The sequence below is a fragment of the Tachypleus tridentatus genome, chromosome 8, assembly GCF_004210375.1.
Source record: "Tachypleus tridentatus isolate NWPU-2018 chromosome 8, ASM421037v1, whole genome shotgun sequence".
NCBI classification, from domain to species: domain Eukaryota; kingdom Metazoa; phylum Arthropoda; class Merostomata; order Xiphosura; family Limulidae; genus Tachypleus; species Tachypleus tridentatus.
In genome coordinates this window covers 56,251,725-56,395,903 of record NC_134832.1, presented here as the reverse complement: position 1 = coordinate 56,395,903, position 144,179 = coordinate 56,251,725, and the positions used below count along the sequence as shown (strand labels likewise).

At 34.6% G+C, this 144,179-nt stretch overlaps 3 protein-coding genes across 5 annotated transcripts; 2 read left to right on the top strand and 1 right to left on the bottom strand.

The window, feature by feature from the left end:
• The first annotated feature begins 1,972 nt into the window (after positions 1-1,972).
• Positions 1,973-17,678, top strand: Sf3a2 (splicing factor 3a subunit 2). Its single transcript, XM_076448938.1, has 3 exons — positions 1,973-2,087; positions 6,078-6,254; positions 14,787-17,678. The coding sequence occupies exons 2-3, from the start codon at positions 6,101-6,103 to the stop codon at positions 15,491-15,493; spliced, it is 861 nt and encodes a 286-aa protein (XP_076305053.1). The 5' UTR covers positions 1,973-2,087; positions 6,078-6,100; the 3' UTR covers positions 15,494-17,678.
• A 6,145-nt stretch (positions 17,679-23,823) lies between these two features.
• On the top strand, positions 23,824-62,791 carry LOC143222430 (uncharacterized). Of its 3 annotated transcripts, none has more exons than XM_076448937.1 (5): positions 23,824-24,029; positions 38,568-40,200; positions 56,195-56,467; positions 59,468-59,657; positions 61,478-62,791. In XM_076448937.1, the coding sequence occupies exons 2-5, from the start codon at positions 39,400-39,402 to the stop codon at positions 61,675-61,677; spliced, it is 1,464 nt and encodes a 487-aa protein (XP_076305052.1). In that variant the 5' UTR covers positions 23,824-24,029; positions 38,568-39,399; the 3' UTR covers positions 61,678-62,791. The 3 variants fall into 3 exon arrangements, with proteins under 3 accessions (XP_076305052.1, XP_076305050.1, XP_076305051.1); XM_076448935.1 differs by having other exon boundaries at positions 23,826-24,029; positions 61,475-62,791; XM_076448936.1 differs by lacking the exon at positions 23,824-24,029 and adding an exon at positions 32,563-32,701 and having other exon boundaries at positions 61,475-62,791.
• Positions 62,792-68,371: 5,580 nt separating this feature from the next.
• On the bottom strand, positions 68,372-95,390 carry LOC143222429 (secretory carrier-associated membrane protein 1-like). The gene is made up of 10 exons (XM_076448934.1): positions 95,166-95,390; positions 91,295-91,393; positions 86,010-86,177; positions 85,123-85,189; positions 82,649-82,777; positions 81,587-81,743; positions 78,756-78,857; positions 76,233-76,368; positions 73,579-73,734; positions 68,372-73,069 (listed from the first exon to the last, which is right to left on the bottom strand). The coding sequence occupies exons 1-9, from the start codon at positions 95,217-95,219 to the stop codon at positions 73,579-73,581; spliced, it is 1,068 nt and encodes a 355-aa protein (XP_076305049.1). The 5' UTR covers positions 95,220-95,390; the 3' UTR covers positions 68,372-73,069.
• Between the last annotated feature and the right edge of the window lie 48,789 nt (positions 95,391-144,179).

Sequence of the window (144,179 nt, the reverse complement as noted above, 5' to 3'; positions counted from 1 at the left end):
TACAAGATCAATACGCATGCGCGGCCTACATGTTTGATGTCGGACAAATTGTTTCAAACACATGTTGATTTATTACATAATATGGCTGTTATAAAGCAATGCTGTTATGAAATAAGTCGCAGTGACTTAATGTATTACAATAAAGAACAAATAAAGTGTTTTTCCTACCATCCCCCAATCCAATAATAGTCACGACCTCTAGATGTAGTAACAATGTTGTTGTTTTTTTCGTCGCAATGTTTGTATCATTCAAAATCTGTCGTAGGTTTGTAAATTTTAAGCATTTTCCTAGCATATTTACAATTATTTATTGATTGTTTCGTATAACAGAATATCATTTAATGTTAATGGGAACGTCCCCAGCTGAGACAGCGGTAAGTCTTCGAATTTACAATCCTAAAATCAGGGATTCGATTCCTTTCGGTGGGCACAGCAGATAGCCCGATGTGGCTTTGCTATATGAAAAAACACACACTGTTAATGGTAACACATGTACCATCACTTCACGAAATTCAGTAAAATGCACTGGGAGTGAATGTGGCAGTATTTATTTTGACTTGAAACTGTTAATACTATCATTAACAAACTAGCTTTAGGCATAAATTTTTATTCAGACAGGTATATTTCCTAAGCAAAAGAAAGAAAAATCACATACGATTGTCTCTTTAACTCGAATGTTTGTTTTTATTTTTGAATTTCCTAGCGTGTTAAGGCGTTTGACTCGTAATCCGAGAGTCGCGGATTCGAATCCCAGTCGCACCAAACATGCTCGCCCTTTCAGCCGTGGGGGCGTTATATTGTGACGGTCAATCCCACTATTCGTTGGTAAAAGAGTAGCCCAAGAGTTGACGGTGGGTGGTGATGACTAGCTGCCTTCCCTCTGGTCTTACACTGCTAAATTAGGGACGGCTAGCGCAGATAGCCCTCGTGTAGCTTTGCGCGAAATTAAAAAACAAAACAAAAAACAACAGTCGTTCGTTCCTTAAAATAAAATTAAATACAAATAAATCATAGTACATGTAATTTATTTCACTTGGAGCGGCAAGGATGACCGCTTCGGCAGTATTATATGATTTCCAGTCCTAAAGATTTCTCAATTTAGATTTGTAGTGAAATCATTATTTATTACTTCCACATGCAAAAATACTCTGCAAAAATTGAACTACGTTTTTATGTATAGTTTTTTGCTACCTATAGGTTTTCTGTACTCTAAACTGGCCCGGCATGGCCAGGTAATTAAGACATTCGACCCGTAGTTTGTGAGTTGCGGGTTCCAATTCTCGTCACATCAAACATGCTTGCCATTTCAGCTTCGGGGGTTTTATAATGTGACGGTGGGTGGTGATGACTAGCTGCCTTCCATCTAGTCTTTCACTGCTAACTTAGGGACGGCTAGCAGAGATAACACTCGTGTAGTTTTACGCGAAATTCAAAACAGACTGTACTCTAAATATTGCTTCCACGGGCCCACATTATGCTTATCAAAACCAGGTTTAAAAAAAAACAGGTGTGTAAAATGTATTTTTATTCTGAAGCGACATAGTTCAATACACTGTCATTTTCATTTCTTAACTGATTTACCTGAACACCAAAACTTGTATCTTGGATTTGATTATTCATGTGTTATTATTATATTATTCAGATTTTACTAAGAAGGTCATAAAGTTATCCTCCGCTTTACTAGTAAAAGTGTTAATACCTATATCAGCCGTCCTGAGATATATTTTTATTTCATGTGGGTTTCTCGTCATAATGAATTATTCAGATTTACTACATAGTGGATTTTCTATTCGATCCTACCACATCGAATGGATTTCACTAATAGCAATAAATTTGAAATGGTATATATATATGTACTATTATAAACAGTATATTATAAGCAAATAATATACAGTTGTAAGCTATTTATATTTATAAAACATATTCACACATCTGAGTTTATTATGGTATAGAAAAATATATTGACAGTAATTTCACCTCCATTTATTGAGAAGAGGCGTAGATGGCGCTGTCGTAGTCATTAGTTGGACTATTGCAGATTTATGTTTAAGTTTAAAATTATTTTTGAGAAACATTTTTACTATTAGGTATGTATGTTTAAGATGTTGTTTAAAAAGCCACTTGCATATATTTCTCTATTGATTATATATTATTTCAAATTTCATTCAAACGTATAGGTTCTATACTGTTTAAAACATTGATTACTTGGTGTACTTAAGTTAATGTAAGCCTATTGTTCGTTTAAGCCAAAGAGTGTAAAAAATTAAAATTATGTCGTTACGTATTGTGAATCTAATAAAAGGTCACCTTAAGTTAAGGCGTAACTTTATTCACGATCTAACGATTTCCTAGAAATCGATCGTTGAGTAATTTTGCTAACTGCGAGAATGTACAACAAATATTTTTGGTTTGTTGTAAAGTTTCAGATAACTGTGCATATAAAGTAATGTATTTAGTGTTAATGTGTGTAGTAAATATAAAGTTTGGTTTAAATTTTCAAAGTCGAAAAAGAGTGCTATTGTTGATAAGGCCTTATTAACAACAAAATATTAGAAAAAAAGTGGTCATTTTTTTTGCCTATATATATATTGTTGTCCCAGCGGTGAACATTTTCGTACTGTTTAATGATGAAGAACGTTACTGAGTCTTTCATAATTTCCATACGTCAAAACATAAAACGAAACAAAATAAAAACGTTGGTTATAAAAAGCAGTTCTGTCAAACATTTCGACAATGGCATCAACCAACTAATGGGACACTAGTTAGAATTTTTCTCTCGTTTATGTGTGTATATATATATATATATATGCCTGTTTAACTTTATTTCTCTGCGTGGCTTTCATCTCTACAGAAATATTGATACAAGAGAGAACACAAGATATATTAACTTCAGCCAAAGCAAATTATGTTGCACATTTGATGTGTGTACTCTTTATATTTTATGTATATACATAATTCATTTATTATGGTCTTAAGAAATTAATACAAGACAAAACAAAACATGAAAATCTCAGAGTCATTAACTTGAAATCAATGGTGCCAGCTCATTTTTTAACTTTGGAATAATAAAAGAGAAAGTTCAAGCATATTCTTGGTTGGGGTAAGGGTAACACATTCCACACATTTTTAGCTAAGTAGGTGTTCATGTAGTTTGTACCATTACCAACTTCCATCATATTTTGAGATGAACTATGTGACCCAGTTCTCTGTGATGGATAACCAGCATACATCTTTGATCAGTTGTTAGGATAGCACTGCAGTCTGCATAGCGAGACAAAGGTTTTATAAACAGTGTAGAATAGAACTAAGTTTTTGCCAGTGATATAGCACACGGTGAAACTGGAACCAGTAATGTGAACCAAACCTTACTTCTGTTTTGTTAACACCAAGAATTAAATGTGGCCAAAGTATACAATGTTTTATTTCAAAATTGTATAGAGCTGTCTAGAAATTGTCATTTCATAAGAAATCATTGGGTTGAAAGTGAACCCAATGAATAATGATGAACCATTTCCAGTAAACCACCAAATCTGATACAGTACCACTTTGGTTCATAGCTTATGTAAAATGACTGCTGAACTTCCTACTGTAGAGGTTAAATGTATATTTATTTTATTTGTACAACTCTGTTATGGAATTTCAGTAGGTAATAAAGCTCCCTAGTACCAAAATTGTTTTGCTTTCTTTAGCGTAAATATACACGTGTTGAACATATAATGGCTCGTTACATTCCAATATTTTCAAACTACATTTATTTATTTACCTATTACCATCTGTCATGGATAATGCTTTAAAAAAGTGATTACCTTATCAGAAGTCTATATACTAGCTGATATACCTGTTAAACAAATGAGGAAGACACTGGGACCAATGTATTACAAAGTTTGTTTGAGACCTGCCAAAAAGTATAGTTGTGAAAAGATGCAAAGCTGGATAGTATGCAAAAACAAGAAATATTGGGGTGAATTTTGCTCTTACATATTACATACAGAAACATAAGTTGTATATGAAAAAACAAGAGATTAATCTATTACCTATAAGTAGAGTTGGGCTGTTAGTGGAGTTTACTCATTGATTAATAGATAGTCCCATTAATCAAATATATTTGAACCCAAAGATATATTTGATTAATCAAGTAGTGCAGTGTTCCTCACACTATTGTACTATTAACTACTAGGAGAAAAAGTGTGGTGAGTGGTCCTAGTGTATTACTTTTCTAGTAAGAAGCAGTTAAAAAAAAAAGATTCCCATGACAGACAGGGTGCAGATAGCATGTTGTGTAGTTCTGCACTGAAAAACAAGGTTGCTGGTGAGTGCTGCTACCTAGTCAGTGATGTTGAGAAAACCCACTTGTAGAGAAAAATATATATGTAAAAATGGCTTGTTTGGGTTGAGAAAATTTTTTATGCAGAGGAGCGAACAACATTTCAACCTTCTTTGGTGAACCTGACGATGACCGAAGAAGGTCGAAACATTATTTGCTCCTCTACGTAAAAAAATTTTTCAACCCAAACGAGCCATATTTACATACATAGTGCTGCTACCTAGTTGCCTTTCCCATAGACAGCACGTCAAAATTAGTCAGTGGCTGGTATCTTTTATAGCTTTGCCATAACAAATACGGGACAAGCACGTGCGGTGGCAATAGAGACCCTTGAATTTTGAGCTCCCTCATCTGATATACGGAAGCTGGGAAAAGAAATATCAGGCTCAAATTGGGCAGAATGCAGATACTTTATTATGTAGCTTTCTGCTTAACAATAAACAAACATAATAACATTTTGATTGCATGGAAATTCAAATTCTATGTCTTTGGACTTGCACTGCTAGGAATTGGGTTTTGATACCCCTGGTGGGCAGAACACATACAGCCCTTTAAACAGCTATTTTCTTAACAACAAAGTATGGTGAGCCGATTATTTTTGTGTCAGTTGGAATTTTTATAAATCCATTATTGGAATAACCAAAAACAAATTTGTACCCTCCACCCATCCCCAATTCAACATTGTACTGAAGAGTTTGGTTATATTTTGCACAATATTGAATTTAATCTTAGTGTTAATGTTTTCTTGAGTGTAAATTAAAAATACCTACATATTCTAAAGTTTTGCATGGCTGTTAATTTTTCAGATAATGTCTTTTAAATGGATTGTTAAATATTTTTCAGAAATGCAGTATTCTAATATTATGGAAGGTTTTATATAATTTTGCAAAATTACAGTTGTAATTTAGAATCTATATTTAAACAATAGTAAACAGGTCAATATAGACACTATTTATTTCAGGTGACAGCAGTAAGAATGTGAAGACTGTAAAATAGAGCTCAGATATTGTTTCAGACAGTTGTTTCATTCTGATGATATTGTGACTTTATCTCAAAGACACTTCAATTACAAATACATGCATACAAAGTTTCTAAATTTTTAAACCAGTGTTTATCATTATGCAGAAACAAATTATCGTATAACACTATGTAACAAAATGTTTACTTTTTGTTCCTGGACAGAAAGTGTTATTTCCCAATTGCTTATGCCTAAAGTAAATGGAAAAGACTTATTTTTCTCTTGAAACTTTGCTTTTGTTACCTGGGAGCGTATAAAGAAAAGGTTATGGGAGACTATATTTGGGGCTGATACGTGAAAGTGATTTACATTACAGTCGCAAATCTCGAAAAAACTACTCACTTCTAAACATTTTTGTATAACTTTAGTATAAATACATGTACATCTTGATTCATATGTTGTTTTATTCAGACCTTATGTAAATGAAAATGTGCAAATTTGCCCATTTTTACATAGAAAGCAGGTTAATTTCTAAATTTCATTATCCAGGTTACAAAAGCAAAGTTTGAAGGGAATATTGACCATTTTCTGTACTTTTACAACATAAACAATTAAGAAATAACACATACTATCCAGGAACAAAGTTTGTGTTACATAGTATAATATTCAGTATGTCCTGAAGAACAATTATTTTGTAAATCTGAAAGGCTTAAGACTTTAAAACAGAATTCTTAGAAATTGTAATAAGTACTGAATGTGATAATTTACTTGTTTTTTACACATTTGCTACATTAGGATATATCTGAGGGTGGTCAGTCATGGACTTTCAGCATAGGCCTGGAGGAAAAACGGGGTCAGGAGGTGTAGCCTCGTGGTCTGAAACTAATCGAGACAGACGAGAACGTCTTCGTCAGTTGGCTTTGGAGACAATTGACCTGAATAAAGATCCATACTTCATGAAAAACCATTTAGGTAAATTCTTTTAAAGTTGTTTTGGAAAAAATAGTATATTTTAAAACAAAAAATACTCGGGTTGTTTTTCATCTACTGACAGAAATTGTATGAAACAATATTTTGTTCCATTTTTCACCGTGGCCATACAACAAATAGAAAGAGTTATAGAGTAAATTTTATCAAGATGCATTAGTTCCAAAATATGTTCTTCAAGTAACAGTTTCAGGGATCTCATCATGATTTAGCAAGTACCGGTTTGTAGCACTGGAACTCTATATTTTATATGGGTGATTTTTCGGTGAACTTCTGTTTTAAATTGGTTATTGGTTCTTGTAATTTTGAGGTAAAGAAATACTATTTGATTGCTTTCTTCCTGTTCACATGTGAAGTTAATATTGGGATGTATAGAGTTAATGTGATTGAAAAAATTAAGTGTGTGTTCTGTAGATCTGAATCCCACAACCGTGTCATCTACATATCTGTACCAGTATAGTGGTGTATGTAATGCTGTGTTAATTGCTTGTGTTTCAACTTGTGTCATAAAAATATTGGCTAGAACTGGTGATACTGGGTTGCCCATGCTTAGGCCATTTGTTTGTTTATAGTTGTGGTTGTTGAACATGAAGTTTGTCTTTATCGTGGTGAATTCTATGAGGATTGCTAATTGGTTGCTGGGAATGAATGTAGTTGGGTTAGGGTCTCGGATATAGAGTTCTAAGGCTATCTTGCAGGCTTGAGTGGTTGGAACTTCTGTAAAGAGGGATATAACATCAAAACTGGCCATTAAGGCTTTATGATTAAGTTGATTTAGATTAGACTTGAAATTAAAAGAGTCTTTGATGAATGAGCTGGCTGATGTTACATATTTGGAGAATGCCCATGCTATGTATTTACCAAGATTATAATTAAACAATTCATATGTGGACATTATTGGTTGTAATGGACAATCTGATTTATGAGGTTTGGGGATGCCGTATATTTGTGGTGTGTGTGAGTCGGTTTTACGTAGGTAGGAATAAAGTGTTTGTGAAATTGTGTTGGCTTTTTTCATTTTTGGTAGTAATTTGTTTAGTTGCGTCTCGTGTGTCTTTGTTGGATTTGTGTGTATTGGTTTAAATTTGTTCGTGTCTGATAGGATGTTCTTCATTTTTTGGATGTATTCATTCATGTTCATTATGACTATAACGTTACCTTTATCTGCTTTTAGAATTTTTATTTTTTTTGTCTTGCTTTAGGTTTTTAGCTTTCTTTCTTTGTGAACCTGACGATGACCGAAGAAGGTCGAAACGTTGTTCGCTCTTCTGTGTAAAATATTTTCTCAACCCAAACGAGCCGTTTTTGCATATATATTTATCTACAAGTGGGTTTTCTCGACATCACTGATCATGACCAATTAGTTGGTTAGGTTGAGCAAATATTAAAGGATTGTTAGGGAAAACTGGAATGTGTATTAACAGAAACTTTCTTAATAACCATTGCTGTTAACCCTTTTGGCATGGTTGGCGACCACAGTCGACTTGAAGGCTCAGCAGGGCAGGCGACCTTCCTTTATTCCTGTTATTCTTATGTATTAAATTTAACATATATAGTATTGAGTACAATCATTGAATATTTCAGGGACTTTTGTTGAGTTATTGCTGAGATATCATGGTTTTGGTATTGATACCATAATTAGTTGAAGTATCAAAAATATTCAGTGCCATGCCAAACACTAAAAGTTGTTATTCAGTGCCAAAAGGGTTTAAGAAAAGGAGTAGAGCACAGCATTGTTACAGAAAATCCAGTTATCTGACTTTACTACACTTCTAATAATTCAAATTTATTGTTAGCAGTAATTGTTTGTGGATTTCATGTGATAAAAATGGAAAAACTTCTGATAGTGTGTTATAGATAGGTAACAAATACTTCAGCAAAAGAAATTCAATTCGAGAAAAACAAAATATGGCGTCTACTATTTGACAATAAAACTGTTGATGTTACTAGATGACATGAAATGAAAATGGTGCATCAGATGAAATTTGAAGTTTTAGAAAAAAGAATATTTAAAAAGTAGCAATATAAACAAATCAAACTACAACTGTTTTGGAACTTTTTGTAGCAATATAAACAAATCAAATTACAACTGTTTTGGAACTTTTTGTAGCAATATAAACAAATCAAATTACAAATGTTTTGGAACATTTTGTAGCAATATAAACAAATCAAACTACAAATGTTTTGGAACATTTTGTAGCAATATAAACAAATGAAGCTACAACTGTTTTGGAACTTTTTGTAGCAATATAAACAAATCAAACTACAACTGTTTTGGAACTTTTTGTAGCAATATAAACAAATCAAACTACAACTGTTTTGGAACTTTTTGTAGCAATATAAACAAATCAAACTACAACTGTTTTGGAACTTTTTGTAGCAATATAAACAAATCAAACTACAACTGTTTTGGAACTTTTTGTAGCAATATAAACAAATCAAACTACAACTGTTTTGGAACTTTTTGTAGCAATATAAACAAATCAAACTACAACTGTTTTGGAACATTTTGTAGCAATATAAACAAATCAAACTACAACTGTTTTGGAACATTTTGTAGCAATATAAACAAATCAAACTACAACTGTTTTGGAACTTTTTGTAGCAATATAAACAAATCAAACTACAACTGTTTTGGAACATTTTGTAGCAATATAAACAAATCAAACTACAACTGTTTTGGAACATTTTGTAGCAATATAAACAAATCAAACTACAACTGTTTTGGAACTTTTTGTAGCAATATAAACAAATCAAACTACAACTGTTTTGGAACTTTTGTAGCAATATAAACAAATCAAACTACAACTGTTTTGGAACATTTTGTAGCAATATAAACAAATCAAACTACAACTGTTTTGGAACATTTTGTAGCAATATAAACAAATCAAACTACAACTGTTTTGGAACTTTTGTAGCAATATAAACAAATCAAACTACAACTGTTTTGGAACTTTTGTAGCAATATAAACAAATCAAACTACAACTGTTTTGGAACTTTTGTAGCAATATAAACAAATCAAACTACAACTGTTTTGGAACTTTTTGTAGCAATATAAACAAATCAAACTACAAATGTTTTGGAACATTTTGTAGCAATATAAACAAATGAAGCTACAACTGTTTTGGAACTTTTTGTAGCAATATAAACAAATCAAACTACAAATGTTTTGGAACTTTTGTAGCAATATAAACAAATCAAACTACAACTGTTTTGGAACTTTTGTAGCAATATAAACAAATCAAACTACAACTGTTTTGGAACTTTTGTAGCAATATAAACAAATCAAACTACAACTGTTTTGGAACTTTTTGTAGCAATATAAACAAATCAAACTACAAATGTTTTGGAACATTTTGTAGCAATATAAACAAATGAAGCTACAACTGTTTTGGAACTTTTTGTAGCAATATAAACAAATCAAACTACAACTGTTTTGGAACTTTTGTAGCAATATAAACAAATCAAACTACAACTGTTTTGGAACTTTTGTAGCAATATAAACAAATCAAACTACAACTGTTTTGGAACTTTTTGTAGCAATATAAACAAATCAAACTACAACTGTTTTGGAACTTTTTGTAGCAATATAAACAAATCAAACTGCAACTGTTTTGGAACTTTTTGTAGCAATATAAACAAATCAAACTACAAATGTTTTGGAACTTTTTGTAGCAATATAAACAAATCAAACTACAACTGTTTTGGAACTTTTTGTAGCAATATAAACAAATCAAACTACAAATGTTTTGGAACTTTTTGTAGCAATATAAACAAATCAAACTACAAATGTTTTGGAACTTTTTGTAGCAATATAAACAAATCAAACTACAAATGTTTTGGAACTTTTTGTAGCAATATAAACAAACAAAACTACAACTGTTTTGGAACTTTTTGTAGCAATATAAACAAATCAAACTACAACTGTTTTGGAACTTTTTGTAGCAATATAAACAAATCAAACTACAACTGTTTTGGAACTTTTTGTAGCAATATAATGAAACAGGAGACTTGTGTAATTGGTTACATGTAGTTACTGTTATCAGTGCACATCCAGTAAATACTGATCAACACAGTTAAATAAACAAGATATTCAGCACTTGTTATTTTCTTTCAGGAAATAAAAAAATAATGTTAATTTGCTGTAATTTTTTAAATTTATCTAATTTTAAAGCACACTTCTAGAATGTTTTTCAATGGTGAAGGCTCACTTTCTTTCGACAAAAAGAATCTATGGATATTACTGATAAGAAAATAACATACTATTTATATTATAGGTTAAAATACTCATAGTTTTAAAAAACAATTATGTAGTATAGTAGAAGATTTTTAAAAATTTATTGTCTCATTTTTTTAATTATGCATTTTATTCTGATATATAAAATATGGGATATGTATCACAGAAGTTGTTGAGCATGATATGGTGTGTTGGAATTCTCAGATAACTTGTGTTTTTGTTAGACCAATATCAAGGATATAATATAATACCAATATCAATCCTTTGAAAATTTCATAATTTTGAATGCGCTAACTTTCCCACAGTTTTTTGTTTGGTGTATGATTCTATGAAGGCTTAGCATGGCCAGGTGGGTTAAGGCATTTGACCAATTTTCATTTAGTTCTTAGAACGAACCTTACTACATCTATAATGTTTGTAATTCTTTTATCTGTCTTGTGGTGTTACATGAAATCATTTTTTCTTTCCACAGTGTATTTGGACGGTTTCTATCTTTTTCCTTTGCTCTTTTGTTGGCCCAGCATGGCCAGGTGGATAAGGTACTCGACTCGTGATCTTAGGGTCGCGGGTTCAAATCCCTATCACACCAAACATGCTCGCCCTTTCAGCCATGGGTGCATTATAATGTGGTGGTCAATCCCACTATTCGTTGGTAAAAGAGTAGCCCAAGAGTTGGCGGTGGGTGGTGATGACTAGCTGCCTTCCCTCTAGTCTTACACTGCTAAATTAGGGATGACTGGCACAGATAGCCCTCGAGTAGCTTTGTGTGTAATTCGAAAAAAAACAACAAAAAAACAAACAATTCCACAAGTGGAATGTGATCTTGTAAATTAATTTTTTTCCACTTCAAAGTTTTAATTATTCATTTATTCTAACATATCTGTACAAAATAACACCTTCCATGTGCTCAGAGTTTGAAAATTAAGATCAATGAATTATATACGTTACTAATATACAAGTGTAGTAATTTTTAAGTACATTTTCAGTGCATATTTACTAATGTTTAAGCTGCCTTTTGCAGTAACCTCCACTGTTTGGAGATTTCGAGTAATTTTACCATGTGAAACTATGTTTGCTTGGTGTAAAACTACCCAAGACCAGTAATTATAAACTCGCAAGTGAAGTTTACAATCATTTTGCTGGATACATTGTTTGGCCTATAAACATTTGCTAAGTGTGTCACACATAGGCATTTTCTGCACCATTCAACTACAGTATGTTAGACCACTGAATAACGGGGAGAAATATACAGATAATGGTGCAGAATAGAGCAATTTTGCTAATGGGTTTTGCTTCAGAATTATTTCATAAAAATAAAAACGTACATTTATTACACTGTAATTTTAATTCTGTTTCATTGTGTATTGAAAATATCTACGAGCTTGAAAAGACCATTTTATGATTAAAAGTCGTAAAGGTTAATGTTTTTTAAGATAATTTTTGCAAATTGAATGAGAGGCTGGTGTGATATTATTTCTAACTGTGGCGTTTTATCTACTAATACGCTAACTAATCAGCTGCTGAAGGTATAATTTATTATAATAAAAAGTAAGAAACTGTATAAATGCTATGTGACTGCACTGCTGGAAACATTGTTTTGTCAAACCACGTGGACTGCTTTTCTTGAAGGGATCCACCAAACTGTTATGCTAAGCCTACTTTGAAGCAGGCTATAAAAGCAACACTTGATATTTATCATAATTTTGGGGTGTTGTTGCACTTCATGTTAGTTTGTAATAGTAGTCACGGTTGTTTTTTTATATAGATAAAACTATCTCATTATGTATGTTCAAATGCGTTGAAGATGTTATAGCATTATTTTAAAAAATGGACGATTTTCTTTTTAATTTTTGAATAAAAATTTGCAGAGGGTGTGCACAATATTTTTATAATTATTCCTGGAGAGACAACATATTTTTTTAATATTAAAACAACAGGATTTTTCTTTCCAATAGTATTTTACTATTATAAGAAATATATAATTTACCAAAAATGAATCATTATAACTGATTTCAAAGCATAGCTACAGAAATACATGAAAGACATCATTAATTATGTCATTATTACTTTTTATACACAGATTGAATTTTGTCCCAAACAAAGAATGTTCACAGTTGTATGATTTAAACAAAACTCTGAAGGTTACTGAGTGACTAACAAACACAAGTGCCTATCTCATTGTATAAACTATTTCATATTAGAAATACATATTTGGCTAACTAAATACCACATTTTGTGGTGCACATGTTTTGCACAAATATTAAAAGTCTATAGGCAAGGGAAGGGCCCTAGCTTCCCAAGCCCCCCTGTATAAGAAATACCACAGTGGTTTTTGAAAACATAATTTCTAACAATGCATATATATTTTTTGATATTCTTGTGTCTTTCTTTGCTTTAATATAATCCACTAGAAAATATTTGTAGCCTGAAGGTGTTTAGCTTCTTTATTTTCCAGTCTAGTTTTAGCAATGTTGGACTCTCACATGTGCTACAGAAAAGTTGATATGTAAACTAGATATTAACTAACAAAAAACATGAAGTAATGAAGTTACTCAATAGACTCAAATTTATTGATACATATAGCAGGTATCTTTCCTAATCTTGTGGAAAACAAATTTCCATGTACAGTTAATAACATGACATGGAAACACCTTACTCCACATAAATACTTAATGCCATAACACTTGAAAACTGAATTGAGTTAAACTGAAGAAATATTGGAACTGGAAATAGATCACTTTCCTTCCTCGTGATGTTCCTACACAGACCAAGCTGTTAATCACATAATTAATGTAATGAAGTACTGCTGGTTTTCCATTTTTTTGTGTTTCACATGCAATATTGTAATATAGTAATTTCAAAACTGGTTAATGTTTGTGATTAACACAACATGCAGGTGAAGGAACATGTATAGTTTTTTTTTTTTATTGTAAGTTGTCCTTGTGCGAATATTTGCACATGTATTTTAAGTGGTGGGTGCTGATGAATGGTGTCCAGCCCCCATAGTGGGTAAAGAACCTCCCCCCTGAAATCTCAGTATGACTCCTTAATTTGATAAAAACAAATTACCCAAAATCATTTGGAGAAAATGAAATACACCCAGTATATTGTAAGCTGTAAATAAAATTATTATTTTTTTTAAGTTACAGATCTCCATTAATGTTGACATGTACTGTTACACCACTACATTTGCCATTTCAGAAAGTTTTGGAATGAATATTGTTCCACAAAATATTAGCAGTAACAATTCAGATAAAATATTTTCTAAGCTCATCCTCCACATTCCTACACTCAATTACACAACCACCTTTAAACATCTAGTCAGCTATCAGTCAGTTACCTCTTTCTTTCTTTGTGAACGTGACAATAACCGAAGAAGGTTGAAATGTTGTTTGCTCCTCTGCATAGTGCTTTCTCTATCCATACCAGCCGTTTTTACATAACGTTTTTTCTTAGTTTGGTTTACATTTTGCAGATGCCCTTTATAGGAATGCAGTAAATATTTAATTTTTATATAATGTGATATTTACTGAATGAAAAACAGCCTCTACCTGAAACATTGCACTAAATGAAATGAAATAAAGGTTTTTATTTAGATGTATCAATATATCCTTTATCTAAATTATTTTAGATAATGTGGAGTTCTTTAACTACTATAATCCTCTGTATAGCTCTGGAATGACCGAGGAAATTAAAATAAAAGTGTATTACTGCTAGTCTGTTTGTTCTTGCCGTCAGTTCTATTTGTGAGTAATTACTTACCATAAAACCCTTTTGTGGGCACCACTGGTGTTGGTTAGAGTGTTGAACAAAATGTGGTATAGCTGAATGTTAGTACACACAATAGGCACTGCCAGTCATAGGAAGTTCCCTTCAAATTTATTTATTAGATTACATAAAAATACAGCATGTAGTTCCCATGTATAAATATTTGTCTGCATGTAAGTATGCTGTGTATGGTTGTTATATCAAGTTTACATATACAGCTTAAATCATTACTCGTAACAGAAATGTCTTTAAAGTCTAAATATTGGAAAGAATTGTGAGAATCTTGGATGAATTTTTTTTTTAAATAAAGAAAAATACCAATTACCAGCTATAACTTACTTTACTTACAACATGTTTGATAAATCTATATTCTAAAGTAAATACAGTAAAATATGAAAAAATAGAACCCACAAAGATTATACTGGTATCTTACTATATATATTAACATTATTTCATTTTTTTAAATATTTAATGCAAGGTTTGAAAGTAATCTCTTTGTTTTATTTTTAAGGATCATATGAATGTAAACTTTGTTTGACACTCCACAATAATGAAGGAAGCTACCTAACTCACACTCAAGGAAAAAAACATCAGGCTAATCTAGCTCGCAGAGCTGCCAAAGAAGCTAAGGATTCTCCCGCCCAGCCAGCACCGGCTAAACCAAGAGTTGACATAAAGAAGTTTGTTAAAATTGGTCGGCCAGGCTATCGGGTGACTAAACAACGAGAACCTGAAACAGGACAACAGAGTCTTTTATTTCAGATTGATTATCCAGAAATTTCTGAAATTGTTATTCCAAGACATCGATTCATGTCGGCATACGAGCAGAAAATTGAACCTCCAGATAAGAAATGGCAGTATCTGCTGTTTGCAGCTGAACCATACGAAACCATTGCCTTCAAGGTTCCCAGTCGTGAAGTAGACAAGTCTGAAGGAAAGTTCTGGACGATGTGGAACCGAGAAACTAAACAGTTTTTTTTGCAGTGTAGTTTTAAGATAGACATCAAAAGCAAACCATTTTCTCTACTATCAACAAATGTTCCACTGACAGCAAACACAAATCTTCCACCTCCACCGCCACCTCTTATTCCTCCCCCACCTCCACGCCCTCCTGGTCCACCCCCTCTTCCTCCTCCACCTCCACCTCCTTCTATGGTACCAACTAACTTTGATAGTGCTCCTCCTTTACCTCCACCACCTGGCCCTTCTCCTCAGTAATGGGTTTATCTGAATTATACCCTTTACCTCCACCACCTGGCCCTTCTCCTCAGTAATGGGTTTATCTGAATTATACCCTTTACCTCCACCACCAGGCCCTTCTCCTCAGTAATGGGTTTATCTGAATTATACCCTTTACCTCCACCACCTGGCCCTTCTCCTCAGTAATGGGTTTATCTGAATTATACCCTTTACCTCCACCACCTGTCCTTTCTCCTCAGTAATGGGTTTATCTGAATTATACCCTTTACCTCCACCACCTGTCCTTTCTCCTCAGTAATGGGTTTATCTGAATTATACCCTTTACCTCCACCACCTGTCCTTTCTCCTCAGTAATGGGTTTATCTGAATTATACCCTTTACCTCCACCACCTGGCCCTTCTCCTCAGTAATGGGTTTATCTGAATTATACCCTTTACCTCCACCACCAGGCCCTTCTCCTCAGTAATGGGTTTATCTGAATTATACCCTTTACCTCCACCACCTGGCCCTTCTCCTCAGTAATGGGTTTATCTGAATTATACCCTTTACCTCCACCACCAGGCCCTTCTCCTCAGTAATGGGTTTATCTGAATTATACCCTTTACCTCCACCACCTGGCCCTTCTCCTCAGTAATGGGTTTATCTGAATTATACCCTTTACCTCCACCACCAGGCCCTTCTCCTCAGTAATGGGTTTATCTGAATTATACCCTTTACCTCCACCACCTGTCCTTTCTCCTCAGTAATGGGTTTATCTGAATTATACCCTTTACCTCCACCACCTGTCCTTTCTCCTCAGTAATGGGTTTATCTGAATTATACCCTTTATCTCCACCACCTGGCCCTTCTCCTCAGTAATGGGTTTATCTGAATTGTACCCTTTACCTCCACCACCTGGCCCTTCTCCTCAGTAATGGGTTTATCTGAATTATACCCTTTACCTCCACCACCTGGCCCTTCTCCTCAGTAATGGGTTTATCTGAATTATACCCTTTACCTCCACCACCTGGCCCTTCTCCTCAGTAATGGGTTTATCTGAATTATACCCTTTACCTCCACCACCTGGCCCTTCTCCTCAGTAATGGGTTTATATGAATTATACCCTTTACCTCCACCACCTGGCCCTTCTCCTCAGTAATGGTTTATCTGAATTATACCCTTTACCTCCACCACCTGTCCTTTCTCCTCAGTAATGGGTTTATCTGAATTATACCCTTTACCTCCACCACCTGGCCCTTCTCCTCAGTAATGGGTTTATCTGAATTATACCCTTTACCTCCACCACCTGTCCTTTCTCCTCAGTAATGGGTTTATCTGAATTGTACCCTTTACCTCCACCACCTGGCCCTTCTCCTCAGTAATGGGTTTATCTGAATTGTACCCTTTACCTCCACCACCTGGCCCTTCTCCTCAGTAATGGGTTTATCTGAATTATACCCTTTACCTCCACCACCTGGCCCTTCTCCTCAGTAATGGGTTTATCTGAATTATACCCTTTACCTCCACCACCTGGCCCTTCTCCTCAGTAATGGGTTTATATGAATTATACCCTTTACCTCCACCACCTGGCCCTTCTCCTCAGTAATGGGTTTATCTGAATTATACCCTTTACCTCCACCACCTGTCCTTTCTCCTCAGTAATGGGTTTATTTGAATTATACCCTTTACCTCCACCACCTGGCCCTTCTCCTCAGTAATGGGTTTATATGAATTATACCCTTTACCTCCACCACCAGGCCCTTCTCCTCAGTAATGGGTTTATCTGAATTATACCCTTTACCTCCACCACCTGGCTCTTCTCCTCAGTAATGGGTTTATTTGAATTATACCCTTTACCTCCACCACCTGGCCCTTCTCCTCAGTAATGGGTTTATCTGAATTATTCCCTTTACCTCCACCACCTGGCCCTTCTCCTCAGTAATGGGTTTATCTGAATTATTCCCTTTACCTCCACCACCTGGCCCTTTTCCTTACTAATGAGTTTCTGTGGATTAAGTGTACTTTATTGTTAAAAGACTACAGTTGTTTAAGCTCAATAAATGCAATTATTCTTTCACGTAAATTCAAACATAAATAATAAGTTTACTTGAGCTAATTCTCTGTAATGTTTAAGGGTTACTTTAATGTGTGTGCATAATGTGAAAACCATTTTCTTTATTAATGGGGATTTTCCCTTCATTATCAATAAAAAAGTGAACAAATCAGAGAATTGTTTGTCTTTACTGATCAGGTACAAAAACAAAATAATCAGCTAAAATTCATCTACTCGTCTGGCGATTAGAGCTGTTAGGACAACAATAAGTGTCTTTATTAATGCAGTTTTACAGTGAATATATATATATATATGCCTGTTGTAAAGTTGTTGGATACAGTGTTGGCTTGTAAAAGAAAATTGCATCTTAAATGTAAACCTTTGAAAAAATTTGTATCCTGAAACAGAAGTAAAAGAACACGAATACAGCTTGAGAGAGATTCCAAATTCGTACTGATATATCGCCCCTCGCCAGTACAGTGGTAAGTCTACAGGTTTACAACGCTAAAATTAGGGTTTCGATTCCCCTCTGTGGGCTCAGGAGATAGCCTGATGTGGCTTTACTATAAGAAAACACACACACAAACTTATAAATCATTAGATTGAGTAGAAATATAATGATCATATGTAAGTTTTTAACTTGATAATTGTTAAATATTTTATCGAATTTCCGATGAAAATTACACGTGTACTTTAGTTTTGAGAAAGGCTAATATTGACAAATTGAAATTTGTTGTACAGGGTGGCCCGTAAGTCCCTACCCATCCATATATCTTATGTATCCAGTGTATCTATGTGCTGTCCATCATTCTCGCTGCATAATATTATGTAACGCCATGTTCTGCGAGACATTAAGTGTAAATTGGCTTACATAGGCCATATTTCCCTGAAAAAAAGAAACAAATTTATAATACATGCGTAATTGAATATAACATTATAACATATGGATGGATAGGGACTTACGAGCTACACTGTAGATAAAATAGTTTTAATGAAATTAAAAATGGTCATATTTGAAATAATGCTCAAATTACCAAATGATAAAACGGTTGTATGCAAATATGAAAACATTGAGCCTTCTTAGGTTACATATTTTTAGATGTTACGAATATGTTTTAAATGTCTTTTCACAAAGTAATTTTAGAATCAATTGTACCTTTGGAGAGTGAACAGGTTTCGCATTTTTTTGATTTCAAAATACCTAATGTTATGTGGAACATGGTCTTTATCAAAACTGTTCAAAAAAATTTTTCGTATCAAACTATTCACCCCTTTCCTGTAAAAATGTGATTTTCATAGTGGCACTTGTTTAATTTGAATATTCCATCCATATTTTTTTTTCAGTCTGTTTATGAGTGATTATTTTCATGTGCGTCAGTATTACTTAATATTGATATTATTATTATTATAATAATCATTATCATTAGGCCGTTTTGCAATGTTACCAGTTGGTTATTTGGAGTTTAGGCCTGTCAACTGTCAGTCGTTGGGGCTAACAACGTGTTGAGACTCCTCGCTGTTACTAAGGGTGTGCGCGGTATTTGATTGGTTGTTTATTCAGCCTTTTATCTTAGAGGGACCAATGCTGGAAAGATGTTTAAGTTTTGTTGGGATATTTCGCCTTTTGCAAATACTATTTATATGAATTTTCCTCTATATACACCACTTTTCTCCAAACGTTATGGGACTATAATTTCTTGACAAAGCAATTTTTTAATCTCAAGGCCTATTCGACCTTTAAGATACGTAATCAGTGCAATAACTTTAAATGTTAGGACTACAATTATTTAATAAAAAAAAACATTTTGACATGTAATACAAAGTTTGTAGAGAGGCGAAGTATTTGCTAACATACACCGTATCAATATAATAATTTCAGTGATGTCGAGAAACCCACTTGTTGAGAAATTTATATGCAAAAACGGCTCGTTTGGGTTGAGAAAATATTTTACATAGAAGAGCGAACAACGTTTCGACCTTCTATGTAAAATATTTTCTCAACCCAAACGAGCCGTTTTTGCATATAAATATAATTTGTTGAACGAGCTGTAAATATCGTAGAGTGCATATCGTGTGCTTAACCTCGTTTTTAGTTATTTTTCGTGTTACTACTAGCTTTTCGTTTATTAAGTATGTTAATACCTTGGTTCGAAAAATTTAGAACTGGCTGAAACAAATGAAGAACTGTGATTAAAAGAAACAGTTACAATAAAAACGTTTATTCGTGAGGAAAACTAACATTATATATGGGATTACGTAGTTTCTATTAAAATTTGCTTATTCGTATAAAAAGTAAGTAAATAAAACAACACTTCCATGAGAATAAAGGTTAACAGACAGAAAAAAGTCAAAACATTTATTTAGGTTCCAAAAACGACGGTTTGTTGATGCACTCAAATGGTTGTGGTTTTCTCTTTTTCACATGCTTGAATATTTTTTTCTTTTTAATGAGCATCCAACTGTAGAACATGCCCTGATACTTTCCTTCTTTTCAATCCACGACCAGTTGGTCAGATCGTTAGACTCGCAATCTGTAGGATCGTGGGTTCGAATCCCGTCCCACTAACCATGTCAGCCATTTCAGTCGTTGAGGAGTTTTATGTGACGGTCAGTCCTACTATTCGCTGGTAAAAGAAAAGTCCAAGAGTTGGCGGTGGGTGGTGATGACTAGCTGCTTTCTTTCTAGTCTTACACTGCTAAATTAGGGACGGCTAGCGCAGGCAGCCCTTGAGTAACTTTGCAGAAATTCAAAACAGGCCAAACAAACATCGTGACAGCACGAAGTATACATGGCCATGCAAATATGGTTACAGCAGCGCACATTGTACAGTGAGATGCTTTGCTTAAATATTACATTACTTTTCACTTGTCTGATGATTTTCCCCTACCACTAGGCTTTTTCCTTTCCAGTTAGGGAATCAGAAGACGAAACCTTTGCTAGTTTGAATCATGCAACAAACATTCTAAGTTAACTTGGTGTTCCTTTTCGAAGAGTGCCTTGCTCTCCATGGGCTGTGTGTTGGAATAAAGAAACTAATAAAAATATTTTCTGACTACTTCATGGATAAGATATTTTATCTGAAATAATGGCACTACGAATATTAATAAAATAAAGACTATATGTCTCACAACAAAGTATATCTAGGCACTTCAGTGTAATGTCACTTTCACAAAACTGAAAACTAATGAAGCAAACATGAATAAATCGACAAAATTTATCACCCAGAGAATTCTACAAAGAAGTCAGATGCGAGGTAAAGTATATTCCGGTTAGGTGATCCAATCTTCGAGCTTGTCAATATTGCGAACCTTAAGACTGCTCAAAATTTAAAACCAAGAAGCTCAGTCAACATTTTAAGATGGTAGAATTCAAGAAGACAAAAAAAAAAAAAGTTACTTCTTAGCAGCCACGCGGTAGTTGTGCTAATGCATTTTTCTACAGTTGTATATACCTTTTGTTTTTTGCTATTAGTTGCTAATTATACCTTATAACTACCTCTTTCATGGATGCGATAGATGTTAAATCCTATAAAGAATATGCTAGTTTCACATTTTTTATTGTTTCTTTCAAAGCAAACTCTAGTTCTTTGTGAAATAAATCTGCCTTACGTAAGCTATACTACATTGTAACTGCGTTTTATTTTAAGTAGCAGGATCTTCTTAGGGGATCCAAGAACCGAACACTTTCGGCAGCTAAGTACGCTCCTGGTGGCTACTTCTGTTGAATGTTGGCGAGATGCCCTCTCTTGAGAACTTAATGAAGCTGATAAAATATTGTTTTCATTCTCAACTTCTGTGGCTAAATCTTTGGTTCAGCGTTACGAAAGAAGTAAAATAAGATTAGTAGTCGTTAAAGATCGAAGAGGTTTGGTTTGTTACGAATTTTGCGCAAAGCTACACGAGATAGCCGTCCCTAATTTAGAAGCGGAACACTAGAGGGAAGGCAGCTAGTCATCACCACCCACTGTCAACTTTGGGGCTTCTCTTTTACCAGCTAATAGTAGGGATTGACCGTAACATTATAACGCCCTCACGGCTGAAAGGGCGAGCATGTTTGGCGTGACGGAGATTCGAACCCGCGACCCTCAGGTTACGAGTGGAGGCCCGTGCCGGGCCCACGATGTTTGTAATGGATAAATAGGCCTAGCTGTAACAATTCTGGAAATATGTACAGAAAACCATACGTTAACCACTCAACGAAAAATCTTTGGAAAACATGACCGTAATTTGTTCTCTATTATTCTGTAAACAAATATTCACATGAAAAAAAGAAACTTTGTTTGTTTTTGTATTAAATAGAAAGTAATTATACCTTCAATACAGAGAACATGAGCACAAACAATTATAGATGTAAATTACCACAAATACCGTAAGCCTATTAAGCAGTAACATGATTTCTTTTGTATTAAAAAAACTTCAACATATTATTTACAACTAGACAATAAAATGTGCTATGTAAAACAAATATATGGTTTACAGATGTTTAAAACGTTAAATTATGAGGTTTACTCGCCCTAAATGTACTTACAACACTGCTTCTAGGACTCGTACTTTGCATATTAACGCTAATTTGATTACCACTGGCGCGAAGTAATCTTTCGCCGGCGTACTAGTTCGAGCAACAACAAAAAAAAAAAAAAAAAAGTACATATATTAATTGTTTGTGTGCGCCTAGCAATGGCGCAGCGTCATGTCTTTCGACTTACAGCTCTAGAAACAGGGTTTTGATATCTGTGGTGGGAAGAACATAGATTGCCCATCGTGTAGCTTTGCGCTTCATTACAACAGCTAAACCAATCGTTTGTGTTCTCCCGCCCTTCGAAATATATTATGAATTATTTCGTAACGATAGATTGCGATCGTAACCGGAAAATGTCGATCAGTACTTAGCTCATTTGGATATGCAAAGAAACTTGATTCGTTGCGTTATGACGCCATTTTTTTTTTGTTGGAGATTCCTTTGACATTATCGGATGCCGATGATTGAAAATGGCGGAAAACACAAAGGTACCAAGGCATTTAAGAAATAGTTAATATTCAAAGACATTACTACATTTTTTTTCAACAAGAATAGAAATAAATAAGGGGGGAAGACTCAGAGGAGACGACCGAGATGTACATTTTATCAGTGACAGCTTAGGTGTTTCGATCAAACTGGATTCAATCAGATTGGTTTACACATCACATTTTTCCAAATTTTCAGTATGTACACAAATGAAATTTTCTTATGCGTTAATGAATTGCGAAGTTGATACCTACTTCATTACATGGATGACCCACTTTTTGGAAGACATTGGTGGACTTGGTCAATTTAAGAAAAATATTAGCATCAAGGCTGTACTTAGACCACACACTATTAAAAATAAATAGAACATAGAAAATAATAAGGACTTCCTTCTGAAAATAGCTAACTAGCATTTCAGCGTTAAGCCTTAAGTGCTTATACCGCAAAAAATACGGTTTATGTAATCGCATGAGCATAGCACATTTTGCCCATTGTGTGGTTTTGCTAAATAATAAGCGAACACGTTTTCTAAATCAAAAATGAAAACTTTTTTTATTCGAAGCATAAAAGACAGAAAACTGTGAATATTTGACAAAAGATAAGCTTGAACTGACAAATATTGCGATGAACAGTAAATAGAATTACTAAGTGAAATTAATATTCAAGTATGGAAATTTGTAATCGAAATGAAGGCAAAATAAATGTACTAATCCCACTTTAAAACATGCTTATGAATTTATGAAAATGCGTTTTCAATTCAAAAACTGTATAGAACTTTTAAACTCGTCTGCCCTCACTTTTAACACCGTTCTGTACATCTACTCCTAATTCCACATTTTCTAACTGCTGTTGGTATCAAATATTTAGGTAAATTTTTTCTTTTCGACACTTATTACAACCTATCTTCTGAGATTTACGCAAAAAGTTTACCGAAAGAGGTCTCACAAATCGCACAAACCTCTCATTGTAAGTCGTTACATTCCTTCCAAAAAGAAAATAAATAGTAAACAAAAAACAAACAAAACTGTTCCTTCAATTCACTAAAGTTTTTAAATATAGAATGAGTATATAAAAGCACTGTTAGTTACATGTTTTATTGGCAACTTATTAGTTTAGTTTTAAAAGAAATATTTTAAAACTATTATTCTTTGTCTTGCATGCCAAGGTGTTTTGGTAAACAAGTATTTGGAACCATTGATACTCTGCGAAAGAGCAGGCTTATTATTTGCTGTATTTATTATAATATTTTTATAAACTGTGATTAGGCTTACCTTATTGTCAGACAAGTTATACTTAACTTCTGATTTTAATACTGAATAATTCTAGATGGACTATAATAAATATAGGGTATAGAACGTTATTTTCCAAGTCAGAAATGCAAGTTCAATGTCGTCGCTTGGCAACAGCGCAAGCCACCTGTCGACTACTGATGCCATTCGAATGCGGTTCGTCAACAGTCGATAATGCTAAGCAACGAAAGAGAAGACAACGTGGCTTGTTTAGAAATATGTACTTAGGTAAGTCTTGAAGATTTAAAACTTTTTATTCATATCACTCAAAAGAATAAATTTATGTAACAGAAAAGTCATTATGAACTGTCATAATGTTTAGAGACAAGTTAACCAAGTATGTTTAAATTTTTTATACCGCCGCTGCTGAAAGGAAAGCATGTGTATTTTCTTATAGCAAAGCCACATCAGGTTATCTACTGAGCCCACCGCGGGGAATCGAACCCTTGATTTTAGCGTTGTAAATCCGTAGACATACCGCTGTACTAGCGGGGGGGGGCGAAAGGAAAGCGTAAACACTGAAATAAATTGTTTGTAAATTCAGACACTAGTGACTGTCAGTAGTGATCGTTTCGGTTGATTTGGTTTTTTCATGTGTTTCAGACATCCACTTTAATCGTGTATTTTTATTATTATGTTTGCACTTTTGTCATTTTTTGTGCTAATTTTTGTTGTACCTCATTGATAACCCTTTGAACCTAGTCCACCAGGGGCTCAGCAGTATGTCTGCGGACTTACAACGCTAAAAACCGGGTTTCGATACCTGTGGTGGGCAGAGCACAGATAGCCCATTGTGTAGCTTTGTGCTTAATTCAAAACAACAACAACCCATTGATCAGTAATCTTATAAACCGTTAGATTTGTAATAAATTTGTTCAAAATGTTCTTTTAACTTAGATATTACCTGCACATTTGTCAACTGTTTTAATACAGGTATATTTTAGTTTGAAAAATACGTTTGTGTAAAGAAGTTTTGATATCGTACATTCTACATAGGTCCGGGTGTGGCCTAGTAATTAATGCGACATGATGTGATGGTGAAAGTCCATAGTTCGTATCTATTTGTTAAGGATGTATGTTTGTGTGCATTACTACAATGACAGCTAAATCCTAGTATTTGATTATAGTAACCCAGGAGGCGCTGTTGACTATCTGGTTTCTTTTTGGTCTCATCAATTCAAAATTCGGGAAGGTTAGAATTGGTAATCCCTGTGTAACATTGCGCAATTATTCAAAATAAAATTTTGCTTTAGAAGTATGATCTATACTTATTCGTACGCAAACTTCTTATTTTTATGCTAATAGTTGATTTTTATTGATATATTTTTAAGTTAAAAAAGCAGTATTCAGTTGTTGTTTGTCCAACAACAAAATATCGATTCAGATGTACCATAGTAGTAAAGTATTAAGGATGATAGATTTAACACCAGTTTAGCCATATCTCAGTGACATTTACTCTAGTACGCAGTTTATTAGAACACTTCAACTGTTTATGAGTTTGGTACATAAGATAGCAAATGATTTGCTATAGCAATTAAATTGTAATTATTGCAAATTAATATCACAAGAACCATAACAGCGTTAGTACACAACAGTGCCTTTAATGATTTGTTTTCCTTTCAGATTCTTAAAGTTGTGCATGTATTTTTTAAATTGCACATTTTATGTTCAAACTCTTGCTTGAATGATACTGGATAAACCTTTTTATTATATGATGTGCAACTCCCAATTTTACAAAATTTTTATCCTGAGTACATATAGATTTGCAACAGTGGTCATGATTTTATCATGTCACCTCCGTTTCTTAATGTTCGTCAATGATATGTAGAGTGGCACCTTTTGTCATCAATAACAGTTTGGCATCTTTGCACCATCGTTTATATGTCTCTTATTGAACTATTTGGTGTAATTGGGTTCCATTTACCTTGAAGCAAGGTAAAGTTACTTTCTCTCGTAAAGTTAATACTTTTATCAAGCACAGACTTCAGTAAAATCCAGATTAGTCCAAGTGAATTAAGGCCTGAACTTTGTGGTAGTCGTTTAGTCCGCTGGAGATCTCCGGAGCTTTCTGTCAGAAGGATTAGAACTAATATTTATTTTGGTATTTACGCTGATCCAAAATTCCATCAGTTCCGTGAAGAACAAAACACTGTTCGCAGATATTGTAACCCCAACAATTATACAGCCTCCCTCATGTTTGAATGTTGGCATAAGGCATTGAAATCAGTCACTGAATTTTCGATTGAAATATATGTGTCAGTTGGAACTAAAGAGCTAAATTTAGACTCGTCTGTCCAAAACAACTTGTATCACTGTTCTAAATATGTTCCTTGGCAAAAGATAATTCATTTGCTCTATTGTGTTTGCGGCCCGGCATGCCCAAACGTGTTAAGGCGTTAGGCTCGTAATCCGAGGGTCGCGGGATCGAATCCCGCTCGCACCAAAAATGCTCGCCCTCCCAGCTGTGGGAGCGTTATAATGTAACGGTCAATCCCACTATTCGTTGGTAAAAGAGTAGCCCAAGAGTTGGCGGTGGGTGGTGATAACTAGCAGCCTTCCCTCTAGTCTTACACTGCAAAATTAAGGACGGCTAGCACAGATAGCCCTCGAGGAGCTTTGCGCGAAAATTCAAAAAAACTTTTCTGTTTGCGCATTAAGGGCTTTTTCGTTTCTCTTTCCTAAAGGCCACATTTTTGCAACATTCTGGGGAATGTACATCTTTGAACTTCACCTGTTCCTGACTTGTTAACATCATCAGCAACTGTGAAACTTAATTGAACGGACTGCAACTGCCTGTTGTAGAAAGGCAGAAGACTTTCGAAACGTCATCCTCTATACTTGTGTTTCCACAACAGGAAGTTCAACTAAGATTCGTTATTAATCTTTTGTCTAAACAACCAATAAAAACCAGCAAAATACTCTTTACTAGTTTTACTTTGATTTCTCAGGAAATAGATTTTTATATGACTAACATGTCTTTGAATGAGCTGTTTTCTCAATCCCCTGTGTTTTTCGAATGGACTGATTCTATCTGTCCGATGTGTTTTTTACGATACTTGGCGTTTTTGTTTCTTCTTAAACTCTTACTGTCATCACGTGAAAATTTGACTCCAAAAATGTATTAATACCTCTCCGCTACGTCATTTTAATGATCATAACACACTATACTGACTTTTCTAAACTATATTTTTGAAGAAGAAAAGTCAGTCCCTTACTGATACAAACATTTACTTACATGAAAAATCTAAATTTTTGTCATTAATATTGTTGTTGTTTTTATTAAATACAAACCTACATGAAGGGCTATCTATGCTCTGTTCACTACGGGTACTTTTGTTTGTTTGTTTGTTTTGAATTTCGCACAAATCTACACGAGGGCTATCTGAGCTAGCCGTCCCTAATTTAGCAGTGTAAGACCAGAGGGAAGGCAGCTAGTCATCACCACCCACCGCCAACTCTTGGGCTACTCTTTTACCAACGAATAGTGGAATTGACCGTCACATTATAACGCCCCACGGCTGAAAGGGCGAGCATGTTTGGTTAACACGCTTGGCCATGCCGGACCAGACTACGGGTACTATGAATGTACTGCTGGAGGGTTTAGTAATGACTCGTTGTAGAAAAACTAAAGACGATGATATGCAATAATGCTGCACCGCTTTGTATTTAGATCAGACATTTTGAACAACTGAATAAATTCTACTGTACTTTATAATTTGTGGTTATATATTATTCTCTTTTAAATTTTAAATAAATTAAATATGTAGTATTTTAAACTCACGAATAAAGTGAACAAGTATTTTACCTATTTTTGGTGTTGTGTTTTTTTTGCAGCATTTTAAGTTCTGGGTTTGTTTCGTACGCAAACAAATTCTAACCACAGGAATAATGGAGTATTCTAATATATATGCACAGTAATGTACACATAAACAGTTTAACCATCGCGATACAAAGATCCCAACTGTTAAAAACATACAGTTAAGTATAATTCTATTTTTAATTTCATTTTACAAGTCGTTCCAGTTCTTTAAAATATGTATTGCTAATAATTATGAACCTTTAACCTTATGGCCCGGCGGGTTAAGGCATTCGATTCGTAATCTGAGGGTCGCGGGTTCGAATCCCTGTCACATTAAACATGCTCGCCCTTTCAGCCGTGAGGGCGTTATAAAGTATCGGTCAATCCTACTATTCATTGGTAAAAGAGTAGCCCAAAAGTGAGCGGTAGGTGGTGATGACTAGCTTCCTTTCCTCTAGTCTTACACTGCTAAATTAGGAAGGGATAGCGCAGATAGCCCTCGTGTATCTTTGCGCGAGGTTAAAAAACTGAAAGCAAACAAACTTTAACGATATAAATAATCAATATTGACGATGGATCTGACTTACAGCTTAGAAAATGTTTTTGAAACCTTGACCTTTGGAATGACATTTTTCATAATAACCCTGTATGTTTTTGAAAAGCCTTAGAATGGTTTACAATGAAATTATTTTGAAAGTAGATCTAAGTTTCAGAATAAAGCTAGGGAAGGGTGTTTGTTTGTTGGTTGGTTTTTGAATGTCGCGAAGTTACACGAGGACTATCTGCGCTAGCCGTTTGAAATTTAGCAGTGCAAGAATAGAGGGAAGGCATCTAGTCATCATTACCCACCGCCAACTTTTAGGTTGCTTTTTTACCAACGAATAGTGGGATTAACCATCATATTATAACTCCCTCACTGATTGGTTATTTCTTTGCACTGCGGCTCCAGAAAGCTCTTAACACACACATCTTAGCTTTGTCATAACAATACCTTCGTTCTTTCTATGGCCTCATTGGTCATTAATTTAAAACCTTTAAAAGCATTTACACAAAGTAAAAAAAAAAAAAAAGTCCTGTCTTATGCTGAGATTATTCTGTTTTGATTTAGGTCACGAGAACATGTAAACTCCTGAATATATGCGCGTGACATTTGCGTGCTAACTGTTTCAAGAATTTGGTTTAAGTAATTTTAGAGTATGGCCTCTCTGCCACCTTATGATATATTATTGCTCTAAAACTACGAATATGTATATATTTTTCCCTTTCTTTTCTCTGTCGATATAGTAATAGTTATTATTCATTTGATGCTGCGGAAAGTCTCTCTCGTTTTATTTCTTCCGTGACAGAAACGTATTTTCTGAAGTATATTAACATAAATACTTTTTTAGAATAACCAGGAAGGAAGTAAAGAGGCTAAAAAAGATGGATGTTCTTCCACTATGTACGTGTATGAACACAAACGACAGCAGTGTGAGACTAGAGGGAAGTCATTACCATCCACTGACAACTCTTGGGCTACTCTTTTACAAACGAATAATGGGATTGACCGTCAAATTATAACGCCCCCACGGCTGAAAGGGTAGGCATGTTTCGTGGAAAGGGGATTCGAATCTGCGACCCTGAGACTGCGAATCAAGATACACTGCTGGCCAAAATCTTAAGGCCAATGAACATTACGAAAAAAATATGCATTTTGCGTTAGACTCAACCATTTATTTGAGTAGAGCTTCGTAAGATGAAAATAAGAAAAGGGAAAATGAAAATAAAAAAAACAACTTTTTAAGCATTTAATAGGGAAAATGTGGACATTATGAAATTAGCCTGAATACTAGCTGGTCAAAAGCTTAAGACTCTTCCAAAAAGAATTCCTAAAGAGGGTAGGAAATGCCCAAGAGCTCTCAGTAGTAAGTTGTACGGCCGTCATTGCAAATAACTGCAGAAGGCTGGCTGGAATGTTATCCCAAGTGGTGAAGATGGTTTCACGAAGATCATGCACTGTTTGGAATTGACGTCCATTTCTATGGACATTCCTTGCCATCCACCCCCATACATTTTCAATGGGGTTCAGTTCGAGCGAATATACTGGATGGTTCAAAATAATCACGTTATTCGCCATGAAAAAGTCCTTTGTCCTTCGGGCATTGTGGATTGCAGCGTTGTCCTGCTGAAAGATCCAGTAATCTTCATACAAACGAGGGCCCTCAGTCAATAAGGGTGCTCTCTCCAACATGCCAACGTATCCAGCTGCTGTTTGACGCCCCTGTATAACCTGAAGCTCCAATGTTCCATGGAAGGAGAATGCACCCCAGATCATGATGGAACCTCCTCCACTGTGTCGTGTAGAAAATGTCTTCAGTAGGGTATCTTTATCGTGTCAGTAACGTTTGAAGTTATCTGGACCATTCAGGTTAAATATTTTCTCATCATAGAACAAAACCTTCGTCCACTTTTCTACGTCCCATGTTTGGTGCTTCTCAGCAAAGTTTAACCGAGCTGTTTCGCGGTGTGGAAGGAGGCGTGGCCTTGAAAGACGTTAACGGTTTATTAAAGCCTTTCTCTCGTAGATGCCGTCTTATTGTTCTTAAGCTACATTCTGCGTCCGAAAGGACCTTAATCTGGTTTATCGATCGGCTGGTGTCTTGCCGGACAACCCGTCAAATCCTTCTGCTCGACGCCGGCGAAGAGTTGACAATGGGTGGTGATGACTAGCTGCCTTCCCTCTAGTCTTACACTGCTAAATTAAGAACAACAACTTGTGTTTTTTTTTTCGCCTTTCGTGCTTGAAATAGTACTCTTCATTAATATCCTTAGAATCAATATTTTGTAGGTATTCATAACGTGGTCCATGACATCACTGTCTCTGAATACCAAACCTTTTCCACACTTACAATTATTATTAATATTTGTTATTATTATGCCTCTCGATTCCATGAAGGAACATAGGGCCGCAATCACTTGCGGATTTATTAACAGGCTGCTTTTTTAAGTGAGCAGATTGTTAGCCTACCACACAATCCCCAACCAGGAGGAGAAACCTGAGCCGTCCGAAATTTTGTAGTGTAAGACTAAAGGGAGGGCAGCTAGTCATCACCACCCACCGCCAACTCTTGGGCTACTCTTTTACCAACGAATAGTGGGATTGACCGTCACATTATAACGCCCATACGGCTGGGAGGGCGAGCATGTTTGGCGCGACTCGGGCGCTAACCCGCGACCCTCAGATTACGAGTCGCACGCCTAACGCGCTTGGCCATGCCGGGCCCACACTTACAATTAAGAACTTATTTTTTGTTCGATTTCTTAGCGTTTAATTTTCATGGTTTACTTCACAGCAAAAAACCAAAAACAAAAAACAAAACAAACAAAAACACCAAAAACATGACACAGAATCTGCTAGCTATTTTGCTTTCTTAATCCAACAGTTAGGTCTGACAGAAATATAAAAACATCTTTTTTTTTTTTTCCCCTCACGATATAAATAATTTTAAAACATTCTATTTCGTTATTTATAGAAACGTGAGCTATTCTGTGACAGTCTTTAAAAGGCTAGATATTGTCTTCTCTTGTGGTTAGCGTGTTGGGCTGCAGTTTCAAGGTTGAAGCTACACGTATGACAATATGTCGCCAAGTATCATGTGGTGTAAGAAAATTACATCCGTGAGAACAAATGTTTCTTGAATGGGTGTTCATTTGGCTCACGTGTCTTATTGTCAATTAATAATTACAATTAATTTTATCGAAAAGTAGTATTTTTATACATTGAACGAGAGCAGAAAATTCGATAGGTGTGGAGGACTTTTTTCACAGTTGGTTTGCGTAATTGAGGTGGAAAAATATTTACAGATTTTTTAGTCAGGATAAGGTTACTGAAAATGATTAAATGTTATAACTAGCTGCCTGACGTTAACTGTCATATGTTAAATTTAACTTCAAAAACGTATATTTGTAACTTGTTGTTGATATGAATTAGGCAAAATTACAAGAGTGAACAAAGTGCTTGATGAATGAAATATACGCCATTGTGAGTTTGAAAATTTCACATACGATATATAATAATTTTAGAAACTTTCAAGTCGTATACAAAAGCATACAAAGAGAGTTTTTTTTATTATTATGTTTAAGCAATACGGTGGGAAAATGCTATCTACAATAAAGCAGGATTTTTTCTTTAAATTTACGTTCTTCAGACAAGGGCTCGGCATGACCAGGTGGTTAAGGCACTCAACTCGTAATCCGAGGGTCGCGGGTTCAAATCCCTGTCACATCAAACATGCTCGCCATTTCAGCCGTAGGGATATTATAATGTGACGGTCAATCCCACTATTCCTTGATAAAAGAGTAGACCAAGAGTTGGCGGTGGATGGTGATGACTAGCTGCCTTCCCTCTAGTATTACACTGTTAAATTAGGGACGGATAGCGCAGATAACCCTCGTGTAGCTTTGCACGAAATTCAAAACAAACCAAACCTTCTTGTCTTCACGTCAATAACTTATGTCAAATTATCTAAAGAAAAAAAAATGTTCTTGCTAGTACAGCGATTAGTGTACGGATTTACAACGCTAAAATCAGGGGTTCGATTCCGCATGGTGAACTCGGCAAATAGCCCTAAGCGGCTTTGATATAACAAAACAAACACATACATAAAAAAAATCCGTTTTTAAATATACTTTAATTGTACAAAACGAAATTTAAATTACATACTTTAAATGCTCTTACTAAGGATTACAGCGTAAGTTAGGCATTTTTATAACACGTATTTAACATGCGTAAACATTTTAATAAACTATTTTCTGTACACATATTCGAAAAGTGTCTCAGTCTCTTCACCAAGCGTGTTCAATGTTTACCTTTCCTAGCTATTACATATCGATCCTCAACGATGCTTCTGTCTCTTCACTGGAGTTCAATGACCTTGAAGGCTTTGTGATTCAGCACTGTATAATGTAATGTGTTTAGTCCCAGCCGTTACTTAGCGGTTGGGGTTTGAGTGGTCGCTTCTGTAGCGTTATGTTATCACGATTGTTTCGAGTTGCTTGTTCGTGTCGCTAAATTTTCCGCAACTAACGTAAGAGAAGATAAAAAGAACAAAATATAAGCTTGGTGAGTGATACGATGTAGTGATTAACTGATAGAAGACAAATGATTTTCTTTATTAAATGCTAGGACTTAAAGTAGATTTAGCTTTGTGATAAAAAATGGTCGAGAAAGATTAGAAATATAATAGTCCTGATTACAAGATTTGGTTTTAAAATAATTTATCAGATACTTGTAGTCCTAAGATACTATAAGTAAAGTAGACAAAAGGAACAATAACCAGCTACATGGAACATTCTTTATAATATTGTTTGTTTGTTTTTGAATTTCGCACAAACCTACACGAGGACTATCTGCGCTAGCCGTCCCTAATTTAGCAGCGCAGATAGTCCTCGTGTAGCTTTGCGCGAAATTAAAAACAAACCAAACCCTAATTTAGCAGTGTAAGACTAGAGGGAAGGCAGCTAGTCATCACCACCCACCTCCAACTCTTGAGCTACTCTTTTACTTACGAATAGTGGGATTGATCGTAACGTTATAACGCTCCCACGGCTGAAAGGGCGAGCATGTTTGGTGTGACGGGGATTCGAACCCGCGACCCTCGGAGTACGAGTCGAGCGTCTTAACCACCTGGCCATGCATGGCACTTCATAATCTTATTTTATACATTGTAGTAGCTGAAATAAACCACTGCGGGTTAAATGAAATACACTAAATAGCATAACGCAAAAAATCCTACATCTCTAGGCCAACTTGGGGGGGATGCTGGGGTCGTGAATGGCTAAATTTCACTCTGGCCTCACCAAGTTTATTCACTGTTTATCAACTTTACAACTCGTGATATATAAAATTGTTAACGAGAACGTGTTTGTTGGATTACCTTTTATGTAAATTCATACCACTGACTGTATGGTAACCCACACAGAAGTTCCACGTTTTTTATATTACACATCTTATAAATCTAAACCACTGACTGATGGTGGTCCACACAGAAGTTCCACATGTTTTTTTATATTACACATATTATAAATCTAAACCACTGACTGATGGTGGTCCACACAGAAGTTCCACATGTTTTTTTTTATATTACACATATTATAAATCTAAACCACTGACTGATGGTGGTCCACACAGAAGTTCCACATGTTTTTTTTTATATTACACATATTATAAATCTAAACCACTGACTGATGGTGGTCCACACAGAAGTTCCACATGTTTTTATATTACACATGTTATAAATCTAAACCATTGACTGATGGTGGTCCACACAGAAGTTCCACATGCTTTTATATTACACATGTTATAAATCTAAACCACTGACTGATGGTGGTCCATACAGAAGTTCCACTCCCTTCTCCAAGGAAGAGTAGCTAGACCCAGGCCTGATACACGTTGAAATGACTAACCTGGTAAATATTCAGAAGAAAAAGCGTTTAAATAATAATTATGTAATTCAAACAATTCCTTAGAAGATTACTAAACTATCCTTCACCCCGGACCATAGACATTTGAATTAGACAAAGTAGATGGGAGGTGATTTATCTCACGTTGTTATATACTTGATCTGTGCCATAGTAAAAGACTAGTAGAGGTCATGTTCAGGAGAGGATTGAAGACGGCGAAACAAAGGCCACTCAGGTCTGTGGACAAGAAGATCCAAGGAGAAAAGGACTGGTAGAGGCCGAGAGGTCATGTCCAGGAGAGAATTGAAGACGGCGAAACAAAGACTACTCAGGTCTGTAGACAAGAAGATCCAAGGAGAAAAAGACTGGTAGAGGCCGAGAGGTCATGTCCGGAAGAGGATTTATGGACTAGATAATAAATATAAATATTGTCAAGTACAAAGTAATCTAACAACCTGGCCTTGAAAGGGCCGGGCAGGGATCTGTAAGTCCAATGCCGTAAATTTAGATGTGTGTGGGTTGGGAACAGGTGAACCCCGAGGAAACTCACTTTCACTGATCTGGTCCGGCACACCTGCCATACTCCGGGTTTGATATATCGTCTTTTACTTACCACTAACAACTCAAAATACCTTTAGGATATTAGACATCTGAAATATTTAAATGTTTTAGTTATTTGGATGACGTGATGTAATTAATTATCCGATATTACTGAGTGATCTAAGTTAATATTTATTTTCTTCACTAAAACGCGAAATTGAGAGTCCAAAATATGACGTAAAGGTCTCATCTCTTCTTTGATTTGCAGACTAGTTTCGCTAAATTCAGAGCTCACCAGTGCTGCTTGGAGGGAAAGTGCGGGTCATATAATAGATTAATCTTTTTACGTCATCTAATCTTCATTGAAATTCATATTTTACTGGGGTAAACAAATTCACAAATACATTGACCAGTTGAGTGTAGAAAAGTTCGAGTTCTTCCACAACTAATATAGAACACATTTTATCTAACTACGTTCATTTAATGTTTCTAAATTATGACACAGGTGTTCTGCCTATAACTACCGTTTTCCTGAAAATTCGGATCTGCGGAAAATCCTGTACTCGCACCAATCCTTTTTGAGGCAACGGTTACGTACTACAACGACTTCCCTTTGTTTCTGTGTCGGATCCATAGTGAGATTATGCTCATTTCAAGATGTGATATAGAAACTTGTACAAACTAGGATGTATATATCTTGATGTAGTTAACCTAACGATTACTGGATAATGCACTAAGACACTCGCAGAAGTTTCAGATAGCATTATTTTCTCCCCAGCAGCCAGCGTGTAAATACTCAAACTACATCATTGTATATGTGTGCGTGTTTTGTTATAGCAAAGCCACATCGAACCATCTACGGAGTTCACAGAGAAGAATCGAACCCACGATTTTAGTGTTGTAAATCAGTAGACTTACCGCTGTACCAGCGGGGGACACACATTATTGTGTGAATAAAGGTTTCGATTTTCTTTATACACTCGTGTTTGTTTTTCCTTTGCTGTCTATTTTAGAAATTATTCTCTATATAATATTTTTTTAAGCTGCGTTTTTCAGATGTTTATTATCTGAAGGATAACAGTATATCTGAATATTACAAGAGTTGGTCGTTTCTCATTTGCTAACTAGGTATTATTTACTTGTGTCATTTCAATTTGCCATCTAGGTCTTAGAGACTCGTATCATCTCTTATTGGTGAACTAGGTCTTATAGATTTGTCTCATTAACCAACGAGGTCTTACAGACTTATCTCATCTCTCATTGGCCAGCTAAGTCTTATAGACTTGTCTCATCTCTCATTGGACAACTAGGTCCTACTGATTTGTTATTTCGGCTGAATTATGTTATCTTCACCCAAAACCGTCCCTTTACAGTTTGGGAAACAGTAAAACACTCGAATTGGCCGAACAGACAAATGTTTTCTCGCCTTTAATTTTCAAACAAACATCCTTAAGGTATGTTTATAAACACTTCTGTTTATAAACACTTCTTTCATCAAAACGTAGTTTGAGGTGAGTTGTTCTAAATCATGATCGCAAATAAAAGGAAAAAAAAAAACAGTTGTGACATCATGATACATTATTCGTGTATCTTTACTTATGAATATTATTGAAATATTGTTTCACACAAAAATAAGAGAGACAGTGCATTTTTAGTACAGTTTTAACAATAAGGATGATGCTTTAAAAATATATACATAAGTCTTGAAGCTTAGGCCTTGTTTAAAAACAGTTAAGTATCTCGTTTTCTCTTTGTTATCTGCAAATGATCTGATGATATTTTGGTAAACAAATAATATATGTGTGACAACAAACGTTAACAAAGAGAAGCAGTAATACACCAAATTCAGAGACTAAATGTAAATATGTTAATCGATTTCATATACCTTTGACTTATAAACACAATTTCCCAGCTATTTCTATACCTTCATTGGCCCGACATGGCTCGGTGGTCAAGACACTCGACTCGTAATCTGCGGGTTTGTAATGGGCAGCGATGACTAGCTGCCTTCCCTCTAGTCTTACGCTACTAAATTAGTGACGATTAGCGCAGATAGCCCTCGTGTAGCCTTGCGCGAAATTCAAACCAAAAAATATTTTACCCGTAGACCGAAAATTTTTGAAAAATGAAATTTATATTTGTCCCAGAAAGATATAGATAAAAAACAATTGTCTTATTTCTTGGATGAAAACACGAAAGAGGATTTGAGCAATTTTAGTACTTGTATTGAGAGCCACTTTTAAAACGGCATAACATGGGAACTGAAAACCAATCGTGCATCAGTTTTTAAAAATATTTTCAGTTGCTGTTAGTTTCTATTGTTTAGGGTGATCTTATTGTTAAAATGTCCGATAGTGTATTAATATGTTATTTCTACGTCATAAATAAATACAATTTTCGTTACCACTGAAGTTAATGTGAAAACAAAGTGCCTTGAAGTACCTTTTCTAATTCCAAATCACGTGAGTAACGTGTCTTAAAATTGTCAACGTTGTAAACTGGAAGGCACAAATTATGCTGTGGTATACGCACGGTCCCGGTCGATAATTCGTTACGCCGTAAGTACTAAACTGTGTTGACACCTACACCGAACCCAAACAAACAGAGGCGTCGTCTATTTCTGCAGCCCTAATGCACTTTATATATATATTTTTTTAGTTGACTACCACGAACTTCCTTCACGTTTAGTCTCCTTCACGTTAAAATCGTATGCTATGAAGTTATTGTTAGGTGGTTCACCAGTTATTCTGAGTTAAAGTTGATTCGTGTAAAAAAATAAATAACTGTCGTTGAAATAAATTAATATTGTATTAATAACCCCAGTGGTTTCCAGACTGTTGCTAGGCGTGTCGCGAGAGATTCTCCAAACGAATAGTAGTTAAATAAATATTAAAAAAACCTTCTAAAACACGTCACATGTGGCAACATCTTGTGGGTAAGGTTAAGTGGGTTAGGGTGTCGTCAGTAAAAAAAGTTTTGAAATCCACTGCTCTACTTTAATTATGACTCGTAAAACTTAATTCAATGTACATAAAAACTCCCTTTCATGCAGTTTAGTAATATAAACAGTATCTAAACCGTCACTGTATCTGACGTGTTGCAGCAGGCATGATGATTTCTGGAACTGTATGAAAGGTTTCATCGGTACTAAATATAGAAAATGTATTGTGTAGGTGACGTATTGTTGTCCATTCCTTAAATTTACCCTAAAGTTCTTAGAATTTGTAATACCGTATAAATATTTGTGGTATATGGTATGTGGTATAATTTGTAATTCCGTGTAAATATTTGTGGTACATGCGCAAGTCGTTTTATGACTTCATAGCCCTATTTTTTAAAATTATTTTGAAGGTGAGAACGTTTTTTAATACATGAAAAGGTTTTGGAAAATCTGTATATTTAAAAAAAACAACAACAAAAAACGAATATGCAGCCAGGAAGTACACATTTTTTAAAAGATAGTTGTGATTAACTTTTTGTTTGCTGATGCGTCGGGAATTCACTGCCGGCCGGTTAAATATTTGTTTGTTTTTTGAATTTCGCGCAAAGCTACACGAGGCTATCTGCACTAGCCGTCCATAATTTAGCAGTGTAAGACTAGAGGGAAGGCAGCTACTCATCACCACTCACTGACAACTCTTGGGCTACTTTTTTTTTTATAAACGAATAGTGGGATTGATCGTAAGTTTATAACGCCCCCACGGCTGAAAGGGCAAGCTTGTTTGGTGAGACGAGGATTCGAACCCGGGACCCTCAGAATACGAGTCGAACGCCTTAACCCACCTGGCCATGCCGGGCCAAATTAGCAATATTTGATGTAAATTAAAAATTCAGTCGTTACAATGGTATTGTTTCTTGGTATACACTTTAATCAACACTTGGGGAAAATAAAGTGCACTATATGAAATTATTTTAAGGTACCTGCTGTGTTCTATATTAAAAACAATATTTCATTATGATTTCTTTAAATGTTAATGTTTTTACAGGTAAGCTAAGCAGTGAGTTCAAAACTGTTCCACGGCCAGAAGTTGTCTTACAAATAAAAACTTATTTTAGCAATTATTCTGTTGCATTTTGACAAGTCTACAGACGACGTCGAGTTTTTTCGTCTTATTCTGATCCTCAAAAGTACTGTTTTCTGGACTACCCGCCAGAGTAGGATTATATAAAATGTCCGTAACATTAGCGTCTGTCATTTCATTATTTCCTCGCACTTGGAGGAAACTTTGATACTTCAAGACATCTTAGAGTGAAGCAGTCGATAAAGGAAGTCCGCGAAGGAAGCGTATTCTGCCTGTCGTCAACACGCAGGGCACTTTTCCAAACTTATTTTGTATCATCGTCTGTTATGTAAACGCAACATTGAATTTATTCAGGACAATTAACAATATTAACAAGTTCTGAAGACTCATCGCCTATTGAAATATGGAACAACTGCGTTTCACAAATTTACTGTAGCCGTTTAAATACCAGATAATTTAAGTTGCGTATAAATCAAATTGGAGTTCTGTATATGCTGAAACATTTTACGGTGTATTTTTGTTCAACCACCTGGTGGGAGATATTCCAGACAATTATTTGTAAGCTATATGTTGTCTTCTAATATAACGTTAAGAATTTTCCGATAGAACTGTGGCTTTTAGAATGACGTCATGAGGAAGCAGAACTGTAAGACAGAACAAACCCATATCTGTATACGTAAAAGGTTGACTTAAATGGAAAATATTAAAAGAAAAAAGTGGATTTAGAAAATTACATGTCTATGAACTAATCACATTACTTACATTCTAAATCATAGTGCTCGGAATACACATCAAAATGGAAGACAGTAATAAAGATGGAGAGGTGTTATCAGAGAGACTTATCCGACCTCAGACGAAAACGTTGGACAGACCGACTCACAACTTTGATCTACCCGTGGTTGACAGTGATCCTGAGACATGCAAATCGAAGAATGCACACAAGACGGTGGCTATTCATAAGTTTTCTAGGTATAGTATACCACCACAAAACGATTTTCACAAAGCTGTGAACAAAAAACCAAAACAGGTTCACAGTAAAACTTCTAAATATAGTCCAGGATCAAGTAACGACAGGACTTGTGATTCCGTCCAGGATGGTCATAATGGTAGCAGGATCCCGTTAACACAAACTGGTCATAATTCAAAAAATCATTTTCATAACCGTCGTTTCCCACTTCCTTGCAAGACGTGTACCCGAAACGTCGCCCCAGAGCGTCTACACAGCCACAACACAAACGGTTGGAATAAGTTCCACAAAGGTCAGATTTCTAAGAAGCATGCCGAAGACAAGTTAAAAGAATCAGACATAAAAGACACTCAGAACATTGAATCGGACATTTCAATGGAGAAGAAGATTGGAACGAGTAGAAATGACGATACATCTAGACGAGCCAATAAACGTAAGACTCGAACCAAGTCTAAAGTGTCAACGTTTCAACAATCTCGCCCTTCGGTTGCGGACGAATCAACTTCAGACAGCTATTCCGAATCCACCAACTGTAAAGTTTCATCAGAACCCTTAACAACAACTTGCTACATCTGTGGAGAAGAGAGTGATAACCATTCGATTTCCATTCATGAATCCCAGTGTCTGCAGGTTGGTTCGTTTTCAAATTTTACCAAGAAAAAACAATGATTCCATGTTTATAATGTTTAGGAATATTTAATATTATCCAACTGAGCGAAAAAAATTGTAAGTTCTATTTAGAGTTTTTAATGACAACAATATGTAACAAAATGTTTACTTTTTCTTGTTCCTGGACAGAAAGTGTTATTTCCCAATTGCTTATGCCTAAAGTAAATGGAAAAGACCTATTTTTCTCTTCAAACTTTGCTTTTGTGACCTGGGAGCGTATAATGAAAACATGATTGGAGACTATATTTAGGAGCTGATACGTGAAAGTGATTTACATTACAGTTGCAAATATCGAAAACTACTCACTTCTAAACATTTTTGTATAACTTTAGTATAAATACATGTAAATCTTGATTCGTATGTTGTTTTATTCAGACCTTATGTAAATGAAAATGTACAAATTTGTCCGTTTGTACATAGAAAATAAGTTAATTTCTAAACTTCATTATCCAGGTCACAAAAGCAAAGTTTGAAGGGAATAATGGCCATTTTCTGTACTTTTACAACATAAGCAATTAAGAAATAACACATACTATCCAGGAACAAAATTTGTGTTACATAGTGTTGGTGTTATATGTAATGAAACAGTAACAAGATAATTTAGAATAAGTTCCTAAGTTTAGTGAATGGTTCTAATGTAGATCTTACCGTCAAATCACGTTTGAAAATTGATTTTGTGATTAAGTTATTAACAGTATCTGCGTCTTGCTTTTCCCAGAAGAGCCTATTGTATACTTTTTAAAGTGGATCATAGGTATGTTGTACTCTGTGTTAGGATGATTTACACGTTTAAAATGTTTTGAAGCAGACACTGAATATCAGAAACCACATTTTGCTCGAATGTCTGAAACCTCTTTCTTGCTTTTAACCACAGATGAACTGAAAACACACTATATGTATTTTGTTCTATAATCACACAAACTTGTACAAACAATACTAAGTTCTCATCGTATTACTTCGAAGTTAAAGCATGTTTATATATCTAAACATATACTTTCATATATACACATATACGTGTAACATGTGAACCACAGTTTTGGCGATGTGGTTTTCCGTCTGACTTTCAAACGAGTAACTTATGGTTTATTTTCTAATAAACTTTTGTTTGTTTGTTGCTTTGTTTGTTTGTTTTGGAATTTCGCGCAAAGCTATACGAGGGCTATCTGTGCTAGCCGTCCCTAATTTAGCATTAGAGGGAAGGCAGCTAGTCATCACCACCCACCGCCAACTCTTGGGCTACTCTTTTATCAACGAATAGTGAGATTTACAGTCACATTATAACGCCCCTACGGCTGAAAGGGCAAGCATGTTTGGTGCGACGGGGATTCGAACCCGCGACCCTCAGATTACGAGTTGAACCCCTTAACACACTTGGCCATGTCGGGCCTTCACCAGTTGCACTATATTTTAGGTTTCTAAGTCTGCTGACACCGGAGGACATGGCTCCGATATATATTATTTCCTCGTGTTAATACATACTTATTTACCTTGTGATTGACAGCCACTAATGTGCTTTGACTTAGCTAAGTCATTATCGTTCCAGATGATGAATCTGCGGATCTCAAGTTCGCGTCTCGTTCCGACCTAAAAATCAACAACAAACAAATGTAGCGGTTCGCACCTTAGAGCTGTGGGTGTGTTATACAAATAATGGACAGATTCTACTATTTGATTAGAGTAGCCAAGAGTTGGCGGTGGGTGCTTTTAGCTAGATCAATTCCTTCCAATTTATCAGTCACAAACTGGGAAGGTAAGTATAGTGTAAATATGTAGCTTTGGGTTGTTTTAGAATTTTTGCGTAAAACTGCAAAAACAATTATCTCCGTACAGTCATTAACATTTTTGACGCGAAAGGCTAGAGGGAAGGCAGCTCGTGAACTCGTGGACTAGTTTTGCTTGTCTGACAGTGACATATAACAACCAGTTTCGGTTTTGCTTGTCTGACAGTGACATATAACAACCAGTTTCGGTTTTGCTTGTCTTATTATCGGTATTTAGGGGTCAGATACCATTATTTTTTTCTCCCTTCTGGTAGATGGTTGTTGTTTAGAGTGAACATAATATACAACCCACATGAGGGTTACAGCATCTCGCACTTCTCCGGCCCCTTTTAAGGGAACGTCCATGTATGTACTCACATTGATATTTCATAATAAATATATTTTTCTCTGGGCCCGACATGGCCAAGCGTGTTAAGGTGTGCGACTCGTAATCTGAGGGTCGCGGGTTCGCATTCCGGTCGCGCCAAACATGCTCGCCCTTTCAACCGTGGGGACGTTAGTATGTTTCGGTCAATCCCACTATTCGTTGGTAAAAGAGTAGCCCAAGAGTTGGCGGTGGGTGGTGATGACTAGCTGCCTTCCCTCTAGTCTTACACTGCTAAATTAGGGACGGCTAGCACAGATAGCCCTCGAGTAGTTTTGTGCGAAATTCCAAAACAAACAAAACAAATATTTTTCTCTTTGTTTGTCATATGATCGAATGCTCGCGCGAAGTTAATCCCAGTTGTCTACGATAGCCATTCTTATTGTTTGACTGACAGGAAGAATAAACCTAGGTGATCAGCATCACCCATTTATAACCCTTAGGCTACTCTTATCTATCTAAATAATAGTGTTCGGTTATTATCCTATCCAAATTGTGAAGCGCTATTTTTATTTCCTGGCGGTAAAGGGACGCGAGCATTAAATCTACAGATCCATAGACCAGTACGCTGATCACTTCAGCCATCTTCAACCCGTAGGTTACTAGAAATAACTGATGCGTGTTTGTGTTCCAAATGTTTAATATATCATAATTATTAAGCGCGAGAAATATCTTACACATTTACAGGAACCCTTTACTCGTGTTAAAACTGTGAGGGTCCGGCATGGCCAGGTGGGTTAAGGCGTGCGGCTCGTAATCTGAGGGTTGCGGGTTCGAATCCCAGTCGCACAAAACATGCTCGCCTTTTCAGCCGTGGTGCCGTTATAATGTGCGGTCAATCCTAGTATCCGTTGGTAACAGAGTAGCCGAAGAGTCGGCGATGGGTGGTGATGACTAGCTGCCTTCCCTCTAGTCTTACACTGCTAAATTAGGGACGGCTAGCACAGATAGCCCTCGAGTAGCTTTGCGCATAATTAAAAAACAGACAAAAAGTGTGAGCAATAAAAACTACTACGACTTCAGTTTTTTCTTCCGTCAACACTGTTATTTCCTATAAAATAGTATCTTCGTTTAGAGCTGTTTTTCACGTATCAAGATATAACGCGGAAAAAGTTTTTTTTTGGCGCTTATATTATACATTTCATGCCCCCCCCCCCACTGGCTCAGCGGTATGTCTCGGACTTACAACCCTAAAATCCGGGTTTCGATACCCGTGGTGGGCAGAGCACAGATAGCCAATTGTGTAGCTTTGTGCTTAATTCAAAACAACAACAAATAATCATTTGTCCCCAAGTGGCTAAGCAGTGTCTTCCGACTTATACTGCTAAAATCCAGGTTTCGATACCCGTGGTGGGTAGAGCACAGATAGCCAACTGTGTAGCTTTGTGCTCGTTTCGAAAAAACAACAACAATAACACATTTCCTAAAATGTTCATGCTAGTATTATATGGGCTGTAACCGACTGCAAGGGTTGCGTCAAACAAGTCACGCACGAACGTGTGTCCAGAAAATCTCAGTAGTTATTTTATAATTATACGAACTGTTGTAATTCCCTCGCATTTTTTTTCTTTTCAAATCGACAAACGTTACTCCAACAGAAAGCTTGTCCCTTTGTTTTAGAGTAAAGACGCTTTGAGTTATCTGCTGTGTACAGCGTGGAGAATCGAATCCTGGATTTTAGCGTTGTAAGTCCGTAAAGTTGCAAGCTGTCTGTGCGTATCTATACATATATATATATATAACATCACGTAGATATATTGGTGGTTCTCACAAATCAGTTTTTTATCATATGAAAACATTTTCCTGGAACGTAGGTTTTTAACGACTGTATGAGCCGACGCGGATAGCCTAGTAGCTTTGCGCCAATAAACGCCAAATAACCGACCAATCAAATAACCAAATGTATGAGCTAACTCAATAAGAAGAATTGCTTGTTTGTTTTTGTTTTTTGAAATCCGCGCAAAGCTACTCGAGAGCTATCTGCGCTCGCCGTCCCTAATTTAGCAGTGTAAGACTAGAGGGAAGGCAGCTAGTCATCACCACCCACCGCCAACTATTGGGCTACTCTTTTACCAACGAATAGTGGGATTGACCGTTACATTATAACGCCCCCACGGCTGAAAGGGCGAGCATGTTTGGTGCCACCGTGATTCGAACTCGCGACCCTCGGTTTACGAGTCGAACGCCTTAACACACTTGGCCATGCCGGGCTTAATCCTTTGTTATTTACCCATAAAGCACTGGCTACGCTGCTATATTCGTAGATGGCGTGCTGTTTCTTGAGTTACCGATCTATAGAAATAACTTATACCATCAGTTACATTTCCTCGAGCTAAACACGAAACAGAAGTTCTAAGCTAATGAATTCAGTATTCATAAATCTCGTGACTAGTTTACTGGTCGTCCACCATGACCCGAAGTTTCTTTTCAGTTTGCCCATATATAGGGTTACACACACGTATAATGTTTGTACTTAAACTTAATTAATTATTGCAATGTTTTACTGTGTGGTTTGCCACGTCACTGTTAACATTTCAATGAGACGTCACACAGGTCGGGTTGAAAACATGCTCAGCAGTTTCAGAAGAAATTAAGGCAAAGTTTTGACCAGATAACATTTGATCTCCCGACACACAAAAGCAGATAAATCCGTCATTGAGTCACCTGCATCTGAGGCCTGCAAAAAAACACCAGTTACTGGTGTCACCTTGGATTCAATGCATTATAAATATATTTTGCATGTAGAATGCAAGACTTTCCTTTTTTTTATCATGCAATGTATCTTTAAACATTAGTTCTGTTTTATATTTAGGTGATAAATTATGCTTAAAGAAAATTGTTTTAAACTAAAGTGAACCTCACGATTATCTATCTCTGATTGCCACACAAATAACAAAGATATCATCTGGGGGTCACATACGTTTATGTGAGTGAATTTTGCAATGTGTCAATTTTGTCAGATCCAGTGACACAACGGTATGTCTGTTAACTCACACCGATAAAATCCGGATTTCGATACCCGTGGTAGGAAGAGCACAGGTAGCCCATCCTGTGGTCAGTACTTCATTCAAAACGAATAGACAATTTCGTCAGGCTAAGTCTTGAATATAACAAACCCTTTCCTGCTACACGAGGGCTAGCTGTTCCTAAATTTTAACTTGTATACGACTGGAGTAAAGACAGTTAATCAACAGCGTACACAACCAGATTCTGAGTCACTGTACTAAATCGTAACCCACCCACGACCCCAATGTGTGGAGTGAATTTCTTCACCAACAAGACATGAATCATTAACCCTCAGATCCACAGTCCAGCATACTAAAAACAAAACAAGACAAAAATTTCGGACTTTGTGTATTCTTATAGCGAAGCCACATCAGGCTATTTGCTGATAAGCGCTTCATACGGACACGTCAGTGGAAACAATTAGACATAGCAATTAGCTTAATGTCTTTGTTTCCCCCATTTTATTCTTAATTAGGGCAATTTAAAAACACGGTTTTGTGAAAATAAGATTTTGTCTCTATCTTTTGAATTCGAAACGGAAAATTTAATGAGCAATGTGGAAAAAAATGAAGTTAACGTGATTTTTGTCACAACGTTTAGGCCTAATACGGAAAAGATTTTATAGTCTATTGCCTTTCAGTTTAGCATTGTTATTTTACTACCCGGCCTGGCATGGCCAAGTGGTTTAGGCAGTCGACTCGTAATCCAAGGATCCTGGGTTCGAATCCCCGTCACACCAAATGTGCTCACCCTTTCAGTGATGAGTGCGTTATAATATGACGGTCAATCTTACTATTCGTTGGTTAAAGAGTAGCCCAAGAATTGGCGGTGGGTAGTGATGACTAGCTGCTTTCCTTCTGTTCTTCCAATGCTAAATTAGGGACGGCTAGCGCAGATAGCCCTCGCGAAATTTCGAACAAATAGCCCACTACTTCTGTTTGACTAGAACTCTCTGTTTTTTTATTCAAGATCCTACTGTCGATAGCAGATTTCTGTGACCGTCAACAAGAGCTAGATAATCTCGCGCCTCCGTTGTGATGGCACCTCAGTTTCCATCAAAATCACCTCAAGTGTCTCATAAAAACCCTAACATTACGAAATGCTAAGTTTCATAACTATCGCGACTCGTGGTGCTCGTTGCAACATTTATCTGTAGAATGTAATTACTGTTGTAGAGGTAAAAACCCTAACTTAAAATAATGATCTTTTTAAACTAACTGAATTTGAATGTAAGACAATGACCTTTTGAACTTATTTATTTCACAGTAAGAAATGTATAGGTATATTGTGTGTTCATGGTCCTACTTTAACAATTATTGTACAGAAATGTATAAAATATTACTCTAGAATTCTGGACTCCAGTATGTTTTTTTTTTAAACGCCCTGGAATATACTGTCAATATTATTTTCAAATGACTTGTATAAAATTAATAAAAATTGCACTTCACCAACTTAATCTTGTTCATGCCACAAAAACTGTTATTTATTCAATTTGATAACATGCACATAGTGTCTCCACCACTATTATCTGGTGAGCGCTCATACTGGGCATAAGGCCTCATCGGTATTGAATGTGGTAGATACATTGTAGCTCAAATGTTGCATTTTTCTTTATACTTAAAGTTCTTAGAATTAACAAGAAAACTTGAAGTGTTAGCTAAGGCATTATCAGGTGCACTACTTTCTCTTAAAGTAATCAAGTGTGCTTTGTAGAGTAACAAGAGGTCCACCAGAAGTGGGCTCGGCATGGCCAGGTGGTTAAGGCACTCGATTCGTAATGTGAGGGTCGCGAGTTCGAATCCCCGTCTCACCAAACATGCTCGCCCTTTCAGCCGTGGGGCGTTATAATGTGACGGTCAATCCCATTATTCGTTGGTAAAAGAGTAGCCCAACATTAGCTGCCTTCCGTCTAGTCTTAAACTGCTAAATTAGGGACGGCTAGCACAAATAGCCCTCGTGTAGCTTTAAGCGAAATTCAAAAACAAAATTAAACAATTCCACCAGAAAAAAGCCTGAATTCTCTGACCTCGAATGAGTTTAGAGAAATAGACTGAAGACGGGTTAATATGCAGATAAACAATACCTATTCAAACAATTAGCAACTAAAGGTAAACCAAATTTATCTGTTGGGTGCTTTCACTTGGGATCTGTTTCATGTATGTCAAGTCTATTTGTAATGAAAGTCATTAAGTTACTCTGTTTAGAATAAAAAAAAGGAAATAACAACAATATTTTTTCTCAGAGTTCAGGCGTTACCCACGTGACTGACATGTCTCGTTGGGTAATGACGAGAAACCCACTTGAAGTAAGAATGTATCTCAGGACGGCTGGTATTGATAAAAGTGTTAATACCCATACCAGCCGTCTTGAGATACATTGTAGGCCACTTTTACTGCAAAATAAGAGAGGTTGTATCCTTAAGGTAGCACCGACTTGCTAGTGAAAAAATATCACCATTTCAATATAGTATTTTTCACTTTATAGGAATCTTTCCCACGAGAAAGTGCGTGTGACATCTTAGTCGAATGGCTAGTTTAATAGGTAATTAGGGCGAAAGAAATATGTTTAGTCGCTCTTTGGCCGACGATTTCATTAAGACGCCTTATAAAGAATATATCGGAAAATTTTAAAATTGCATATATTAAGTAAGGGGAGAAAACGCGTAATATGCCTGCATATCACATAGCGTATCTTAATAAATGTCCTTATGAAATGTCAATTGTGTAGTTTTATTTGGTTAATATGAACCGTCCAAGTACCTTATAATTTTACTTTAGGAAAATAAATATTCATGTTTTGGACAATGTGTCACGATTTTGTTGATATACGTTCACTATGTTTGTTTTGCATTTCGTGCAGCTAAATGCTGTCCCTCATTTAGCAGTATATAGGGAAGACAGCTAGTCATTAACATCCATCGCCAACTCTTGAGCTACTATTTTACCAACGAACAGTGGGATTAATTGTTATAGTATAATGCCCCCACGGCTGAAAGGGCGATCATGTTTGATGTGACGGGAATTCGAACCAGCGACCTTCAGATTGCGAGTCGAGCGCCCTAACCACCAGGCCAGGCCCAGGTTCACTATCAACAAAGAAACAAACAAACAAAGTACCGGTTTTCATGATCATACTAGTAGTAATTCGTTATCATAATATATAATTGCCAAGTTATGTTTTAAAAAAGAATTATAGAAAAAACCAACAACAATTAGTTTCTAAACTCGAACAAATGTTGTCGCGAATATTTCACTAAAGTTTCATCTAAGGCTAGCTTCTCACGAGAACACGACAGAATTTTGTACATAGTTCGAGGTAATAAATCATATTATGGTTTAATACACACAGCACGGTTAAAAATAATGATACAAAACTGAGTTAATATCAGAATAGCCAACGTCGCAGTTTTTAATTTAAGTGTATTGTTATACGCGTGCGTTAATAAATATTTTATTAGGAAGATAAATATATAATAAACAATTCATAGTCTCGTATCTGATATTCAAAGAACTTGGATAGTACCAGCGAGTATACCATGACAACACTTTGTTTTCTACCAAACACAACCATCTTCAAGGCTAGTTTGTAATGATTAGTTAGCTACCTCACACTTCAAGCGTAAGATATGTGTGCGTAGATATTTCAGCTGTCCGTATAGATTTCAAGGTTGCACGCAAATGGTTTATTCTGTTGGTTTGTTTTGAATTTCGCGCAAAGCTACTCGAGGGCTATCTCTGATAGCCGTCCATAATTTAGCTATTCCCATCGCGCCAAACATGCTCGCCCTTTCAGCCGTGGGGGCGTTATAATGTTATGGTCAATCCCACTATTCGTTGGTAAAAAGAGTAGCCCAAGAGTTAGCGGTGGGTGTTGATGACTAGCTGCCTTCCCTCTATTCTTACACTGCTAAATTAGGGACGGCTAGCACAGATAGCCCTCGAGTAGCTTTGTGCGAAATTCAAAACAAACAAACAAACCCTAATTCAGCAGTATAAGGCTAGAGGGAAGGCAGCTAGTCATCACCACCCACCGCCAACTCTTGGGCTACTCTTTTTACCAACGATTAGTGGGATTGACCGTTAAAGGACGAGCATGTTTGGTGTGACGGAGACTCGAACCCGCGACCCTCAGATTACGAGTCGAGTGCCTTAACCACCTGGCCATGCCGGGGCCCGTGCTTAATGTAATATAACGTATTATGCTTGATGTAATATTCTTTAGGATATTTATGTTGTTTTCGTATTATTATCATAGTGAGACTTTCTTGAAAGTGGGAGATCTTGAAAGCTTTGAATATTGTCTCCAGCAAACACATACACACCTATTAGTCATTATCTTTGACCTTGATTTAAATCCTAATGTATTCAAGGGTAATGTGCTATCGATTTTACAAAATGGCGGGTCAAATACTCCACCCACTTACGTGTTCCAATTTACACAGCATTTCAAGGCCACTGTTCACGTACAATACTGCCATCTATGCACCTGGCAGTTATAAAAATGTTTCTTTTGTTTAGTAGAACACGAAAGCGATCGACATCAGCCGTCGTTCGGTGAAGTGGGTGTAAACAAATGTTTTGCTATGTTTTAGATAGAGTGTACACGATTAGGCGTTGGCGCCACTTTATTGTGATGTCTTCACCGTAATGTAAATGTGGAAAACTGTTAGGACTAGAGAATATTTTGTCATTCTTTCTATCTTATGGCTCTAACCCTTCCACGTTATTACAGGATGTAAATTTTAATACAATGGTAGTTCTTCACTGATACCCGTTGAAAACTGAATGAGCCAGGGTGAGAACACTTGTCATTATTTAGAATTCCCATACTTGTACCAAGGACGTGTCATAGGGGTTCTACTTGAATTAACAAACTGATCAAATTTAAGGTATGAAATAACTGTCATAGAACCCCCATGCAGTGTCTTAACTATGTAGAGAGAAGCTAGCATATGGTACCAGTATATGCCAAAAGAAATAATTAATTTAATATAACTCCACAAATAAACCTTGATTAAAACAAAACAAAACAGTGTTTACCACTACATATTGAGCTTTTTTTTTTGTGTAATGTCACGGCCCCATAAACAAAGAAAATTCTCAGTAGAGCATAGGGTTCGCAAAACGAATTTTCGGGATGCTGGTTGGACTCTCCTAAAAGTGCTGCACATTTAAAATGTTCTTCAAACACTGTCAAGTACATCCTAGATCGTGAGACCAAGACAGGTGAATTTAAAGGAAAGAAACAGGCAGAACACGTAAACTTAACATCAGTATCACTGATGATATTGATGTCAAGTAGTTTCGTTTATGCTGCCTTTAGGACAGAAGGAAAATTGCCACTGATCTCAGGCATGAGTTTTTGTTACGAGTTTCTCTAAAAGCTACATTGAAGGCTAGTCGTTATTAATTTAGCAATGAGGAACTAGAGGGAAGGCAGCTAGTCATTTTAGCCACTATTTTACCAACGAATTGTGGGATTTAGCGTCACATTATAGCGCCCCCAAGCCGGGCAATCTCAAGCATGAGATAAACAACCATGAAAAGTAACAAGACCAACAGATGGAATAATGGACCATTACAAGATCAACAGATGGAATAATAGACCATAACAAGAACCATCAGGTAATAATCCATCATGGTATACCCATAGGTTTGTGTATTATTGGTAAAGGGTTCTAGTACCAAGAAGATAATGACCACAAACACTCATTGAACCTATGCAGAATTTACTTCGCTAAGAAAGAAGTTGCTGGAGTCATTGAAATGATACAATGATCACCACAAAGATCCGATCTCAAACAAATTGAGAACATCTGGGATTTAATAGATGAAAAACTTGACAAATCAAATATTGTTTAAAAAAACTTCATGGAATTGCATTAGACACACTTCGAGTATAATCCAAAAGGCCACTTTGGTTAAATATGTTGTAACAATGTCTGAAAGACTGCCTGCAGTTATTAATTCAAAACACACAAAGTATTAGCTGTATGCTGAATTCAACCACTTCTATTGAGGTTTTGTTGTACTAAATATGAACATTAATAAACTTTTAATGTTTCACTTATGATGTACCTTCTATTGTTCTTGGTTTGTTTTGAATTAAGCACAAAGCTACACAATGGGCTATCTGTGCTCTGCCAACCACGGGTATCTAAACCCGGTTTTTAAGTGTGGAAGTCCGCAGACATACTACTATGCCACTGGGAGGGGGGGTGGAAATTGTTCTTTGAAAGTAGCCTGAAATCTAAATTTTGACTTTGTCCTAACACTTTTGCATGGTACTGCATATACACTTTAGTTTTATTCGATATATATACATATAATTTAGTTTTATTAAAGTGCTCATAATATGTATCAAGTGTCTTATATCGCTATGCTTATAAAGTACCATAATGTATGTAATTAGTTCAACCGAAACGAGCGCATTTGATTAAAACAGATTCTGTTTGTTTGTTTGTTTTGAATTTCGCGCAAAGCTACCCGAGGGTTATCTGCGCTAGCTGTCCCTAATTTAGCAGTGTAAGACTAGAGGAAAGACAGCTAGTCATCATCATCCATCACCAACTCTTAGGCTACTCTTTTACCAACGAATAGTGGGATTGACCGTCACAATATAACGCCCCCACGGCTGAAAGGGCGAGCATGTTTGGTGTTACGGGGACTCACGCCCGCGACCCTCAGATTATGAGTCGAGTGCATTAACCACCTGGCCATGCCGGGCCTGGATAGCCCGATGTAGCTTTGCTATAAAAAACATCAATAATATCTGTCTATCTGAGCTACAATCATCCCCTGTTGGATTCAGCCCTTTGTCAGATCAGTCCAGTATTTCCTACTCTCAGTATACCATGTCCATATGCTTCTAATACTATATCGCCCCCCCCTCTTCTCTTCTGTCTTTCTTTGGTCTTTTGCCTATCCTATTGCTCTTGATGTCCACATATTATCGTAATATTTTGCCAGGTACCCAGCCAATTTCCATTTGGTTCTTAGAACGAACATTACTGCATCTATTAAGTTTTTTGTTTTTTTTATCTGTCTTGTTGTGTTACATGAAATATTTATCTTTTTGAATGGTTTCTATCTTTTTCCTTCGCATTTTTTTGGGCCCAGCACGGTCAAATACTTCAAACATCTGGCCATGCTGGGCCGAGAAAAGAGCGACGGAAAAAGATAGAAGTCATCCAAAGAGCTGAAACGGGGCGTTATAATGAAACGGTTAATCCCACCATTCGTTGGTAAAAAAGTAGCTCAAGAGTTGGGGATGAGTAGTGATGACTAGCTGCCTTCCCTCTAGTTTTACACTGCTAAATTAGGGACGGCTAGCGCAGATAGCCCTCGTGTAGCTTTACGCGAAATTCAAAACAAACCAACCAATAAGTGATGATTACTGCAAGTGTATTCAAAGGTATATATAATATTAATAATACATATAATATTTATAATATATATAATAGTTATATACTGCAAGTGTATTCAAAGGTATATATAATATTAATAATACATATAATATTTATAATATATATAATATTTATAATATATATAATATTTATAATATATATAATAGTTATATACTGCAAGTGTATTCAAAGGTATATATAATATTAATAATACATATAATATTTATAATATATATAATATTTATAATATATATAATATATATTATACTTATAATATTTATGAACTTTGAACTCCAAATAATTAAATATGTTACAGTTTTATAAGGGTTATAAAGAACTCTGTGTCAACTCCACATTTCTACTTCTTTGTTAGCCGATTTTGATTTTGCAAAATGCATTTATTTCAGTTAACTGAAAAGGTGCGAGTTTAAGATATACTATCGGGACGGGTTGGTAGCACTTGCCTACCACTTTTGACAGGCTATAGGCTAGTTTTCATAGAATATAATATCTATAGAAACAATCTAAATATCTAATATTGCTTTGGTTTTAATAACGGATTTTCCACAATTCAGCTAGATTTTGAAAATAATATACCTTTTTTTCCCCATTACGTAACGATTTTTTTTTTTACAAATCAGGAAGAAAAAACACTCTTACTTATATCAAATTCTTAGTTTGTTTACCACAATAAACATTATTATTGCTATATTTGCTGTGTTTGAGTTCCAGAACGATCGATGACTCTCACGTCGCGATTGGTCTAGAGAAATCTACAGTTAGTGGTTGTCAACATTTTAAGCATAGCAAAACGTGACTCGATTTCAGTGAAAATTATTCTACTTAAGTAAAAGTTACGTACGTCGTTTTGTGAAAAATCTGTACGTGATAGAAGGAAATGGATATCATATTTGGATTCGGCGTACAGGAATTACTGTAGAACATCTTAAGACCATAAAACCATCGCAGGCTTTAGTAATCTTTCGATTTCTATAGCGAAAATAATCTAGAAATGATTATAAAAAAATTTCTAGTTAAAGCGCAATAAAAATCGGTAAGACTCAATACATTAACCAATGTCGTATCGTTTTCCTATATATGTTTTGTTTTTTTATATCAACAACTCTGCAGCGGGATATCTGTTATTTGTACACACACACACACACATACAAACGTATCATTTTCGTTTTAGTTATTAATCGAACAGTATTGACTATATAATTTTCCATACACGATCCACATGCACTTGTAGCAGTGTGAAATACTTGCCTTTTTTTATTTTCTACCATCCACGTCTCGAAAAGTCCTGAAAGAAATATTAAATTCAGTAATGACTATACTCTACATCTGAGTGTTTTCTAAATATACTCAGTTCTTAGATTCCAGGTCGTTAGAAACCCATTAGGTTCATTGAAAACGTGCAACATGGTTCATGCTCAAACTATATAATTTTAACCGAGTTTCGACTTTTCATATAAGTTAATCATTGTTCAAGGTTTCAACTGACTCAGCCCACCAGTGGCACAGTGGTATGTCCGCGGACATACACACTAAAAACCGGGTTTCGATACCTGTGGTGGGCAGAGCACAGATAGCCCATTGTGTAGCTTTGTGCTTAATTCTAAACAAACGAAATCAACAGACTCAGTACATTTTGTTTATTGAAATATGTGAAGAGTGTGAAATTATAAGGACTGTGCTTCAGTTTAGCCGATAAGGCTTCAGTTTAGCCCATAAGACACTTATTATATTTCACAATATTCAAGGCTGCGCATGGCAGAGCAATTATCATGCCGTGATATGCTGCGTCTGAAGGTCGCGGGTTCGAATCCCGGTCGCACCAAACATGCTCGCCCTCCCAGCCGTGGGGGCGTTATAATAATACGGTCAATCCCACTATTCGTTGGTAAAAGAGTAGCCCAAGAGTTGGCGGTGGGTGGTGATGACTAGCTGCCTTCCCTCTAGTCTTACACTGCTAAATTAGGGACGGCTAGCGCAGATAGCCCTCGTGTAGCTTTGTGCGAAATTCACAAAAACACCAACACGAAAATGTGTAACAAGTTTATAACTCTTCTCTATATTACCATGTCATTCTTTCCATTTTGTGGCTCTAACGAAAGTTGGTCGTTTCGACGAATCCCAAATCACGAACAAGTTTTATTATATAGTAAAAATGAGAATTGTCTTTATTATGATGGTTTTACTTTCATTCTATAATTACAGTTATTTCAAAACTCCGTTAGCCAAAGGGTTTTTCACAATGGTTATTAATGTTTGGTAGATTATCTTATGGGAGTAAGTTGAGCTATATCGTCACTGAAATAATAATGACGGAACTGTAGCACGTGCTCCATGTAACAGTAGTAAAAATATTGTCGTTCCTGGGCTTTAACGTTTTTGTTGTTGTTGAACCTCACGCAAAGCTATTCGAGAGCTGTCTGCGCTAGCCGCGTCATACATAAATGTGATAGATCAGAGGGTAAATGGTAGATTAAAATCACCTACCGCCAACGGAAAGTAGTACAGACCATCTCGTTGTAACCTACCCACTACTGAAAGGAACAATATGTTCGGTGACGGAATTCTAGCACGTGACCCGCATATTGCGAGTCGATCGCCCTAACGACCGGACCATGCCAGGCAGGTTTAAACGTTCGAAGTCACGCTTGCTAGAACAATATGCTAAAGTGAAAGAAACCCAGAGGCGGATTAGACCGTCGGGATACCGGGCAAAATACCGGTTATAATGTCCCAGTGCTACTAGCTAATCTACTTGTAAACGTTGTACACACGCAATGAAGTTTCTTTCACTATCCTTTCAAACCATTTTCAGACTTTTCATTTTCTAATTTTTGAAATTCTCAGATGTGTTTTTTTTTTTTAATTTCGCGCAAAGCTACACGAGAGCTATCTGCGCTAGACGTCCCTAATTTAGCAGTATAAGACTAGAGGGAAGGCAGCTAGTCTTCACCACCCACCCCCAACTCTTGGGCTACTCTTTTACCAACGAATAGTGGGATTGATTGTCACATTATAACGTTCCCACGGCGGAAATGGCGAGAATATTTAGTGTGACGGGAATTCGAACCCGCGATCCTCAGATTACGAGTCGAACGCCTTAACACACTTGGCCATGCTAAGCCTACTTAGATATGGAAAACAGTTTCAGTTGGACAACATTTAGGGACGAATGGAATTGACATATCAGCTGCTTTAGATACTAACAAAAAAATATAATTCTTAAGAGACTTTAATCATTATAATGCTGGGTTAGTGTTTCGGGTTTTAACTATTTCCTTTTTTATGTTATTGTATTTTGATTTTTATTGTATGTCAGTGTTAAATAATTTGAAGGTTACTAATTTCAAATCATTGTTTAATGAACGAAATCCCTTATAGAAATGGCGACATACAAATGAAGCCCTACCAGAGGAACAAAGACGAGCAGAACCACAGAGACCCGAGTCTGATAATATTTCACCACGTGACGATTACAGCGACGCTTCGTGGCAAGCATTCCAAGCTCAACTCGTTCCCTGCCCAAACTGTGGTCGAACATTTTTTCCTGACCGTTTGCCTATCCACCAAAGGGCATGCAAATCTAAAAGCAATGGCGGAGCTCGAAAAACTAAAGTTGTCAACAACTATTTTAATAAGGAAGTTGAAGACATGGTAAACATTTTACGACTATCTGTAAATTAATAACGTAACGATATATTGAGACGCAAAAAAATAATCTCAAAATAAATTATGTATGTAAATAATTTAAATTTAATGGAATAAATGTCACGAACGTGAATTTTTGTTTTTGTGTAAAGTTGCGTATTACGATTTCAAATAGCTTGAAACTGAGTTAAATGAACAATTTGAATGTAGATGTTAAATAAGTGTTGATATGTATCCAGTTTATGATATTTGCCAACAAGTCTGATACATGCAGTTGTTTTCTAATATAAATATATTTTAATATAAAAACAATAACACAATTCACGCTACCAGTGATTACAAATAACGATTTATGTACAGGAGTTTTATAAACTTACAAACAGTCTCCTATTTGATCTGAAACTTCCTTGGTGTTTTATCGAGGGTTCACGATGAGCAAATTAATCTTGAGTTGATGTAGATACTTAATAGGGAGCTAGTCAGTCTATGTTGATTACATGTCGAGATTTTCACCGCTGAAGTTATATACTATTAGTCTTCGTAAAAATGCTAATGGCCGGTGTGAATCCGCTGGAGTTAAATGGTTTGTAAGGTTCAAAATTCATAAACCTTCTTCGTCAAATATTTGAAGTTCCCAATTCATAAGCGTTGATTACAGTTGTAACTTCCGAGGTTGATAGCAAACTAATATTATATACTGTCTCTTGGCGCATCGTGCTGGTCACATTTATAGGCGTGAAGGGAATTTCTAGAAATTTTAGCCTGCACAACAATACTGATGATACACAAGTGTTTACACACACGTGTTGTCGATTCTCACACTCGAAAATATCATCTACAGCTTTACTGAATAGGCGGAAATTTCACGACACAGATTTAACAGTATAAGTTACGCACATTGCTAAATATAAATGTAACTTAAATATCGATATTAAAACAGATATATGATAGTAAATATCTCACAGTAATCGTCCGAAAAAGGGACATATCTTACTGCTCGGAATAGTCGTGCCATTGTTTTGACGTTATGCACAAAGCTACACGATGGGCTATGTGTGCTCTGCCCACCACAGGTACCGAAACCCGGTTTATGAAGCGTTATAAGTTTGCAGACAATTCGCTGTGCCACTGGAAAAACAGGAATAGTTGTAACTTAATATACGAGTACGTATCAAGTATGACATTTAAAAATAATTAATTATTAAAAAAAAACTGACAAGGTCACGTGTGTTGAAGGAAGTGCTTCACTAAACAACAAATGCACGTAATAACTGGACTGTATGTGTAGGTATTTTGAAACGTTCGAATTTGGTGTGGTTTTATTGTTCAGCTTGTTACATTTACGTTTCCTCTTTCCGCAACTAATTTCTCACATAATTGTCAAGATAGTTCACGTACCCTAGAGGGTGAATGATAAGGTTACGGACTTACAACACTAAAATTCTGGGTTCGATTTCCTGTGATGGATAGAGAGCAGATAGCCCATTGTGTAGTTTTGCGCTTATACAAACAATTCACCTAAAATCAATCGATAGATAGCAGTAAATTATCGAATATTGTCATAACGATTTGTTTGTTTGTTTGTTTGAAGTTAAGTATAAAGCTACACAATATGCTGTCTGTGCTCTGCTCAACACTGGTATCGAAACTTGGTTTATAGCGTTGTAAGTCTGCAGACATGCCGCTATGCCACTGGGAGGCGTTCTCAGAACGTGCAGTTCATTATGACTAACTGTGAGTCCACTGTGAGCCGAAATGAGTCCGACAAATAACTGTTAAGACATGAATGATTAAGGCATTATTATCCTGTATAACCTGGTGTATTCATATTAATAAATTACCTAATTTTAAAATATGTAGGGTGTCTCGAAATTATGTCAACACAGGTTTGAAAATACGAATTACTTTCATATCGGCTCTGCATAAAAATACTATTAGCGTAATTCGAGAAGTGTAGGATGATACCTCAAATCTGTATTATAAGACAAAGAGGGCCCGGCATGGCTAGGTGGTTAAGGCACTCGACTCGTAATCCGAGGGTCGTAGGTTCGAATCCCCGTCACACCAAACATCCTAGCCCTTTCAGCCGTGGAGGCTTTATAATGTGACGGTAAATTCCAGTATTCGTTGGTAAAAGAGTAGCCCAAGAGTTGGCAGTGGGTGGTGATGACTAGCTGTCTTCCCTCTAGTCTTACACTGCAAAATTAGGGACAGCTAGCGCAGATAGTCCTCGAGTAGCTTCGCGCAAATTTCAAAACAAACCAAACAATCTAAGACAAAATCCACAATTTTGCAAAACATAATTTCTGGACAGTCTGTATACAGATATTTTTTACATTATGCACGAACTGAATGATAAAATAATTAGATGCTAATCGTTCTGAATATTGTATTGAATAAAGTTTTCAATTATATATGCTTGTGCATGTGAATAAGTTGAACACATTTGCTTTCCAGAAAATAAACTACTGTTATTCAAATAGCATTAATATAACTGGTGGTTTATTTTGACTGGTTTAAAAGTATTGTTTAAGCGGTTACGAATATTCTGGTCTACCATAAGATGAATCATCTTGTTTATCATTTAAGTTTCGTAATGTATCACATCGTTCTGGTATCTGAAATATTTTAGTTAAAAAGCTTTAAAGCATTAACTTTATTTATCATAATATAAATGATGCTTTTCTTAGCGATATTCTATATGATTGGACGTTTAAAGAAGGCAGTTTTTAAAAACACTTTTTTTAGTCACGTGACGTGTGACAATGAATACGACTATTTGAAAATGGATGCCAAATTCAAACCTGGTGTGAGGACTTGGCAAACACGAAGTTATATACGAGGATATAACAGCCAATGAGAATGAAGTTTTCATTTTCATTGGTGACGGAAATATAACTTCTGTTGGTTCCAAAATAAACAACAAATTAAAACTTTTTTCTTTTCAGACAACAAAGTGAAATGCTTTACGGGTTATAATACGGAGTTTTGATATTTTCCCAACAGCAGACGCCAAGAGAAAATGTTATTAAAAAGAGCCACCTTGTCTCTTGCAACATCTGCAGTCAAGAGGTTGACAACGAGTCCATCTCCTTCCATGAGTCCAACTGCTTACAGAAACGGAAAGTAGGAAACGGTAAAGTGTCTGAAGAACCACTGAGGCCGGAATCCCCAAAACCCGAAACAGTTTTACAAGGTCAGCTCTAACGGAAATATTATGTTATAACTAAAAAAAAATAAAAACAACGAACTAGAAGACATCTCTTTAACTAACTTAATTTGTAACTTACCGATCTAACCAGGAGCTGATTCAAGGGGATTTTACCCGTTTTTCTATTTACACGAATATCTTATATTACACATATTAACTGTCACATATAGTTCAAGAAGACTTTAAATTATTTAAAGATCTTAAAGTATCTGGTCATCCCTTAATTAACGTCCGATTTTAGGTTCAGAAAAAGAGAAAGTATTCCAAACGCTTCTAATGTTATTTTATCAATAATGTTTGTTCCATAATTATTAATTACTTCCTATCAATGATTCACAAGCTTCTGAATGTCACTTCTATAAAATTATTGGGGTTTGGAGGAAAAGAATGTGGAGAGGGTAGTTTTGGCATCTTCATGTGTTCCAAGCTCTTTTCCATCAAGATAGTTCTGCAAACTTCGGGATAGATTGTAATCAGATGGAGCAAGATCTGGAGAATAAGGAGGATATGGAAGTTTTCCCCAATCTTGTTCTTCAATCTTTACAGATGTGATCCTTGCTGTATGGGGCTGTGCAATATCCTGGTGTAACACAACACCTTTACGACTGATCGAAGCAGGCCTCTTTTCTTTTAGTGCAACATTCAAGCGCTCTAACTGTTGACAATAGAAGACTGATGTAATTGTTACATTGAATGGCAGAAACTCAAAGTAGATCACACCAACAATATCCCACCAAACGCTTAACAAGACTTTCTTCGGGTGGAGGTCCATTTTGGGCTGTACTTTAGCCAGTTTACCTGTACTGAGCATTGTCTGCGGCGCTTAACATTTTTACAAAATATCCATTTTTCATCTCCAGTCATCTAACTGTCCAAAATAGGTGAGTTACGATCAAGAGAGTGCAGGGAAGTGTAAATGTCCACTCTTGCTCTGAGGTTGGCTTGTGTTAAATCATGGGGGACCCATTTTCCAAGTTTTGACACCATCCAAGGCTGTTGCAGATGATGGTAAACTGTTGAATGGGTTGACTTAAGCTTCTGTGCTAGTTCTTCAACTGTTACAACACAATTTTCATCAAGTGCAACCAGCAGCAAGTCATCATTAAACTCAACAGAACGACCTGAACGTGACGCATCACTTAAGCTGTAGTCACCTGATCTGAACTTCTGAAGCTACTTCGACATTTTCTTTCATTGAAAGACTCCGCACCATAAACACCTTGAATGTTTCGTGTAGTTTCTGCTGCACTATTGCCTTTTTTAAACTCATAAAGCATTATATGCCTAATGTGCTCCTCAGACACATCTATCTTCATAAGGGTTTATTTGATTAATGATCTGAAAAAGTGAAGATGGGTTAGTTTCTTTTATTTATCTAACATTTTTATGCACATCCTACCACATATTTTAGTCGTCAAAACCTTCTACAAAGACAGAAATGATGATGCACTTTCTGTATCAAATTTTCGGACATTTATTATGGGATGACCTGATACATGTAATAGGGAGGGAAAGACTCAAATACGTCACCAACTCCACCCTCTGCCACTTTTTGGAACTATCCAAATTTTACGTTTTATTGAAAAAATCTAATCAGTTAGCCCCATTCCCAACTAAAATTCTGGGCCAGTCCCTCGTGGGTTTCATAATTATCTTGCCTGATAACTACTCCATAGAAGATATTCATCACTTATTCCTAAACAACTGATATCAGATTCACTTCAATGTCCTTTAAGATAATGATTGAAAAACAAATTGAATACCACCAACTTTGCTTCATGTTTTTATTATTCCTTTACCAGAAGAAGATACAACAGACTGTGATGCTATGGCCCAGGCAGCTTGGCGAATCCATCTGGAACAACTAGTGCCATGTTCTCGTTGTGGTCGTACCTTCTTTCCCGACCGTTTAGCTGTGCATTGCAGAAGCTGCAAAGGTCAAGGTCAGGTTACTGAACATTCACCTCGCTTACCAGTTAAAGGAACTGAACCATTAGAACCCTAATGACGAATCTACAACTAAGAAGCACACGTTGCATGGAACTTCTGTTTATTCAGACTGTAGACACTGATGGTGTATATATATATATAACCATAGTAACTAGTATCATTTTGTACGCCGATCAGCATTCGACATACAAATCCTGTAATTTGCAACTGTAGTTTGGAGCGATTACTTGTAACTGTTTTGAAAGTGAGACTAGAAGAGGAAAAGACAAGGTCTATATCATTGACTACTGTTTTCCAGGAAATAATAACAGTATTGATGTGAAGTTTGGCCTTCAGACAATACTGTAAATGAAACGGACAATGTCCGTTTTGAATATTTTTAAATGTTTTACTTCTGGTAATTCACTTTGTTGACTCAGTGACGATGATGGTAAGAACCAAGTTTGTAAAATGATCAGTTGTAACAAAAATTAACATAATGAAATGATTATGTTTGGGTTATAATTTTATTGCTAAAAATCACCGTCAACAGCAGTGATTCCTAAACTCTAGTGATCCGAAGACCTTTTTTATTCCTTTTTACGGCCTGGCATGACCAGGTGGGTTAAGGCGTTCGACTCGTAATCTGAGGGTCGCGAGTTCGAATCTCCGTCGCACCAAACATGCTCGCCCTTTCAGCTGTGGGGGCGTTACAATGTGACGGTCAATCCAACTGTTCGTTGGTAAAAGAGTAGTTCAAGAGTTGGCGGTAGGTGGTGAGGACTAGCTGCCTTCCTTCTAGTCATACACTGCTAAATTAGGGACGGATAGCACAGTTAGCTCTCGTGTAGCTTTGTGCGAAATTTAAAAACAAAAAAGATTTCTTTTTCTTCGCGGATCCATAACTTGGCCCGAGATGGACAAGTGGTTAGAGCGCTCAACTCGCAATCTGAGGGTCGCTTGTTCAAATTCCCATCACAACAAACATGCTCGCCCTTTCAGTCGTAGTGGCGTTATAACGTACGGTTGATCACAGTATTCGTTGGTCAAAAAATATTCCAAGAGTTGGCGGTAAGTGATGATGACTATCTACCTTCTCTCCAGTCTTACACTGTTGAATTAGGGACGTCTGGCACAGATAGTCCTCGTGTAGCTTTGCGCGAAATTCAAAATAAATAAACCTATCGATATTTTTTGTTTTGATAAGGAGTTTTTTAAAGAGAAAATTTGTATTACAAAATTAAGCATATTAATTGATATAAATTTAATTTTATAAAATAAATAATTCTCTAAATTTTTTGGACATGATATACGGCACCTTGGTATACCCTCGCGGTCCTAGTCTGAGAAACGCTGCTTAGAGGACTTATTTTAACAAAATTGACCGCAAATTCACGCGAGTTAATCAAATTTAACATAATGATATTATTGCTGTAAAGCAATGTATTCTCTGGTGAGTAAGCGACAGTTTACCAAACCATAACGCTAAAACCAGGGGCTCGATTTCCCAAAATGGATATATAGAGTTAAGCTATTCCCTTGAGTAGCTTTGCACAAAAACTGAACAAAATAACAGCAGTATATCAGTTATTACACTGTCTGGATACGAATTGGTTTTGAATATCATTAGAAAGCAAAAGATTGTATACTCCAGTATGGTTTGATATAGTTCTTTTAAGTATGAAACAATCTCTTAAACGAACACAAATAAATCTGGAGAAGATCGTCTTGGGATGAAATATTTATTAGAAAAACTACGTCTCACTGCCAAGTTGATGTCATGTCACAGTTTCAGTGAATGAGTTGAAAGACCTTAGTCTTGTGACGTCACAGTGATGTATTTAGGAGAGTTCGAACAGTTCTGTAAACGAAATAGTTGTGCACAAACCAACTTTGACTGAAGAAGTCCTGTTGTGAAGTTTTATTATTTATTTATTTATTATTTTAATGTCTGATAATTAACTTTACTGATCCAGTGAGAATGACAAATGTAGACCAAATTTTAGATTTTAGGACTTGTAAAAATAACAATACCTTTGAGATGAGTACAACAGTACCATTGAGAAGAATACAACAATACTATTGAGAAGAATACAACAATACTATTGAGATGAGTACAACAATACCATTGAGAAGAGTACAACAGTACCATTGAGAAGAGTACAACAATACTATTGAGAAGAATACAACAATAATATTGAGAAGAATACAACAATACTATTGAGATGAGTACAACAGTACCATTGAGAAGAATACAACAATACTATTGAGAAGAATACAACAATACTATTGAGATGAGTACAACAATACCATTGAGAAGAGTACAACAGTACCATTGAGAAGAGTACAACAATACTATTGAGAAGAATACAACAATAATATTGAGAAGAATACAACAATACTATTGAGATGAGTACAACAGTGCCATTGAGAAGAGTACAACAGTAAAGAAAGAACTAGAAAGAAAAAAGACTGCATTGAAGACAGTGCTTTGAATTTAGTTTTTGAGAGTAGATAGTTTAATTACATAACTGATAAAAAACAAAAACGTAATCACAGTTCGTAGCGGTAGCCATAAGTTACACATAAAAATTGAATTTAAAGAATAAGACATTTAGAATATTTTTCTGTGTAATTTTTTTCTCGAAAATATCCTGGCTCAGTGCCTTTCGATTGTGTTGTACATAATATAGTGAAATAGATTTTAATGTAAAAAGAAATGGACTTCCCTCCTTCGTAACTGATCACTGTGGCCAGTGTTTTAAGGTATTTATAAAATTAATGTTGTTAATTTAATATTATTTTGTTTCTATAATAGTTTGAAGATTTAACTGTCACTGCAAAGAAGCTACCATTTACTTCTGGAAACTAGGTTAAACCCTGTACTACGCCCGGCATGGCCAAGTGGTTAAGACGATCGATTTGTAATCTAAGGGTCGCGGGTTCGAATTCTGGTCGCACCAAACATGCTCGTCCTTTCAGCCGTGGGGGTGTTACAAATGTTCGGTCAGTCCCACTATTCGTTGCTAAAAGAGTAACGCAAAAGTTGGCTGTGGGTGGTGATGACTAGTTGCCTTCCCTCTAGTCTTACATTGCTAAATTAGGGACGACTATCACAGATAGCCCTCGAGTAGCTTTGCGCGAAATTGAAAAAAAAACAACAAAACCTATATCACCCGAACTTTCAGCAATTATAAAAATTTTAGGGCTAAACGTTATGGGCTGCATGTACTCTAAGTGATATGTTGTTTACAACGTAAGCGTGAGTTTATCGGAGTCGTGAGAGCTAATTTTCCACAGTTGTTATCCAATACAAATGTCTTTTAACTACATTTTCTTTATTGACACTAAAATCAACTGATTTACAATATCTTAGTAAACTTTTCTTGTGTAACGTTTTCAAGTTCAGTTTAACATATTCACTATTACATTCTAATTACTCTAGCAATACTAAGGCTCCAACGATATCCATCGCTTTAAGTTATTAAATCTTGATTTGGTTTGAATTTCGCGCAAAGCCACACGAGGGCTTTCTGCACTAGCCGTCCCGGACAAGTTTAGCAGAGGGAAGGCAGCTGGTCATCACCACCCACCGCCAACTCGTTTTACCAACGAATAGTGGAACTTACCGAACATTATAACGCCCCCACGGCTGAAGGGACAAGGATGTTTGGTGTGACGGGGAGTCGAACCCGCGACTCTCGGATTAGGAGTCGAGTGCCTTAACCACCTTGCCATGCTAAGGATTTTAAATCTTGTAAACCGAATATTTCATTATTATTTCTGTAAAAGCGGCTGGCAAAGAACATTTAATTAGCGTATGTATAATATTATCCATCTTCTATCTTTATTGATATAACACTATCGAAATGAAATGCGAACACATTTCTTATCCTAGCCACAGTAATTCAATTTTCTACATGTAGAAGTAATGTCACTACATGAAAACACAAGCGGAAATAATTTCAGAGACCTCGCAAAAAAATCGTTTTGGAATAAAAAAAAGTACTAACAACAAACTTGTCCACATTAAGCCACTCACAAAATTTGGATGAGTTCTGTTATGTAAATTTTAAGTTGTGAAATACAGGTATTATTTTTTTTACTGTTGTTCAAAGATGTAATTTCTGCGCATCCATATTTATTGTACTTAACTTTAATACAATGAAATAAATAAATTACGTACATACTGCGTCTGGTGATAGTTATACAGGTTACATAAAATTAGAAAGATACAAGTGTAACCCAGTTCAGAAGAAAGTCATTTTGTGAAAATGGCATTGTCCTCCATTTCAGCAATGTAGAACGAAGTTGATTCGCACTGTCATATCATGACTGTAATGTTATTTGTTGTTAAGTATTTATGATTTTAAAGAAACAAAACTCGCTTTTCTTAAAGACCATTAGAGGTCCTTAACAACTAAATGTACCATAAGATTTTATTTTAGTCACTAAAACTTGATACTTTGAAAATCGAATATTTTTAATGAGTGCAAATGAGATTTCCACAGCTTCCATGGTTTTCACTTCCACCCTGGCCCGGCATGGCCTAGTGCGTAAGGCGTGCGACTCGTAATCCGAGAGTAGCGGGTTCGAATCCCTGTCGCATCAAACATGGTCGCCCCTTTTAGCCGTGGGGGCGTTATAATATGATGGCCAATTCCATTATTCGTAGGTAAAAAGAGCAGTCCAAGAGTTGGCGATGGGTGGTGATGGCTAGCTGCCTTCCCTCTAGTCTTACACTGCTAAATTAGGGACGGCTAGCGCAGATAGCCCTGGTGTAGCTTTGCGCGAAATTCAAAAACAAACAAATAGTCTTAACTTGATCCACTACTAATTGCCAACTTTTATTACGGTTGTCTGTGTACCTACTGCTACCTATTCCAAGTTCGCAACTTTAATTAAATAAAACAAGCATATTTGATTTAGCAACGCACCTATTTTCGTAATTCCAAACAGTCATTAATAAACAGGTTATGACATCAGAACGTAAAAACACAAATAATGCTCGTTTTCTCTAGGTTGTGTTTTCATGAAGCCTTTTCAATAAATATCGAAAGATTTTTTTAAATTCACCTTGTTTTTCCATTAGTAAAACACATGTAATTATAATAATTAAATACAGGCCATCGCATTGAGTTTCAGTGGGCTTCTGTCTTTTAATATCCTTGGTTCTATGTTGTGTGGTTTTCAAAGTCCTTGTTTTACATTAAATAGGAGCACCAAACACGTACCACTTTATTAACATGAATTTAATATTGCTTGCTTTGTTAGTACATTAACAGAAAACGTTTTCAGACGCGATACTGTTACCTTAACTTTATCAAATGACAAACAAGACACACTTCAAAGACCTTACAAGAAACTTGTATAATTGTTGAATTAAAATCACCGATAAGAAGAGAGATTTTTTTTTTTTATACAGCATAGTTTAAGATTCATTAAATAGTCAAATCGGAGTAGAATTTCTATTTTCATAAAATATGGCATTTGATTACGTAAGTAGTTAAAAGCCATAAAATCTATACTGAAAATAAACTTAAGTACAGATGATATGCTTACATAGAAACTGTATTTAAGTCGTTTAGTAAATGTGGATAAGAAAATTCACGTCAGTTTCTTTTGTGGACAATGAACCCTCAAACAGCGATATATCTATCATATGTCAGTTTATCTTGTAGCTGTGCATTTGCACATGTCCAGCTAATTTTTCAAATAGTTCAAGAGCAAACTTTGCGGGTAATAATCGGAAGGTCCTGGTATGAACGACAAAGCCATCTACCTTCTCTCAAGTGGAGGTAAAACGCTACTGTATGGTTATCATCCAGGTGTGATGGGAATCCACGTGGAAGTTTCCAGGTGTCCAGTCATTAACCACAAATCTGGCATCAGGATTTTGTTTCTGACACTCTTCTGGATCCTAATAGCTCCAAATTTGAACTATGTTCTTATCCCTTATCACAGCTAGATGAACCAAACCTGATGCATGCACTCAGTTGTAGACCTCTCCAACACACAGATATAGGGAATTATATTACCATTTACAGATAATGGACGAGCACGATCAGTGAATCTTGAGTGGGTCTCTGAATCCTCACAGTGAAACGTTAGTATTTAATCAAAGTAGAATAAGAAATTCATTATTGGTACATTTATAGAAGAAAATTCATTGATGTCATTAACTTGTATTATTGGTTATAAATTAACAATAGGGTTTCCATCACTTGTACTTTTAAAAGTACCAAGTAATTTTGTAATATTCAAACTGAAACCATAAAATATATTTAATTATTACTACATAAAGCATAATGTCCTCTCACAGTCAACATTTAGTAATGTTACTATCCACTAAATTTGAGTAAGAACAAACTTTTGTCCAACTGAATTTTGGTTGATTAATAATTATCATATATTACTCATCTGTCCAATTTCTGGATGCAGTGTCACAGGTATAACTAACTGACATTGATCTTATGTTTTTTTTTTTAATTTTGCACAAAGTTTCATGAGGGCTATCTGCACTAGCCATCCTTAATTTAGCAAGGACTAGAGAGAAGTCATCACCACCCACCTTCAACTCTTGGTCTACGCTTTTATCAACAAACAGTAGGATTGAGTATCACATTATAATGCCCCCATGGCTGAAATGGGTGAACATGTTTGAGGTAATGGGGATTCAAACCTGTGACCTCCAGGTTGTGAGTCAAACATCCTAACCCACCTGGCCATGCCAGGCCCTGATGTTATAAAAAAGACAACACACAGACAAGTCCTGGCAATAAAGTAGGTAGTGTTTATTACACTAACAGCTTATATTTATTTCCATAAATGGCAAAAATTACAGACACATCAACACTTCTTATTGAAATAAAACATAGAACTAAGAAGCAACTGTTTTTAGCTAGATAAACTTATTTCTGAAAGTACATTTTAATAATTAATACCACAAATAACACACAATTGCCTTGTATTGTGTTTGACTCCACAAAAACAAGTGATTAGTAAAACATGTTTGGTTTCAATTTTAAAACTGGAATTAGTTCAAATTTAATCATGCACTGTTAAATGCTGTATTACAAGAAGTATTTACAAGTACAAAAAACATTTTTTTTAACTGTATATTCATTAAAAACTTTCCAGATCTATTCACTGTTCCAAAAAGTATTATGACTAAACAGTAGATGACAGCATCCAACATTAAGTTCAAATTAAAATACAATTCCATCCTAACTTCCACTAAACAAAAACTAATATTTCTGAACTAATGCTTTCCAGAAATGCTACAATCGTAGTAATTTCAATTTGAGTAACCACTGCAGTTATTTCATCTTATAAAGATTCATAAGTCATACAAAAAAAAAATTACATCTGAAAAGTGCTCATCCAAAGTGAAAAAAACAAACAAATCAAAAACTAAAGAAAAATATCCAAGAAACAAAGTACACAGTAAGATTTTAAATTCTATATTTTATCTACATGGTTATTAATCACCACTGAGTATTAAACTAGAGAAAGCTAATGTCAAAAGTATGCTAATAATTTCCTTAAATCCTTCAACTGCTCCATACCTCATGTTTTAGATTTTCCCAATTATCTGGTTGTACCAGTGATTTATAAATGTCAACCTCTGACAGCAAAACATTGAGCAGTTCTAGTGACGTGTATTACTGTGCTAAGTATAACATTTGTACAGTTTAGTCCTGTTATTCACAACAGTGATCAATGCTGTGCCAGTGCATGACATAAGAGGAAGTGACCACATTGATAAAAGACAAACAAGACCCCTTTGCCATTTCATCTTATTTTGCGGTCAGCAAGGGTTGTCACTGACATGACTGACTTCCCACACCACCAGGCATTTTGTTACTTTTTTTGCACCTTAGATGGTGCTTTTCCCCCCCATTCATACCAACCTCAGCAGTGAAAGAGGTAAGGATCTCATTCTGCATGAGAACACAGTTTGCTTCATCTATCCTGGATTACATCTTCTAGGTGAGGCATACCACAGTAATCAGTACACTATATCTACTGATCAGTTTTAGTAATCAAAACAAATAGTTGTTCAAACAAAAATGTGTAAAGTAAGTAATTGTAATCACAATATTACAAGTGGAATATAAAACAAAATGCATTGAGTTTTTACATAAATATATACGATTAAAGAGAACATTTGATATGGAAAAACCTAATAGGATTTTGGACAAATCACAATAACAGCATACAATATGGGATAAAAAACTGGATTTACTAAAATATGTGCTATTCAAAAAATGTTATATGGATTTTTTTTTGTAGTGTACGCTCAGTGAAACTTATTACAGAAACTGGATCTGGTTTGAATTGACAGAAAGAAAAATTTTGGAGAGGTTTAGTTGGATTGTATGAAGATTTTCAATCTTACTGATATTCAAAATAATGTTTCAAAATAGAAATAGAATTACAATTTACTCATCAAAGCAACGATAATGCAGTTTAAACCACAAAGACTGACCAATCTGAAAAGTAATAACCTTGTTCTAACTTTCAACATAAACCATGTATCATGGAAAGTGGCAATACAGTAGATTCCTCCATTTTCTGTTGATTGTGCAATATTTAAGATTAAAGCATTGACTCTACCCCCCATGCATCGTATAATTGTTAAAGATCAAATCATTTCAACATTTTATCCATCTCAAATATTCTGTTTGGTTGTATATATGTTTAATGTAGCGACTATCATGTGAGTCCAACTGTATGTCATGGAATACTGTCTTTGAAACAGCCTTCTGTTGTTACTAGTTAGTGTAGTTTGCTAGCTACTGAAACGTGTATTTAATAAACAGTTACTTCTGGGTCACAAGTCATTTTTATTTACAAGTTTTCTTTTCCTCCAGTATTCACCAAGTTTCACAAGGACGTAACAACAGATCCTCATGCTTATCACTTCCCAAAGTAACATACATTAGTAACTCATAGTAAAACATATCGGTTACATATTCATAATAATTGTGAATGACTTCAAAAAAACTCTTGATGTTATAAAATGAATTTTATGGTGACTTTCACACACTACAGGAGTGGTGACCACTGCTCTATATTATGTGCTATGCAACAGGAATGAAGACACTAAGAGACCAAGAACATTACTCGGCACAGCCAATGGGAAGCCTCTACTTAATTTCTATATTAACAAGGAAGTGTTTTATAAAGAACACGAGACCTGTATACACGATTCAAGATGCTGTTAAATGTTAAGTTACAGCAGAACACAACACCACAAATGTCTCTACGTTAGACCTGTGTATTCTGTTTATCAGTTAACCATGATGCTAGTCATATTGACGTGGAGTCAGGAATAAATATCATAATACCAAAGAACATGGTGTACACAAAAAATGATCTTATTTCTACTTGGCAGAAATGTCTTATGGTTTTCTTATAACAAAGAAAATATATATATGTAAAAAATATTCCATTAAACCTTACAATATTACAGAGAGTAGGTTACCTTCCTAGTCCATGTGTGGAAAGTTTATGCTTTCATAGTTTGTTTTATTCAAATTTTGAACACCATTTTAGATTTAAAATATATAAATTATTCTTGTTCTGTTTTTTAAAATTTCAAGTTTTAAACATTTCTACCAAAGGTCATTAGAACTGAATAAATTACAAAACTGTGTGCTGTAAGCTCTTCTTGAAAAGAACTGGTAGTTTTTGAATGAAATGGGTGGGTGGTCCTCAAGTTTGTCTTACTCAATAAAAATAAAATCCTTTGGGTATGTTTCTGCTTAACTGTACTAATGATAGTGAATTGTTGTATTTTGGGTTTTGTAATGTTATTTTACAATAACTTGCATATAAATTGGTATTTGACTAAAAATTTTTAATCCAACTGCTATGAATTTTTTACTGTGAAAGCTTTTGTAATTTTAGTAAAAAAATAAAATCTTTCAATGAATTACCTTCAGTAACGTGATTACAGTAGAAAAACCAATAGCATTTGATACCAGTTTATAGTTTGTTATCAAGCAATGAAAAACTATTAAGAAATATAGACTTCCAAAGACACCCTTCACACATGTATGTTCAGTCTTCACCTTCACAATATGTTTTTACAAACAAAATTAGGATAATTGGTTGGTTTCAACAAATAATATACTCATGCTCTATGAAAACCAACTGAATACCAAAGTTACAACTGTAATTTAATTAATAAAACCAATGAAGGTAAAAAAAAACTAGTTGTATTTAACCGTAGTAACACAACCTTTAAATAATAGTCAAGTATCTGATTTTGATTTACTAAACTTTAATATACACTGCAGTACAAGAATTTTGTTTAAGTACAGTTCTTAAAAAGTTAGACAAGAGCAAATAAATAAATATGTTCACACTAAAGAATGAACACACAAAGTACCATTAGTATCTGAAGAAGCTACTTTACACATAACAAAGAAATTACTTCCACAGATTCAGAACTATCTCTCCTTAAGAGATAAGCACACAAGAGCACATGCAGTAATGACAAATAATATATAAAGTTTTAAATGCATTATATAGTTAAAAAACTGCATATAGAGAAATGGTACCTTAAATAGCTGTTATCCACTCTTTCCAAATAATACACATTATTACACAGTAAGATTAAAGAAACTAGTATTACATCAAAAGTGCTACAAACACAGTAACTAGCTACAAAGAATTCTACAGTAAAGGTATGTATATAAAGAGTACTTGGATCTCCTTGGTTCACAAAAACAAAACACAACAAAGGAGCAAACACAATATTTTACAGAGATAAAAAATTATTATTAGACTCCTGGATAAGCTATCATACTATATTATAATGGTTTATTCTTAAAATGAGTAAACCACAAGAAGCTGTAGATGAGATTGACTCTAAATTACTTTAGTTGTATACAAACGAGTCGCTTGAACAAACACAACTAATTATGAGAAACATGGATTAATTTAAAGTAACTTTCAAACACCAGCCTACTAATAAAAAAGTAAAATTGCATATAAACTAATTAGATACTCAAGACATGCTAAATTGTTAAACTAATCATATGACTGTGCCTGTCATAAATGCTTTGCTTTATAATAACTACTTGTTGTAGAAGTCATTGATTTCTAGTTTTATTTAACCTTCTGGTTTATTTAACTCATCCTGGAGCTGAACACTGGCTGTATAGAAACCATCTCTCATGACTCTTAAGTTAATAAAAAAAAAAGGTTTACCAATATAAACAAAATAATTGTTGTTTTTTTCAGTAAAGTGATTTTAAACTTCAGTGTTGTATTCTCAAACATTTCCAGAAAACTGTCCCGCTTTTGAGATTCAACCATTCACCGTCATATTCACTGTAGTCCCAAATAAAACAAGCCATTAAACATTTATTACTTTTGCTTAGATTTAAATCACCTACTTTTCATGGCCAGTTATTTTCAAATTGTTCCCGATTTGTCAAACTGAGAACTGTCACCTATAAATATTTAAAATGCCGACAAAGAAAAACTTTTAGGTCATTAATTTCTTGAGATATATGGAGAGTTACTTAAAAACTGAACAATGGTAATTATCTTAGCATTACAGACAGAAAACTTATTACTTTACAATCTCACTTACAGAATTAAAATTATCTTGAAATATTCCCATTAATTATACTATAAAGTTTGAGAAATTATTCTAAATTGAATACAACCATTAAAAATGTTTACGTCCACCATCAGACGTCATGACTGCATCACCAAAAGAACCCTTAGATACGTACCACTAACGTAGCACAAGGAATCAAGCAGTATTTTACATATCGCTGAATGCCTTTACCATAACTTGACCTCATAATTAAACAGTAATTTCAAATATAACAGCACTGTGAATTATTGTAAAGTCTTAGAGCAAACTATATTATACAAAAAATCAGAGCACTTTTCTCTCTTTGAAAACGTTCAAGCCTCAGTTTTTGCCTGAAATGACGAAACATCATCTTACCTAATATCGGACCCCACCACCATAAGACTGGTTAATAGCAGTTTGTGCAGCCCCAGCAGCTGCTGACTGAACATGTTCATTATGGAGAACTCCTTGGGCAAACTCTTGTTGAGCTTTAGCAAAGCTTGCACCAGTGTTACGATAAATACGATGCACCTAAAATAATAATGTAGGGTTAACAGTATCAGACACACATTATTGTAAGTTACACAGTTATAAATATAGTACATAATAAAGATAATGTAAGGTTAACAGTATCAGAGACACATTATTGTAAGTTACACAGTTATAAATATAGTACCTAATAAAGGTAATGTAAGGTTAACAGTATCAGAGATACATTATTGTTAGTTACATAGTTATAAATATAGTACCTAATAAAGATAATGTAAGGTTAACAGTATCAGAGATACATTATTGTTAGTTACATAGTTATAAATATAGTACCTAATAAAGATAATGTAAGGTTAACAGTATCAGAGACACGTTATTGTTAGTTACATAGTTATGAATATAGTACCTAATAAAGATAATGTAAGGTTAACAGTATCAGAGACACGTTATTGTTAGTTACATAGTTATAAATATAGTACCTAATAAAGATAATGTAAGGTTAACAGTATCAGAGACACGTTATTGTTAGTTACGTAGTTATAAATATTGTACCTAACAAAGATAATGTAGGGCTAATTCTATCAGACTCGCATTACATTTCCTTTTTTATATATGATATAAGACAATACTGTAAGTTACACAGTTATAAATATGTAATAAAGATAATGTAAGGTTAACAGTATCAGAGATACATTATTGTCAGTTACATAGTTACAAATATTGTACCTAATAAAGATAATGTAAGGTTAACAGTATCAGAGATACATTATTGTTAGTTACATAGTCATGAATATGGTACCTAATAAAGATAATGTAAGGTTAACAGTATCAGAGACACGTTATTGTTAGTTACATAGTTATAAATATTGTACCTAACAAAGATAATGTAGGGCTAATTCTATCAGACTCACATTACATTTCCTTTTTTATATATGATATAAGACAATACTGTAAGTTACACAGTTATAAATATGTAATAAAGATAATGTAAGGTTAACAGTATCAGAGATACATTATTGTCAGTTACATAGTTACAAATATTGTACCTAATAAAGATAATGTAAGGTTAACAGTATCAGAGATACATTATTGTCAGTTACATAGTTATAAATATGTAATAAAGATAATGTAAGGTTAACAGTATCAGAGACACATTATTGTTAGTTACATAGTTATGAATATAGTATCTAATAAAGATAATGTAGGGCTAATTCTATCAGACTCACATTACATTTCCTTTTTTATATATGATATAAGACAATATTGGAAGTTATACAGTTATAAATATACCCTCCAAAAACAAACACATGGGAAATAACCAATCTCTGGTCTCTTTATGAAGAACATTTTAAAAATAAACTTTGAATTAATATCAAAATTTTATTCAAGCTTTCTGCAGTGCAATAACAGTTATTTATAGAGGTATTAGATTATCAAACACGGTACTCTACCATAGAAAAACCTCATAAAATTAGTTATTAAGGACCCTGTGAAGTTTAAAGATGAGATGTCTACACATGTAAGGTTTCCACTGGATTAAGGATTTTTCGACATCCTAAGATGCATTTTCTGAATATAATTTGCATTTTTCGGTTGTCTCATTTTGATGTATTTTATCAGATGATTGAACAATTTTTATCAATCTGTGAAACCTTTTCCATCATTTTCTCAAGTGGATGGATTATTTTTTTGTCAAGAAAGATGTTCAGTTTAATCCACAAATGTCTGTTACTCATACAAATGTTTGAGTATGAATTTATTCAAGACTGAAACACAGAAGATTGGTTCCTTACCTTGATATATGGATTTATACACGAATGGTTCCTTACCTTGATATATGGGTTTATACACGAATGGTTCCTTACCTTGATATATGGGTTTATACACGAATGGTTCCTTACCTTGATATATGGGTTTATACACGAATGGTTCCTTACCTTGATATATGGATTTATACACAAATGGTTCCTTACCTTGATATATGGATTTATACACAAATGGTTCCTTACCTTCATGTGGATTTATACACAAATGGTTCCTTACCTTCATGTGGATTTATACACAAATGGTTCCTTACCTTCATGTGGATTTATACACGAATGGTTCCTTACCATGATATGTGGATTTATACACGAATGGTTCCTTACCATATGTGGATTTATACACAAATGGTTCCTTACCTTGATATGTGGATTTATACACGAATGGTTCCTTACCTTGATATATGGATTTATACCAGAATGGTTCCTTACCTTGATATGTGGATTTATACACGAATGGTTCCTTACCTTGATATATGGATTTATACACGAATGGTTCCTTACCTTGATATGTGGATTTATACACGAATGGTTCAATACTTTTGTGTATGGATTTATACACAAATTGTTTCTGACCTTGGTGTATGGATTTATAAAAGGATGGTTCCTTACTTTTGTGTATGGATTTATACACAAATGGTTTCTGACCTTGGTGTATGGATTTATAAAAGGATGGTTTTTTACTTTTGTGTACAGATCCATACAAGAATGATTCCTTACCTTCAGCAGCATGAATCCTATCATTAGAGCAGCCAATCCCCACAAGAATCCAATGATCAAGACAATTCCACCAACAGTGTAGCTGCTTAGTGTAATAGGGGGTGTTCTCAGTGCACCAATGCCATTCACAAAACCACTATAAAAAGATCCTTCCTTTAGAGTTGACAATTCAACTTTGCAAATAACTTAAAAAATTAGAATTTATGTTACAAAAACAACATTAGACACATGTGAAGTTACAAGTTACATTGTATGTCTATTACAGCAGTGGTTCCCAACCTTTTTTTATGCCCTGCACCCCTAAAAAAATTTAATATGTTCTCACACCCCTCACAGTAATTATTTATTTAAGAATAAAGGTGAAGGTGGCCAAAACAAATTTTTATAATTAATTTTTAATGATATATAAACAAAAATGAAACATTTGGAAAAGAAAAAAATATTACAAATATAAACAATAAAAAAAGAAAAAAACTGAAATGTTATCTCGCACCCCTGGTTCGGAACCACTGTATTACAGATAGCTAAAATGTATTTTATTCTATAAATCTGCATATATTTATCAATACATTGTTTTAGAATGTTTGGAAATTTCTGTGACAATGTTCAAAACTCGTGTCTAATGCTTTAAAACCTTTTATAAAGAAAAAAATCCTGCTTTAAATGATAGAAATCCTATTTTGAAAGAGTCCTTCCATTCACTGGAAGTTATCTTAATGCTGTTTTGTCATTAACTTTGGAAAGCCAAGATTACACAAAGAAATGTGTGGTGTTTGAAAATCAAGTACAGTATGTGGTTATACCATACATAAAGTTAAAATCTTTGTGTGAAAGAAATATATCTATAATTCAATTATATATATAAAACTGTATTTTTCATGTGTTTGTACATTCTAGGTTTAGAACATGAAGGTGCATGTGTCCCCCTTCTAACTCTCTCTACATGAGCTTGGTCAATTTAACCATGTGATCTTTTTGTGCTTGTTTAAAGTCTATTGATTTAGTGCTTTTAACCTTCAATATAGTGCACGTCTTCACAAAATTTGGCAATTTTTCAATCTTTCACACACAAAAAAATCATATTTTTAGTGAAGTACTTTTATCAAACTAAAGATATGTTCATTAACTGAATGAGTATGTGTATTGATTAGCCTGTGTGCAAAGCAATTTACATGTTGATTAAAAAACTCAAATTTTCTTCAAGTAATCCCTAAAATCTCCTAAGTACATTTCAAATGCTCATTTTCACTAACACTTTTATACTTTATCACTACATGAGACCGGTTAATTTGACCGACCTTGTAACCACCATCAAAACTAAAATCTAAATAAATCTAAAGTACCCTTTTTTTTTCTACAATGACCTGAAATTGTAACATAAAACATTTACTTAAGCATCTTTAAGCTTGTAACAGTATGCATCTACTTATAATTAAGTTTTACTGTCCTTTAAACAATGTCTAATTGCTATCTATAGCATTGTAAGTTATTGTAAATCACTAGGGTAATGCACAGCTCACATTATGCTATCAAATTACATTCCTCTTGAACTACTGTGACTTGCTCTTGTGAATGCTTGGTGAAACATTTTTATTAGGCTAAAATTTATTTTACCTGATCTAACCTAGAGACCCTACTTTTACACTTCAGTTATTTTTATAACAAATAAAGAATAAAAATGTAAAATGAGAAATACAGTACTTATCCAGTCTTCTTTTCTCTTGCTGTCAGATGTTGATGACACTTAACCCTACTTATATTTTCTATACTGATGGTAGTGATGCACTAAATAATTTTTATTTGTTTAAATAATGCACCAAAGAACACAGACCAATGCCGTGTAAAAAACAGACACTTCCCTTTAACTCTTGGAATTTTTCTGGCTTTCTAACTATGCAATAAGAGCTGTTGCAAGTTCATCCAAGCTAATTGTTAGCTTTCTCAAGGGAACAGAGCTTGTACTCTTGAGTGAAATTGACAGTTATCTGTTCAGAACACAAGATTATAAAATATGTTACTTGATAGATAAAAACCCTGACTTTCTGTTGGTTATAGGTAATATATAATTGAACATAAAAGAAAATTATTAAATCGTGAGAGGTCTGATTTTCTATTTGATAGCTCTGTAACCAAACAAAATTGAAGGCTATAAAAATTATGATATGTCTGAGCAATGATAATTTTTAGTGAGTAATTTATGTTCTAATTTTATACAGACAGCAAGATGCCGTAGAAAATGTGTCATGTGTCACAAAGAAATATTAATTTAAAAAAAAATATTGTTTTATAGCATTAAACTTTAAACCTCGTGTACTATTAATGGATTATTAATAAATAATACTAATTAGTATGACATTAACAAAAGGTAGTTTAATAAAACATTGAATGTAAGATACTAAAACCTCATGTCATGGGCAAAAAAGGTTAATGTTTTATTTCATAGTTGTTAATTCAGTTTTTCTATTATAAATGTTATCAGTTTAATCCTTTTATTAAAATGTGATTATTAATTTAAAAACTTACCATGCTCCAGTGTCTGGGATCCCAACAGAGTACAAGCCAGCCAGCAACAGTTGAAAGAAAAACACAAAAAAGAAGACCATGAAGTTGAAAGAGCTATCACTCCTGTTAAAGAAATAGAAAAATATCTTAAATACTGGAAAATGTATTTCTTATCATTTCTTAGTGCTACACTAACTTCACAATTTCAACACACTGATAATTTTACATGACATTACAAGAACTGTTTAAAAACATTAAAACCAAATAGGCCTAACATAAAGTGTACTCACAAATAGGCATAACATAAAAGTGTGCTCACAAATAGGCCTAACATAAAGAGTACTCACAAATAGGCCTAACATAAAGAGTACTCACAAATAGGCCTAACATAAAGAGTACTCACAAATAGGCCTAACATAAAGAGTACTTACAAATACGCCTAACATAAAGAGTACTCACAAATAGGCCTATCATAAAGTGTTCTTAGTGATGCATGAATAAGATTAAATTGATATATTCTTTATTAAACTAACATCATTACAACAGCAAGAACACTATTATATTCTCACTTAAACTACAATTACTACAACTAAGTCTTTTTATATATAATAGAATAATAGCCATATCCACATTGTTCTACTTACTGTACCATACTTGGACAAAAATCTTTTTCATATTACACTACAATCTCTACAACCAGTGGTCTCTTTCTATATATTGTACTACAATCTACCATTTTTTTATGCATTAAACTCGCCACTACAATAAATCGTCTTTAAATATATTGCACTAGTCAAAACAAATGATTTGTCTACATATTGAAAATTTACCATTACCCAATGTTCTTTGTTCATATTAACCCTTTTGCTATGGATCAAAGGTCATGTCATCACATTTGTTGACTTGTATTCAAAATTGTATTGAACTACTATTTTATGAAGTTATATCAATAAGTTTGGAATCAAATTGTGGATTATAATTCAAACTTCAATATTATATGTAAGTTAATTTCTTAATTTAAAAGTAAATATTAAAAGAACACATCTAAATATAGATTTTAGTGAGTCACGTGGTATGTTGAATGCAGCACTGTTTAAAATATATTTGTGATGCCAACTAACATACTAAATCTATAGTTTCATACAAATTAGGAACTCAAATTACTAATACTGACAAGCTAGAAGATAAAATAAGAACCTTGTATCTATTCTGCTTACATGGTTTATGTATAAATTAAACACAGTGGCCCCACTCATCTCTTTTTATTTTAGAAAATGGTCCCTTATATATACTTACTTTAATACATGACATGTGAATAATTCATTAACAGATTAGAATACTCCTAGAGTGGCTTTCTTGAACATTTTAGTATGTGAAAAGACTACCACATTCTTTTAAACCAGGATTTCAAGGAGGTAGGTTGTGTCTTTCGTCTGCTTGAAGTTTTATGTTTTTTAAAATCTAGATACATCTTAGTTACTAAGCTTAACAAATTGTGGTGGAGTTCTACAGTATCAGTGTAGTTATTTATGATTTTTTGGTTATTCAATATTAAACCTATAACAAATTTTGTTTCATATCATCCACACGCAAAACTTTAAAAGGCTTAGCAACCAAGTACAGAAATCACAGAAAGAAGAGATAATTGTTTTCTTTACTTCGACTTGTTTTGTATTTTAAGAAACATAAGTTTAATAATTCAGTTCCAAACAGTAATAACCTTTATACATATATATATATAATGTATAATAACTGAAATGTGACTGTATATTACAAAATACTAGTCCACTAAAACACAGCCAATACAGGGAAGACTAAAGGTCAGTTTTATATTACTGGATATGTAACATGGGTACATGCACCACATCAATGCAAGTTATGTAATTAATCTTAGCTTGGCATGAATGTGATGTCAGTATAATAATAAATATATATACATGTAACTATATAGTGTTACGAGACTTAAGCTATTCAGACTAAATATTTCTATTTTTGTGTTATAACATCTAGTCATTCTAGCATGAAAACATACATGTTACTTATTTCCTAATTTGTTTATGATTTTTATGTGAAAGTCTTACTGAAAAAAACATTTGAAATGTATTTAGGAGGTTTCAAAGATGATGTAAATAAATATATTTGAGAATTCTGGGGTAAAGAATAGTTTTTTTTTAATCATGACATCAAATCATTTTCCAATCAGACTAGTAATGAAACAGTTTGTTTGTTTGTTTTTGAATTTCGCACAAAGCTACTCGAGGGCTATCTGTGTTAGCTGTCCCTAATTTAGCAGCGTAAGACTAGAGGGAAGGTAGCTAGTCATCGCCACCCACTTCCAACTCTTGGGCTACTCTTTTACCAACAAATAGTGAGATTGACCGTCACATTATAACGCCCCCACGGCTGAAAGGGTGAGCATGTTTGGCGCGATGGGGATGCGAACCCGCAACCATCAGATTATGAGTCGCATGCCTTAACACGCTTAACCATGCCGGGCCTAGTAATGAAACACTGTTTTCACAAACAGATCTTTACTAAAAATATTTCATTACAAAATCTGATTTGTTGTATACAAAATACACATCTTTACTAAGTCTACGAAATTTTGTGAAGACACACATGCTGTACCAAAAGTTATAGCGTAAATACTTAACCTGCAAATGTGTAGATGAACTTGTGTATGTGATACTGAGCCTGTAGCAAAAGGGTTAAAGTACAATCATAACAGCCAACAGTCTTCCCACATATTTTACTACAACTACTAACAATCCATATAAGCTGAACATTAAGATAAACACACAACTCATGAAAAAACAAAAAAAATCCTCACATACATAAGATTAAAAACCAACCTGAAGGCCTTGTAGAGTGGGCGGAACCAACATAAAAATGACAATGGAGTAAATAAAATAAAAGCCAGAAGAGAAAATCCAAAGGTTGTTCCTTCACCATATACCACTAACAGAGCAAGAGCCCCCAACATATTCAGGAACAGAAGACAAGAATAAACTGAAAATGTATGATAATAACACATGTTAGTTTTTCAGATATCAGGAAAAATAAACAATTTGATGATCAGCTCTCAGAGTATAAAAGTAGATTTCTTATTTACAGCATCTGTAGGGAAATATGAAATTTATGAATGTTTTTCATCTTAAAAGAGTTCAGAAAATAAGATGTGTGACAAGAAAGAATTATGGGTAACATTTATTACTTCAACAAATTTAAAAACATTCTAACTCACCAACAATGCTTGTTGAATTACCAATTTATCTTTTTACTAATATGCAATCATGGACAATCATAAAAGACAACAGAATCCAATACTTCAAGCAAAGCTTGTTAAATCAAGAAACCAATTGTAATATCTCACAGGTAAGTTTGATATGAATCTGTAGAATTCCTATTTATTTTCGTTATAACAGCAAAAAAGTCCAAATAAATGGTTATTCAAATACTATTGCTAATGAAAGGTTTATGTTAAAGTTTTAACCACATAATATTAAAATGTCACCAAAGAAAATGTACAAATGTGTCTTGATGGATTAATTAAAAAGTGTGTACTGAATATTGTTTTGAAATCATGGAATCTATATATTTATTTTCTATTCTGATAAACTTCCTAAAAGAAATCCCTTATTGTAAAGCTTCAATGTACAACTCTTAAGCCAGTGAACTGAATAAGAAGTAGTTCATTACGTCACGATTCACTAAAGGTGAAATGAGCTATCAAGCAACAGTGCATTTATAATGTTAAAACAAACCACAATGTAATAATACATAGGAGGGACATCAGTTGTGTAAAAAGAAACTGTAACAATGACACCAACTAGTAAAACTTGTGTCATTGCAAAAACAGCAAAGCAAGTAAAACATGGTATACCATCTGTAATCCAGCCTAATGAGTTACTTACATATCCATACATAGTAAACACTTTTGACAAGCTTTTGAAACTCCAGAGGGATATCGACCGAAATATCCTGATAAAAACAAGGCCCTACACAAAACTTCTTTGGAAGTGGCGGCCAGTTATTTGCTCGAGCTGTTAACAAAAGAGAAGAAATATCAAATTAAATGTTCTGATAAAAACAAAATTTAAAGTGGTGAATGACTGACTGAATGGGCATTGTTAAAAACCAAAAACTGATTTAGAAAGTAACATAAATATCTGACACAATCATACAAATATGAAAAAAACATGAATTTAAGCAAGCAAATGAACTTACCCTTTGTTGTGCAAACAGTTCCTTGCCTGTGGTATGTGGAAAGTTTCAAAATTCATTGAAAATAAAACACTGTGCCCCAAAATCAGAAGGCAGTCTTGAAAGGTTACCTACATATTCCTCTAGTCAATACTCAGTTTTCTCATACTGTTACCTCACCCTTGAATTACTGATATGATTCACACTTAGATGTTTAAGTTAAAATTTACAGCCAGTGCAAGTTTATTTAGAAGTAACCTCATAAAACATTTTTTTTCTGGTCTTTCAAGTTCTATATAAAGTTCAAATTTCACATGTTAAATAGCAATAAAATTATTTAATTAATAATTTAACTTCATAGTTCCTCAAGTTTTCTTACAATAAACTTGAAAATTAATAACACTTAAACAAATATTTGGACTATGCTTCTAATTCTCTGCATGTATTTAGACAGTTTTTTTAACATATAAGTTTAGTTAATAACTTCAAACAATTATAATAATAATATTATTATTATTATATACTGTAAGTAAAATAAATGATTTACATGCATGTTAAGACTGAAAACTACATGCAAGTTTTGGTTACAGTATTATGAGAAATAACCAACCTTATGAACACAAACATCTCTTCAATAAGAGTCAATGTACAAGAAATACTTCTTGAATTTGTATAAATATTCTTCAAAACTTAAGATACTAAGCCAGTATAATTTGCTTTGAAAACCCTTTATCCATTGGTTTCTTGGTGTTATCTCTGAACTCCATGAGAGAAGGCATTGTATTAAGTCATGAATCTCAGCCATACCACCCTATCCCTCCTTTAATGTATCATTTTTACATTTTACTCAACTGTTTTCCATTTGAAAAACTCATTTTCATTAACACTTCATACAATTCAATAATACAAATTAACCAGACAATTATAATGTAATATTTTAAAAGTAATAAAGATACCGTGTTCATAAATCTGGATGATTATTGAATTAGTTTTGGATTAAGCGAGCAAGTAGTTAGATCCATCACAATGTTGATAAAATAATTACACTATTAAAGTCAAGATTATTTTGGCAAGTTTATTTGCAATTAGTAAGCAAATATGATGTAAGAGAATTAGTAGGGTGAGAGAAAAAACTTCTATTGGAATACTTGGAAATGGTCAAATGCAATATTTAGCATTATCAAATTTATAAGGTCTTTGCATTAGCTATTTTTATGTTTAGTGCAAATTATATACTTTTTAGTGGCACATATTTTTGCATTAAAACTTTACTTATGCTTTAAGAAATAAAATATGTTTTAGCATGAGAAAATACCCAAGAGATGCTTTAAATAAATAGATAATTAATTTTGTAGGCGAGAGTCACAATTTTTGTAACAGAGAAGCACAAGGTAATTTGGGAAAAGTTATTTTTTTCAATCAGTATCTTTGAACACTGGTCATCAAGCAGTTCATCTGTTGAATAATAATTGTGACACTGTCGCATTATCCAAACACCTATAAGATATTAGTGATTAGTTAAGGACTAATGTAAGAGAAAAGAAAAAAACTGTTTATGTTCCACCACTATACGAGGCCTAATTTTTGTTTTACACTTAAAAACTGCTGCAGCAGGAAAAGTATATCAAAGAGTAAGTTACTAACTTTGTTGGTTCACTGGAATTCATACTTTTGTAAAAACTAAAAAGTCCACAAATAACCACGAATTGTGTCAGTACAAGGCAGAATATGTTTATATGGAATACATAATTTAATGTTTATTATGTTTGGAAGGAATCACTAAACTTCAAATATATTTAATCTAAACCAAAAACCCACTTAAAGTTAAGACACTCCTGTCTGTGAAATCTGTTCATTCTAGAGTAATTTACAAAATTGTATACAAAGTTTTATTAAAGGTCAAACATTTTACGGTGTTTAAGGTGGTTAGATATTCGATTACCTGGATTTTAGAAATACACCAAGTTTTCATTCTAATCAGGCCTTATGATTATGTTGCAGCTCACAGTTTTTAGGTTTTTTTTCCCCCAAAAAAGGCAGAAGGGTTCAGGACAGTTATTTGTTTACATTTTTTTTAAAAACAAGTTCTTTCATTTTTGTATGAAACTACTCATGTTCTTTACTTTCTGACCTTTTGTTAATCTGAAAAAATTCCTATAATACAAAACTCTGAGAGATAACTTACCATTATAGGGCGCACTGCGTAGTGCCTCTTCTTTGGCTTGAAGCTCAGCTGCTTTCCTTTCTAATTCCTAAATACAACCACAAAATGTTAAAAGTTACTTGTCTACCATGCTATATTTCTGAATGAATCATCAGTTTTACTATTAACCAAAGGTTTCCATCACTTCAAACAATATAAAAACAACAATGTTTAGATTACAATGCATTACTCTTCCAACTTCAACAAAGTTTTTATTAATTAGTATATCATTAGTACTTATTTTTAATTTGGTTTCAACTGACCTGATACCAAACATATTCACCTCGACATTTACAAAACTGAACAATTTTACTAACAAAAATATAGACTAACGGCACTCAAACACCAAAATCAGTAACGAAAGAAGTCGTTCAAAATCAAGAATAATTATATTGTCTAAAAGCACAATTTACAGATTAAAAACAATATATAGAAAGATGTCAAACTCTGTCAGCAATCACCAGAAAATAAGCACATTTTGTTTAGAAATGCTTTAGGGCACATGAAACACAATTTTTTAAAATAAAAAACTAAGGTTGAAAGCTGTTTCCCAGTGTACTTAGAGCACAGCATTATCTACAACTTGTGTTATTGCCAAAGAAAAATGTTTTACAATAACCATTTTCTAGTGGCAGTTAGACGTGCTAAGCATTATCCAAGAAGCTAAATATAATTCTCAACATATACCACTACGTGAGAGCTACAGATGTTAGATTTTTTTTTTTTTTTCGAGTGAAAAGCTATACAATGGGATACCTGCACTTTGTTCATCATGGGAATCCACCTGAAATTTTGACACTGTTTAAATCTGTAAGTTTACTGTTAACCCCACGAAACAACAGGTGTTAGGTATTTGAAGATGTACTAACCTCCTGCCTCCTCTGAAGTTCTTGGGTGTTAATGGATTGAGTTGTAGTGGGTGAATAAGCAGGTGGAGGCTCTGTCACTGGTTGCATCACTGCTGACTGGTTGGGAGGTTCTGAAATTGTTGGCTGATGCTGGTACTGAGGAGGATTTCCCCCCAACTGAGAAGGTTGCTAAAGAAACAGAAATACTTTAGAAATTATACCTTCATATACAGGGTGTTTGGAAAGTCACTTTGCACTTACATATTTATTAACAGACAAAACTGCACAGTGACTTTCCAAACACCCTGTATTAGCATGTGTTCTTATAGTACAGCTAATATCAGACTATCTGCTGTATCCACCAAGAGGAGTTTTTAACACTGTAAATCTATAAACCAACCACAGTCCTACTGGGGATATTAGTCAACAATGAAATATTCAAAATAAGTCAAAGGAAGTACTTCATCACATACGAGTGGATCATCACAAAACAATTGTTATAGTAAAGAAAAAAAAAAAAAAACTGACACAAGTTTGGCATTTCATTTTCAACTTTTTCACCAGTTTGTAAACAGCTTACATCCCAAACACCTTTTAATAAAAAAAATATGTGGCAAATTTCACCTAAAATCACATTTATCTACACATTCCAAAACATTCTGAATGTGGCCAAATGTGTAAGACCAGTATAAACTCAGGAATTTCACATTGTCACAGTATAAATATGTTATCTCAAAGATAACTCTGCTCATGTAAACACTTTTAAAAATATGTAAATGTATATAAACATGCTTGAAATTCACCAATGGCACAGTAACAATGTAAGAAGCAATAAATAATTTTAACTTGATATTTCAAGATAATTCAACACAGACTTCATATCTAAGTTATTCCTTTTAATACAAGAAATAATATTAAAATAGTTTGGTAATTCATTCAATTATTTGTAAACATTTGATTAAAATATTCAACTTTTCATGGGAGATTGGCTTGGTTTTGAATTTCGTGGAAAGCTACACAAAGACTATGTGCGCTAACCCTCATAATTTAGCAGTGTAAGACGAGAGAGAAGGAAGCTAGTCATCACTACCCACTGCCAACTCTTGGGCTACTTTTGCACCAATGAATAGTGGTGCCGACAATCACATTATAACTCCCCCATGGCTGAAAGGGTGAGCATGTTTGGTGAGATGGGGATTCGAACCCATGATCCTCGAATTATGAGTTGAATGCCTCAACCACTTGGCCATGCCAGGCCTTCATGGAGGAAGTCGGTCAGAACATATTTTTTAAACACAAATGCACATAGAAAAAACCCAAATTTGGCCATTTACTGAATACAATTCCAAACTCTGCATATTTTGAAATTTAAGGTTCTTTCACACATGGAACTACGTACTGGCATATGTGCATATGCAACTTTTCTGTTTCGTTGATTTATTTTAACTTTTTCCAACTGAATGTTTAGATTAGTGGCTTTTTTTTTTAAAATAAAACTGGTTAGTAATATTATTATTAATTTGACAAGTAATAGTAGTAACTAATTTCATAAATTGTCACCATCTTAAACACCCAGGTTACAAAAGTTAAATCAAACAAACAAACATGAAAAATTTATTTCATGGTTTTTAGCAATTAATTATGAACATGTTATAAAAATATATACTGTCATCAATATTAATTTCATACACAGTGGAACCCCTCTAAAGCAGCCACCTTCTGGACTGAGACAAACTAGCCTCATTAGAGGGGTTTCACTGTACATAATTAGTGATTATATAAACAAAAAAAGGAACTGTGATTAAATGACCACTTTCAAGGGGTGACCCAATCTGAGGGGTGGCTGCTTTGAGGGCTTCCCTTGTATTTTAAAAGCCACACAGAAAGAGATATTTAAAACAAATCCAAGATATATGCACAAAATATCTTGTAATGTAGTGTTACAAAAAATACTCAAAAGATATAGCATTTAAGTGTACATTAAATATTTATACTTAAAACATACTATGCATAGAAGGAAATTCATTGACACAATTATGTATAACTGTACAGGCATAAAACCAAATTATCGTTACTTAAGGAAAATTTAAAACAGCAAATAGTTCATTATTGAAATATTAGGGGCAGTAATTGTAAAAATAGACTGGTTTCTATTTATAGTAGAATACTGCCACAATTGTTATTTTTTTTATGGATAATTACTCAAGTTAGCAACTTATTTAACATTGTTTTGCCATATAATAAACTATTTTAAACTAAGTAAATGGCTCCACAAAACCAATTCTCAATATTTTGGTGAAACTACAGCATTTCTTAACATCAAGCACAACAAAGCACTACTGATTTTGTTATGAGTACATTGAAATCCATCCAAAATCAAATATTTGATAAAAAAAAAATATGTATAACATTAAATAAATTTCATTCAAGTATTTTTTTAAAAGATTAATTTTCTATAATTATTCTCAACTGAATTGCAATATTTTACTCTTGAAGGATAATGTACCTATCTGGCCATGAATTAATATAATCATACATTTTTAGGCCATAAACAAAACACATTAAAATTAAACAAAATGCACTACATGTCCTTAAAAACGATCCGAGGGTACAAGCTACAACGTGGAATTATAAAACATATCCTAGGTTTTAAAGGTAACTGAGGAAGTAGGACCCACATTGTGGTGGGGATACACCATTTATCAGTCTTAACCTCTGATTCAATAGTCTCACATTTCTTTATTAAAGAAATTTTAGATGAAATTATTATATTATTCTGTAATAAATACAAAGAAAGTAAAATCAGAGAAAGTTTACTAAAAATTACTAATAATTATTTTCAGTTAAAAGTAAGGTCATTTGAGAACTTGGCACTACTTTATGCGGATGTACACCTTGAGCCGCATATAAAAGCAGTACAGTCACAGTAAACTATCACTTTACTGATGTTGTGTTAATTAGTGCCTCTACCATATTGGGGGCAGGAATACTAACTTCAAGAGGTAAGTTTTATCTTATGTACCCCGAAATTGTAGTACCTTATTTTGTATTTTATTTATTTTTCATCTTTTTATATTTATCTTATTCTTATTTTAACTTGGTAGAACAGTCACCTTCCCACAACTGTATGCAGGCAATGAAGTGTGATATAGATGTAGGACGTTGTGACCCACATCTTGCTCTCCTAATTTCTAATCTTCTTATGTGAGACTAGTGAATTGGAGGTTAAGACTGATAAGTGGTGTATCCCCACCACAATATGGGTCCTACTTCTTCAGTCACCTCCAAAACCGAGGATACATTTTATAATCTCACGTTGTAGCTTGTACCCTAGGTTCTTTTTCAAAAATATGCAGCATATTTTGTGTGTGACTTAAAATTTATGATTATAATTAATCAGAGGTTGGGATTTGCTGTTTTTAACAGTCCTTCCTCATCATTTTGTTTACTTATTTGGTTTCGTTCGGATGTAATTATTTAATTTCACTAAAATATACACATGCACACACACATTCCCACAATATTTTATTGCAATCTTAAATCAGTAAAAACATTTATTCTATAGCAGATCACAAAAACCAAAATGTTAAATGTTTGTTTCTTGATTTTGTTTAAATACTAAAGTAAAATTAAACATATGTGAAGATAATTTCATAAATACATTTACACTACAAAGTGGTCCAAAATCGTCTTTCCAATTTTAAAATTCAATTAATTAACCAACTAAGAAAACACAATTATGAAGTTTTCAACACCTTGTGGCCCATCTCAAAGTTCTGTCCTGTCTTTTTTCACTCCAGCGAGTAGCTTTACCCTATATAATGGTAACTGTGCCAGCTCAATCCATTGTTTGATTTGCAGAGATTGAGTGACTGTGGAGAAACATAATTACAGATAGCAGAACAAGAAAGAACCACCACTGAAACCAAGTATCTAGGAGTAGATGAAGAAGTTCTTGGAGACAGAAAGTGAAAGGACCTCTATCAGTAAAGAACGTATCAAACAAGTACGTGAATCATGAAAACCACTTCAGAACTTAACATGCTAAAAACACCTGTGCTCCATGTCTTTCACAAAGGACTTCACTTACACACCTTCAAACTTCAGTTGGTACAGAAACTGCACCAAGTTGACAGATCACAACATAAGACATTTGCAGTGAACATCTTTGATAGCATATATGAAGTCAAGACATTTCTAAAGATGTGGTTTTATTTCATAGATTTGGTACCACAAAATGTTACAATACTAAAGTAATGTGTGATAGCCCAAAGGTGAATGTGTGGGGTGCTCTCATGTGTGACAAGATTATTAGTTTAATTTTTTTTTGCTAAGCACTGTTACTAGGAATGTACATCTTGACATTCTGGAACAATCTGTGTCCACACATCCAAAGGAAATGCAACCATGAATAATCTTTCCACAGGATGGTGCTCTACCTTATTGGAATTTGCTGGTCAAATACTTTCTAGATCAGACATTTTTGAGGAAACTGATTTGATGATCAGGGTGGGGCAGTTTCATGTCTTTAACATTTGCCAGATATCACTTCACTACACCTTCATCTTTGATGGGTATGTTGAAGATATCACATACTGCACACCTACAGCAAACAAAGACATAGATAAAGACCTGGATAACAGATGCTATCACCACTGTAACTGTGACCATGTTGCAGCAAACATGGATCAAGATCCAATACTGGTTACAAATGCTGAGACCCACAAATGGTGTACATGTAGAATCAACTAACGTTAATAAAATCCAAGTCGGCTTACAAGTGTTGGAAACTGCATGGTTGTATTTTCTTAGTTATTAAAAGATGATTTTCTTCTCACACAACTGTAAGACTTAAGATTAGGCTGGCTATACATCTCTGACTGACAACTGTTTTCTTGCACTTGGTATAACATTATGAATGTCATACATTCACTGAAAATATGTAATAGTAGACTGGGTAAGAAATTTTTTAAAATTATAATTGTTCAGTTAATATTTATAGAAATTAAAGGTGTGTATTTGAAGAATGGGTTTAGAGAACAAGACAAAAACTACTGGTTATCAAACATTTTTGTTATATAAACTATTGGCTAAATACTAATAGAACTCAAACGTTCACAATTTCTCAAATTCATTGAAAACATTTGAAAAAAACAAAACAAACAATGTATCACTTCCCAGTCCAGCAAGATCCAAGAATTTGCTAGTTTCACACTTCTCCCAAAATGATCTATTTAAAAAAATCCATATATACTTCAATATATATAAACATCGTTTATGGTCATTTCTAAGCCACTGAAACTTACTGAATTGGTTCTGTTTGACTGACCAGCAAAAGGATTGTAATCATCTAAACCTGACCTATTCTTGTCAGTTTGACTTGTTACTTGGGTAACAGCAGGGTCCTAAATGGTAACATACAAAAGAACCCTAATTAAAATACATTTCTATAACATGATGCATCATAATTGTTAGTTAAGAACTAAAAAGGATTGAAATTTTCATACAAAGAGTTTTGAATACAAATATATAACAAATATAACAGTACAATGAGGAAAATATTTTTTTTTCCTCTATACTCCATTTGCATTATTTCTATGTTGTTCTGCTTGCAGTACTGGACATTACTACATTTATTTGTATAAAGTACAAAACAAAATGGAAGTGATACTTGTCTTTAAACAAGTTTTTTTGGATAAAATTGAATCTTTGTAACATGCTGTAATGCTAATTTTATCAACCATCTAAAAAGCTGGCTAGTTACAAACTGGTAATCTGACAATTTCTCTTACATTCAATGGAAACACTTCTACTTTGAGTTTCAAATAGACCAACAACATGGCTCTCTACAGGTCATAGAGTGCTGTGATTAAATGGCCTAGTCTACACTTGCTTGAATCTCAATGACTACCATGAGTGACACTCAAGGATTCACCAGGGAAGTGTGGGGGGTTAAAACTCATCTGAAGAGATACCAGTAGAGTTTCCTGCCTTGTCAGCCCACAATTTAATAATCAAACAGTCCATAATAAGTACTGTACAGGGTGAAAAAACACCTGAAAATATATAATCAAATGATTATTTGGAACACTACAGTACTGAGGATGAAAGAGAATATGGTACAAAATGTCTATTGAAATACATCTTCCATATGCAGTGCTGACATGGTTCTTTGCCCAGCACTAGGACTCCCAAGGTCAGTTGGAATCAGAAAGATGTAGTAGTGATCTAAGTGCTGTATATCAATACACAAGAAAGCCAAGTATCAGTTAGCCATGCTCAGAGTCTCCAAATTTTAGGATCTACACAACTCCAATTGTACATTTTTTCCTTCTGTAATAATTCCTCTTCTGACTGCCCATTCCCATTTAAGTAAAGTTCAATTGTTAACATAGGCATAAATTGCTCCTAAATTTTGCATTTTTTTCTGCAGTATAAAAGCCTGTCAAATAAGCAGTTTCCATGACCATATTACATGTGGCATCGTGTTTGACAGCACATCATTACAAAGCCAAGCTAGGTACAATCTGAATAAGAAAGTCAGAATATTCCATTTATGGAAGACACAAAAGCACATTCACATCCAATCAATACCTGTGAAAAATCAGTGCAAATCTAAGCTTGAGAATTATAATGATAAAGCTTTTGTTACAACAGAACAAAGAGGACCAACTTCCCTCAGAAGACCAGATGTGTATATATACACAATCATCAGATGTTGTTATCTTTTATCCAAAGGCAGTAATTTTTAGCATACTTGCTCAGCTATATGCAGTAGATACAGGAGTAATATTTAGCATGTTCCAACAAAATGAACTTTTATATTTATTTATATTGTGTATTTTCAGTTTCATATGGAACAGTTTTGTTTCCTATAATTTCTGATAGGCTTTTACACTAGTATGAAAAAAATAATATTCAATACAAATTTTGTCATGTGTTTGTTTTATTCACATCTTAAGCAAAAGAATTCTAGCTTTTGTATAAATTATACCTATGACAGGACATACGATAAATACTGAAGGATAGCTGAATAATACTTCTCACACTAGTTGTCTTTGTTGGCCTTTATTTTGAGCCAAATAATGTATGTTGTCATACTGAACCCATATATTTTCTTCTAATTCTGGGACTTATCAGAATTAGGGGTGTTATTTACATGAAGTACATCTTACAAATGTGCTAGGAGATACCAAGGACATGGTGAACTTCAGTGTTAATAAAAACAACCACTACCCTTCACTGAAACTTAACGGCTATAAAAACCCAAATATTTGGTGGGTCACAATGAAAAAAATCCACATCTACATAAAAAAGGAAAACAAAATCAGTGTGTTTTGTTTAAATAGTAATATCTGATATTTGAATAACTATCTGTACATTTCTTTAACTAAAATAGTGAATATACTTCCAAACATAACCACACTATTGTTAAACAAGAGTATTTTATTACAATAGTTTACACTGTTCGTAGTAATGATAATTATATTACCCATGGGAAGCATTCTATCTGAAACAAAAGATAAAATTTAACCTTACCTGTCCTACAACTTAATTTGTCAAGCCTTGTAATGAGGGATTTTAGTTGTGATGTTTTAAATCACAACTATTAACATCCAGAAAATATATCATTTAAAGATAGAAAACAATATCTTATTAGTAACTACTCAACAAGAATATTTTTACTGTAGAACTAATTTGTTGATTTTTAAAATAAAATAATTAATTATGAATTATGCAGAAATAAGTCCCTTGGTGGTAATCAGGAAGATTTAGATACTAAATATAAACAAAACACCAGGTCCACAGAGGGTTTTAAAGTTCACAGATCAAATATGCAACCTCCTGTTTTAATGTTTGGTATCTTAACAACAACAAAAACATAGGTTCCCGAGGAATGGATAGTTGATGGTGAACCTATTTTTAATTAATGTGAAATGTTGCCCTGTAAATTAGAGACCATTTAGTTTTATTTTCCCACTTACAACTAATCCACTGAGATTACATTTAAATAAACAATTGAAATATTGAACACAATTTAAGTATGGATTTCTTTTCCCTAAAAGGAAAATAGGTTTATAATTTGGGGGAAAAAGTTGTGTCCAAACTTTATGAACTAGAAAGTTTTTTTTATTTAATAATCAACACTATTTCTCTCTTACCTCTTACTTTTAATGACTGATCATCACGAATAGAAACTTCTTTTAAATGTAATACATTTGTTGTTCAACATATAACACCACTGCTTCCTCAGGCATACCACATATTACCAGTGTTTAAGACTTTAAGTGGTATCAGTTGTTCTAAAGTTTTATGGAAATTCAATGTTAAATTAATCACATTTCTTACACAATTTTATTATGGTTTATTTTTTTGTGTGACAGTAATAACTTTCAACAACTTTGCATTCATGACTTTCCAAAACTTTTGCTAGGTTTACTTTATTATACACAAACTTATTAAAATGAGTTTATATAATACTGAAAAACATGATTTGTAAGATACAGAAACGTTTAAAACTACCTTGACTTTATGTATACAATATAAAGCCTTTAAAGTAAATCAGATGGATTTTCACATTATCCTCTGTCAACTTTATATAATTAATATCTGGGTATTTACTGTACATATGATGTAGGTGCCAATTAGATTCCATTAAGAACATACAACCAGAAAGCTACTACTAAAGTATTAGTAATAATAGCGAAATTTCTAATTTGTACTCAACCCAAACTAGATTACTTCTGAGTATTAATACTAGTCTACAGTACTAGTGGAACTTTTAAAAAAATCAAGACAAGTTTAGAATTTCGAAATTAGAATAATCTAACATTCATAACAAATAGTTCATTTACATTGCAATGACCACATACATGTATAATTAAATGACAAATCTAACTGCAAATATAACTGTACTATAACACTAAAATCATTAACACCAACAGTACAAATACATTAACTTGTCAACAGAAGGAATACTACTACTAAGCGACATTTTGAAAATTAAAGTAACAGTAGCATACACTGACATTATTTAACCTTCAGAACCAAGCCTACACAATTAACAAAGCAACTCAGTAGCTTCAAGTCTCTAAATGTGATACACATAATGTATCATAAGCACTGCTTTCATTTTGAACTTTGTAATTTGTATAATCGTCCGGCATACGAACTTACTGTAAATGGGTTTGCATGTGGATCGGCAAAAGGATTGCTGTCGAATCCCGACATCTTAACAGATGAGAAACAAACGAAAACGAAATACAACTTAAAACAGAATAGGCAAGGCAGTTATCAAAAAATAAGCATTTGGATAAAGTAATATTAGCATCTGTCTTCGAAGCCCTGTAGTCTAACGAACAACAGTTAAATTTTATGACGTCATCCTGCAGTTAACGAATTATGCTTTTAACCACTAGAGGGCTATAAAGTTAGCATAAATTTTTGAAACATTTGTACAATGTGTTCACGATAATTTGGTTTTCTAGTCCCACTGTACTGTTGTAAGTGCTGTTGTAATTAATATGGATGTGTATATGTGATAGGTACGTAAATAGTAAGATGCACGCCTGTAGGAGTGGGGGTTACATACTTTTTTTTTTTGTTTATTCAACGTATATATACAAATTTACAAGTCGTTTAGTCACTTTACAATTCCACACTACTTGCTACACTTAATTTTCAATTCTAATAAAAGTCGCCAGGTTTATCAGCAGTTTTATTTAAACTTTCTATATATCTATCCTGTAGCTAAACATAGAAAACATTGCTATCATGGCGGCTTCTTGAATATTGGACATGACAATTCTCACTCATGTCTTGCTGATATCCTTTGAACCTTGACTCAGTGTGATTGAGGTTAACCTCTTGCCATTTGCCAGTAATACCGGCAAAAAATTGTCAAAGAGACTGACATGATCTTGCTGACATAACATGAGACAGCGTCGTTCAACCTATTGTCGGTATCATACTTAGAGAAATATGAAAGTCATAAGTGCTGATAAAACAGCGTTATTTCATGGGCCAGGTCATAGGTATTAGGCCTGTTAGAAGAAAGTTATATCTAGTTTTGGACAGACACCATGCAGACAACCTGTGGAATAATTTTGTTGGAAGACACCAGATCATAAGATAAGAAACATTCGACCTAATTCTGTAATAAAGCTCTGAGCTTTTCAACACAATGTTTTCCGTTATGATTATATTCAGAGGCATATTTTCTACCTCAACTTTCTCGGTTCATTCTTCTAAGAGACTCGTTTGTGTTGATCAGTTTCAAAATTTCTAAATTATAATATTCAAAACAACCTAACTTAAACAGTTCTTTAAGAGTGATGTTGTTTATTATAATTGTAAGTAACACAAAATATACTTGCAGACAAAAAATAGCAAAAATAATTTATGATAAGTGATTTTCTTTACCTAAAAAAGAAATAAAAATAAAGGTACTTTGTCATTTTTTGGAATTATGAAATCGATGAATCAATCGCGTGACTGAAAGAATAACACGCACCCTAACAAGTATATAAAAAATGTAATAATGAGTTTTGAACAGTATTTTTTCTCGTTAAACATTAGCAGTGTGTGTGTTTCTCTTATAGCAAAGCCACATCGGGCTATCTGCCGATTCCAGCAAGAGGAATCGGACCCCTGATTTTAGCGTTGTAAATCAGGAGGCTTACCGCTGTACCACCGGGGGACTACGAGAACTCACAAATAATTTTAAAAAACATCAACTAGATATGTTAAGAAATGTGATTGCTGCATTGTGTTAATGATAAATTTTGTTTTTGATGTTGTAAAACATAATTAAACACTGTCTTTTCAAGTTAATTTTGATGCCAATATATCACTAATAAATAATTTTATCAAGTGCCAAATATCAAATTAAATATATGAAAGTTAAGTATTCGAAAAAACTATATTCAAGGATTTTCTGACTTGAAACACCCGTAGTTAAAGTGTTAAGAAGTGGACACAATGGCGATAATAAATTTTAATTTTAGATGACTTTTATACATAATTCATGTTTAATAAAGACCTAAAGTAAAGAAAACATTTATGTGTTTTATTCAAGTACAACAAAGTAAAACTCTACTTTTTTATTTTTTAAATTTAACCTTTTAATGAAATTTCGTATATTTTTTATTTAACAAATCAGTTTGCAGGTTCACAAATTACCATTTCTTGTTTGTTTGATTTTGAATTTCGCACAAAGCTACTCGAGGGCTATCTGTGCTAGCCGTCCCTAATTTAGCAGTGTAAGACTAGAGAAAAGGCAGCTAGTCATCACCACCCCCCGCTAACTCTAGGCTACTCTTTTACCAACGAATAGTGGGATTGACTGTTACATTATAACGCCCCCACGGCTGGGAGGGCGAGTATGTTTGGCGCGACGGGGATGCGAAACCGCGTCTCAGATTACGAGTCGCACGCCTTAACACGCTTGGCCATGCCGGGCCTTTACCATTTCTTTGTAATTTAATACTGTTGTCCTTTAAATACAGAGATTGTATATCTCCTGTAGGCAGGGGCGTAGATATTTTACACTCGATGTTTGGCTTCAGATTAGGAAATTGACTTTTGGCATTGTTTCACAATATCTATGTATAAACTGCTTACAAACTATAGATTACATTTATTGTTAATAGGCAATTAATTCAGCAGTATAAAGCAATAATGAATTAAATATCTCCTTACCACTATTGGTCCAGGTTTTCAACGTATTATCATAATTGATAACGCCTGTTACAAAGCACCTGATATCTCACCAATGAGACAAAATCCAAATACCGATGTCAGTCTACTCAGATGTCATGAAAAATCAAAGATAGATGGGAAATCCCCAATGGATTTGGATGCTATTACCACAGGCATTATCCATTATGACAATAAGTTGGCAACGTGAGCCAATAACAACAATGCGATGTAGGTATATATATATATAAAGTGAAATTAAATAATTTATATCTAAATGAAGATAAATGAATAAACAAAATCATGAGGAAGAATTGCGTTACAAACAGTAAATCCCAACCTCTGATTAATTGTATTATAACCCTAAAATATTCAAGCCATAAAGCAAAACACATTAACATGAAATCTTTTAAAATACGTTGCACATTTTTCTTAAAAAAAATGCATCCTATTGTATAATAATCCCACATTGTAACTTGTATCTAAGGGTCCCTTTAAAAAAAATATGCAGCGTATTTTTAAAAACATTCACGTTAATGTGTTTTGGTTTATGGTTATAATAAGAAGATATATATAATAAATTTTGAAATTAACTAAAATTACACACTAAAGCACATTGGTACACAAACAGAAGTTATAATAAAACAAACAAAACCAATATGTAAGTGGTACACAAACAGAAGTTATAATAAAACAAACAAAACCAATATGTAAGTGGTAGACAAACAGAAGTTATAATAAAACAAACAAAACCAATATGTAAGTGGTAGACAAACAAAGTTATAATAAAACAAACAAAACCAATATGTAAGTGGTACACAAACAGAAGTTATAATAAAACAAACAAAACCAATATGTAAGTGGTACACAAACAGAAGTTATAATAAAACAAACAAAACCAATATGTAAGTGGTACACAAACAGAAGTTATAATAAAACAAACAAAACCAATATGTAAGTGGTAGACAAACAGAAGTTATAATAAAACAAACAAAACCAATATGTAAGTGGTACACAAACAGAAGTTATAATAAAACAAACAAAACCAATATGTAAGTGGTACGCAAACAGAAGTTATAATAAAACAAACAAAACCAATATGTAAGTGGTACACAAACAGAAGTTATAATAAAACAAACAAAACCAATATGTAAGTGGTACGCAAACAGAAGTTATAATAAAACAAACAAAACCAATATGTAAGTGGTAGACAAACAGAAGTTATAATAAAACAAACAAAACCAATATGTAAGTGGTACACAAACAGAAGTTATAATAAAACAAACAAAACCAATATGTAAGTGGTACGCAAACAGAAGTTATAATAAAACAAACAAAACCAATATGTAAGTGGTACGCAAACAGAAGTTATAATAAAACAAACAAAACCAATATGTAAGTGGTACACAAACAGAAGTTATAATAAAACAAACAAAACCAATATGTAAGTGGTACACAAACAGAAGTTATAATAAAACAAACAAAACCAATATGTAAGTGGTACACAAACAGAAGTTATAATAAAACAAACAAAACCAATATGTAAGTGGTACGCAAACAGAAGTTATAATAAAACAAACAAAACCAATATGTAAGTGGTACGCAAACAGAAGTTATAATAAAACAAACAAAACCAATATGTAAGTGGTAGACAAACAGAAGTTATAATAAAACAAACAAAACCAATATGTAATTGGTACACAAACAGTTATAATAAAACAAACAAAACCAATATGTAAGTGGTACACAAACAGAAGTTATAATAAAACAAACAAAACCAATATGTAAGTGGTACGCAAACAGAAGTTATAATAAAACAAACAAAACCAATATGTAAGTGGTACGCAAACAGAAGTTATAATAAAACAAACAAAACCAATATGTAAGTGGTACACAAACACTTACCGTACTGTCACTAGCATCATGTTATATATATTTATAAACAATGGAATTTTTTTTTTTTTATTATTTATATGTGGAGACATTATTAAATCCTAGGTGACTCCACTGTAAGAGGTAAAATCCTGTGGCAGCTCGTGTTTATTTTATACTACTTAAAAATAGAACAAACAATTCTGAGTTATGTCATTAAGTTATATAAATATTTCGTTTTGTAATTCAGCAGCTTTAGCAAGCTAGTTAATCTGGGTACCTGCTTATTAATATTTATAAATGTTTAATTGTTTGAATAATTATTCTAATTGTCTGTAACCATACAAATGAAATGAACAACATTTGCTGGACCTAATTAATTCCATTGTTAAAAACAGTCATTGTCCACTTTTTGTTTCATCCAACCAGCTTCACTTTTCTTTGGATTTACAACGCTAAAATCAGGGGTTCGATTCCCCTCGGTGGGCTCGACAGATAGCCTGATGTGGCTTTGCTCTAAGAAAACATAGACATTTTTTGATACAGACCCAATTAAGCCCATTTACAACAATACTCCATCCCAGCCCACAGTTATGGTTATATATATATAGGCTAGCATGTGAAATACAGTCTTAATATATAAACTTTTGTTAATATGTGAAATACTGGTAATTTAATAACCGTGTTGGTCCAACTATTTTTACTATTTTATTGTCAAACAGGATCAGTATGAAAATATAACTTTTGTTATAACTTGTCAGTGTTGAGTCATTTTAACAAATTAATTACACATGTATCACAAAACACATTATATTATCTCAGAAACTGTTAAGTATATTTAGGAGCCTGTAGGTGGTGTTTGTTTTACGCGAAATGTGAATATTTGAATAGAATCATACATTAAAAACTTTATTAGTATATCGTCTATAAATTAAAATTTATACATGCAGCGTAACGTTAGAATACAAGCGTTGTGTAGATAAACATTAGATCTATATTTCAGGTCTAACGTACCGGCATAGCCAGGTTGTTAGGGTACTTGACTTGTAATCTGAAGGTAACGGGTCGAATCCCTGTCACAACAAGCATGCTCGCGTTTTTAGTCGGGGGGGGGGAGCGTTATAATGTGACGGTCAATCCCACTATTCGTTGGAAAAAAAGTATACCGAGAGTTGGCGGAGGGTGATGATGATTGGCTGCCTTCCCTCTATTCTTAAGCTACTAAATTAGGGACGGCTAGCTCAGATAGTCTTTGTGTAGCTTTGCGCGAAATTTCAAAAACAAACAATATAGGTCTTTTTTTACCTCAGAGAGAGAGTCAACTTATTTGTCAGGCTCTTTGATAACGTTTACTACATCTATAAGTGTTAGACCTATATTGTTTGTTTTTGAAATTTCGCGCAAAGCTACACAAAAACTATCTGAGCTAGCCGTCCCTAATTTAGTTGTGTAAGACTAGAGGGAAGACAGCTAGTCATCATCACCCACCACCAAAATGAACGAGTCTGATACTGTACACCCAGCCTATTACAAGTCATCTAAACTTTTATACCTTCAATATGAGGCACTGAACCCAAGGTAACTGAAAATATTTAGGTATTCTGTATCTGGAATATCCATAACTGTGTCTCTCTGAACAAGTGAACAAAACTAATGAATCGGTAGCTAAGTCTGTGGTTATTTTTGCAAGTTCGTCATAGACATTGCAAATTACTAACATTTTACTGTATCTAAATCATCAGTCAAAATTGTAAACACAAAGTTTTCCTGTATGTAATAAACTCTACAGAAACTCGTCATATTTACATACAAAATGTCAGATAGTAAAATTAGCTCCGCTTTCAGTCACGTCACGTCTACAAGTGTCACTGTAACTTCTGAGACATCTCTATGGGTGTCACTGTTACTGAAGTGAAGCTGTTATTGGTGTGAATATTGTCAAAATGGTGTTATTACAGTAGGTTATAGTAAACACCCACTTCAACGATACTATATCGAAATAAAAGTCGAATATGACCCTTACAGAATAAGGTATACCAGTGATATTGTGTTAATTGGTTAGGTATATTCAGCTAGTCTTTTAGTCATGAATAGTGGGAATGACCGTCACTTTATAAAGCCTCAATGTCTTAGTGACATCAAAATACCAAATAATGTTGCTACTTTACCACTGCAACCTTATATCCAAGATGTTGATTTGGTTTTTCAAAATTATTTTAATATAATATTCTGAACCCTGTGTGTACTGCTAAAAATATAAAACGTGATCGTACTAAATCATCACACATGAACAATTTTAATATTTTAGTAAATATAGAAATGTTTTCTTCATCAGTTTCTGTTAAATAATAATTTAGTATTGAAAGAATCATGTAGGATCGAACATGTTACGAAGATTTAAAAACTTGTTTGTTAGAATCCTTTAAAGAAGCCTATCTAATAACAGTAGAACTATACAAAGATACGATAAAATGTAAATTAGTTAGTACTTTATACTTTTTAGTACATGGTTGTATCTAAATTAACAAATGTAAAGACATTCCTCACATTGGTTAAGAACGAAAGTAATGAAAATATATCAGACAAACTGTCTCTTCACTGTTTGAAGAATTCAGTCTTTAGTAGTTGTTTTTTTTTTATAATTTTATTTATACAGCATACCTACAGTTTTGATAAAATCGTATTGAAAAACATATACATGATTTCAATTATTCGTATCAATAAATAATCTGAACATGCGGATATAATATCTTTCAATCTCTTCTGAATAAAATGTTTCAACAATATCCTTACCATAATTGATGTTTCGGACTACATGGAATCAAATATTACTGCTACATCATGTACGTGTGTCATTACATCTGTGATCTGCCTTTACAGGTTAAACATACAGACAAGTTATGATAGCAAATATTTCGCATAAAGAAAGCCAAATAATTCTACTTTTGAACTTACAAACAGAAAGAGCAGTAGATAAGTTTATCTATAAAGATTTATATGTTAACTAGATTACACACATAAAATTTGAATACAATTTTGATAATGTCGATTTTCAGCTTTGCTTGACATCTGTAGTGTATATATTTTTTAAAGAAAAAGTTATAGTATGTTGATTGTGAATTTATGAAAATTTAATATTCTCATACACCGTAAATATATTTCCGATAGATACCACTTCTCATATGATGGCTTTACCGTTCAGTTTCTGCCGCCACTAGTTCCACTAACCCAAGGTTTCAACACGATCGTGACTACTTCCACTGTCGCAGCTGCTTCCAAGAAAAGAAGTCCCAGAAGTGTGAGTCGATATTACGATATCTTACCTAAACTCACATTGACTTGGTTGAGAAAACAGTGATGAGCACCCTTTGGAAAGTGTCCAAATTCACCTCTATGAAGTGTAATATCTCAACTTAGAGGAATACACATGTGGGACAACGCTCATAACCAGATACAGTCTTCGCCTATCCTGACAGGATGTTTCACTAAACTGAGTGTTAAAAGAGGATGACATCCTTGATTGTAAATATGATGGTTGGTCCACCTTTCCCATGGTAATGTGTGATATCTTAGCCAACACAGTACATCTAGACTAGTCTATCTCATTTCCATACCAAACCTCTCGGGAATCAACCTTTCGAAGAAGATATAGGGAGGTTTCTTAACCAACTAATATTATTTGGTTGGTTCAGTACCTTTCTAAAACCAGTTTTACCACAAAATAACCAGCAGGAGATTGTACCCGTTAGTAATAACGTTCTCTAACAAAGGAAAAATGATACATGGAAATGAAAAGTAAATAATCTATATGTGCAGTTAGTCCAAAAGCCACGTTTAAAACCGGAGAGTGGTGATAACGGGATGATAATTTGACACCGAGTCTGATGAATGAGTGATATCTAAGGGGAAGTACTAAGAGGAGGTATTTTCTGAAGAAGGATAAGGTTAAGGACTGGAAATTAAGTTTTAGCTGGCCATAAAGATGTTATCAGAAGAACAAATGCTGGTGTGGACTGATTGACGGATAAAACCTTGGGAAGGAAACATGCAAATATATAGGTAACTTGGTCCAGTCTTGATAGAATTAATTTACCATCTAAGCAGAACAATGTGGTACTGGGGACCAAAACGTTATGACTTTTTTTTTTCTGAGATGGGTGGTAAATGTGTACAGAGGTTGAGTATTTCACTGATTAGATAACTATCAGAACACTTGGGTATTGAAAGAACTCACTGTACAAAGGAACTTATATGAATCAAGTAATGGATACCAGGTTCCATTGATTCTGTCACACTCAGTGACATATGTGAAAGTGAATGTGACTCAAGGGTATAAAGACTTCCATTACTGCTATTACCTCCAGTAAAGAAATTACTCCACTGGTACACAGATTAGGACTGCATCGAATCTAGTTGTCAGATGTTCCATGACTGTGTCCACAAATTCAAAATATTGGCTTCTGTAGTAATTCATCTCTAGCTGTTGCAGAATGGTGTGCTGAGCCATCACCTGTGATCCTTCTGGGGTGTCTGCGAATGGGTGGTAGTTCAATAGGCACCAGATCTAGGGAAGTTACCTTTTTTCTCAGCTTCATCAAATATCTTGTTGTAATTTTCCTCTGTTCGCAATATCCGCGGTTGCTCAACTGTCATTGCGGATACTTCAATCATGCCAAATACTGTCGCTGATTTTGCTTGGAATGCACGGTGTAGTTCCTCTAATGCAACTAATGGATGCTGAGCCATCAACAATCCTAAAACTGTCTTTCCTTTGTCAGATCTGTCCAACAGAATTCGTGCTTTCACTGCTACATCTGATTTTTCATTTGCTAATTCAAACAAAGAATCAACAATGCCACTGTAGTGATCATTAGCACATGTAATTGCAGATAGGCGGCACAACCAGCGTGTTGGATATAGTGGGCGGATGTATTTAACTGGACCATTGTGGCTGTCTGAAGATACAATATTTTCAAAGATTGTCTTGTATTTGCCTGACCTCTGAAGCAAGACAACAAGTTCATGTACCCACTGGATAGAATCTCGAACACATTCACAAGCTTCAACTGCATGTTACATTATTAAATTAGCCTTGTGTGCTCCGCAGTGAAAAAACAAAGCTGACGGTTGCTTCTCTTTTATTTTTGTCTGGCATCCACTGTACGCACCACTCATGTTAGCGGCTCCATCATAAGTTTGTGCTCTTAATCTTGACAGTGGTAAATTGAGTCTAGTCAGTACATCAAGTATAGTCGAGGATATTGTTTCACCAGTTGTATTGGAAACACTGTACAAACCAAGAAATGTCTCATGGACGTCAAGGTTCTCATCTACGTATCGTACACATATTGCTTCCTGTTCGGCACCTGTAACATCTTGAGTGCCATCAAGCATTAATGCAAATATTTTACTTTGCTGTACTTCGTGTGCTATGTTCCTCAGTATTTGATGGCTGAACATCTCCATTATTTCATTCTGAGCCTGGGGTGATGTGAGTGTGTTTTGTTTTTGACAAGTAGGCTGTCAACTCAGGATCTTCCTTTTCCAGGAGCTTCATTAACTGCAGGAAGTTCCCCTCCGTATCAGTATGTCCACGTAATGCTAAACCTTGACGCAGTAAGAAATGTAAACTTCTGAATATTTTGGCTAGACTTCTTTTAAATTCTTCCTGCTGCTTCTTTTTTCCATCATGTAGCTGGACAATCACTGGAGTTACATCAAGTGAACCTTCTGGAGATATAGCAAATCTGTGCTGAGAGGAGGATTGGTGTTCGTTGAATTTCTGTTTTACCTTTTTCCAGTTGCAAAAACCGGTGATATGAAGGTATACTTCACTGGCCTCTTCAATTTCCCTGTAAAAAGGCCTCTATTTTTCACTTTGGCACGATGAAAGCATATGACTTTTTGAGTCTGATTGTCGAAGTGCAGCCATGGGAACTCATCAAACCACTTGCCCTGGAAGTTGATATTTTGAGATTTTGCTTTCTGTCGTGGTGTTAGTTGTGCGTCTGGATTATATGGCTTTCCACACTGTATCTGTGGAGTGTCAGATTTTTCATTACTGTACAAACTTGTTTCACAACTATCTGGTGGTTCATGATGTGCAATAGTTGCACAAGCATTTTCAGAATCGTCCTCTGATGGACATGATATTTCCTTTGTATAGCAAGTTTCTATTCCTTTGCTTGAGGTTGTTGGATTATCTGCATCTACATTGTCACTTGTAGTACTAGTAACTGGCTTGCAGAACTGTCTAATATCGGAAAGTTTCAGACGCTTGCTTGTCATAATTGGAATCTGTTTCCCAGATGACTCAACAAGCTAAAAGACAGTCTTTATTGAAAAACTCTAACGTACAACTAACGAAGATAGAACGGAATGTAAGTAGGACTGAACTGTACAATGTATTTGAGTCGAACGCGCGAACCTCACAGTAACTACCGAGCCGACTGACCTCCTGAGCATCGCTGGGACAATAATGTGTGCTAGTTACAACACAAGTAATTGCAAGTTTCTCGAAAAATACTTAAACAATCACAAATATATTATATTACTGTTGAAGTTCATCAAACACGTTGTGATATAATGTCTATAAGCCCGTCTATTAAATAAAAACATCTAAACAAAAACTAACAATACAATTCGAGAAGAGGCTTCAGGCCGTTGAAATCGCTCCTTTTGTGTTCTAATTATACAAGAAAATACAATATTTTTACAATCTATGATAAGAGAATATATTGTTCTTTTACCATAAAGCACCAGCACTTTATTACAGGGCGGTGATAATCTGAAATTTCATGGATTAATGAGGGCCACAAATACAGGTCTAATGAGCCCTGTTGTAAAATCGAGGCTCAGACTAAAGGGAGCGGAGGAGGGTGATGTAGGGCGCGTCTGGATCCGAGCGGCCCGAACCTGTCGTTAACTGTACACTAAACGTACACTGTGGTCAGCAGTTCGGCAGCTAAGGAGAGTAAGGCGTTCAACAATAAAACCTGCTAGACATGCATAAGAACAAATGGAGTAGGAAAACCGCACAATATACACATAAGATTGATGCAGCTACAAGCTACAAATGGCCTGCCAGATCTAGATCACAGGAGTTTACGCTTGGGAGTAATATTTTCGAATTTCATGTTCTGTTCAATCTGTTGTGATGAAAATTTTACTTAATCTTACACTACGTACAAGACGTAGGTAGATTCTGTCATAGTGCTTGCAAGCCTTGCATGTATACTTAGGCCTACTGACTGATACTTACGAACTATCGCTTAGATCGAAAAGCTTAGAAGCACGCCTATATTAAAGATGTACATTTCGGCTACTGTAAAAGCCTACATCTAGGCCTAATTATGTAATTCGATTGGTAAGAACAGGAAAATCACAAGAACAAACACACGGTTTGTAGGCCTGTGATGCAATAAAACAATTCAACAGACCAAACTGTAGGGGGAGATGATTGTATGCACCATACCCATCACCTAAAATGAAGGGGGATGTATCTCCCATCCCCAAAAGATCTACGCTCCTGCATATAGGAGTTTTAATCAGACACGAATATATGAAAACAAAGTCTTCTTGATAAAAGCGAGGGATATAAATCTATAAATTTACTAAACAGAAGAATCAGTGTAATTTTTAGCGCCCGATATATATATATATATATATATATTTATGAATGACGTTGTTTTGTATCCGTTAATATAAATCTTAGCTTTTAATAACATGAGCTGTTTCATCTATACTGTTTACCGTATTTGGATCTATGCTCTGCCTACCACGGGTACTGAAACTTGGAAGATACACAATAATTTGGAATTAACAAAAGATTAATTACATGTTTATATGCCATTAGTAGTAAATAGAAATATAGATTGAACGAAAATAGTGCAGCACATGTAATATATTCGTGTGCAGTTGTAAGTAGTCCAAGTAATTCACCTGACCAAACATCCTCGTGCACGTTCACGATCCACAACTATTGTGCTGCCATCTAAGTTGTAAAATATGTACTACAATGATCAGTTGTGAATACTTTTTTTTTTTGGTGAAAACTGCCATTCATTAAATCTGTTTAACCTGAAGATGACCCAAGAAGATCGAAACTGTTCTCTACTTTATTGTAATTAAAATTTTAATACCCATATCAGCCGTCTTGAGAATACATCTTTACTTTAAGTTGGGTTTCTTGTCATCATTAGATACTTCATCTATTGCATAAAAGGCCAGAGAGGACAACCAATATGCTGACGTTGAGATTATAGAAATACTTGCTAAAGACTGTGATATCACGAATGTGGGCCTCAATGGGTAATAACCAAAATCATGGATTTCCTCTCTCTTTGTGCTTGTCAGCTGTAATTTATTAAAGAAATACAGCCATTTATTGACTCTGATGCTGCTATAGAACTAACCTGACAATTTTCTTTGTCCTTTCATTTTATCTTATCGAACTTTATGTATTTATTTTTACTGCTAATCATGTTTTTTCTAGAACTATAATTTAATTTGTATCATTATTCCATTTACCTTATTAAGCTTTAGGCTTACTGCTGTAAAGATATATATATAGATGGCGCGTTATTCTTTCTATTGTTGCTCGGCAACTTGTAATTCGAACCATTCCGTTACATCACGTTCTGGGCCCGGCATGACCAAGCGCGTTAAGGCGTTCGACTCGTAATCCGAGGGTCGCGGGTTCGAATCCCGGTCGCACGAAACATGCTTGCCCTCCCGGCCGTGGTGGCGTTATAATGTGACGGTCAATCCCACTATTCGTTGGAAAAAAGTAGACCGAGCGTTGGCGGTGGGTGGTGATGACTAACTGCCTTCCCTCTAGTCTTACACTGCTAAATTAGGGACGGCTAGCGCAGATAGCCCTCGTGTAGCTTTGCGCGAAATTAAAAAACAAACAAACATATCAAGTTTTTTATTTACCTTTTTATTTGTTTGGAGTCAAGCACAAAGTTACACAATGGGCTACCTGTGCTCTGCCGACCACAGGTGCCAAAACCCGGTTTCTAGAGGTGAAAGTCCCTCAGACATACCGCTGTGCCATTGAGGGAAGGAAGCGATTGTGTTACATCTTTAGAAGGCTTAGATAACTAATCCGAAAGCTTGTTTATAAAACACAACAACAACAACATAACTAAACTCAACTAAGATGACATTACAAAAATAACAAGTTGTTTGTTTCTACAGCAGAGCTACAGAATAGACTACCTGAGTTGTTTCCGCCATAGAATCGAAACTTCAATTCTGAAGTTTAAGCCCTCCAGCTAACCGCTTAGCCAGCACGGATCAACAATCACGAAATAAATAAAGCACATAACCTTGAGACTCTACTTTTAAATGTCAGAGTAATAATTTTCCTAGCAATTGTGTTTTATTTAATATTGTTATGGGGAAAATATACGAGCCTTGAATGTTATAATGTAAACTTTAAATTACAACTCGTTCTGAAGTTATATACGTAGGTGGAGTTAGCGATGCTCTTCTATACCACGTGACAGTAGCATATAAAAGGTTTGGTGGTAATAGGACTATGCTCTGAGGTACGAAGGCGCTCTAAATCGTAAATGTTTATTGGTTATTATTAGATTTCAAATTGGATGTTAATGGCCTTTTAAGGATACAGACCCTTATGTTTACATTAACTTAAAGCAGGAATATCAAAACTAAACGTATATGTTGTAGGTATATCATATCAAGTTCAATTAACATGTTTGTTTGGTTTGAGGTCCTTCGAGTGGCACAGCGGCATCCTTGCAGATTTAACAACGGTATAAACTGAGTTTCGATACCCGCGATGGGCAGAGAACAGATAACTCATTGTGCAGCTTTGTGCTCAGCTGCAAAAATAAATACATAAAAATGTTTGGCTTGCGTTTTAGTTATGCATTTTATACGAATTTTCTATAAGTTTCTATCCACTCGTTCATTTCTAATGTTTCGCCTCATTATGTTTGCTTTTTCCTCCAATGGTGAATGTATTTGACAACTATTTTAACGCTATTCGATGTTGGATGAACAAGATGTTTCTTATACCATTTCACACAAAGCTACACAAAGGTCTGTCTCTAGAGAGCCGGCCCTGATATTGAACTGACAAACAGAGAATGTTATTCTTGTCTGGCCGAGTAGATAGCTGGATGTAACCGTCATTTTTATAGCGTATCAACGCCCTTAAAATGAGCTTTGCGTTTTACTCTAAGAGGCCGTTTGTAATTGTAAAATTTTAATATTTCGAAATATTTAAAAAATTGTTTATCTACGTCAAAACGCCTTTGAGCTTTCATCGAAGCTGTTGTACTTTGCGTCGCAAGTTTTGAAAACTGGTTTGGTTTGTTTTTAATTTCGTGCGAAATTACATGAGGGTTATTTGTGCTAGCCGTCCCTAATTTAGCAGTGTAAGACTAGAGGGAAGGCAGCTAGTCATCACTACCCACCGCCAACTCTTGGGCTACTCTTTTACCAACGAATAATGGGCTTCACCGTCACATTGTAACACCCTACGGCTGGAAAGGCAAGCATGTTTGGAGTGACGGGAATTCGAACCCGCGACCCTTTTCTATACTTTATTTCAGTGTTATCTAGTTGTTTGTTTGTTTTTGAATTTCGCGCAAAGCTACACGAGGGCTATCTTCGCTGTTACCTATTTGTATGCATCATTCCGAATTCCCTTAATGCCAATCTGAAATTCTTCCTTGCAAATAAACGCCACTTTTCAGTAAGTCCAGGTGTCCTGATTCACATCCTTTCAGTTGTCAGGACAAAGATCCAGGTGAGCCGTTTCATAGTCTTTAGTGGAATCTCCATGACAATTGGTGTCACCCGCTTCAGCCCCCACAAAACGCGTTTGACATTTTTAGTCCCTCGACACTTTCTCTCTCCTAAACTCATTAATTGTTTTGAAAATAAACATAAAGCTACACAAATGGCTATCTGTGCTCTTCCCACCAAGAGTATCGAAACCAGATTTCTAGCGGTGTGTTTGTTTTTGAAAGAGTTAGCTTGATGTTGAACCTGATTATAACATAATACTCCTTCATTGTTCATAGCTGGATGTTGAGTCTGATTATAACATAATACTCCTTCATTGTTCATAGCTGGATGTTGAGTCTGATTATAACATAATACTCCTTCATTGTTCATAGCTGGATGTTGAACCTGATTATAACATGATGTTCTCTCATTGCTCATAGCTGGGTGTTGAATTACAATATCCAGTTTTTGTCATGATGTTAGACAAACACGAAGGTTCAAGAAGTCTTGATAGAAATGAATAAAATAACTATCACCCGAGCGCTTTAAAAAGATAGATGTTTCTTCAAGTTATGTTAGTGTTTAGGACAGGCGTGATTTAATGATTCGTGTGCTCGTGTTGTGAATCCAAGAGTTTATGGTTCAAAGCTTGTACTCCCCCGTCCCCAAGAAATGAAACTCATTAGGTGGGGAACTGAAAAACAACTAATACCAGATTTAGCAATCACCATTGTTGACTAATATAGCTCTCCAGCTTTTCAGATGATGTTTAGAGACCGCCATGAACAAATAGTTTTTGCGTAGCGTATGCAAATATTTTTTAAACAAAATAATTACCAGTGTTGCGTATTATAATGTATCTAGAACGAGCCTCCAATTTACTGCGTTAAGTACATTACATATTACTGTTTTAAATAACTGGAAATTTTAATTTTAATTTAGATATTAATTAAATGTTAATATGCGTCAGATTTATGATGTTGGCCAACAAGATTGATAAATATGATCCTTTTTCTTTATTCAAATATATTTTAATATACAAACAACAATATAATTGATATTAACGGTTATTAGAAGTTGTTATTATATTTAAGTACAACAGTTTTACAAACTTACAAACAATATTGAGTCTTATATCCGGTATACAACTGAATTATTTATCTAAGAGCCAGGTACACGAAGAGCAAATTAATTCTGAGTTGATATTGTAACATCTCGCTTTAGCTAGCTAGCTTGGTTGACCTCACACCGCTTACAAGCTCACTTTTTACCGATGAAGATATTTAATGTTTTCGTAGAAATACTAACGTCTGAAGTTAATTCACTGAAGCTGAACGGTTTGTAATGTTCGAATCTATAAACGTTCCTGGTCAAATTTTGTAGTTTTGCGATTAATAAGCGTTAATTACCAGGCCTATAGCACACTGGCTGTAGCTGACTAATAATAATAGTACTGTCTTTGGCACGTTGGTTTATATAGTTTAAGACGATTTTCTAGAAAGTTCAACAACATTTTGAACACGCTAGCGTTTTCATGAAACAAATATTATTGATTCTTATTCTCAAGAATCTTCTACAAATTTAGAGAACAGGCGGGACTTGCGCAATACACATTCAACAATATACGTGACATGTATATATAAAATACTATACTGAAACAAACATAGGTAATAATCTAAACGTATAACAGTAAATCCGTAACTACATATTTATCTTGAATATAATGTTTAAGCACTGTTTTTATTATTTATAAAAATGCATGACGTTTGCTACTGGCTTGTTTTTTTCTACGTATATCGTGTTATTTTTTCGAACTTCTACTTATTAAATGTATGTAAGATGTTTGGTTTTAACGTAATAAATCATTATTTCAATTTATTTTTAGAAACACATGGTGCAGATACAATACCTATGTAACTTCGACGTCATAGTGCTCGTGAAAAATTGTTGTTCAGACTAGCGGTTGGAGATTAATGGTTCTTCAAATTAGTAACAGTAGTTTGGAAAACCGATCCTTGGTCGTAGTTTATGACATATAACACCAGGTTTGTCCTTGTGTCTGTGCTTCCACGTCATATCGTATTTAATGATTCTCCAGCATGCGATGATAACTGTCGTGGTTCGAGAAGATAGGTGGAGAAAAGATATCCATGTTAGTTTAGTAATTTATTATTGTGTCACACAAACTAAAAGGAGGTATTTATCTGATTGGTTTATCGCATCCTGAGAATCTGGAGTCCTCCCATATTTTCTTTATGTTCGTAAGTGTTTTTATGCTGTCTCTGTGGCGTGTTTTTACCTGTCGATTATTTCCGTTTCTCGTTCTCTTTACTGAGTAATCACTCGTTGATATTACGCAAAAAAAAAAAAGTGCATAGTTAAAGTAGTAATATCGTTAACATTCATGCCCAAGAGTTGGCAGTGGGTGGTGATGACTAGCTGCCTTCCCTCTAGTCTTACACTGCTAAATTAGGGACGGCTAGCACAGATAGCCCTCGAGTAGCTTTGTGCGAAATTCCACAAAACAAATAAACATAGAACTAAGATATTATATTTCAGAGTTACATGAGTTACAGAGTTACATTCATAGTAAATCAAAATGATATACCAAATTATCAGGTTTTCAACGTTAATCGAATCATTGTATTTTGTTAATAAAAAAACTACACAATGTTTGTTACTAATCGAAAACCTACACAATGTTTGTTATTAATCAAAAAGTAGATCACAATGTTTGTTATTTATTAAAAAGTAGATCATAATGTTTGTTATCAATCAAAAAGTAGATCATAATGTTTGTTATCAATCAAAAAGTAGATCACAATGTTTGTTATTAATCAAAAGTAGATCATAATGTTTGTTATTAATAAAAAAGTAGATCACAATGTTTGTTATTAATTAAAAACCTACAGAATGTTCGATATTAATCGAAAAGCTACAGAATGTTTGTTATTAATCGAAAAGCTACAGAATGTTTGTTATTAATTGAAAAGCTACAGAATGTTTGTTATTAATCGAAAAGCTACAGAATGTTTGTTATTAATCGAAAAGCTACAGAATGTTTGTTATTAATTGAAAAGCTACAGAATGTTTGTTATTAATCGAAATGCTACAGAATGTTTGTTATTAATTGAAAAGCTATGCTATGTTTGTTATTAATTGAAAAGGTAGAGAATGTTATTAATCGAAAAGCTGAACAATAGGCTGTCTGCGCACTGTCCACCGTCGGTCATAATCCCGTAAACATATCGCTGATTGTACTTCTTCTGTTTGATTACATTTGTAACAAATATTTATTTCTAGGGAAAATATAGCTAGTTTTTGTAACTTTAGGGTCTGGGAATCATTTGTAGACACGCCTCATTTGTACGTGAAAATGTATCAGTCCTTTATCTTCTTTCCTTGAATTTTGCCCTCCCCAGTGGCACAGCGTACTCACACCGCTAGGCCCCGGCATGGCCAGGTGGTTAAGACATCGAGGATTGCGGGTTCGAATCCTCGTCGCATAAAACATGCTTGCCATTTCAGCCGTGGGGGCGTTATAATGTGCGGTCAATCTCACTACTCGTTGGTTAAAGAGTAGTCTAAGAGCCGGCGGTTGATTGTGATGACTACTTACCTTCCCTCTAGTTTTATACCGCTAAATTAGGGACGGCTGGCGCAGATATCCTCCTTGCATCGTTGCGCAAAATTCAAAAACAGAGAAACAAACTGGTGAGAACGCTTGAAACATCAAATTATGAACAACGATGTGACTTGAATATTATAATCAGGTTTAATATCTGTCTATGAGAAATACAGTGTCATTTTATTGTATTTACCGGTATTATACGTTTCTTGGTTTGGTTGGTTTTGGAATTTTGCGCAAAGCTACTCGAGGTCTATCTGTGCTAGCCGTCCCTAATTTAGCAGTGTAAAACTAGAGGAAGGCAGCTAGTCATCACCACCCACCGCCAACTCTTGGGCTACTCTTTTACCAACGAATAGTGGGATTGACTGTCACATTATAACGCCCCCCACGGCTGAAATGGCGAGCATGTTTGGCGCGACCGGGATGCGAACCCGCGACCCTCAGATTACGAGTCGCACGCCTTAACACGCCCAGGTGGACTGAGTAATGAACAAATGTAACTATGTATTTACAAAACTCAGACAGCTACTTGCTTTGACAGTAACCGTTTTATAAGACGTAAACAGTTGGAGTTATGAGGGGCTGAGTACAGTTGGACAGTAATTGAAGTTACGATGAACTAGATTCAAGAAACGTGAGTAATATGAGTTAGCAACAGTTGAAATTAATGTAATGTCTATTTCTCTTCTCTCACGCTGTCACGGAAAAATTAGAGACTGTTTAACGTAAAAAAAAGAAGACATCACAAGTTCCACGTAACTTCACGACCATTAAGTGCATTATTACAAGTTATGTTTTGATCATATTTCTATATTCTGTTGCCGCACAACAAATAGTTCCTGATTCTTCCAGTATATTTTCTTTTTTCTATACTTTACCTTTAAGAAATGTTTTGTATTAATGCTCTCTGACAAAATGTCACCGGTTTGTTTCTCAGAAACACCCATCATATGTGATAGTTGTATTCTTGTTCTACTGGTGTATTATATGCCAGCTGTCGAGTGTAATCAATTGTTTTTTCGTCGTATTTTTCAAATATAACTTCTAAGGATAAAGTGTGTGACAAACCACAAAACCTTTAATAAGAGACAAAGTCACATGCTCTCCTACCTTTGGTCGTATATCACGTAAAATTATCTAAATAGAGAAATAAAAATCAGCATTTTTTTTTACTAGCCAAAAAAACATAAATTTGTCAGCCACATTCCAAAAATTAAAAACAATAACAAAGAACAATTTGTTTTTTTTTTCATTAAGCATAAGGCAACACTGTCTGTGCTGTGTCCACCATGGGCATCGAAACTGGATTTTTTAAAGGATTATATTACTACAGACTTATAGCTATGAAACACTAACACCAATAAAATATATATTAATGTACCTAGACTATCTGTCAGTCGTATGTCTATGTAACTACTTCACAGGGTGTAGATGGATCTACACCAAAACTGGTATGGAAGTTAAACAGGCTTGTGCAAGGATACATCCACATTTTTAAATGATATAGGTTGACTTACGGAAGAGAATTCACAGCTTTGATTAATAACACTAGTTGGACGTCTTGTAAATCTAGATGACTGTCACTTCATTAATTTAGATTTTAATTGATCAGTAGTTGGACGTCTTGTAAATCTAGATGACTGTCACTTCATTAATTTAGATTTTAATTGATCAGGTTTCTTGGATTGTTAGTGATTGTCCTGATAATAAAAATATCCTTTCCTCTACAGAACCAAGGTTTAACTAATGAGTCAAATAGGATATTAAAATATTAAAAGCTGAAATAACTCTTACTTGTCTTGACACGCTTGCGTGTCATTTGAAGACAGACGTATAGACATCACATGTTGTGTATCGAAAGTTAGGCCTATAAAGGAAATTATATAGTTTACATTGCACATGTGGTTCTCGTATATCATGGGTTTAGCATGGTGGTTTAACTACCTGACTGGTTAGTTTAGTGTCATGTTAACAAGACAGGTTAAATTATTTCACATACTGGACCAGTTAATTTAATGTGTCTTTGAAAAAGCAGGCCAATTCTCGCTCACACTGTCTGACCAGTCAGCTAAATGTGACTTTAATATGACAGGTTGATTTACTTTAGACTTTCTGACAAGTTAGTCTCGTATGTATTTAATAATGCAGGCTAATATAGTTCACACTATCTTGCAGTTATTTCAGCTTGAAATTGTTATGCCAAGTTAACTTAGTTCATTCTACCTGACAAGTTACTTTAATGTAACTTTCATAAGGCAAATATGGCAAGCTGTACTGACGTAAACAGGTTTAACTTTTTATGTCCTTATAAAAAACGTTTTATTAAGCCTTAAATCTCGGTCCACCAAAGACCTTTTAAAACTGAAAACATCGAGCATATGTATACATACATAAATATGTAGACGATTAAAGTCAGTATTTATATGTATATATATATATATATCAAGTGAAAGCAGTACTCTTCGTTGTACATATGATATGGTAAATTAATCAATATAAAAATATTTAGGTTTATAAAGCTACACAATGGGCTATCTGTGTTACGCTTACCGCAGGTATCAAAACCCGGTTTATAGCATTGTAAATCTTCAGACTTATCGCTGAACCACTTAAGATGTGATTTTATGATTAGGCCATTATTTATTCCAACGTAGTATAGGATGATAGCGCAAGCCTGTTACATAAACTAATGTATAAAAGAAAATTAGTTGAATAAACAAAATTTCCCACAATTCAACTTCGTACATTAAAATTAGTTCCAAGCCTTTTAGGAGTTTCGTTTCTTTCAAAGATGTTTCATCATTCGGCTCTACTTTAGCCAATTCCTCAACTCCATTCTCTGTCTCAGAAAAGCTAGAACTCTAATATCGATTCATTTTTCTGACGTGAAAGGTTTATCTAAAGAACTTCGAACGAGTTTGGAAGATTAATGGTTCAAAGCTTGTGTTTGATATGTACTGTATTATATTCTTCGCTAATGCCTTGATGTCGGCCCGGCATGGCCAGGTGGTTAAGGCACTAGACTCGTAATCTGAGGGTCGCAGGTTCGAATTCCCGCCACACAAAACATGCTCGCCCTTTCAGCCGTAGGGGCGTTATAATGTGACGGTCAATCTCACTATTCCTTGGTAAAAGAGTAGCCCAAGAGTTGGCGATGAGTGGTGATGACCAGCTGCCTTCCCTCTAGTCTTATACTGCTAAATTAGGGACGGCTAGCACAGATAGCCCTCGAGTAGCTTTGTGCGAAATTTCCAAACAAACAAACAAAACAAAGCTTTGCGCAAAATTGAAAACAAACTGAACCAAGCCTTGATGTTCTCATTTGTTACCAACAAAACCAGGTTATCGTATTCTTCAACATTGGAGTAATGTTTTTTGAACAACGTGAAACACAAAAATTATGAAGTTGAAATATTAAAGTTGATTTTTGAAACAGAAGTAGAATAACCAAACGAAAAATATTCTTGTTTGATTTGTTAAAATACAATAACTTATATGCGTTAAAGGTCATTTGTTTTGTAAACAATGACTTTAACTGTCTGTCTGTTTGATTCTTTTTCAATTTCGTACAAAGCTCATCGAGGGCTATCTGTGCTAGCCGTCCCTAATTTAGCAGTGTAAGACTAGAGGGAAGGTAACTAGTCATCACCACCCACCGCCAACTCTTGGGATACTCTTTTTACCACGAATAGTGAGATTGACCGATCACATTATAACGCCCCCACGGCTGAAAGGGCGAGCATGTTTGGTACGACGTGGATTCGAACCTGCGACCCTCGGATTATGAGTCGAGTGTCTTAACCACCTGGCCATGCCGGGCCTGACTTTGCCTGTCCAGTCATTAAGGTCAAGGACATATTGTGTAAGATGACTCACGTCCAAACTCACCCAGATAGGTTTAGGATCACAGTTTTACTTGAAACTATTTGGCATTTTATGAATACTTTTATTCTTCCACTCTCATATTATCTTAAACACACGTAGAATAAATAATCTCGTTTCCATGAAGTAAATTTTTATACGTAAGATAATAAAATACAAACTACATCGATAATAAGAGCAAAACATGTTTAATTAAGGCGATTGTTTGAAAACTGGAATTAAGGGTGTTATGGGATTAAGGTATAGTGAATGTTCGTTTCAGAATAACAAAGTTAAGCACGTTCTAAAGATGTTTTATATTTTGGCTTTGGCCAGGCATGACCATCCGGTTAAGGCGCTCAGCTTGCAGTCTGCGGGCTCGAATCCCCGTCACACCAAACATGCTCGCTCTTTCATTGATGGAGGCGTTACAAAGTGACGATCAACCCCACAATTTGTTGGTTAAAGAGTAGTCTGAGGTTTAGTATTTGGTGGTGTTTACTGGTTGTCTTTACCTTAGTCTTTTACTGCGAAGTAAACTATGCTTTTAATTCATTACTATGTACAGATAAATATATATTTGGCCCGGCATGGCCAAGCTTGTTAAGGCGTGCGACTCGTAATCTGAGGGTCGCGGGTTCGCATTCCGGTCGCGCCAAACATGCTCGCCTTTTCAGCCCTGGAGGCGTTATAATGTGACGGTCAATCCTACTATTCGTTGGTAAAAGAGTAGCCCAAGAGTTGGCGGTGGGTGGCGATGACTAGCTGCCTTCCCTCTGGTCTTACACTGCTAAATTAGGAACGGCTAACACAGATAGCCCTCGAGTAGCTTTGTGCGAAATTCAAAAGTAAACAAACAATATATATTAAATGTAAATAAATCAATTGTGGGAAGTATATTATAGATACTATTTTTCAGTTGATTTGAAAGCAGTTTTGGAACCTGAAAATTTAATGTAATATTTTTGGATAGAAAAACAAAATTTGATACGACTAAAATGATATATGAAGTTGAATGGTCTCGGCGAGTTCTAGGTATAATGATTCAACCACTAGATGGCTAAAAACGGACATAATGAAAATATTTAGCAACGAATAATAAATCAGGCGTATGTGCGTAATCATATGCTTGGTGAATGTAATATTGTCATACATCACGTACAAATGTTTAAACTTCTCACTAGAGGGCGCGACGAGAAAAGCTCAATAACAGCGTCATTCGTGGTGGTATGGGATTATGTTTTCATTTGTTTCTTTGCTTTAGTACAAGGCAATATTGGGCTATCTGCTGTGTTCTCAGCGGGAAATCGAGCCCTTAAACTTAGCTTTGATATTCCATAAACTTACCGCTGTCCTGTCAGGGGAATGGATTAGGTTTGAATTAGTAATAATATTGTTCACATGTAACATAAAGCGTGATGACAAGTTACGGTAAAATCTAAAATGTCGTTGTACACAAACTGTAATGGATATATATATATATAAATATTTTGTTTTTGAATTTCGCGCAAAGCTACTCGAGGGCTATCTGCGCTAGCCGTCCCTAATTTAGCAGTGTAAGACTAGACGGAAGACAGCTAGTCATCACCACCCACCGCCAACTCTTGGTCTACTCTTTTACCAACGAATATTGGGATTGACCGTTACATTATAACGCCCCCACGGCTGAAAAGGCGAGCATGTTTGGTTCAACGGAGATGCGAACCCGTGACTTTCAGAATACGAGTGGACATATATACATACATAAACAGGTTTCGTCATTTTCATTAATGTACTACTTCTTGGTTATTAAGTTGGTTGAGATCTGCTTAGAATGCTTCAAAATATTAAATCAAAACATTCGTAATGACGAGAAACCCACTTGAAGCGAAACTGTTTTTCCAGACAGTTGGTAGAGGTAAAAAACATTTATTAAAATAAACTAGAGAACAGCGTTTCTACCTTCTTAGGTCATCTGGAGTTAACCTCAAGATTGTATTAATATCTGGAGTTAACCTCAAGATGACCTAAGAAGGTAGAAACACTGTTTTCTACATTATTTTAATAAATGTTTCAACACCCATACCAGCCGTCTTGAGATACAAGTTGAAACATTGATGTTATCCGAGAACACAGCACTTGATACGGTGAATAGTGCGCTAAACATAAAAGTTAACGAAGGTTAAAATAGTGCGTTTAACGTAAAACTCAAAGTTAATTGACAAGGTATTGAGTTCTCCTTCCCCTCTGTTTACAATTTCCGGCAACAAGAAATTGTCAAGGTTCCAAAACTAAGAAGGAAACAGCAGACTGCACAATGCTGACAGAAAAGCTAATATAACGCTTCCGCCTGGTGAGTCCTCCACTGGGACAACGTTAAATCTACTGATCTATAAAGCTGAAAAAAAATCAGGTGTTCGATTGCCCTCTGTAGACACAGCAAATAGTTCGATGTGGCTTTACTGTAAGAAAAACACAAACATCTGCCTGGTGGTTAATAAATTTACCGAATATTTCTTTGTCTGTTCAGGACGAATGTTTGCTTCTTTTTGAGACAAATACACCAATTAGACCGCCCCTAAATTTTAACCATTGGCCAAAGGAGAGGCAGCCAGTCAGCAACATTCTATTGTCAATCGTTTCGTAGCCTAACAATCAACTCCCTTAGCCGTATCTTATTGTATGAATATAACTGATTAAAATAGAATAACAATAACGCATATTTATTGTATTTCATAGAAGAATTAATTATCTAAACATATTTGAGTGAAAGAAAGTAACACAGGCTTCATGATTAATTTTTTCAAGTGTAATAAAATAAAAACAAAACTAAAACCTAGCGACATGCGCAGTAAAGGATAACGGGAATGAAATGGTTAAAAGTTTCAGATAATTCGTTATTTTATAAAATATAATTTGTCATTTTTCCTATTTTAGTCAGTTATATTAATATAATAAGATATGGCTGCTGGGAGTAGCTTTCCTACGGGGGAAGTTGTGCAACCAAATCATGAATGAGTGGTCACTCTTATAACGCGGCCACATGTTAAACGGTGAGTGACACTTTGTTGTGTTGCAGGGATAAAACCCGCTCGCCAGCTGCGATATTCTTTGTTCTATCATAGGTCAGCTCACGATTGTGTCTACTTTGTTTATTGGACTCTCCGCTCTGCCTACCGCGGAGAATCGAACCCCGGATTTTAGTGTAGTAAGTTCGTAAACCTACTGTAGTCACATCGGGACTGTCTCGTGAGAGGAGATACGTTTTATAAAGGAATAGGTTCTGGAAAAATTTTAACTATTCAAATACAGGTTTGATTAATAATTGGTTGAGACACAGAATACAAACCAGTATAAGATTTGCAGTAACTTTTATTGCTGAGTCTCTTTTCTATTCATTTATGGGCTCTCTCTCATCTTTTAGGAAGTTATTGTAAACTAGGAAAATAATTTGCAATCGTTTGGAAAACAGTTTCATTCCTGAGTTATTATATAATATTGAGGTATAGAAATTAAATGAGTTTACGAAACAATTTGTCTTGTTTGATTTTTAAAATATAATATACTACTTGCTAAATATGTCTCGGTGTTTATACCACACAATTGTCCGAGTTTTAGATTGAAGAACACATAAATTTCCTTGAATTAGATACTAGAGACGGCCCGGCATGGCCAGGTGGGTTAAGTCGTTCGACTCGTAATCTGAAGGTCGCGATTTCGAATTCCCATAGCACCAAACATGCTCGCCCTTTCAGTCGCGGGGGCGTTATAAGGTGACGGTCAATCTAACTATTCGTTAGTAAAAGAATAGCCGAAGAGTTGGCTGCCTTTCCTCTGGTCTTACACTGCTAAATTAGGGACAGCTCGCGCAGATAGCCCTCGTGTAGCTTTGCGCGAAATTCAAAACAAAGAAATACGCTTTGTATAACTAACGATCAGAGCCACCTAGATTGTCAATTGGAAACTTTTTGGTATGGTCGTTCGATTTAAATAACCTGAGTCTAAAGTCTGCACATTGTGCCGGATTGCTTGCGTGAGTGTGTAAAAAAAAAAAATATTATATTTCTCCATTGGAAAATCTGAGAAATAATGAAGATATAATCCATCTTTTTATTTTGCAATATATTTTGTAATTCCGTTACTGATCGAAACTAAAGACGTTAAAGTTTTTTTTTTTTTTTTTACTTTGATGACCGAATGTCTAGATTGGAATAATATAAATGACATGACGATATCACCTGGCCCGGCATGGCCAAGCGTAATCTGAGGGTCGTGGGTTCGCATCCCTCTCGCGCCAAACATGCTTGCCCTCCCAGCCGTGGGGGCGTTATAATGTTACGGTCAATCCCACTATTCGTTGGTAAAAGAGTAGCCCAAGAGTTGGCGGTGGGTGGTGATGACTAGTTGCCTTCCCTCTAGTTTTACACTACTAAATTAGGGACGGCTAGCACAGATAGCCCTCGAGTAGCTTTGTGCGAAATTCAAAAACAAACAAACGATATCACCTGGAAGTAACAAAGCCTACAAGAAGTTTTGTCTTCGTTTATGAAGCACATTTCAGCTGGAAAAACTTTCTGATAGATTCGATAAAAGTTTATTTTATCAAACTCGGGCGAAGGTCCGCAATGCCTTGTAGTTGAGGAACTCGAGTCTTAACCAAGGGGTCGCGGGTTCGAATTCCCATGACACCAAACGTACTTGCTCTTTGAGCTCTGGGGAGATTATAATGGTTTGATCAATCCCAGTCTTAGTTGGTAAAAAAATAGCGCAAGTGTTGGCATTTGGGTATTATTTACTGGTGGTCATTTATGTAGTCTTACACTGCTTTAAGCGAAATTCAAACAAACTTTAGACAACTAATTTTAATTTAGCGAAATTGTATTTAAACACTCGAGCACATTCTATAACACGTTGTTTTTATTGTTTTATTTATTTTTGAAATAAGGGACTACTTTTCTGCCTTATAACCGTATACCACTATAATATATTCTCAAGACCACGAAAACGAAGTAATAAAATATTTATAATTTATTATAATGCTTTAAAAGCTCGAGCTGCGACATTTCTGAAGTGGAATCGATTTACGGTATAATGGAAAAATTTCTAGGAAAAGAACAATTTCTTGTCAAAATAAGCAAATAGTATAGGTTTTTGTATAACGGTAAAAGCAATATATTTTATAGTAGTTTTCAAACAACTTCCGAAAATAATCTCTAGCTTGCAAAACTAAATTATTTATGCAAGACATATTTCAACTCTCTGAGAGGAAGTTTGTATCGGTGACCCAAATAATAAACTCAGAAGAAAACAGAGACAGTAAATGTCTTTGAAATCAGGTTGGATAAAGTTTTGACAGTCGATAAAACGTATTCTGCAATGCAAAGAATTTATCTGGCAAAGACTTATGCCACCCTAAGTATTATTTAACGGTGTGTGTGTGTGTGTGTGTGTGAATCGACTTCTTATGAATAATATTTTAGACTTATTGAAAACAGATTGTCGTATATTTACGTCACATAAACCAAATTAGAGGCCGTGACGAGAAAAGCTCATAAACAAAACTATTATTAATGGTACAAAGATTTATTTAAGACAAAACCACATTAGGCTACATCCAGTGTTTTCAGCAGGGAATCGAACTCCGGATTTGAGCTTTGCAATTCCCTAACCTTACTGCTTTCCCAGCAGTGGACGGTTTATTTCTGGTCAAGCACAATTCTGCATATTGACAAGTGTCTTTGTCTTGGGCGTGCGACTCGTAGTCTGAGGGTCGCAGGTTCGCATCCCCGTCGCGCCAAACATGCTCGCCCTCCCAATCGTGGGGGCGTTATAATGTGACGGTCAATCTCACTATTCGTTGTTAAAAGAGTAGCCCAAGAGTTGGCGGTGGGTGGTGATGACTAGCTGCCTTCCCTTTAGTCTTACACTGCTAAATTATGGACGGCTAGCACAGATAGCCCTCGAGTAGCTTTGTGCGAATTTCAAAAACAAACAAACTTGTCCTGGGCAGTATTCTTTGATCCGCACAAAATCCTGCATTTTATCCAACACTCCAATTTCGCATTATCAAAAGAGGGCGTACCAGGAATAATACTACTTTGTAAGGAAAGTAAGTTAAGTAATTAGCGTAATCAGGTTTTGAAACATTTTATACAAAGCCTAATCGTTTATCAACGTCTTATGGTTCTTGCGTGCCTTTCGTGTCAGTAATTTATAAAGATATATTGATCTTAAATGTGTAACTCCACACAAACGCCCTGCATATTTGGTTCTTTCTAGGTCATTGTGAGCGAGACACTTTGTTCATTGTTCCAAGGTTATCTGGCTCAAAATATTATTTAAAGTAGTGACTGTATGGCGTGTGTCAAGGAAGAAGGCAAAGAAAAACGTATCATGTTAAAAACGTACTGAACAACTTTGTTGTTAAAGTAAAAAGTTGTTCTTTCTACGATTTTACCAATGCATTTTACCTCACACATAATGGTCTGATTTAGAATAATAAAGAAATGTGCGCGAGCGCCTGTGTGTACTAAGTCTACTAATTGTTTTCCCACATGACTTTATTTGTACAATATTAACAGGGTGCATTATGAGATAATTATTTTATTAAGACGGTTTCGGTCTCAATCATCCCCTAGTGGCACAGTGGTATATCTACAGACTTAACAGAACTAGAATCTGGGTTTCGATACCCGTGGTAGAAAGAGTACAGGTAGTCCATTGCGTAGCTTTGTGAGTAGTCACAAACAAACAAACCAATTGCCCCGAATCGCTTTCAGAAGTGTCCAGTAAAATAAGTTTCAATATTGTACAACAAAGTAGGTCCCAGTATAAATGATGTGATATATTACTATTATTATAAAGTTCGATAATTAATAATCCTAGAGCGTAGTGCAAACTATTCACCTGAATGTAAATAAAACCCTCGTGAATACAGCATACAGAGCTATACGGTAGATTACCTGTACTATTCTCACCATGGAGGCCCGGCATGACCAAGCGTCTTAAGGCGTGCGACTCGTAATCTGAGGGTCGCGGGTTCGAATCCCCGTCGCACCAAACATGCTCGCCCTTTGAGCTGTGGGGGCGTTATAATGTGACGGTCAACTCCACTAGTCGTTGGTAAAAGAGTAGCCCAAGAGTTGGCGGTGGGTGGTGATGACTAGCTGCCTTCCCTCTAGTCTTACACTGCTAAATTAGAGACGGCTAGCACAGATAGCCCTCGAGTAGCTTTGTGCGAAATTCCAAAACAAACAAACTCACCATGGATATCGAAACCTGATGTTAAGACTTCCCGCTACGTCACTGCGTGAGTGCGTTTCTTATAGCAAAGCCACATCAGGATATCTGCTGTGCTCACCGAAGGGAATCGAACCCCTAGTTTTAGCGTTTTAAATCCAATGACCAGCCGCTATCCCAGCGGAGGACCGCAGACGGTAATCAGTGTATTGAACATATGTTTCCCACTGCGCATCGATCGGACAAAAAGGTTGTTTATTAGCTTTTAATTTGATTTAAAACTTGGAGTATTCATTGCGTAGGTTTTGGAAAGGTGGAAACGGAGAAAGATAATTTCGTTCGTGAAATGTTTATGTTTTTTTGTACATAATAAATTATAGAAGGCTCTAAGTACAACCACTTTATTAAAGGAATTCTGTTAATTAGCAGAAATTTGAAGACATTAAAACAATTAAACTCGTCATGTAAAACACGTGACTAATAAAACATGGACAAAATACTAGATTTTTCTTCCCGTTTAAAATAAAAACGCTTTCAGGTTTGTTTGTTTTTTAATATTAGTAAGAGAGAGAGCTTGAATTTCTACTACCACCTGGTGTTCTGAAATAAAAACTTCAAAATTACCTTTTCAATATTTCACGAAACCGTAAAGAAAAAAAAGTTAGCGGTTTTTGGTGATAGAACTCATGATTGATGAAAATACGTTTTCCAATCGATTTTCCTTTACATGAGGTACATAAAGTTTTCAGCTGTGTGCTGATACTACATTTACAGATGTCAGTAATCTTTTAAATGCATCTGTCTTTGCCAGTTGTGATTTGATTTTGACAGACAGGGTATTTCATTATTATATAATGGGGAAGGGATTATTACCATCAACTACCAGGGTATTTCATTATTATATGATGGGGAAGGGATTATTACCATCAACTATCAGGGTATTTCATTATTATATAATGGGGAAGGGATTATTACCATCAACTATCAGGGTATTTCATTATTATATAATGGGGAAGGGATTATTACCATCAACTACCAGGGTATTTCATTATTATATGATGGGGAAGGGATTATTACCATCAACTATCAGGGTATTTCATTATTATATAATGGGGAAGGGATTATTACCATCAACTATCAGGGTATTTCATTATTATATAATGCGGAAGGGATTATTACCATCAACTATCAGGGTATTTCATTATTATATAATGTGGAAGGGATTATTACCATCAACTACCAGGGTATTTCATCATTATATAATGGGGAAGGGATTATTACCATCAACTATCAGGGTATTTCATTATTATATAATGTGGAAGGGATTATTACCATCAACTACCAGGGTATTTCATCATTATATAATGCGGAAGGGATTATTACCATCAACTATCAGGGTATTTCATTATTATATAATGTGGAAGGGATTATTACCATCAACTACCAGGGTATTTCATCATTATATAATGGGGAAGGGATTATTACCATCAACTACCAGGCTATTTCATTATTATATGATGGAGAAGGGATTATTACCATCAACTATCAGGGTATTTCATTATTATATAATGGGGAAGGGATTATTACCATCAACTATCAGGGTATTTCATCACTAAATAATGGGGGGGGGATTATTACCATCAACTATCAGGCTATTTCATTATTATATAATGGGGAAGGGATTATTACCATCAACTATCAGGGTATTTCATCATTAAATAATGGGGGGATTATTACCATCAACTATCAGGGTATTTCATTATTATATAATGGGGAAGGGATTATTACCATCAATTATCAGAGTATTTCATCATTATATAATGGGGAAGGGATTATTACCATCAATTATCAGACTATTTCATCATTATATAATGGGGAAGGGATTATTACCATTAACTATCAGGGTATTTCATTATTATATAATGGGGAAGGGATTATTACCATCAACTATCAGCGTATTTCATCATTATATAATGGGGAAGGGATTATTACCATCCACCATCAGGGTATTTCATTATTATATAATGGGGAAGGGATTATTACCATCAACTATCAGCGTATTTCATCATTAAATAATGGGGGGATTATTACCATCAACTATCAGGGTATTTAATCATTAAGTAATGGGGGGTATTATTACCATCAACTATCAGGGTATTTCATCATTAAATAATGCGGGGGGGGATTATTACCATCAACTATCAGGGTATTTCATCATTGAATAATGGGGAAGGGATTATTACCATCAACTATCAGGGTATTTCATCATTAAATAATGGGAAAGAAATTATTACCATCAACTATCAGGGTATTTCATCATTAAATATTGGGGGGATTATTACCATCAACTATCAGGGTATTTCATTATTATATAATGGGGAAGGGATTATTACCATCAACTATCAGGGTATTTCATTATTATATAATGGGGGGATTATTACCATCAACTATCAGGGTATATCATTATTATATAATGGGGAAGGGATTATTACCATCAACTACCAGGGTATTTCATTATTATATAATGGGGAAGGGATTATTACCATCAACTACCAGGGTATTTCATTATTATATAATGGGGGGATTATTACCATCAACTATCAGGGTATTTCATCACTAAATAATGGGGGGATTATTACCATCAACTATCAGGGTATTTCATCATTAAATAATGGGGGGATTACTACCATCAACTATCAGGGTATTTCATCATTATATAATGGGGAAGGGATTATTACCATCAACTATCAGGGTATTTCATCACTAAATAATGGGGGGATTATTACCATCAACTATCAGGCTATTTCATTATTATATAATGGGGAAGGGATTATTACCATCAACTATCAGGGTATTTCATCAGTAAATAATGGGGGGATTACTACCATCAACTATCAGGGTATTTCATCATTATATAATGGGGAAGGGATTATTACCATCAACTATCAGGGTATTTCATTATTATATAATGGGGAAGGGATTATTACCATCAACTATCAGGGTATTTCATCATTGAATAATGGGGAGGGGATTATTACCATCAACTATCAGGCTATTTCATCATTAAATAATGGGGGGGATTATTACAATCAAGTATCAGGGTATTTCATCATTGAATAATGGGAAGGGATTATTGCCATCAACTATCAGGGTATTTCATTATTATATAATGGGGAAGGGATTATTACCATCAACTATCAGGGTATTTCATTATTATATAATGGGGAAGGGATTATTACCATCAACTACCAGGGTATTTCATTATTATATAATGGGAAAGGGATTATTACCATCAACTATCAGGCTATTTCATTATTATATAATGGGAAAGGGATTATTACCATCAACTATCAGGGTATTTCATTATTATATAATGGGAAGGGATTTTACCATCAACTATCAGGCTATTTCATTATTATATAATGGGAAGGGTTATTACCATCAACTACCAGGGTATTTCATTATTATATAATGGGAAGGGATTATTACCATCAACTATCAGGGTATTTAATCATTAAGTAATGGGGGTATTATTACCATCAACTATCAGGGTATTTCATCATTAAATAATAGGGGGGTTTATTACCATTAACTATCAGAGTATTTCATCATTAAATAATGGGAAGGGATTATTACCATCAACTATCAGGGTATTTCATCATTGAATAATGGGGAAGGGATTATTACCATCAACTATCAGGGTATTTCATCATTAAATAATGGGGGGATTATTACCATCAACTATCAGGGTATTTCATTATTATATAATGGGGAAGGGATTATTACCATCAACTATCAGGGTATATCATTATTATATAATGGGGAAGGGATTATTACCATCAACTACCAGGGTATTTCATTATTATATAATGGGGAAGGGATTATTACCATCAACTATCAGGGTATTTCATCATTAAATAATGGGGAAGGGATTATTACCATCAACTATCAGGGTATTTCATCATTAAATAATGGGGGGATTATTACCATCAACTATCAGGGTATTTCATCATTATATAATGAGGAAGGGATTATTACCATCAACTATCAGGGTATTTCACTATTATATAATGGGGAAGGGATTATTACCATCAACTATCAGGGTATTTCATCATTAAATAATGGGGGCGGATTATTACCATCAACTATCAGGGTATTTCATCATTGAATAATGGGGAAGGGATTATTGCCATCAACTATCAGGGTATTTCATTATTATATAATGGGGAAGGGATTATTACCATCAACTATCAGGGTATTTCATTATTATATAATGGGGAAGGGATTATTACCATCAACTATCAGGGTACTTCATCATTAAATAATGGGGGGATTATTACCATCAAGTATCAGGGTATTTCATCATTATATAATGAGGAAGGGATTATTACTATCAACTATCAGGGTATTTGACTATTATATAATGGGGGGGATTATTACTATCAACTGTCAGGGTATTTCATCATTATATAATGGGGAAGGGATTATTACCATTAACCATCAGGGTATTTCATTATTATATAATGGGGAAGGGATTATTACCATCAACTATCAGGGTATTTCATCATTAAATAATGGGGGGGATTATTACCATCAACTATCAGGGTATTTCATCATTAAATAATGAGGGGGATTATTACCATCAATTATCAGGGTATTTCATCATTAAGTAGTGGGGGGGATTATTACCATCAACTATCAGGGTATTTCATCATTATATAATGAGGAAGGGATTATTACTATCAACTATCAGGGTATTTGACTATTATATAATGGGGAAGGGATTATTACCATCAACTATCAGGGTATTTCATCATTGAATAATGGGGGGGGATTATTACTATCAAGTATCAGGGTATTTCATCATTGAATAATGGGGAAGGGATTATTGCCATCAACTATCAGGGTATTTCATTATTATATAATGGGGAAGGGATTATTGCCATCAACTATCAGGGTATTTCATTATTATATAATGGGGAAGGGATTATTACCATCAACTATCAGGGTATTTCATTATTATATAATGGGGAAGGGATTATTACCATCAACTATCAGGGTATTTCATTATTATATAATGGGGAAGGGATTATTACCATCAACTATCAGGCTATTTCATTATTATATAATGGGGGGGATTATTACTATCAACTGTCAGGGTATTTCATCATTATATAATGGGGAAGGGATTATTACCATTAACCATCAGGGTATTTCATTATTATATAATGGGGAAGGGATTATTACCATCAACTATCAGGGTATTTCATCATTAAATAATGGGGATTATTACCATCAACTATCAGGGTATTTCATCATTAAATAATGAGGGGGATTATTACCATCAATTATCAGGGTATTTCATCATTAAGTAGTGGGGGGGATTATTACCATCAACTATCAGGGTATTTCATCATTAAATAATAGGGGGGTTTATTACCATTAACTATCAGAGTATTTCATCATTAAATAATGGGGGGATTATTACCATCAACTATCAGGGTATTTCATCATTCAATAATGGGGAAGGGATTATTACTATCAACTATCAGGGTATTTCATCATTAAATAATGGGGGGATTATTACCATCAACTACCAGGGTATTTAATCATTAAGTAATGGGGGGTATTATTGCCATCAACTATCAGGGTATTTCATCATTAAATAATAGGGGGGTTTATTACCATCAACTACCAGGGTATTTAATCCTTAAGTAATGGGGGGATTATTACCATCAACTATCAGAGTATTTCATCATTGAATAATGGGGAAGGGATTATTACCATCAACTATCAGGGTATTTCATCATTAAATAATGGGGGCGGATTATTACCATCAACTCTCAGGGTATTTCATCATTGAATAATGGGGAAGGGATTATTGCCATCAACTATCAAGGTATTTCATTATTATATAATGGGGAAGGGATTATTACCATCAACTATCAGGCTATTTCATCATTAAATAATGGGGGGGGGGATTATTACTATCAAGTATCAGGGTATTTCATCATTGAATAATGGGGAAGGGATTATTGCCATCAACTATCAGGGTATTTCATTATTATATAATGGGGAAGGGATTATTACCATCAACTATCAGGGTATTTCATTATTATATAATGGGGAAGGGATTATTACCATCAACTATCAGGGTATTTCATTATTATATAATGGGGAAGGGATTATTACCATCAACTATCAGGGTATTTCATTATTATATAATTGGGAAGGGATTATTACCATCAACTATCAGGCTATTTCATTATTATATAATGGGGGGATTATTACTATCAACTGTCAGGGTATTTCATCATTATATAATGGGGAAGGGATTATTACCATTAACCATCAGGGTATTTCATTATTATATAATGGGGAAGGGATTATTACCATCAACTATCAGGGTATTTCATCATTAAATAATGGGGGGGATTATTACCATCAACTATCAGGGTATTTCATCATTAAATAATGGGGGGGATTATTACCATCAATTATCAGGGTATTTCATCATTAAGTAGTGGGGGGATTATTACCATCAACTATCAGGGTATTTCATCATTAAATAATAGGGGGGTTTATTACCATTAACTATCAGAGTATTTCATCATTAAATAATGGGGGGATTATTACCATCAACTATCAGGGTATTTCATCATTGAATAATGGGGAAGGGATTATTACTATCAACTATCAGGGTATTTCATCATTAAATAATTGGAAAGAGATTATTACCATCAACTATCAGGGTATTTCATCATTAAATAATGGGAGGGATTATTACCATCAACTACCAGGGTATTTAATCATTAAGTAATGGGGGGTATTATTGCCATCAACTATCAGGGTATTTCATCATTAAATAATAGGGGGGTTTATTACCATCAACTACCAGGGTATTTCATCCTTAAGTAATGGGGGGGATTATTACCATCAACTATCAGGGTATTTCATCATTGAATAATGGGGAAGGGATTATTACCATCAACTATCAGGGTATTTCATCATTAAATAATGGGGGCGGATTATTACCATCAACTATCAGGGTATTTCATCATTGAATAATGGGGAAGGGATTATTGCCATCAACTATCAGGGTATTTCATTATTATATAATGGGGAAGGGATTATTACCATCAACTATCAGGGTATTTCATTATTATATAATGGGGAAGGGATTATTACCATCAACTATCAGGGTATTTCATCATTAAATAATGGGGGGATTATTACCATCAACTATCAGGGTATTTCATCATTATATAATGAGGAAGGGATTATTACTATCAACTATCAGGGTATTTCACTATTATATAATGGGGAAGGGATTATTACCATCAACTATCAGGGTATTTCATCATTGAATAATGGGAAGGGGATTATTACCATCAACTATCAGGCTATTTCATCATTAAATAATGGGGATTATTACTATCAAGTATCAGGGTATTTCATCATTGAATAATGGGAAGGGATTATTGCCATCAACTATCAGGGTATTTCATTATTATATAATGGGGAAGGGATTATTACCATCAACTATCAGGGTATTTCATTATTATATAATGGGAAAGGGATTATTACCATCAACTATCAGGCTATTTCATTATTATATAATGCGGAAGGGATTATTACCATTAACCATCAGGGTATTTCATTATTATATAATGGGGAAGGGATTATTACCATTAACCATCAGGGTATTTCATTATTATATAATGGGGAAGGGATTATTACCATCAACTATCAGGGTATTTCATCATTAAATAATGGGGATTATTACCATCAACTATCAGGGTATTTCATCATTAAATAATGGGGATTATTACCATCAATTATCAGGGTATTTCATCATTAAGTAGTGGGGGATTATTACCATCAACTATCAGGGTATTTCATCATTAAATAATAGGGGGTTTATTACCATTAACTATCAGAGTATTTCATCATTAAATAATGGGGGGATTATTACCATCAACTATCAGGGTATTTCATCATTGAATAATGGGGAAGGGATTATTACTATCAACTATCAGGGTATTTCATTATTATATAATGGGGATTATTACTATCAACTGTCAGGGTATTTCATCATTATATAATGGGAAGGGATTATTACCATTAACCATCAGGGTATTTCATTATTATATAATGGGAAGGGATTATTACCATCAACTATCAGGGTATTTCATCATTAAATAATGGGGGGGATTATTACCATCAACTATCAGGGTATTTCATCATTAAATAATGGGGGGGATTATTACCATCAATTATCAGGGTATTTCATCATTAAGTAGTGGGGGGATTATTACCATCAACTATCAGGGTATTTCATCATTAAATAATAGGGGGGTTTATTACCATTAACTATCAGAGTATTTCATCATTAAATAATGGGGGGATTATTACCATCAACTATCAGGGTATTTCATCATTGAATAATGGGGAAGGGATTATTGCCATCAACTATCAGGGTATTTCATTATTATATAATGGGAAGGGATTATTACCATCAACTATCAGGCTATTTCATCATTAAATAATGGGGGGGGATTATTACTATCAAGTATCAGGGTATTTCATCATTGAATAATGGGGAAGGGATTATTGCCATCAACTATCAGGGTATTTCATTATTATATAATGGGGAAGGGATTATTACCATCAACTATCAGGGTATTTCATTATTATATAATGGGGAAGGGATTATTACCATCAACTATCAGGGTATTTCATTATTATATAATGGGAAGGGATTATTACCATCAACTATCAGGGTATTTCATTATTATATAATGGGGAAGGGATTATTACCATCAACTATCAGGCTATTTCATTATTATATAATGGGGGGATTATTACTATCAACTGTCAGGGTATTTCATCATTATATAATGGGGAAGGGATTATTACCATTAACCATCAGGGTATTTCATTATTATATAATGGGGAAGGGATTATTACCATCAACTATCAGGGTATTTCATCATTAAATAATGGGGGGGATTATTACCATCAACGATCAGGGTATTTCATCATTAAATAATGGGGGGGATTATTACCATCAATTATCAGGGTATTTCATCATTAAGTAGTGGGGGGAATTATTACCATCAACTATCAGGGTATTTCATCATTAAATAATGGGGAGGGGATTATTACCATCAACTATCAGGCTATTTCATCATTAAATAATGGGGGGGATTATTACAATCAAGTATCAGGGTATTTCATCATTGAATAATGGGGAAGGGATTATTGCCATCAACTATCAGGGTATTTCATTATTATATAATGGGGAAGGGATTATTACCATCAACTATCAGGGTATTTCATTATTATATAATGGGGAAGGGATTATTACCATCAACTACCAGGGTATTTCATTATTATATAATGGGAAAGGGATTATTACCATCAACTATCAGGCTATTTCATTATTATATAATGGGAAAGGGATTATTACCATCAACTATCAGGGTATTTCATTATTATATAATGGGGAAGGGATTTTTACCATCAACTATCAGGCTATTTCATTATTATATAATGGGGAAGGGGTTATTACCATCAACTACCAGGGTATTTCATCATTAAATAATGGGGGCGGATTATTACCATCAACTATCAGGGTATTTCATCATTGAATAATGGGGAAGGGATTATTGCCATCAACTATCAGGGTATTTCATTATTATATAATGGGGAAGGGATTATTACCATCAACTATCAGGGTATTTCATTATTATATAATGGGGAAGGGATTATTACCATCAACTATCAGGGTATTTCATCATTAAATAATGGGGGGATTATTACCATCAACTATCAGGGTATTTCATCATTATATAATGAGGAAGGGATTATTACTATCAACTATCAGGGTATTTCACTATTATATAATGGGGAAGGGATTATTACCATCAACTATCAGGCTATTTCATCATTAAATAATGGGGATTATTACTATCAAGTATCAGGGTATTTCATCATTGATTAATGGGGAAGGGATTATTGCCATCAACTATCAGGGTATTTCATTATTATATAATGGGGAAGGGATTATTACCATCAACTATCAGGGTATTTCATTATTATATAATGGGGAAGGGATTATTACCATCAACTATCAGGCTATTTCATTATTATATAATGCGGAAGGGATTATTACCATTAACCATCAGGGTATTTCATTATTATATAATGGGAAGGGATTATTACCATTAACCATCAGGGTATTTCATTATTATATAATGGGAAGGGATTATTACCATCAACTATCAGGGTATTTCATCATTAAATAATGGGGATTATTACCATCAACTATCAGGGTATTTCATCATTAAATAATGGGGATTATTACCATCAATTATCAGGGTATTTCATCATTAAGTAGTGGGGGGATTATTACCATCAACTATCAGGGTATTTCATCATTAAATAATAGGGGGTTTATTACCATTAACTATCAGAGTATTTCATCATTAAATAATGGGGGGATTATTACCATCAACTATCAGGGTATTTCATCATTGAATAATGGGAAGGGATTATTACTATCAACTATCAGGGTATTTCATTATTATATAATGGGGGGGATTATTACTATCAACTGTCAGGGTATTTCATCATTATATAATGGGGAAGGGATTATTACCATTAACCATCAGGGTATAACATTATTATATAATGGGGAAGGGATTATTACCATCAACTATCAGGGTATTTCATCATTAAATAATGGGGATTATTACCATCAACTATCAGGGTATTTCATCATTAAATAATGGGGATTATTACCATCAATTATCAGGGTATTTCATCATTAAGTGGTGGGGGGATTATTACCATCAACTATCAGGGTATTTCATCATTAAATAATAGGGGTTTATTACCATTAACTATCAGGTATTTCATCATTAAATAATGGGGGGATTATTACCATCAACTATCAGGGTATTTCATCATTGAATAATGGGGAAGGGATTATTACTATCAACTATCAGGGTATTTCATCATTAAATAATTGGAAAGGGATTATTACCATCAACTATCAGGGTATTTCATCATTAAATAATGGGGGGGATTATTACCATCAACTACCAGGGTATTTAATCATTAAGTAATGGGGTATTATTGCCATCAACTATCAGGGTATTTCATCATTAAATAATAGGGGTTTATTACCATCAACTACCAGGGTATTTAATCCTTAAGTAATGGGGGGGATTATTACCATCAACTATCAGGGTATTTCATCATTGAATAATGGGGAAGGGGTTATTACCATCAACTATCAGGGTATTTCATCATTAAATAATGGGGGCGGATTATTACCATCAACTATCAGGGTATTTCATCATTGAATAATGGGAAGGGATTATTGCCATCAACTATCAGGGTATTTCATTATTATATAATGGGGAAGGGATTATTACCATCAACTATCTGGGTATTTCATCATTAAATAATGGGGGGATTATTACTATCAACTATCAGGGTATTTCACTATTATATAATGGGGAAGGGATTATTACCATCAAATATCAGGGTATTTCATCATTGAATAATGGGAAGGGGATTATTACCATCAACTATCAGGCTATTTCATCATTAAATAATGGGGGGGGGGATTATTACTATCAAGTATCAGGGTATTTCATCATTGAATAATGGGGAAGGGATTATTGCCATCAACTATCAGGGTATTTCATTATTATATAATGGGGAAGGGATTATTACCATCAACTATCAGGGTATTTCATTATTATATAATGGGGAAGGGATTATTACCATCAACTATCAGGCTATTTCATTATTATATAATGCGGAAGGGATTATTACCATCAACTATCAGGGTATTTCATCATTAAATAATGGGGGGGATTATTACCATCAACTATCAGGGTATTTCATCATTAAATAATGGGGGGGATTATTACCATCATTTATCAGGGTATTTCATCATTAAGTAGTGGGGGGATTATTACCATCAACTATCAGGGTATTTCATCATTAAATAATAGGGGGGTTTATTACCATTAACTATCAGAGTATTTCATCATTAAATAATTGGGGGATTATTACCATCAACTATCAGGGTATTTCATCATTGAATAATGGGGAAGGGATTATTGCCATCAACTATCAGGGTATTTCATTATTATATAATGGGGAAGGGATTATTACCATCAACTATCAGGCTATTTCATCATTAAATAATGGGGGGGGATTATTACTATCAAGTATCAGGGTATTTCATCATTGAATAATGGGGAAGGGATTATTGCCATCAACTATCAGGGTATTTCATTATTATATAATGGGGAAGGGATTATTACCATCAACTATCAGGGTATTTCATTATTATATAATGGGGAAGGGATTATTACCATCAACTATCAGGGTATTTCATTATTATATAATGGGGAAGGGATTATTACCATCAACTATCAGGCTATTTCATTATTATATAATGGGGGGATTATTACTATCAACTGTCAGGGTATTTCATCATTATATAATGGGGAAGGGATTATTACCATTAACCATCAGGGTATTTCATTATTATATAATGGGAAGGGATTATTACCATCAACTATCAGGGTATTTCATCATTAAATAATGGGGGGGATTATTACCATCAACTATCAGGGTATTTCATCATTAAATAATGGGGGGGATTATTACCATCAATTATCAGGGTATTTCATCATTAAGTAGTGGGGGGGATTATTACCATCAACTATCAGGGTATTTCATCATTAAATAATAGGGGGGTTTATTACCATTAACTATCAGAGTATTTCATCATTAAATAATGGGGGGATTATTACCATCAACTATCAGGGTATTTCATCATTGAATAATGGGGAAGGGATTATTACTATCAACTATCAGGGTATTTCATCATTAAATAATTGGAAAGGGATTATTACCATCAACTATCAGGGTATTTCATCATTAAATAATGGGGGGGATTATTACCATCAACTACCAGGGTATTTAATCATTAAGTAATGGGGGGTATTATTGCCATCAACTATCAGGGTATTTCATCATTAAATAATAGGGGGGTTTATTACCATCAACTACCAGGGTATTTAATCCTTAAGTAATGGGGGGTTTATTACCATCAACTATCAGGGTATTTCATCATTGAATAATGGGGAAGGGATTATTGCCATCAACTATCAGGGTATTTCATTATTATATAATGGGGAAGGGATTATTACCATCAACTATCAGGGTATTTCATTATTATATAATGGGGAAGGGATTATTACCATCAACTATCAGGGTATTTCATCATTAAATAATGGGGGGATTATTACCATCAACTATCAGGGTATTTCATCATTATATAATGAGGAAGGGATTATTACTATCAACTATCAGGGTATTTCACTATTATATAATGGGGAAGGGATTATTACCATCAACTATCAGGCTATTTCATCATTAAATAATGGGGGATTATTACTATCAAGTATCAGGGTATTTCATCATTGAATAATGGGGAAGGGATTATTGCCATCAACTATCAGGGTATTTCATTATTATATAATGGGGAAGGGATTATTACCATCAACTATCAGGGTATTTCATTATTATATAATGGGGAAGGGATTATTACCATCAACTATCAGGCTATTTCATTATTATATAATGCGGAAGGGATTATTACCATTAACCATCAGGGTATTTCATTATTATATAATGGGGAAGGGATTATTACCATTAACCATCAGGGTATTTCATTATTATATAATGGGGAAGGGATTATTACCATCAACTATCAGGGTATTTCATCATTAAATAATGGGGGGGATTATTACCATCAACTATCAGGGTATTTCATCATTAAATAATGGGGGGATTATTACCATCAATTATCAGGGTATTTCATCATTAAGTAGTGGGGGGATTATTACCATCAACTATCAGGGTATTTCATCATTAAATAATAGGGGGTTTATTACCATTAACTATCAGGTATTTCATCATTAAATAATGGGGGGATTATTACCATCAACTATCAGGGTATTTCATCATTGAATAATGGGGAAGGGATTATTACTATCAACTATCAGGGTATTTCATTATTATATAATGGGGGGGATTATTACTATCAACTGTCAGGGTATTTCATCATTATATAATGGGGAAGGGATTATTACCATTAACCATCAGGGTATAACATTATTATATAATGGGGAAGGGATTATTACCATCAACTATCAGGGTATTCATCATTAAATAATGGGGGGGATTATTACCATCAACTATCAGGGTATTTCATCATTAAATAATGGGGGGGATTATTACCATCAATTATCAGGGTATTTCATCATTAAGTAGTGGGGGGGATTATTACCATCAACTATCAGGGTATTTCATCATTAAATAATAGGGGGGTTTATTACCATTAACTATCAGAGTATTTCATCATTAAATAATGGGGGGATTATTACCATCAACTATCAGGGTATTTCATCATTGAATAATGGGGAAAGGATTATTACTATCAACTATCAGGGTATTTCATCATTAAATAATTGGAAAGGGATTATTACCATCAACTATCAGGGTATTTCATCATTAAATAATGGGGGGGATTATTACCATCAACTACCAGGGTATTTAATCATTAAGTAATGGGGGGTATTATTGCCATCAACTATCAGGGTATTTCATCATTAAATAATAGGGGGGTTTATTACCATCAACTACCAGGGTATTTAATCCTTAAGTAATGGGGGGGATTATTACCATCAACTATCAGGGTATTTCATCATTGAATAATGGGGAAGGGATTATTACCATCAACTATCAGGTTATTTCATCATTAAATAATGGGGGCGGATTATTACCATCAACTATCAGGGTATTTCATCATTGAATAATGGGGAAGGGATTATTGCCATCAACTATCAGGGTATTTCATTATTATATAATGGGGAAGGGATTATTACCATCAACTATCAGGGTATTTCATCATTAAATAATGGGGATTATTACCATCAACTATCAGGTATTTCATCATTATATAATGAGGAAGGGATTATTACTATCAACTATCAGGGTATTTCACTATTATATAATGGGGAAGGGATTATTACCATCAACTATCAGGGTATTTCATCATTGAATAATGGGGAGGGGATTATTACCATCAACTATCAGGCTATTTCATCATTAAATAATGGGGGGATTATTACTATCAAGTATCAGGGTATTTCATCATTGAATAATGGGAAGGGATTATTACCATCAACTATCAGGGTATTTCATTATTATATAATGGGAAGGGATTATTACCATCAACTATCAGGGTATTTCATTATTATATAATGGGAAGGGATTATTACCATCAACTATCAGGCTATTTCATTATTATATAATGCGGAAGGGATTATTACCATCAACTATCAGGGTATTTCATTATTATATAATGTGGAAGGGATTATTACCATCAACTATCAGGCTATTTCATTATTATATAATGGGGGGGATTATTACTATCAACTGTCAGGGTATTTCATCATTATATAATGGGGAAGGGATTATTACCATTAACCATCAGGGTATTTCATTATTATATAATGGGGAAGGGATTATTACCATCAACTATCAGGGTATTTCATCATTAAATAATGGGGGGGATTATTACCATCAACTATCAGGGTATTTCATCATTAAATAATGGGGGGATTATTACCATCAATTATCAGGGTATTTCATCATTAAGTAGTGGGGGGATTATTACCATCAACTATCAGGGTATTTCATCATTAAATAATAGGGGGTTTATTACCATTAACTATCAGAGTATTTCATCATTAAATAATGGGGGGATTATTTCCATCAACTATCAGGGTATTTCATCATTGAATAATGGGGAAGGGATTATTACTATCAACTATCAGGGTATTTCATCATTAAATAATTGGAAAGGGATTATTACCATCAGCTATCAGGGTATTTCATCATTAAATAATGGGGGGGATTATTACCATCAACTACCAGGGTATTTAATCATTAAGTAATGGGGGGTATTATTACCATCAACTATCAGGGTATTTCATCATTAAATAATAGGGGGGTTTATTACCATCAACTACCAGGGTATTTAATCCAAGTAATGGGGGGGATTATTACCATCAACTATCAGGGTATTTCATCATTGAATAATGGGGAAGGGATTATTGCCATCAACTATCAGGGTATTTCATCATTAAATAATGGGAAAGGGATTATTACCATCAACTATCAGGGTATTTCATCATTAAATAATGGGGGGATTATTACCATCAACTATCAGGGTATTTCATCATTAAATATTGAGGGGATTATTACCATCAACTATCAGGGTATTTCATCATTAAATAATGGGAGGGATTATTACCATCAACTATCAGGGTATTTCATCATTGAATTATGGGGGGGGGATTATTTCCATCAACTATCAGGTTATATTATCATTGAATAATGGGGAGAGGAAAATTATTACAATTAATTATCAGGGTATATCATCATTGAATAATAGGGTAATATTATCATCAACTGTTGCAATCAGGTCTGGCGTGGCATGATCATTAACGTGCTCGAATTACGAATTCTAGGGTTCGCTACTTTCGTGCCGTCGCTGGAAAAACGAGTACCATATTTTGGTATCACTGGTGCGTTATAAGAGTAAAGGTCAAATTCTCATTTGCTCAAACAAAGTAGTCGAAGTGTTGGTGTTGACTATTTGCTTTCCCAATACTCGACCAAGGCGAACTTTCATATAGCTGTAAAGTCTGTGGGTAGAATTACTCGAATATTTTGAAACAAACAAAGAAAATTTTCAAAAACGAGTCCGACGTGGCCTAATGGCTTTCGTGTCGGGTTGCTGACTTTAAAGTCTGAAGTTCAAGATATGAAGCCAGTGAACACACTCTGCTATTTCGGCAGTGGAGACGTTGTAAAACTTGTCAGTCAAACCCTTTTCTTAATTCAAAGAACCACAAAAAGTTGCTCTGGTGACGGTTACTGCTAGCTGGTTTCTTCATTTTTTTTTCGGTTCAAAATTTGTTTTTTCAAAAAAGAAACAAAGAAACAAACGAGGAATTGTGTGTTTGTGTGTGTGTAGCGGTGGCAGGTAGCACTTAGTGCTGCCCCAGATGGCAGGTTGGTCGGTATTATCTCGGAGCATTTGGGTCACAGCTATCATATTGGCAGGCAGAAGAATTATTTTGAACAATCGCTGTAAGCAACGATTTCAGTTAATGAAATACTGCACGTGGTGGCGCCACTATAAAAATACTGACAACACGCACGGACAGCGCGTTAATGCAGGGCCAAAATCCTGTCAGATCATGGAAAGTGAAAGAGTCCGTAATACTGTAGTCCAGATAGAACATTCTTCAAATGGAAGAGAGTTGGTTCAGGTTTACAACGTCTCTGGTCTAAACCCAACGGGAAGATCACAGACCCATAAAGAAACGTGCAAGTCTATTATACGTATCTGTAGTTACGATGTAAGATCTTTAAAATACGTTGGTTACATAGAGCCATCACTGGAAGAGATCAGAGATACGAAATGGGACATCTTGGGTCTAAGTGAAACTAAAGAACAAATTGGAGAAGGCCTAGTAGAAACGAAAGGAGTATGGATAAATGAGGCCAGAGAGGCCAGAACAAAATTTACAAGCGAAAGTTTTAGCCCTTGTCGTTCATCCGAAAATGAAATACTATATTGGAAGCTTTCATACACAATAGGACAGAATGGTGTTCCTAGATATGAATATCTTTATAAAAGAAGCAATTACAGTTATGAAGGCTTAAGCTACAACATCTCACTGTATTGATGTTGAGATAGAGAAATACCAGAATGATGATTGGAGAGGTATTGAGAGAAAGCAATGTACAAAGTGGTCATTTAAATGTCAAAATACGAATTAAAGAAGACAATGAATTGTTTCATATTGTAGGAAAATATGTCAGAGGGTAAAGAAACAACAGAGGAGAAAGTCTTACTGAGTTAGCAAAAAAAGAACAGCTAGTAAAACTGTTAGAAAAACAAAAAGGATATTGGACATGGGAAAGTTCAGGTGGAAACACACATACACGTGCCAAAAAAAAAAGCCCAAAAAGAGATCGATTTCATGTTGGCGAAAAAAAAGAATTATGGTACATTGTTTAGTCCCAATAAAGACAGACAGACACAGGAAGTGATCATGAGAACGAGATTGTGAGAAAAGGAATTAACATAAATAAATGACTGGTGAGGCTTTAAAACTATAGGACAGGAGAAAGTTTCCAAGATCAGTGTTAACTGTCTAAATGAAAATAAAGATTTTGAGTTCAACTGAAGAAACAGATTTGGAGTGTTAGAGAAAGACTCTGGTTAACTCTTGCAAATAAGAAGATTTTATTAAGAGTAACAGAAAAATTAATAGGTTTTCAAAAGAAACTTTAAATAAAGATGAGGAGTGTGAGCTTACATAGGAAATGGATGAAGACGAATAGCGAGGAAGACCATGCAGAAGAGAGTTGAATATGTTAAGTTAGCAAACACAGTAAAAACGAAAACGTGAAACAGAGGAAGAAAAATAAGGAAAGAAAAGCTTGAAAATATTTTAAAAGGTGTTGGAGAACCTAAAATATCAATAGTGGATTTGAAAATACGAAAATATGCTCAATAAAAAATCACAATCACCACAAATGGTAGAACAGAAATAGTTGAGATATGTGCAGATTTTTACTGGGATTTCTATACATCAACTATTAAAGATGAAACAGGAACAGAAATGAATTTTTGAGGACAACAGAAGTACTGGAAGTGACGAACGTGTTAACTGACATGAAGAGCAGGATATTTCCAGGAAACGACTTGGTAACAAGTGATATTTTGAAAGTGGGTGGAAGTGAATTATTATGGCAGATAATAAAAATGTTTAACAAAACATTGAAGTTAAAAAAAGATACCAAAGTAATGGAAAGAGGCTAATATCGTCATTTTATATAAGAAAAGAAACAAGGAAAATATAAATAATTAATTGCCCCCTTAAGCCTATTATCTCACTCATATAAACTATTCACAAGAATATTACAGAAATGATCGAAAAGAATTTTGGACGAACAAAAACCAAGAGAAG

Coding starts and splice junctions, on each gene's coding strand:
- Sf3a2 (XM_076448938.1), top strand. CDS start 6,101: ATGGACTTTCAGCATAGGCCTGGAGGAAAAACGGGGTCAGGAGGTGTA. Junction 6,255..14,786: donor CTTCATGAAAAACCATTTAG/GTAAATTCTTTT, acceptor TTTATTTTTAAG/GATCATATGAATGTAAACTT.
- LOC143222430 (XM_076448935.1), top strand. CDS start 39,400: ATGGAAGACAGTAATAAAGATGGAGAGGTGTTATCAGAGAGACTTATC. Junction 56,468..59,467: donor ATAAGGAAGTTGAAGACATG/GTAAACATTTTA, acceptor TTTTCCCAACAG/CAGACGCCAAGAGAAAATGT. Junction 59,658..61,474: donor ACCCGAAACAGTTTTACAAG/GTCAGCTCTAAC, acceptor TTCCTTTACCAG/AAGAAGATACAACAGACTGT.
- LOC143222429 (XM_076448934.1), bottom strand. CDS start 95,219: ATGTCGGGATTCGACAGCAATCCTTTTGCCGATCCACATGCAAACCCA. Junction 86,178..91,294: donor AGTCAAACAGAACCAATTCA/GTAAGTTTCAGT, acceptor CTGTTTCTTTAG/CAACCTTCTCAGTTGGGGGG. Junction 76,369..78,755: donor ATCCCAGACACTGGAGCATG/GTAAGTTTTTAA, acceptor ATCTTTTTATAG/TGGTTTTGTGAATGGCATTG.